Below are 140,290 nucleotides of genomic sequence, written 5' to 3' on the forward strand. Positions count from 1 at the left end.
TGCAGTCCTGTGTATGAGTAGAATCAAGGGGTTGCAACTTTTATGTCATCATGAAACCTTGTGATGCAAAATCACAATAAAGCAACCTCGATACAAACCTCGATATAAACCTTACTCATGAAAAATGAAAATGTACATTTAACATTTTTATTTCAATTAGTTTGTAACCACACAAAGTCCCTCATCTCATTTACAGTAATAACCCCGGGTCTTTAAAGCAAAAGAAACCAGACCAGTGCCCTTTAAAACCAGTTTATTTCAGAGCAAAAACAGATCAATATATCACAGTCTTCCAATCCAATGCCAGAGTATTGTACATCATTACAGAATCAATATTTACAGCTAAAATAAATTACATTAAAAATAATAAAATGACAATGAAGAGTTGTATTATAAAGTTAATTAATCCAGACAAAACGACACCTAAGCTTGTTTCAAAGCTCACTTAAATTATCCCTCCTTGAATGTAACAGAGATGAACTGTGCCTTCGGTGGGAAATACCAGCATTCAAAGCATCAAGCTGAGCGACCAGCAACAAATTAGAACATAAAAACTGAAAAACGACAGAAAGCAGTATTAAAACCAAACAGAACCATGTGCAGAATGACAGACAGCTTAATGTCATGAGCAGGGAAGTCAGATAGCCGTGACCAAACCGGCCCAGAGCTCAGCACAACCCAGGAGGAAGGTGAGACGTTCGGGGTGCAGAGTGGCGAGGAGACATTCATAACCTGGATGTTTTGGTCTGACATGGTCCTGCTGTACAGTGTAAAATGCGACCAAGAGGCAGAGGGAATGGAAAAGCGGTGATTTATGGTGTAGAATGAGCCGGATGTTGTCTGAACGGATGGCCTTCCTTTCTAATCCCTCTTCACCTGCACTGATCAGTGAAACCATTTTCCTTTCAGAGAGCCTTCCTGATGATTAAAAGAAGCGGCCTTTGACGATGCACATGAACCTCAGATGTTCCCTCGCCTTGTGTTGTACAGCCGAGTGAAACGCTCCTTATTAAACGTTCTCATCCTCGGGCGGTGAGAGGAACAGCACACGAGGAATCATGGGTAGACATCTGAGGCTCATTCGCTAAATGTTAGAGCCCCGTTACAGGAGGCTGCTGCAGCAGATACAGACCAGCTAGTCGGCATGGATTCCCTGCCTTTACAGTATCTATATATATGATGGAATATGCACAACCTGGAGTTTCCCTCTTGTCAAGGCAAAGACAGGCCCTACATGTGATATGTATCATGGAATGGAGCACTCCTTCACATTGACTAGAGGGCTGAGAGTCAGCAGTTTTCTCCCAAACTGCGTTAAAATATCTCCCCAAATCTCCTGTGTTCCCTTTCTGTAGCTTAATTTCGAACCAAGGGATCAAACCGAGCCTTAGTACTGATCTCACGGCAGATTTATGTGGAAAAACCAATGATAAGATCTGTACTAAGGGCGAGCTGAGGCCAGATCTTAAAGGGTACACAGGCTGACACTGAAGAGGGTGTGGGAGGCGGGCTGGCGCCCCCTAGCGGAAGTGGAGAACTATGTGTGGAGAAGAGAGAGAGTGAGGAAGAGGAGGAAGAGAGGGGTTCTCTCCCGTCCTCCTCGTCGCAAACTAGCGATATCGCAGGATCACTGGAACTGAAAGAGAGAAAGAATATTTGATGAGAACCTCTGCACGTTAACCAAATGCAAACCAACGTGCCAGCGTGTTTGGTCAAATACTCACTGATGATAATGAGCAGGAGAGCGACGACTACCAAGGCAATAATCATCTTCATCTGTGGAAGAAACAACACACATCAAACACATTCCGCTCTGAACACCAGACGCCTCGGACATCAGCGTCTTTGCAAACAAATAAAGACACACGCTGAGGATGGCAAACGCTTGAACACACACACACACACACACACACACACACACACACACACGTTAAACAGACAGACGGCGCACCTTCATGTCTCTCCACCACATCCTCCTGTGCAGCTGTTTGGCTCGGCTACTGAAGGCAGACGCGTTGTCCGATAGGCTCTCTGGAGCGTCACGTGACCGCAGCACAGATGTGGACACGTGAGGACAAATGCAAAGTGGAGTAGAGGAGGGGGAAAAATAAAAAAGTTAATCACCGAGCAAACAATGAGCTAGCAAATGTTTTGATTATGATGTGGGATAAGGTGACTGAAACTGCTTGGCTCTGTGTTGTGCATGTGCAGTCACAAGGTGTTACAGTTATGTAAGCCTTAGCTCTGGTGGTGAGATCACTGCTATGAACATGTTTGTTTTTTTAAAACATTGGCACGAAACGTCGAACAAGCTGCCGAATTTATACACATTTGCTCAGATTTCCACCCCTCTGTCCTTGTCGTGATGTCCCTCTCCAGAACGCTCGCCCACACTGCTCTCTGTTTCTTGGATACTGTTGTTAACTTGATGTTTATGCATGCTAACAGGAAGGTTACAGCTCCCTAGCGTGCGGCGCTGTGCTTGTCCAAGCCCCCGTCCCTCCTCAGAGTCTTTGTGTCTGTCATGTGTCTGCTGTTTCCACGTCCACATGTCTGTTAACGACCTCTCGCTACTACAAAGAGAGGCGCTAAGACGAGGCTTCTGAGGAGATGCTTGTTAATCTGAGGGAATTTAACGACAGGTTCCCTGCACACGGGTCAGACAGCAAACTGCAAGTGTCAATCACAGGATCTTATATTGCTCACATAAAGACGCCTACTAAGGGCAACGTGAACTGCAGAGACACGCAACCAGCCCCACAAAGGACCACAGACCCACAAATACAGCAAAACTCAGACACACAAAGACTCGTGCAAACACAAACGTCCTCCAGATGTGCATCACCGTCTTGGTTGGCTAGTGGACATGATAGAGAGAAGAAGTTATGTAACATCTGAGTGGACGTCCCTGATGAGGCCTAATAGACAAGGCAAGAGACACGAGCGCTTCAGGCTCATCTCTTCATCCACGGAGGAGGAGGAGGAGGAGGAGGAGGAGGAGGAGGAGGAGGAGGAGGCCTGCGTGTGTCTTGTTGAAAGACTGAGTGAAACGGGGCGAGAGTTTCACACACCTGCGTGATACACGCCGAGCGAAAAGAAGAGCGGCGCTGTGTGAATGTGAGCGTGAGACCTGTCGAAAGGTTTCAGATACACACCTGGTAAAACACTAACACCTGGACATGTCATTAACAGCTTTACAGTGTGCCGAGTGTATTTACATGCAAGCCGCTGTTACCACGGTGCACCGTGCTGTTCGACTACCCCTCGACAAAGCTAACGTTTTGTTGATTTTTCTGCAAGTCAATTAATGGATTAGTCGATTGACAGAAAAATAATGGCCATCTATTTGCGAATTGTTTCATTTTTCATGCAGAAATGGCAAACATTTAGTGGTCCAAGCCTCTCAAACGACAGGATTTGATTATTTCATTTTAAATATATATAAAACAAACAGAATCTTTGGGTTTTAGACTGCTAGGTAAAAAAAAAAAACAAAAGAACAGCACATATGAAGATATCACCTGTCTGAGGGACTGAGGGAAATCCTATCAGCATTTTCCACTATTCACTGTAGCACGCAAACTACCTTTTATTTGATTAATCTAACAGACTGACAACGAAACTGTAAATACAACGCGTCCACTCAGTCAGTACACAGCACAGCTTCTTTGGGAAGGGATAATTTGTCGAGTCTTTCTCATTTGCAGAGCTAAAACAATTCTAAGTTTGCCTCACATGTGGGCAGGTTTGAGATCTCAGAGATTTCTAGTAACTTTGAATTCATACCCAAACCTTCATTACCCTGATTAACAAACACTTTTCTTCTAAAACAGATGCAGAATATGGAAATGTTTCCATTAGCAGGACCAAACGCTGGAATGAAACGAGGAACAATCCTCAGAGCCATGTGCAAACCATCTGTGAGCTACCTGAAACCAACCATTAAAACAAACCAGATTGATAAAACATTCCCTGTAGAGTTTGTGCTAACTTCATATCACCTTGTGTATGTGGATGTGCACAAAAACAGATGCTCTCCCAGCGTGACTCACCCGACTTGTCCTGCAGGTCGTCGAGACGCTCGCCCCTCTCTATCACCTTGGAGATGTTCTCCTGCATCACGTCGATCACCTCATCCACCTGCGACTGCACCCTGAGGGCATCAGAATTAGAAACAACAGACATGAATCAGAAATGATAAAAGGTCGGATTTGGCATGGATTTATCCTTTTTTTTGTTGTTGTTAACACACAACAGCACAAACACCTGTTTTTCCTAACAATATCCTCTTCTATATCGAGCCTTTCCCAGTTGGCAGGCCATAAAAAGCCTGTCAAAAGGTTTTACAGCCTCACTGTGATCTGCCAGCACCTGTTCTGTGTGTGCAGAATTGCATTCAAATCCTTGCTTTATGCACAGTACTCATACCTGAGCATGGCATGACCAGTCCAGATAACCCTTCAGTTACTCTTATTTAAAGGTACTTCAAAGCAATACTTCTTGGAGGGATGCAGGGTCAGCGGGAGGGAGGACATTGGCATAGAACTAAAAAAGGCGGACAGCCTAAGTGAGATACAAGACAAAGGAATCTGTTTCCTTTCACAAAAGATCACATTTTCCATTACCAGTGCGCTGATTGTCTCAGACAAGGGACTGCAGGAAATGATCAGTCATGGACACTGGAGCTCGATTGCACGTTGAACATTATTAAACATGCAAAAGCATCGCTGGAGCAAAAACACACCATCAGGAAGATGCATGGGCTGCCACAAACACACATAAACACACAGTGAGGACCTGACCTGACCGGGGGGGGGGGGGGGGGGGGGGGCTCAGGATCAGACACACACAGGGGTGAAGAGCCTGGGCAATGTACACACAACATTCCTGGATTCGGTAATGATGGCATCTGGTTTCATGTGTTCACAATGACAAACTGTCAGGAATGAAGAGTGTGGAGAAACAAGCCTGGGTGCCAGACGGTCTCAGCAATGCCCTCCTCTGCTCTGCGGCTGGTTCTGACTGGAGGTTCATGTGGAAACAGACTGCAGAGGGACTGGGACTTCTTGGGATGGTTACACAATAACGTGCACAGGCCGGCCTCTCTTACACAATCCGCTAACAACCTGCAGCTTCTGGTAAACATGACCAGCCATGGTTGCATAACACCAACACCAAAATTCAAGAGCGCTGGCAATACTGCTCTGACCTCTGGCTTTTAGATGTCATAAGGAATGTGTTTGTACTCACTGCTTCATTTTGTCATTCTGAGGTCCAAATCTGGGTCCTGTGGGCCCTCTCCTGGAAAACAAACATAAACAAAGCCAACGTTAACAATTTCATCTATGAATTTTCTCCTGGAACAATTCATCTGCTGTTGATTTTGCGCTGTAACAATCCAAATTAGCATTAGGGTTGCAACGGTATGAAAAACTCACAGAAAGAAGTCTTCCTCCTCATCAGAGTCCTCCTCCAGCAGGTTCCTCTGGAGAAGAGGAGAACGGTCAGAGGTCAGATAAACGTATGTCCTGGATATTGAACGACTTCTGTCTCTTAATCAGAGAACAGCCATGAGGGGAGATGAGACCACTGCAGGCAGAAAGATTTTACTGGTTCCTGGATAATTCTGGTTGCCTGATAACGACTTTGGGTGACGTCATCCTGCCACCTTCAGTATGTCATCGGTTTCTTGATTCTGGACTGCCAAGTTTAAAGGGCCAGAATTTAGTGGTTTAGCACTAGAAATTATTCTGAGAGAGTACATTCCTGGAACCCAAAACCAGTGCTATAGATATGAAACGTATATCACCAGATAGCTGCTGTACTGACTACTAGATGCTTTTTCTGTCTGTCTTGAGAAGGCAAATCCTCTGCTATTCCAGCGCACTTGAGGACGTACAGTAAAAGACTGTTGTTGCTCTGCCATTTTTCTTGCCAAACCCCAATAAAAACTCTTCCTCAACATCCAACTCTGACAACTCCAATCAGTTTGCTGAGAGGCCCACAATGAGACTTGAACAGAATCCAATTAAAAATGAGAGAGAAAGGTTTCCAGGATCTCAAGGTGGATTATCTAAAGAAATACACTGCCACGATCGTAATCATGTCTCAACCAACTGATGGCTTTATAGGGGCAGAAAGCAGCCTGTGTAAAATGCTATTCATAGAGATTTAGTGAGGACAGCAGCATTAAATTCTCACAGGAGAAGAACTGGAGCGAGTTGAGACTGGAAGAGTCTGTTACTGATTGGACGGCACACCGGAGGAATATACTCACTGCTGCTGGGAAAGAAAGGTCTGAGGATAGCAGGCATGGCATGCAGGCAGTGTGTTGTTCCTTGAGTTTAGGAGCTGCATTATTTACAGTGTGCAGAAGTATTTGAGCAGTAGTTCAGGTTAAATCTCCAATTTGTTAGTCATGGTTTTCACCTCTGCTCTGCCACTAAAAAGCGCTAAGAGAAGTAAAAGCTCTGGATGCTCTTAAATATTGACAGCTGCCAGCAAATGCTGTGCCAATGTCGACATCTTCTGTTCTTGTAAATAGAGTCATCTGCAAGAAAGCTGGGGGAACGGTGGCCATATGATCATAAAGAAGTTTATAAGTGGAGGCACTAACTCTGTCCTTCTGCACAACCTTTTTCTTTCTTTCCACTGTCTAGTATGGGAGACACATGGGAGAACTGGTAGCTATTATCAGAGGACAGGAGGTAGGGCTGTAAAAGGAAAGCATGGAAGATTGAAGGGAGCATTTAGTTATGCGAGTCTCCCCGTAAGCTTGGCTTTGATCCCGGTTCAACACAATAACAAGCAGGATTACACAGCGGAGACGGAGGCCTGAATAAAGTGAAGAGTCAGGAGAAGGACAGGGAAGGTGCAGGTGAGCGCGTGGGATGATCAGTTTGATGAGAACCAGACTTTTGGCCAGAGGACTGTCTTCCCTCCATCCTCTCTGAAATCCTCAGCTCCTTCAAACGTCCACTCTCTTCTGTATTTTTGACAACATTGGACATTTCAAACAAAATGCTCCAATACTTTCAACAACGCATATTTGCAATCATATGCATAACTGACAGCTTTCAGCCTCATTCAGATGACAGCACGCTGCCTTTTCCCATTCTGTACTCTGCTTCCCAAACACACCATCACTCCCTCCATCTGTGTCTCACCCTCTCGCTGCGAATGGATCCTGTGACCTCGTCGTCATTGAGGTGTCGTTTAAACTTGGGGGGCATGTTGTCTTCGGCCTGCTCCTCCCGATCTGGCTCCCTCTGTGGGACAGGAAGAGAAGCGGATCATCAGTTAGGCTCTGCAGCACTGTGAAAACATGGACAGCCGTCAACACACCTGCACCAAGCCACAAAGGACCTATTGCTCATAAGTGTTGCACATGACAGCCTGCTAAGAGAGAGTGCTCTAATATTGGTAGGTGGTTGTGAGTGATGAGACTTGCAGGCCTCAGCACAGCCAGGTCCTGCCTGGGAGCAGCACACGCAGAACAAAGCATTAAGTGTATGAACAGAGTGAGGCCCGAAATCTAAACTCGCTCAGTAACGACTGCATTAATGAGACTGGTCATGGTCAAGCAATCTGAGGAGGCCTCTGGTCCCGACACTTCCTGTCAAACAGCCTGACTTTGTTATTAGTCACACAGCAGATTTTGTTCATTTCCTCTGCAATCTAATATTTACCTCTGGAACATGTTATGAAAGCGGTTCTTCCATTGTGCCAGCTGTCTGTGAAAGGCTGTTTCATGCCTTTACAAAGTAATAAGAAATATGAAGGTAACCTACTACAATACTACCTTATATTTCTAGTGTGAGCAGGCATTCAGTCTCACTAGCTGTGAAAGGAAATGTCATCATATCTCTGTGTAAAAAAACCCACTGTTTCAGATGTGGAAAACATGCCTTTCTTCCAATTATACCCCCTCGAGTCTGTGTTTGGGTGTTACTTGTTCCAAACGGTGCGACAAAACACAACGGTGCCTCAATAAAGTGCCTCTGTGACACTGAACTAAACAACATGTGATCCTCAGGCCCTACAGTAACCACTGGGGGGGGGGGGGAACACAGCAGGCTCACACATACACACACCACCTCGCTCAATCCAACAATTTATACCATTGAATCCAGTTCAGTCGGACGCTGTGGCTTTCTCAGCAGCGTCCTTTTCTGGCAATGCGTTTGGAAAAAGGCCTTTCAGTGGCCGGGAGAGGAGCTTTCCAGTGAGCAGAGGAGAAGAGAAGAAGAGGACAGGGCTCTATCTGAAGCAGTGACGGCGTGAAGAGACACAGAAAGAGAAATGAGAAGAGAAGTCTAACATGTTAAGGTGGCAGAAGGGCGGCTTGAGGAAACTAGTCTACTTCAAAGAGGAATTTTAAAGCTGCAATCCAGAAAAACAATATTTGAATCCATAGCAAAGCTGTGATTTATAACTGAAAACGACATTGTGATGTCAGGTTTGGACAAAAGAGCTGAGTCAACTGCATCATGATAACCACAAGCCAGGACTGAAGACTGTGGATGATCACGATCAATTTATGGATTGCTACTTTGAGCAAATACAAAGAGGAGTATGCAACACAAAGCCTAATCAATTTCTGAGAAGGGAGGAAAGCAAGATGATGTGTTCACTGACTCTGAAGCTAGCTATAGTAGCTTTTAAAGTGCCATTTATTTAGCTACTATCATTTTGTCTTTGGGGTCTGAAAAGGACTGTTTAAAGGAGCCAGTGCTGAATACACATCTCTGGAGCACAGCTGGTGTCAGGAATAGAAATTATAATCACAGCCGCTGACAACTGATGCTAGTTGATGTTTGTTAGCCAAAATGTACACACGTTACTTAGGCTACGTCAGACTAGCGTTGTCTATCACACTTTATTCATTAGCATACATTACAACGCCACAGTAATTTTACTGACAAGGGACTAACGTAAACGCCGATATAGCTAGCTCATAGCTACGTTAGCTATGTCGACAGGCCGCTTGGTTCTTTGACAAATTTAGCTACCCGGTTAAGCTAAGCTAAGGATGCTAACGCGGCTAGCTACCTGCTGTTTCCCCTCAAGCTCCGGTGCTCGATGATGGCGAACACAAACACACAGAGAGTCTGGTAGTGGTTACTCCGGGGTTTTCAGTGTTCGAGGTGGCTTCACAATTTTGTGATTTTTCTGTCAAATGTTGTCCGGACGATGAGGCAGGATTGTCATTGTGGATGCTAGCGGTCCGCTTGTCTCTTCTCCGTTTGAATCAGCTGACCAGGAAATGAACACAAACAGCTGGAGGAGGAGAGGGACGGCTGCAGATGTGTCACAGCGTGGGCAAATATCTATATTTAATCGTGATTTTCATTCTTAATGCAGCAAATATTCCGATTCTCTAAAGAAATACATTGTTTTGGCACCAGGTCACTCTGAATAAATGCACATATGTAAATTAGAATAAATCATTTTCTTTGTAGAGTTTACATATCAAAATTATTATTAGAAATAAAACTACCCAACATTGTGTCAAGGTAAGTAAAACAATTCTTTACAGAAGCTAACTTTAAGAGTTCTCAAATATTATAATTGATAATATACCACCAGAACCATTTTTCTGTGTAAGTACTTTTGATACTTTAAACACAGGTTGCAGGAAGTCTAATACTTATGTATTTTTATTTAAGTGGTTTTTGAACTGTGGAGCTTTTATTCGAAATGCAGGATTTCAACGCAGTTTGTACGTTGTTTTATTTTTACTTTACTTTGGTCAAATTTGAGTAGTTTTTCAGCGCTGCTTGTTTTAGGGTGTATTTCTGTCTTACCTATAGATGGCAGCAGTGCGCCTGCCATGACTCTAGCGTGCCTAAAATTTGATGGGGAGAAGAAGAGCATAAACTTTTACCGGAAGAGAGCGTTGGGTTAGTTGGTGAGCTAGTTGTCTGTCACGCTGCATTTACAGATATATTATTACGACTTCTTGGATTATTATTATTATTTTAACAGACGGTGTTTCTGTTATAGCGTTTAGTTAAAAACACACTGTGTTTGCTGCTGTTCCTCCAGAGCTGCTCGCTGTGCTCACATGGAGATGCAGGGTGCTGCTCAGGCTCATCCTCTGTTCGGAGGAGCGCTGTCAGCCGTCCTCCCTCACAGCACCACAGACGTCAGTGAGCTGAGGGAGATCCCGGACAACCAGGAGGTGTTTGCCCACGCACACACCGACCAGAGCCTGATCGTGGAGCTGGTGGAGTACCAGGGTCAGGTGGCAGACCAGGACGCCGCCAGATATCACTTTGAAGACATAGCAGGCAGTAACAAAGCTCTAGAGCCAGGTGCTTTTGAAGTGACCAATGTTGTGACCCTGTCCAAATCTGAGCTGTCCCTGTCAGACTGCAGCTGTGCCTGGATGCTGACTGGGACGCAGTGTGTATCTAAATTCAACGAAGAAGCGAGGAATACAGTGACCCTTCACCTGGGCCTGTTCCGTTTGCCACAGTTCTCCACAGATGTCCTGATAACCTTCAACGACCCGCAGAGCATCAGCCCGGACAGCAGCAGTGCTGCGTCAGTGGGGACACACAGGGAGCCATGGACGGTGCAGGACTTCCAGCGTTTGTTGCAGACTCTGACTCTGCACAACCCAGGGCTGTTTGGCTAGAATGGCTACTTTCTCAACATGGGACCTCTCCTGATTACAGATTTAGTCACAGGAACATTTAAACATATTAGGACTGTGTTTATCCTGGACCTAATGCGAATTTGGCCTGCTGCATGCTTTGGCTTCCAAGCTAAAAGTTTTGCAATACGTTCCTGCTTGCATTGGTTCTGTCCCTGTCGTGACAGCAAGGAATAATGTTCTGTTCTGCTTTTGATGTTGACAACTAAAGATGAACTAAAAACCAAACATCTGGTAATGAGAAGAGAGTTTTGTCATAATAAATGTTTTGGATGAAAAATTTCAGACTAGTTCAGTATTTTTTTGATCACCTGATTAAGATTTATTTGTAGGTTGAAGACGTTCTAAAGCCCATAATCTCAGATATCAGATTAACACTGTCTCATTGTTTGATGCAAAGGTATACACCTGAGAGAAATGTGGGATTCAAATGTCATAGACATGCAAATTTGTTTCCCACCATATTCCCCTTTGCCCACCTATTACCTCCTTCCTCACTTATGTCTCTCTTCCTTTGTTTTGCTCCAAAATTCTGCCACCATCCTTCAGCGTCCTCTTATGCTTACACATGTCGATACAAACAGCTAACAGAGAGCAGAACCGCATCTGTAATGCACAACCTTCATCTTGCAGGACCACAAAATATTCACTTGCTAACACCAAACATGTGCACCACTGCTAAAAAACTCCGTATTATTCACTGCATGAAGAAAATGAAAACATATGAGTAATGGCAAATGTCAAAGTGGAGGCCAGAAGGTTAAAGGTGAATTGAGACTTCTCCCTCTGGAGAAGTTAAAATGCAGCTAATATTCATAAAGCCTTCAGTGTCTTCAGTGGGACTTGAGTTTGGTCATAAACTGAAAATTGAGAGGACGAGTCCCAGCAGGAATATGTATTAGGTCAACTGTTTCCATCATTCACTGCAAAGGCCTCATGGTGGAGTCATTCATTAGCCTGAACCTTGAAAAACCCTGGAAAGACTTCATTCAAGGGTGAATTTGGTGAAACACAAAATTTATGGAATGGAAATTGACCCTCATTAATTGCTGCTCTAAAGCTAAAACCAGCCCTTTCGGATTTGAGAGTCTTAAGTCACACAATAATGCAACAGAGGCTGTTTTCTTCGGCTATTTGAAGAAAAAATGTTTTGACCTGAGTGTGCTGTTCAATGAAACTCACCAGACTGAGGGAATTCAGGTAAACCTTGCATAACAAATAAGAGGAAGTACAGTCTGTCTCCCCAAAGCCACATCAAACCCTCCCCATCCTCTGGTGCAATCATGAAGGATTAAGATCTCATAAAGTCAGGCATCCTTTCCTCTCAGTGATCCCAGTGTAGCACATTCCTTCTTTAACCACAACAGCAAAACCTCTTTCTGACTGCCTTGGATAAACATGCTGTTATTGGTTCTCTTTTCCAAAAACATCCTGTCTTTCAGACCTGATGCAGGTTTTTGGAACCTCCTAGGCATCTGTCTCAAAGGTCATGTCAGGAGACAATCCTTGAAGGATTATGGCCTTTTCCAGGTCCTGAACACAGCCGTTTACAGAGTAGCTACTGGGTTACTACAGTGCAGTGGTCTCAAATGTTTTAGCCCGTGATACTGGTCACATGCTTGTGCACAGACAGAGTGTTGAACAAGAGAATGACTGTCTCTTTCTGCTTTCCATTTCACTGATTATTTTATGGCTTTACCACTTTGGATGTCAAAATACCCAGGATGAGCAAAAAAAAAAAAAAAAGCACAAAAACATTGAAAAGTGCAAGAAGTGCCATCACACGCATCAAGATGAACCTGTCGAAATGATTAAAAAAAATGATCAATGATCGTCACTGATACAAATGTACACAGTAAAATAAGCTTCTCTTGGCTTTGGAACCACAATGTTGCAAAAGATTAAATTTTGGGCAAAAATGCCAGAATAATTGTTGTTATTTGTGAGAGAAACATCAAATCCTGTCTTATCTAAACGGTGCATATATATGAAATTTAAAAAAGGATATTTGTCATACAGTAGTAGGTGGGTAGTTTGAACTTGGGCATGTGGTACTAGAGATGTTCCAGGCGTCAGTTCAGGATGACATGTTGACTTCAGTGCTGTACAAAGGAGAAAAGGCCTTCAGGAGAATTACTGCTGTCGTGAATGGAGTTCTAACAATTCCAATCCCTTCCCTGGCCGACGCTGTGCATCCTAAACCTTTTAAGTTCTCAGAAATGCAAACTGTTTGGGCAGGATCTTCTCCCTGCTGAACACTGCAGCACTGACAGTAACTGTGTTGACTTTGAGTCACAGAGGAGAAAGGAGGGAATTCTTCATACCGATGTCTTTGACCTCCAGTGACCTGAAGTCTGGCACACATCTACCATGTTCTGGTAAAGAACTTGTCTGACAGGTGAACTGAAGTGTCCCTGATGAAGACAAATACAGCTTTCCTTTTCCTTCTCACAACAACTTGCTGCTTCCTGGCAAGTCCCAAAACAAAACTAGAGGTCTGAGCAAACAGGGCTGTCCAGTCATCAAGCAACCTAAAGCGCCATTTTTCTGAAGAAATGTCACGTTTACTGGCTGAATATTATTATCATCAATAACCGGATGCACAAGTTTCCCTGTACATCATTAGAAAAGTTGCAGATAATGAACAGTGGTGGAGGAAGTATTCAGGTCTTTTAAAAGTACTTGTTCTGGAAATGTAGAAGAGTAAACTGCTTTTAAATTGCAGTAGACTAGAAGCATGAAGTAGCATTAATGCAAATAGTCACGTAAAGTACAGGCACCTTAAAATTTTACTCATATACAGTACTTGAGTAAATATGGTCACGTTCTTCCCACCACTGACAATGAATACATACATGAGGAAATAAGTGCCATTAAATCTGTGTAGACGAAATATTTGGTAAAACACACAAAATAACTTAATGCCATTTTACTGTTGACATTAGTTGCTTCTACTATTTTCTGGTCTCGCTCAGAGGATGTGTGTATTCGTGCATGTGTGACATTTTCAGTACATCTGGGAGGAATCAGTCACAGGTGTATGCATAGTTCCTGCTCAGAGACTTGCAGCTCCAGGGTCATTTATTACCCAAACTCCCTTGTTATCACGGTTGTGTTCATACTGGAAGACCCCCTCCTCCAGGAGCCAGTCTGCTGCTCTCATCAGGATCCCGGAGCTTCTCTTTTTTCATAATTTATGCTCCTCTCCAAGTCCACCTTTGTCAGTCCTGGGAAGGATAAACTCAAAAGCTTGTCTGTGAGTATCCACTGTGGAACAATGAAACAAAGCCTCGCAACAATTTCCGCTGTCTTTCCATATCACAGGGGATATTTTTAAAGGTCAATTCCTGAGAACTGCAACCACTGACACATGAAAATCTTTACTAAGAATAATAATGGCAGAGGGAATTTGTTTAAAAATGGGCAAAATGTTTATTGAAAATAAGGGAAAACCGATATTAAGCGGCACCATTTCCACTGCAGATTCTACTGGTAAACATTGTGATCACAAATCTGACCCAACATTAAAACATCTCTTAGTCATAAAGAGTCATATAGGAGTGTCCTCTGCATTGTCAAATCCAATCCAGTGACTTGAGTTTGATACATTTCACTACAGATTCAGAAGCTGATGTCAGCCTAAAATGACTCTTTAATCCTCCTCCTTCTTCTTCTTCTTGCTCTGTGGTGAGGTATTGTTGGTTTGAGAGAAGTGCTCAGACATGGCAGCCAGTGCCCGGTAGCGGTGAGATATAGAATTCTTCACTTCTTTTGGCAGTTCGGCGTAGCTGCAGATGAGAGAGAAGTGGTCAATAGTCAGTAAAGACATGTTTGGCATTATAGTGATAAATAATCTCTGATGAGCAGCTTTCAAGTGAAAGGAATCATAACTGTGATGCATTTTGTTGTATGAACTAATCTGCAATGCTCATTTCTTCACTGAAAGCAAAGTGTGTTGACCTCTGGCTCCCCCTTGTGGTACAAACAGGAAATGCTTACGTTTTGTCATATCCCGCAGGCTGGAAACAGGGATCCCATCCAAAGTCTCGAGGTCCCCTGGGTTCCACAATGTGTCCCTTAAAATATAAAGAGAAAGAGTGAATATGATATAAAACACACACACACACACACACACACACACACACACACACACACACACACACACACAAGCAAACACCGAGCCCTTTTGTGAGAGATCCTGACCTCTGTTTTCCCTCTAAAGAGCTGCACTGGTTCATCTTTCCCCGCAGAGAAAGCAAAGGTGCAGAGAGCCCACGCTGATTTATCTTCAAACCCAGCTAGGAGTTTGTACAAGCCTGCAACAAAATATTTAACAAGATTAGTGATGCTGGAAAGCTCACTTCACTTTTTGTACCCATCTCTAAATATCTCTGTTAAAATATCTCAGCTGCGTTTCATCGAGTACCACACGTACCTTCTGGTTTGAGTTTATCCAGGAACCATTTTCTACAAAAACAAAGTTGAATTGTAATTATTACTGTTCATTACTGCTCTTAAAGATAAAATGGCTCAATGTAAAAGTTATTATACTAACATGTAAGGTCCGGGTAGGCCTCCCAAAGCATTGAAACACAGACATGTGTCCTCTACTACGACCGGTCCATCAATCTGAGGGAGAAAACGAATAAAACATCAATTTCAATCATTCATCTGTACATACAGAATATTTACTTGCATGACAGTGTAGTTATTGTACCTGCCGTGCAGCCTCCTTACACTTCTGTATGGAAATCTCATCTGGCTCTCCTTGGTATTCAGGCACTGCACAAAGAAACAGGTGAGCGATTATTACATGAAAACATTTATTCTACTGGTGGTCTCTCTTTTCATACTTACGGTCGATCTTTTTTGACACTAGTTTGTAGGGAAACTTGTCTCCCAGGATCTGAATGACCTGATGGATGTGAGCAAAAGAGAGAGTCAAGTATAAATGTTGCAGGACTGATTTTTAACAAATGAAAGAAGACAGGTCTGGATTCAACTGAAGCTCATGTTCACCGGCTATAGTGAGCGAGTACGAACAGGAACAGGATAAAGGCAATGAGTGAACAAGCATCTTGCCTCAAACGGTCTAAACTGTAAAGCATGTTCATAAGTGTATAATCTCTCTCAGGCATTAAATGTTTGACTCTTACCTCTTCGAGTTTTTTTGCGTTTCCAGTCACGAAGACCACTGACCTGCCTGCTGGCACTGCCATGATTAAAGTCACCCGGACGACTAACAACACTGGACCGAATTCTTCCGGCTCAGCAACAGCCAATAAAATCCGATCTGAGAGTTTGGGCGAATCACAGAGCAGTATGTAGCTCCGACTTCCAAAAAATCGTCCAATCAGCGAGCGGTACTGCCAGCAATGTTGTCCGGCTTGAAAAGAGCGAGTGCCATGTGGCGAAGTGGCTGTAAACAGTGTCTGTCAGTGAAAACGTAAACGTTTTGAGCTTTTGTAGCAGACAATGAGTCTTTTACCTCGCACCTCCGATGAGTTCAGCTCCGCAGAGTACTGGGAGAGATTCTTTAAGAGGCGCGGAGAGAAGGCTTTTGAGTGGTATGGAGACTACAACAAACTGTGCGGCGTGCTGCATAAATACATCAAAGTCCAGCATAAGGTAAAATACCTCGTTGTGCAGGATATGGGGTGCATTTAAATACAGCAGAAGCAACTTGTGTTGACATTTAGCCCAATTTTGGCATCTTCATTCACTTCCGCTATTTTTAAAATATATTCTTATTCTGAATTTGAAGCAGCAACACGTTTCAAACAAGTTGGGACAGCAGCAGCAACAGACTAGGAAAGTTGTGGAATGCTCCAAAAACACCTGTTTGGAACATTCCACAGGTAAACAGGTTGATTGGTAACAGGTGATAGTATCACGATCATGTATGAAAGGGGCATCCTGGAAAGTCTCAGTCGTTCACACGCGAGGATGAAGCGAGGTTCACCACTTTGTGAACACATGACTGTACAAAGAATATTACTGCAAGGACTCAGGAACACTTCATGACTGCATTCTGGTTTATTTGTGTTTTGCATACCGTCCCAACGTTTATGGAATCAGGGTTGTAAATGAAGTGGAGTGAAAACTCCAATATTTTGCAATTAATTGTTGTGGATTAAAAATACAATGTAACATAAAACGGACACACTCAACTACGGCACAAATACCTCAAAACTATACTTGTAGTACTCCGATAAATGTGCTTAATTATTTTCCAACGCTGCCAATGACAATAACGGATTAATTAACGGTGCACTGTCCTTCAGGTGTTGGTGGTCGGTTGTGGTAACTCTGAGCTGAGTGAACAGCTTTATGACGTTGGCTACAAACATCTAACTAATATTGACATCAGCGAGACAGTGGTGACCCATATGAACCAGCGAAATGCCGAGCGCCGGCCGGGCCTCACCTTCCAGCAGGTGGATGCTACACAAACTCCATATGAGGATGCCAGCTACCAGGCTGCTCTGGATAAGGGCACACTGGATGCCATGGCATCAGAAGAAGAGGGAGCGCTGGCCAGGAACATGCTCACTGAGGTGAGAGACGAATGGATCAGGGTGTGAACAGACCATATCTTTCTTTCCCTCAGTTGGTACACAATGGCTTTCTTGTGTCTGCAGGTGGGCCGTGTGCTCAGTGTCGGCGGCCGCTATGTCTGTGTGACGCTGGCTCAGGAGAGTGTCATCAAGTTGGCTGTGGAGCACTTTGTTCAGCTGGGATGGGCGGTGAGGCTCCACTGTCTGCAGGAGGAAAGTGGGAATGAAGAGGACTCCTTTGCTCTGCCTGTCTTTGTTCTGGTCTGCACCAAGTTTCGCCAGCCTATGCCCACGCCTATTCTGGAGATGTGTCTTGGAGAAGATGGAGCCCCTACTCGTCTCACACAGGTGGCAGAGCTGCTGTCGGCTGTGAGGGAGCATCAGGCTTACTCCGTCTTGAAAAAGAGGCTCCGAACAGGCACCGACTCCAGCTCGAGCCCCTCACTCACCCTCTGCCACGCCAAGACTGGCCAACCCAGATACACTCTCACAGTACAAGATTGTCCCCCGGGCGCCAAGGTGCCACGATCAAACCAGTTTGCGATTTTCATTGGTGAGCTCTGCTCTTATCTCATCATGTTTCTGCTTTTCTATTTAAGTGACACTGGTTGAATTTTGTTCTTATTTATTATTTTTCCCCCCTCTCCTTATCCTATCAGTGCCTCAAGGCAGTGAGACAGCTTGGCAGTACAGCTCCAGTGAGGGTCAGAAGCAGCTGGCAGCCAGTGCAAACTTTCGGCGTCTGGTTATTGTGGCAATGCACAGGAATCAGGAGTATGAAGACATGCAGGCTGTCCAGTCAGAACTCTCACCAATGGTGATGGACCTGGCTCCCCCGGGTATACCAGCAAACCAGCAGGTGAATGCACACAAGTATTCCTTTTAGAGATGTATAAAACAGTTTGTGTCACAAATGTGCGTTGGTGTAATCATTTGAGCTTTCTGTCCCCTCTCAGGTGCCGTTTCTGTCAGTTGGAGGTGACCTGGGCTGGCGAGAGGAGGTCAGCAGGGGTGTGAGCGAGCTGAGCGGCGATTACTGCGTGGAGAATGTCAGAGGAGAAGATGGAGAACTGTATCGGAGACTTGTTTTCCTGTCTAATAGTGCCCTCGTCCAGTCAGAGAGTCGCCTTGTCTCTTCAAATGCTGGTCAGTTCTTTTTCCTTGTTCACCCTAATTTTTGTGCTCTTTTATTTACGTTAAACAATATATTAACCAATGAAGCAATACCAATAATGCATATACTTATATGTTTTCTTAAATGAGCATACACCCATGAAACAAACAACAAATATCAACAAAAAAGAAAATAAAACAGTAAAAAACAATGAAAAGGAGATGATGAAACAAACAAAAAAGGTTGTTTTATAGACAGTCTATAATACTCTAATGTTACAATAGTTTGTTATAACGTAGATGTAGATTGGTGAAATCAATGAATGTTAACGTCCCTGCAGTTTCCAGTAACAAGAAGAAAAGCAAAAAGAAGGTCAAGCCAACAGCAGCTCCAACAACATCTTCAGCCTCTCTGTCGGTGGACAGTGGCTTCCTCTGCTGCGCTCACCATGAAGTGATGGTGGCTGGCCTCGCCATGCTCGGGGTGGGCACGCCACAGAACAAAGGTCAGTTCACACCTGTTTTGTGCAGTCTTTCTGATGGGGTAGAGGAATGTGGTGGGAGGAAATACTGACTAAACAGCCACAGTGATTGAGCTTTGCCCTCCATCTTCCATCTCAGATGCCCCCGTGTCAGTGCTCCTGGTGGGGCTCGGTGGAGGAGGCCTGCCTCAGTTTCTACGGGACTTTGTGCCCAATGTTACAGTTGAGGTTGTAGAACTAGACCCTGTTGTGATGGAGGTGGCGAAGGAATGGTTCGGGTTCCGACCAGATGATCGGCTGACTGTCACTATCGGGGACGGCCTTGAACGCATCTGTGCCCTGGAGAAAGAGGGTGAGTGACGGAGTCGAAAGAGAGGGCAGTTAAAAGTAAGGCCAGTGAGTATATGAATACATTCAAGAAGTGACCGTGGCTTTATCTTTTTTCTCTGTAGGTGGCCGTTTGTTTGATGCCATCATGTTCGACGTTGACAATAAAGACAGTACTGTGGGTATGAGCTGTCCTCCTGCTGCCTTTGTAGAACCCTCGATCCTGCAGAAAGTCTGCAGCCTGCTGACCCCCAGAGGTACAGTATTTTTACCAGTTCAGTTACAATTACAATTCGTCATTTGACGCTTTCATCCAAAGCGACAAACATATGAATTCATACACCGATGGCACTGCATTGCCATGCCATTGCCACTGCCGAGGCAAGGGATCGAACCACCAACCCCCTGACCAGTCGACCGCCCTACCTCTGAATCACAGCCACCCAGTTCATTTCCCTCAAGCTGCTGGGATCTGTCATGTTTTCTATAAAATAATAATGACAATAAATGTATGTATTTATTAATAGCTACTTAATGTCGTTGTAGTTGTGTGTTTCATCTACATGTATTCTCTCCTCTTTCTTCCTCTTCGGACCAGGTGTATTCATACTGAACCTCGTGTGCCGCAACATGGCCTTGAGGAAAAGCGTGTTGGAGCGTGTGAGCGCCATGTTTCCCACCGTCCTCTCGAGGAAGATCGAAGGGGAGGTCAACGAAGTCCTTCTGTGCTCCCGTGGTGACAATGAGACACCGGACGCTGCTCGTATCCTTCCATCCCTGAACAAAGCAGCCAAGAGTCTGCAGAGCGCGCTGTGCTCGAACAGGACTGGAACCAACAGCAGCCCACATATAGACGTCGCAGAGTTGTTGAAAGACCTGAAAGTAGAGTAAAGTTCGTGTGCCAACACAGGGGATGAGAGTGAATCATGTGTTGAGACTGAGATAATGTGGTGAAGGTACTGACATATGAGCGTGTTGGCTTTTCCATTCAGTGCAATGTAATGAATATGATGTATGACATACACAATCACAAGTAAAGAGCATTTTATGTTTAAATCCCCATGTGTTGCTGCTACAAAATCAAATCCCCAGTGCTGTTAGACATTTGTGCATTATTTTAATTATTATTATTATTTCACCATTAAATGTAGCCTTGATTGACTTCATGACTTGCTTCAGGTCTCCAGTGTACTACACGGTGCACTCCCTCACTGCCAAAGAATCCAGCCGTGTTATTTACAGTAGATGAATCTTCCACCCTGGTTCTAGTTGCAGTGTTTATATGGCTGCACTGGAGCCCTGCCCTCACTGGATGTGTGGGATTTTAAATAGCTGTCTCTAGAGGAGGGGACGCTCGCATGGTGCCTGATAAGTCGGGCTGCTTTCAGAATTGGCCATGAAGTTTGTCTGTCTTCTGCTTAAAGGGGCTTGCCGAGTTAAACGTTGAGATTTGTGCGCATGCGCAGAAACTTTGATTCCGTTAGCTGTCAGTAGAATGTTTTCCTCTTATCTATGGACCAAACTCAACGCGGCGACCAGCGGCTAGCTTTCTAAATGTGTCCGGAGTTTACGGGAAACACGCTGCCAACTTTTAGACTTTTAAAATATCAATAATGTCTATAGCGAGCTGTTTTCGGAGGCTTGAGGTCCGTGAGTACAAACTTGGAAACTCTCGTCGTTACCAGACACACTCACGGTAACGTAACTAACGACGGCTGGAGCTGAGGACCATTAGAAGCTAGCACCGTCGTTCAAGACGAGTATTGTTTTTAGGTTTTCTTCCTTTCAGCAATGAAAACAGCACAATTGTAAGTAAAAACTAATTATGGTAGCTACTCCATCGACGGGCGGAGCCTAGAACCGGAGTGAAGCGGGATTTTCAGGAGCCGGACAGGTAGCCCGGCCGCTCCGTTGCGATGGGCAACCGCGGGATGGAGGAACTTATCCCGCTGGTCAACCGCCTCCAAGACGCCCTGAGCAGCGTGGGGCAGGACTGCAGCCTCCACCTGCCGCAGATCGCTGTGGTTGGAGGCCAGAGCTCAGGCAAGAGCTCCGTCCTGGAGAACTTTGTGGGCAGGTAAGATGAGCTGAAGTGTAATGGCATCAACTTTCAGTATCACTTTTGACTGCACCTACTTTAGCGACATGTCAATAAAGGTACTCACCAATAAACCCCCTAATTTGCTGATGCTTTAAAGATCACCTGAAAGCCATCAATAGGTAGAGCTTGTGTTTTTCCAGGTGGTGGTTTATCCCTTTGACTGTTACCTGTCCTCAACCAAAGTCCATTATCAACAAACAAGTCAATACCCTCTGATGAAAATCTGATAAATGATCAATCTGATGGCTGCTAGAAAGAAAGAAATCAGTTTTTATGAATGGATTACCTCTGAATTAATAATAAACGCCTGACAACAGCATTTTTAACAACCTGGCAGTCCAAAAATAGTTTTCATCAATGGCTCTATGTATGTAAAGTATATTTATGAACCACATGTCTTTATGTACAGCCTGTAATTAAAGCTTCTGAACCCCTTCTTTGTAACAAGTGAACAAACTCTGGCTAATTCTGATAAAATACTTTAAAACATGTGAATTGTTATCAGTGGCTGTGGTTCTTGATGTCTGTATTTTAATAAGATGGGACTCATCGAGTCTTAATTTGGAATATGCTGCTGTTTATTTGTAATGCTGAAAGTAAAGTCATGACAACTGTGGTTCAGGAGCTGGGACAAGCTCAATACACAAGGATCTGTGTTCCACTGAACTGAAACCAGGACTTCAGGCAACCACTGTAACCAATAACACTGTCCCCACGTGCTTCTCTGCCCAGCGGTGGTGACATGGCATGAGTTTCTAATCTGGAGCGGTGGATGCCGAAGGTGCCACTGTCTGTGTATGAGCAGAAAGTAGAGCACCATGTCTCAGTGTCAGGCTCTGTAGGTGTACGTGGGTAGAACATTAATACTGAGAGGTTATGGAATCAGCATTCTTTTAGTTAACCTGCAAGTAGTTCAGTCAACCCTAAGTGAACTTTGTTGAATCACATCTTGAACATTTCAGCGGCCTTAAAATGCTGCAGCCTGCTCGTGAATAACAGGGTTGCTTGCAGAGATCTTAAATGTAAGTTTCAGTTTGTGATAAGGAGACTAAGTATGTCCATCCTGTCTGAGAAGAATGCTGGTGAGTAAGACAATAGTTTCCGAGTTTCGAGACAGTAGAGCTCTGTTAACTGAACGAGAGCAGCACGCCATCCAGGTCAGAATATGTGGAGTAACTGCAGAAGACTTAATGCTCGCTTTCCGGAGTGTGTATTGATATTTTATCACACACCACCCTTCTTTGTCTCAGCTATGACTATGTTATGACATCCCTTTTGTGGGGAACGGTGCCAGCTTTTTGATCTGGGACAGGATGCAGTTAAACAAACTTCCTGAATCTGGTGTTAAGAGGAAAGAGGTGGATTACTTTTTACCCTGTGCATTGTGTTTCTTTATTGTTAATACTATATTTAGCTTTTAGTCTTTATACATATGTCTCATATGGCTGATCATATGGCAACGGTTTTCTTAGCCTTCTTGATCAGCTTTCAGATATTTTTGATAGTATGGCAACTAAAGGAAAACTGAGGTACAGCTGAGTGTTTGTGCTCACAATGCTTTGCTATGACTTCTGTGTTATAGAAGAAGTTTGCATTGACATAAAACACAGCGACAGTTTGTGTGTGTGGGTGTGTCTTTGTGTGTGTGTGTGTCCTTCTCCAATTCAGTCTTTCTTTTCCAACAGAGACTTCCTTCCACGGGGTTCAGGAATTGTCACTCGCAGACCTTTAATCCTCCAGCTGCTCAGTGGTAAAGCAGGTAGGTGAGACTTAATCATATTCAGTCATCCAGTGTTTGCGTTCTGCCATTCTGAAGCTTGTATGCAAAGCTGCCACCAGATGGCAGTATGATATTTTACAGTGACTGAGCCTGGCTGGTGGGCCAGTCCTGGAAATACCGTCTTCTGGGTGGGACTGTTATATTGCATCCTGTATTTTTGGCCCTCAGGAGGCAGGATGTATATCATTTACATTATCTAAAAACAATCTCAAATGGCTGGAAACTTGGCAAAAGAGTGCAATTACAAATAAACATATAAAATGATGCTAATAATGATAATAAAATGTATTTGTATAGCACCTCTCACACAAGAAATGCAACGTTAAGTGCTTTACAAAGTTGGGATGCACTAGACAGATCTGATATTCCAGTGATCCTTCAGAATTATGGTTGAATTACGTCTCCGTCATTATTCACCTGTTTTTTTGGTTTTCTTTCCAGAGTATGGAGAATTTTTCCACTGTAAAGGAAAGAAGTTCACAGACTTTGATGAGATTCGCAAAGAGATTGAGACAGAGACGTGCAGACTCACAGGATCCAATAAAGGCATCTCTCCTGTCCCCATCAACCTCCGGATTTATTCACCACACGGTAACATGGTGTTTATTTGTGTGCGCTCGACATGAAATATCCATTCAGGCAAAGTTTCTGTCTCTGACACGTATAACCTGTGTGTTTACTTGTGCTCTTCTTGTGCATGTGTGTATTTGCAGTGCTGAACCTGACTCTTGTGGACCTGCCTGGCATCACCAAGGTGCCTGTAGGCGACCAGCCAGCAGACATAGAGTATCAGATACGAGACATGATCATGCAGTACATCTGTAAGGAAAACTGTCTCATCCTGGCTGTCACACCAGCCAACACTGACCTGGCCAACTCTGACGCACTCAAACTGGCCAAAGATGTTGACCCACAGGGTAAGCCACACGTGTGTTTGGCTTGTACAGTCTGTGGACGTGTATGATGTCCTGAGAATATGATTATCACATGTCTACAGGCTGAAAGGGTTGTCCTACAGTATTCATATTTCCACAGGTTTTTAAATCACATTTGGAGGCTAAAATGTTTCCTGTTTCTCATCTTACTTTCAGGCCTGCGGACGATTGGTGTAATCACTAAACTTGACCTGATGGACAAAGGCACAGATGCCCGGGAAATACTGGAGAACAGGTTGCTTCCACTACGCAGAGGTGTGCTGCTTGTGTGTATGTGTTTGTGTGTGTGCCCATGTGTTAACCATGTTGTGGGGACATAAATCTGTTTACACAGTTGACACAATTTTAAGGTGTAGACTTGAGTTAAGGTAAGGTTAGGTTAAGGTTAGGGTTTGGCAAGTAGTGGTTACCGTTATGGTTAGGGTAAGTCTTCAGGAAATTAGTGTTAGTCTATGTAATGTCTCCAGAAATTATGGAAAAAACGACTGTGTGTGTGTGCAGTATACATGTGTTTGTGTGTCTTGAGCCACCTAGCTGTAATGTACTTAAACTGCATCCAGTGGAGGCTCTTTGGAGAGAACTGACATAATGATTGTGTCTGTAATCGGCAGCTAGAGGCTCGGTGTCGGTCAAGCTTTCTTCTCTGTTTGACTCTTTCTTTCTTACTTTGTTCACTCTCTTTCTATTTTTCCCCGTACAGTATCTCTTTAGGTTGCTGCACGTGTCGAAAGATTGTTTGCACTTTGTATGACATCCTAGTAGTGTGCGTATGTATACTGTACAGAGACACAAAGATGATATTAATGGCTAGCAGCAATGTGTGTGTGAGTAAGAGACGGCTAGAAACATAGAGAGAGACACATAGAGAGAGGCAGGAGAAAAGGCATAGCAGAGAGCTCCTGTGACAGTGTACAGACTGTGTAAAGCACCACCAGGTGCTGGCTGCTTCATGCTTCTGCTACAGTGCTAATGCATTCGCCATGGAAGCCCACTGAAATAACCACCCTTGTAGCAGCATAGAGCTGAAGCATTAGATATGGAGCCTGGTGCTATTACATCTATTACTGTGCTAAATAGGGGATTTGGCCCACTATTCAGCACATGCTCTGCTGTTGCACAAACGTATTCGTTTCCTGCTTGTATGCTGCAGTCTTGATGGAACAAATGGCAGGCTGGGAAGAGTTCCCAAGGACACGTCAAAAAATGAAAGTTGAATCTGTCGGACATCAGAGTCCTTGATTGGTCCTTCCTCTGGTTGCTCATTGTTGTCCTTGCAATGATCACATGCTCTTCATTTCCCTTCTTTTCTCTTCCTCCCCAGGTTACATAGGCCTGGTGAACCGCAGTCAGAAGGACATTGATGGGAAAAAGGATATTAAGGCAGCTCTGCTCGCAGAGCAGAAGTTCTTCATGTCCCATCCGGCCTACAAACACATGGCTGAAAGCATGGGCACGCCGTACCTGCAAAGAATGCTTAACCAGGTTAAAAATGCACACACACACACACACACATACATACATAGAGAAGTAAATACATCGCGTATATGTATTGTTACTGATAATATTTGTTTGCAGCAACTGACAAACCACATCCGGGACACTTTGCCAGCCTTCCGTCTTCATCTGCAGAGCCAGCTTCTGGCCATGAACAAAGAGGCTGAGGAGTACAGACAGTACAGTCCTGATGACCCTGCACGCAGGACCAAGACACTGCTTCAGTCAGTCACTTATTCTGGATCTGTGTGCCGACTCATTTATTGCCTTTTCAGTTATTGATATGTCAGTGTATTTCCTGGTCTGTGTGTTTCTGCCTTCCAGGTTAGTTCAGCACTTGGCTGTCGACTTTGAGAAGCTAATCGAGGGCTCAGGCGACAAGGTAGACACTGTTAGTCTGTCAGGGGGGGCTAGGATCAACCGAATCTTCCATGAGAGGTTCCCCAATGAACTGGTTAAGGTGTGTGTGTGTAATTCTGTGATTTTTGTTTGTCTTAGTGCATATGTGGTGCTTGTCATATAGTAACTCCATGAATACTATATGTGCATTAATAACTGTGAGGCTACTATTTAATGCTCCTCAACCAAATAGCCGACTCTGTGTGTGTGTGTTGTGTTTGTCTTCAGATTGAGTCTGATGAGAGGGCGCTGCGGCGAGAGATCAACTATGCCATCAGAAACATCCATGGCGTCAGGTGCAGTGTGGTGTTCTGAGCAAATGCAAAGTGTCAGATGCTTCTTCATCATTCATAATTGTTTGTTTGTTTGTTTGTTTGTTTTTTGCTGCAGCCAATCTTCCTTTTCTCTCTCCCTATAGGACAGGTCTGTTCACTCCTGACATGGCCTTTGAAGCCATAGTGAAGAAACAGATCTCAAGGCTAAAGGGGCCGTGTATTAAATTTATTGACATGGTCAGCCAAGAACTAATCACCACTGTGTACCAGTGTATCAGCAAGGTATAAATGTGTGTGTGGCACGCACTTATATGATGTAGCATATGCTTCAGGGTGTCAAAACTATCTGACTTCTGGTCTGTTTTCTCTTTATAGCTCAGTTCCTTTCCCAAACTGCAAGACGAGACTGAGAGAATTGTAGCCAATGAAATACAACAGCAAGAGACTAAATGCCGGGACCAGGTCATTCACTCGCATTCGGACATTGAACTCACAAATTAATTCTATAAAACTGCTGGATTGTCAAGTTGTGCTGTGGGTCTGTTTCTTTAGTTAATGTATGTCTGCTCTGTCCAGGTCTTGTTGCTCATTGACATACAGCTTGCCTACATAAATACCAAACATGAGGATTTCATCGGCTTCACTAAGTGAGTACCATTGTGGGTTTTAAACCGTAAAAAGAACTATACACTCTAAAAGAGTAAATTACATTGGCTCCTTCTGTCTCTCAGCGCCCAGCAGGCGTACAACCAAAACAATAAAAAGGCTGTTACAGGGATGGCAGGAAACCAGGTAAGACTTTCAGTACAGCTGCATTCATAAGGTACAAGGTACCTGTACAGGTACAACATTCACCAACCTCAGTCACTACAAGGTTTAACTGCCATCTAAGTAACCCAGTGATGTCTGTAAACCACAAAGACCATTGCTTTAGCATACACTTAGTCTTGTTTACCTACCATCTTTGTCACTTTCAGTGGTGGAAGAGGTGCTCAGATCTTTTGCTGAAGTAAAAGTAGCAATACCACAGTGTAGAAGTACTCTAGAAAAATGTTCACAAGAGTCAGGTTCAGAAAACTGCAAAAGTTTTGGCATCAAAATATACTAAATATACATAAGGTATCAAAAGTAGTCAGACTGGCCCATTTCAGGATAATATATATATTATATAATTAGATTATAATTATTGATTCAGCAATGTGTTCATCGTTTTAGTGTTGCAGTATGTTGAAGCTAACTTAATTAACTATGAATTACCCTCAGAGATCAGTAATTATTTGTTGATTATATTTTGTATGTTATTAATCTGAACCTGCATTGAGTAAATGTACTTAGTTACTTTCCATCTCTGGGGTTTTCTGCAGCGCAATGTTTGAGTGTGTGTGGTTATCAGCAAATGTTTTTCTTTCCATCTTACATTTGGATTTATTTTTCCTCTTCGGTGATGTCACTGCCCCATGTGTTATGCATTAATCAGCATTCGTAGCAGCAGATAATGGGAGATTTTTGAGATTTTACTGATCAATCATCCAACCAGAGTTGATCTTGGCTTTTTATAGGAATGCAGTCAAGCAAAAATTATTATTTTTTGTGTCTGCCTGTTATGTTTAATATGTAACACAATATTTATGTGACACATTTAAAAGCACGAGTAAACAAAACGCAATCCCAGTATGATAGTGTTCAGTCAGGAACATTGATGTATGATGACAGTATCAGCTGAATCATTTTAACAACAGCTTGAAGAATTAAAATGTCAGTTGTCAGTTATTTACAGTCTCTCATGTTGCTTTGATAGTAGTTAACTATTAAATAATACCAGTGTCATCCCCAAAATGTCATCTAAACCCCTAATATGTTGAGAAAATTAACTCCATCTTCATTTTGCTCCTTTATTTCCTGTTTCTCCCCAGGGTGTGGCCCCTCTGTCGAGGCTAATAGTAGGAGACCAATTTCTCTAAACCCACTCACTCACTGCTGCCTCTACTGGAAACATTTCTATGCAGGATTCAAGCTTAGGGGTTGTGGGTTGGCATGCTACTGATGGCAGCAAAGATGCACACTGGCAAAGTAGCTTTTTGCAGCTTTATTAACTCATTTTTTTCATAATCTGCATCTGATACACTGCTAATGTTTTACTCTCCTTTCCTCCAAGTTGCAGATTACAGTATTTTTCTCTCTGCCTCAACACAATCCTCTTTACCTTCTGCAGTTCTGCTGCTCCATAAATATGTGCAGATGTTAATATTTTGCTAGTCTGCAGGATGTATATGTCATTTCTTGATATCTGTATGCCATCTCATACTTCCTGTTCCCTTATTCATCACACGTCTGTCTTTCAGCCTCTTCCATTCTGTTTCCAGAATGTGTTTGATGACCTTTGTTTCAATGCTTTCTTTGTTTATTTACCTATGTATCTAGTCTTCTCTTTGACCACTCATGCCCGTTGGTGGTCAGTGAAATGTTTTGATTGTTGCCCCATGGCTGCATGATCTACGTCACAGATCTCACAAATGTCTAACCTGCAAAAATCTTTCCCTCTGGTATCAACTGTTTCTGACCTTTGCTGTTATTTTCATCAGCAAGGTCCTCTCTCTCTCTCTCTCTCTGTGACCTATGTTGCACCCTTCCTAGGAGTTATATCTTGCTATCTCATTTTCCATAAACCTGTCCTCTGATTGCCATTGTGGTGGTGCAGTAAATCCTGAAATCTGAGCTCCTTACCCATGGCTGTTGTTCAGGTCATACGCAAGGGCTGGCTGACCATCAGCAACATCGGCATCATGAAGGGTGGAGCCAAGGAATACTGGTTTATCCTCACTGCGGAGAACCTGTCCTGGTTCAAGGATGATGAGGTGAGGCATTCACACTCACCATCATGCTTGAAAGAAAGGCATCACACCAAGACATGTTGCAGTCTTGAGGGATATTTTAGGTACTTTATGAATAAGAGAAGAGTGAAGTGAAACACAGCAGTGCTCTTTAGTCATCACAAGTTTATTAACACACATCTCAGCTTGAAACAGCAGGTTTCTTGAGAAGTTGAGAGATGATTAAGTGTTAGGAAATCTTTATTGTTATCAGCCTTCCTGTGAAACCCCTGCAGATTTATTGAAGTCAGTGGAAGAGCAAGTGGCCCTCTGCTCTGATGTCAGTGGGGCTGCCATCTGTCTGCCTGTCTGTGCCTGCTGTACAGGAGCAGAAGGTCTGCACAGCAAGTGTAGACAGGCAGACACACCACAACAGTCTCATCCTGTCACAGTTGGTATCATGGGAAGAGGAAAGGGCAGACTACAGGAAATGAGGTCAGGAGAGGGTAACACATGACAGCATTTGTATATGGATAGAAACAAGCACCTGTAAACATTCACATCTGGATGAAAACACTGTAGATGATGTCTTTGCGGATGAAACTGAGTCGTTGTTTGACAGCCATAATTGAGTGGTCGGTGGGAACAATATGCAGTATGCGTTTACAAATAAGTTATTGTTCTTGGTAACCGCACTAAAATGACCTGAAGTTCGAGTTTTGGCTAAAACCAAACAAATGTACCCTTTGTGGACACTTTGTGATATATGACACCATTAGATGCATAACTAAAAGAGCATCTTGAGCCCTGTTTCACTGCACTGAGAACAGTTTTCTTTGCTCTTCTCTCCTGCCACCTGGACCTGCAACTGAGCCCCTCCATTCCCCCCATTCATTCCTCTGACGCCCCCCCTTCCCATTCGTCCAGCTCTCTGCTCACTCTTCCCCTTGCTCCCCCTTTTCTTCCTCTTCTGGGAGTTCAGGCATTTGGAGCGGCTCACTCTGACACAGCTGGAGCTGCCCCAAGCCAAACTAAGACACACACACACACACACACACACACACACACACACACACACACACACACACAGTGGGACAAGCTTGTGTATACAGTATACAGTACACATGCGGCGTCTGATGTAAACAAACTGGCATGCAAATAGTGGAGAAAAATATACACTCACTCAGACAGACACACGGCCACTTTTCAGATAAACACTGGATCACTTGAACACAGTGTTCCCAGACACAGCCCCAGGCATGCATATTGTACACACACAGTGTTATAGGTTTACAAATCAGCTTGTGCGCACACACAGACTTAGCACATCTGTGACAAATAATACTAAGACAGGCAAGCAAATATCTGTTGACCACATCTGAGCAACAAGCTTTGGCTGTCTGCGGATGACAATGAGACACGTATGTTTCACTGCAAGGATTGAAGCTAATGTGAAAGTCTGAACCGTTACAGTTAGTTTTGGTTCTGTTCGGCAAGGCTTTGTTTGATCTCTGCGTTTATCAGCTGTGTTTGGAAGGCCTGAGTGCAGCTGCAGTCACCCATATTATCGCAGAAGATCAGATCTACTGCCTCTCCACATGCATCTGTGTGTGCACATACAGTCACACAAGCCAAGCTTCTGCTTCTTCTCTCTTGCAGTTCCCGCTCTCACTCTCCCCGCCCACACTACCTCCACAGACATTTCTTTTTTTCTACTACTGCTCCCCCTTTTTTTATTTGCTCTTTCTTTACCTCTGTTGCCTTTTCCTCCTCCTTTCTCTCCCTCTTTCTGTCTGTCTCTCTTTCTCTGTCTCCCCCTCTTTCTTTCTCTCCCCCTTTCTGTGGTTGGCAGTCTCCCTGGGACTGTGCACATTCCTGGCTGGAAAATCTGAAGCTTTGTCCAAACACCAGCTTCCAAGATCTGCCCAGAGAAATCCCACATGGCTGTTTCTACACTCCAGACCTCCCCTTTTGACTCCCCCTCTCTCCTCTCAACTCCTCCACAGTCTCTCTCACAAATACCCCCCCTCCCCCCACTCCCCCACCCCTTCCAACCTCTCCTCTCCATCCCTGTGTGGATTGCTTCTACACACTTCAATTTTTTAGCTTCTTCAAGGCCGTACGGTACATTTCTTTTCTGTGTGCCACAACAGTTGTATCCTCGTACTGACCTCATGCTGAGAGTGCAACATAATAGTTCAGAGTTTAATCTCCGCAGCACACTGAGCAGACATACATTCCTTCACCCCTCGATTGCCATGGCTCCACCAGGCAGTCTGAAGAAAAACAGATGGCTCATGCTTATACACTTAATCTACATGCTTCCCTCTGTGTGTAGGTGCATGTGTGAGGCCTGTTCCAAATCTCACATCCATTAGTCTATAGGAAGAGGAGACACAGCTTCAGACACAGCAGCACTGATGTATGATAGTTCACGACCACCCTGACACCACTGGCAATATGACACACACACACACACACACACACACACACACACACATGCATGCATGCATATACACAGCAGTATTGCCACAGAGATTCACATGCGCAAACTCAATATACCCAATGAGAGGAACTCTGGAAAAAATGTTTAGAGTGAATGTGTAAGAGAAGCTCAATTAATCAGCTAGTTTTTAGCTTCTCTGCCTGAAACGTTGTTGAAATAATTGTCAGTCACAAACTTCTCTTGCTTGAATGTGCTGCATGTAAACTTCTCTGTCTTGAACGTACGTCTCACTCATCATTAACAAAGACAATGAATTCAAGGTGACAAATGCTACAAAATGAATGTCGTTAAGCTTAATCTTGAAGAGTTAAAAGCTGGTGATGTTGCACATTTAAAGGCATTCGCACCCGTTCAAGCAAGAAACATCAGACAATGTTGGACCCTAGACTGGCTTCAGCGTAGAGTACATGCAGGTTTTCACGTTGTCCTGGGTCTTGCTGCTGAAGCACTTCCTTGCACAGTCTAACCAATGTGCAGACTACTGTACACCAGTAAGATCCTGAACAGGTAGTCTGAACACTGGGATGACGGAGCAGGACCTTGTCTCACTTTCTCTACGGCCTCGCCTTTTCCCACTCTGGTTGTTTGCTAGCAGTCCAGGCCACAGCGGAGAGGACTCGGCAAAAGGTTTCCTCTGTTATTTCTCTTCTTTCTTATCCTGTCTCAGCGTTGGGTCGAAAGGCGAGGGATCTCTCACGCATATCGGACATCCAGTCCTATGGGTGTCCCTCCTCCGGAGATGTTAGCGTATCTTGGGCGTCCGCGGGGCTGCGTCCCGGCGTAGTATCCAGTCTTGACGTGGCACATTCACTCATTCAGCTAGGGATCTGCCTGTTCACTCAGGAAAGGCATAAGGAAATTCGGGGAGTGAGAGAAGGAGAGAGAGTTAGGGAGGAACTCAGCAGCCATATATGGTTTGATGGGACCCATGGGAAATCAACTTTGGAGTGGTCTGCAGTTTCTCCCCACTTCTCCTGCACACTCTCTCCTGCTCTCCATGTTCCTTGAACCCTTCCTCTTCTACTCTAGCAAAATCCACCTCCCTCGATCCCTCTATCCACCTCTATCCCTCCTCTTCCTCTCTTCCTCATCTCTACTTTCTATTTCTACCCCATCAGAGCGTCCTATACTCTCCCCAGTCTCCTCCCCTTCTGTCTAAAGCGATCCCAGATGTTGCCGTATGAGCGCCAATCGCGTTCTGTCATTTTTTTTCAGCCTCTGTTACAGGAAGTGGGCCCCTTTGGAAAAAAGGAAAGAGGAACGAAGGAAGAGAGTCGTAGGGTTCAGGGGAGCACTGAGAGAGGGAAGACCGAAATGTAGCGCCAGCACACTCACGTCTCATGCCACATGTGTGCACAGGCTCAAACGCAGGCGCGAACACGTGCATCCACGCACGCAGACGACGTGCAGGATTTTTGCAGAAATGCTTAAGGTGTCTCCTCTACGGAGGCGTCTTTACCTCATCCATGGCTGTTCCTATTACCAGCCTTTCTGGAAGCCCCCTTCTCAAAGGTTAGAAAGAGGGAGCAGGCCGGGGAAGAGAGATGAGGGGGAAGGGCTTCACTTGAGGAGAAATGTTGTGTTAGAGCTTGAGTCTGAGTAATGACTTTCACATGTGAGCCCGGCCTCTCTCCCTCTTTTTTTCATACTCCTTCTCTCATTCTCTCCCTCCCTCCTTCAGTTTTCTGTACCCTGCCTCCATACAGTCTGGTTCTCCTCACTCTGGCCGCTCTACTCCTCCTACTGTTCCCTGTCATTCATAAGTCCCCGTGGTGATGACAGACTATAGACTTATGGCATCTCCCTCCCCCACCTTCTCTCTCCCCCCTCTACTGTCCCTCTTTCGCTAGTTAGTGGGTAGTTAATGTGAGGCAGTGTGACAAGCAGACACATCATCTGATATGTTCCACATCCCCTGTCCGCCTCCCCCTCTGACATTTTTCCTTCTACAATTCAAGTCTCTTGGCCCTGCTTTCATCTCAAGGGGCAGCCTGAAAAATATTTACTACCAGACATACAACTATTTTAGCCAGAGCCCCCAACTGAACTGTCTTCAGTCTCTGTCTGTTTTTTTTTTTTTTTTGCTATCAACACCTGTGTTACCTCTCTGTGATGTCATATTTTACTCTGCATACCTCTGTCAAACTTTATCTCTTCATATTCTCTCTTTTCCAGGAGAAGGAGAAGAAGTACATGCTTCCTCTGGACAACTTAAGGCTCAGAGATGTGGAGAAGGGCTTCATGTCCAGCAAATTTGTCTTTGCTATCTTCAACACAGAGTTAAGGTTTGTGTGTGTGTGTGTGTGTGTGTGTGTGTGTGTGTGTGTGGCTGGAGGCCTGTGTTTGTTTATGGGTATGAGTAAGAAAAGGGAGTTGTGTTCTTGTCACCTGCTTGCTGAAGTTTTAGTGATATTTTACAAGGGTGGACATGTCAGAGGAGGAAAGGGAGGAGATGTCAGAGTGGTGTTTTGCCCTTCCTTTGACCTCTTCAGTTCAACTTTGCCACCAGAACTGAAAGGATATCCAGTGGGTGCTGCAGCGGGTGTAGTGTTTTTTTTTTGTTTTTTTTTCCAATTTAGCTTCCAAACATTTGCCAGGCTGTTGAGGGCACTGCTGGGTTTGGGTTTGCAGGGTTTATGTGTGTGAAACAGATTGAGAAAGACAGAGAGACAAAGAGAGAGCATAAGAGAAAGCAGAGCGAGAGAGTGTTTAGGAGCTGGAGCTGACCCAAAGCCTGGCTGATTGTACCAGAGCATGTGGGCTTTGTTTATAATTCTGTGCTATGCTGCATTCGGACACACAAACTGGATTTGCGTGTGTGCGCACATGTGTGTACGTGCCTTTGCCAGTGTGTGTGCGTGCGTGCGTGTGTGTATAGACCACAGCATACCGACGGCAGGCTCATTAAGCAGCTAATCAAAGCCAGAGAGCTTGGATCAGAGATGAGGCTGCTCTTGTTTGGAAAGAATTGCTCGACTCACCACAAAAAGGAGGGAGAAAGAAGAATTGGAAGGGTTGAGAGGAGAAAGAAAGCAGGAGAGAGAGAGTATCAGAGCCATTGGCCAGGAATGTGTCAAAGTCTGTCCTATGGCGCCCCCCCCCCCCCTTTTCCTGCGCCCTCACTCTCTCTGTTTCTCTTTCTGTGTTTTCATGCGTGTGTGTGTGTGTGTGGCAGACATTGCAGTGGTTTTGTCCCAGTCTGACAGTAATCAAAAACCTCAGGAAACTCTTCGAATCTAAAGCAGTCAAGGCTCTGTGCAGAAATTCCTCAAGATGAGTGAAGAAACTCACACCGGCCACAAGCTGAGGAGAGGATAGCAAAAGGGGCAAGGGAAAAAAAAAAATGTTGATGTGAGTGATAAATCAGCACAGAGGACAATTTTAATGTGTGCTTGCTGGTGTGGACGAATGCTAGTGTCCTGATCCGAGTGTAATAGCACTCTAGTATTGTCATTGTTGGCCTGGCTCCCTGTCTGTTAGCCACCACGCCCTGACTTATTAGTCTCACCCGTTCTAGCCCAGCCATAAGCTCACAAACTGACGACCTATTTCTTGATCTTTCCGTATGGCTCTCTGCTTGCTGGAATCTATCCCCCTTTTTCTCTTTCCACGTCTGTTGTCTCTCTCATTCTCACACGCACAAAGGTTTCACATATTTGAGGTTAATTGCTATGTGTTCTGAATGTGAGAAGGGAACAACAAAAGGAGGAAAGAAACAACCGAGTGATTAAGGAAAAATGTTTAACAGATGGGCTACAGCCTGCTCCAGATCCTTCGCTTGTTTCTTGCTCTGCTGCGCCGCCTCCACAGCCAAAGCTCAGAGATGGTACGATGGTGTGAAGAGGGAAGTGAGAGGAACGATGGAGGGGAAAGAGGAGCCGGGGAATGAGTAGCATGGAGAAAATAGATGATGGAGATAAGGAGATAAGACAACAGTCTGGGGAGAAATAGTGTTTTATTTTGTGTGTCTGTGGCTATTTGTTTGTGTATATCTGCCTAGTTGCATGTGTTGTGTGTGTTTCTGTCCTAAATATTTGTTGGTGAATGTCGTCTCTCTTTACATTCTTTTGGTTTAATTTAATATATTTAAATGATCATGCCGAATTTGGGGAGGACTCGCCCAACCTGTTTAATCCTTCTTTCCATCAGGCACCTGTGTTCAATCTGTGGTTCCCAACAGGGGGGTTACTCTTGTGGGGTCCTTTTTACACAAAACCCAGTGATTTGTGTTTCGCCTGTATCAAGTAATTTACACAAGATGCAGGAATGGGACGCAGGTCAGGCAGTGCACCACTAAAACATGTGGCCATTCTCTACATACCTTAAATTAGACTGGGCTGCGACAATTGTACTGTTTCTAATTTTGGCAAAGGCATGTTTTGAATTTTAGTCTTTCTCCCCTCTCAAAGTGAAAGACAGTCTCATAGCCTTTGCTATTAAATCTCACACAAACTCACCAACATAAGAAGCAGGTTTATTTTATATAAAGACATTTTTTGTTCATTTCTCCGTAGTGCAAACCAAATACTGGAGCATAAAAGCTCTGAGAAATAATTAACAAAATTCAGTTTTATTTCAATCATAGCACTTTGTGGCTTTTAAAGTGTAGAATAGTAAATGACAGGGTTCAAACTTTATTAATCTCATACAAACACAAGAAGTGATACTAAAACTTAAATCTTGTCAATGAGCCCATTTGAAGATGAAGGTGAGACATAAAGATTTTTACAGGACGATACTTTCCCTGGTTGGTGCCGTGTGCAAGCGCTCAGGTGACTTTTCTCTGACTTTTCTCTCTCTGGTGAACACGAAATCTGAGACTACAGCTGATCATGTTGTCTGTTCAACGATAAGAAATGTGTTGATCTCACGTTACACACAAAGGCAACCTTGTTTCAATAACATTTGGCTTGTGTACAAAGTGGGTCACAAGCTGAGAGAAGAAGAGCTTTTAAGAAATTAGAAGGCCGAAAGCATCCGTGAGGTCTTGGTACTTTTTTTTTTCCCTTGCAGCGATGTCTGCTTTTAAGAACACTTACTGATAATAGGCGATCTGCATTGTCTCAAAAGCTCTCAAGATGAATGATAATTAAACTGAGTGATACCGCATGTGGCGGAGGGCTTTACAGGGACTACTCTCCTGACTTCCCACAAGGTGTGGAACAAGACTTGTCTTGTTTCCACTGGAAGGGAACATGGTAAGAAAGAGGAGACAGCATATAGCTAAAAATGACTGAATACATCATTGCCCAGCTGAAATTATCCCACGCATTGTGACGAAAACTCTGGCTGCATCACCTACACCGAGAAACCAGTAATAACATGTCATTACTAAAAGGCCAGGGTTCCTGTTTTGGATAATGCTTGTCATATTTGATCATTCAGCTAGTGTTACAACCTGTGGATGGCTTTGATATGTATTTTCTAACAGCATAGGTAACCAGTGGGTCAGTCTCCCCACAACTTGGCGTGTTGGTATAAAGAATGTAAGGTTATGAGTTTATTTCTCTGTATTGTGGAAAGAGTGTTATTACTGGCGAGGCAGCACCGTTTTTAGAGATGTCTGACAATGTTGCACTGTATTTGCAGGAACGTGTATAAGGACTACAGATGCCTGGAGTTGGCCTGTAACTCTCAGGAGGAGTTGGACAGCTGGAAGGCGTCTCTGCTACAGGCTGGAGTCTACCCTGAGAAAGTCACCGTCAGTGCCCTGACCCCGAATTCAACCTAATTAAACCCAACCCTGACCGTCACTACGGCGAGCTGCACCTGTCTGCACCTTAGCTTTGCGTTGAATGCGCTCGTAGCTTTTCCTAACCTCAAACCCCGGCCATAACCCCGTACCCCTCTCTCCATGTTCCCCCTTCTCCTCCCCTGCCAAAACGAAAAAGCTAGTCCCCCACCCCTTCCATCTCGCTCTGTCGTTGGCTCTTCAGCACAGCATTCTTGGCCTATGATGTCACTCCAATATGTGTGTATGTGTGTGTGTGTGTTCTGGTCTGTTTCTAATCAGCAGTTCCCCGTCCCTCACCCGCTCCCCCTTTTCTTTCTTCTGCCCATTTCTCCTTACCTCCCTCTCTTGTGTTCCCTCTTTTCCACTTCTTCCCGCTCTATACTTCTTGTCACAAGCGTAGAATAGATGACAAGATATGGAAGTACACATAAGGCTGATCTTTATTGCTTTACACATCTGTACTAGCATGACATTACCAGATGTGTTTCCTCAGCCGTCGCCGCAGCACGTGATATTCTTTGTTAGAGATACGGGGACACTCTGAACAATTTCTCCCAACTCCATCTTGCTTTTCCCAGGTGGATGGGCAGGGAAATGGAGCGCCTGAAAACTTCACAGACCCCCAGCTGGAGCGTCAGGTGGAAATCATTCGGAAACTGGTTGACTCCTACATGACCATCATCTATAAGACCATCAAGGACTTAATGCCAAAGACCATTATGCACCTCATGATTAACAACGTAAGCTATCCAGACCAGACCATTAACTTTTTAATAATTTTCCCCTTCCTTCTTTAAATTTTCCAGCCAAAACCTCACACACACAGCCCAGCAAAATCCGTATTCCCCTCTTGGCCATACAGGCATTCTCCATTTGAAAGACTATTTGAGCATATTCCAATGTCTTGACAAAGAAAGGAGAGACCATAGAAACGAAAAAAATAAAGATTTTCACCACCCCTTCAATAATTTCGAGTCATAATCCCAAATCAGAGTAAAATATCACTTTACAAAGTCTAACATTTTGACTTGTCACAGCTGTTTGTAATCCCTCTCTGTAGGTGAAGGAGTTCATTAGCTCTGAGCTCCTGGCCCAGCTCTACGCTCTGGGAGAATGCTCAGCGCTGATGGATGAGTCACCGGAGCAACGGCAGCACCGGGAGGAAGTGCTCTGCAAGCACGCCGCCCTGAAGGAGGCGCTCGCCGTCATTGGGAAGATCTCCACCTCCACCTGCACGACCCCTATGCCTCCACCTGTAGACTCCTCCTGGATACAGCCCTCCGGGTACAGACACACAGTCAGTGATGAATGAAGACGAACGTGTGCTACCTATGCCTGTCGCTTAATGTCGTCTTCTTCTCCACCCAGTTTGACACTCTCGAAAAAGTCAGTGAACAGTGGCAAGCCAGCGGTTCGTGGCCATGCCCCGTCTGCTCCTCGGGTGCCCACTCACACTGGACCCGCTGCCTCCATGAGCGCTGATGGCCTTCGGCAGCTCGCTGGCCAACCCAACCGCGCTCCACCTAGCGTGCCAAGGTGACTCTGAAACCACACAATTACAGCCTGAAATCTGACCTGCTATATTATGACGACCTCCAGCATGTCACTCAAACATGCACTGGCACACGTATGCATGCACACAATCAGACCTTGCGCTGTAGAGGCACCGGGGCAGAGGGAGTTGTTATTTGAGCTGGGTGGGGGTCTGCTGGAAAATGTGTTTCTCATATTCTCTTTCCCATCAGCCTCAGTAGACAAGACTTCTCTCAGCTTTCTACTGGAGCCAGAGACAACAGGCTGAGCGCTCTGTCAAGTTTTCATCTTTCTCTCTGTCCTTCATCCCCCCTTTTCCCTCTCTCTCCTAGCATGCATTTGTTTTATTGCCTTCCCCAGTTTCCCTCATGCAATAACCGTTATTTTTCCTTTTCCCCCTACTTCTTTTTCTTGTACATTTCTTCACTTCTCCTCTTTCACTGGTTCCTCCCCTGCTTTTGGCCTGTCTCTCCTTTTTCTCTCTGCCTCATTTCCTCTGTGCTCTCCAATGGTTCTTTAGGTTCTTTCCCGCATACAGTCTCCCTCTTTCCTCCCCTGACTCGTTCCCTCCTCCCCTGACTCGTTCCCTCCAACCTTACCTTCTTTTCCCTGCTCGGTCTCTCTCCCCCCTATAGATGTACATGGGGCATGAGGGTATATCTGCATTATTACAGATTTAAAAACAAATTCCAGGTAAAGATACAAAAAATATATGCATGAAAATTTGTGAGCAGGGAAGCGTGAGCCCTGAATGACAGCGCTCCAACATTTGGATTAGCTCCTTGCTAAATTGTGCATCTCTCCACCTGTGGTGTAGTAATCACTAGTACCCATTATTTCCTCACCATTTCTCTATCTTCCTCTTTCAAACACTGCCAAACCAATATTACACTCTGTGTAACGCTTTTTGCAAGTTTTCACATATTTCGTGATAAGCCTCTGATCCAGGGGTCAGCAATCTGGTTACACAATGGGCCAGTTTGGTTTTTTCTTTTCTATCAAAACTGTTCAGTAAAGGGTCAGCTCAGTTTGATAACTGCAGTGGAGACATGAGCCTGTGTTTCAAATGTCTCCATTTGTTTGAATATTTTACAATACGAAAGCTCAGCTGAAGGACAGCACCCTCTGAGCTGTAATCAAGTCCTTCTGGAAACCATACAAATGAAATGTGGATAATGAAAACTTAATTTCTGTCCATAATACAAGAGCAAAGCACAGTACTGCATTTCATGAGTCACTCCTTGTGAAAGTGATGAGACTGTTGAATATGGTCGTTTTGTGAGGGATTTAAGTGGGTGTTCTGTTCATATTGTTGTATTGAACCTTATAGTAATACCTTTAATCCGATCTTCTCTCCAGGAGGCATCCCCCAGCCATCCCAAATGTAAAATAACAGATTACTGTCTATTCAGAACTCCATTACCCATCAACCCCAGTGATCCTTCCAGCCGCAGCTAACTGCTACCCAGAGACACCCAGTGACCTGTGTGATGTGTAATCCAGCTGAAGCACTATGCTGGGCTTCTCTCCGTCCCCTCTGGGAGCTGCTGTCTGCAAAATTCAGCGAGTCTTGAGCCTGTTTTGTACATAATATCATCGGCCGTAAAGGTTGGAATGTGCTCGACTGTCTCCTGACTTTTCTCAAGTGCCTGAACTTTGTGTAAATAAAACTTTTGAGATATTCTACTTAAAGAGAATACACATGCACTATTTTTACTGTTTTTCAATAAACAGGTGTTTTATTTTTGAACGTGCCTTCTGATTTCTCATTGTTTTAAGGTTTGAAATGAGAGAAATAATGCTTTCTAAGGCACGTCATCAATGTTATCTCTTAGCATTTCCCCTGAAAAACAAACTTTTACTGTTGTAGCCTATAGCAGTGGTTTTCAAGGGTGTATAGGAGACGTTTTTTGGTGTTGCGGGGGTCCCAAACTGATGACAGCATATCATAATGTCATCTCTCAAATTGTACATAGCAAAGATGTTATTTTTATTGAGTGTCCAAAAACACACATCAAGGTTTAAGGGGGGTCTTTTTGTCTCTAGGGCTCCCTGGCAGTTGTACCCATGATGTGTGCCTGATTGCCAGTACTGGTTATGTCTCCAGTGCAACACGTGATCTAAACTAACAGAAAAGAAAAAAAAAAAAAAAAAAAAAAAAAAAAAAATCATCATTTGAAACTGCACAGCCTGTGACGTTACCGTTACTACGACGCGCTCTCATTGGTTATGGAAGTGTAGTTCTCTGAGGAGGGAGACCGCGCGCTCACTAACACCTCGACTGAACTCTGCTTCAAATCGAGCTTCATCTGCTGCTCAATGGCGCCACCACAGCACTCAAAACCAAAGGCGAAGCCCACCGCCACATTTCCTGTCGAGCCAGGAGGGAGAGAGGTGAAGGTATGACACCTAGCGTCCATCACGCGGCCGGTGGATGCGGCCATTCGTGCCGTGCGCACACAAATGCGCTCACAGCACGAATTTCTTGGAAAGCTGGGCACACAGTAGGTCCGGAAACAATAGCAGCAGCTCTGGTAAGGTTTTATTTTGTTGTGGTTTCAGCCAGAAGGAAGACAGGATGATGTAACGTTAGCTGGTCTTTACTTCGTTGAAACAAAAACAAACAAAAAGAAGGAACATAAACATGAGCTGCAACAATGCCGCTGTTCCTCACACTAAATGCTGAACAAAAGGTTGAGTTTAAACACGGTTTTCATGTTGAGTGGATGCATTTGACCGGGCACAAAACTGCAGCTGGAGTGCTCTCTGTTGGCTGAAAGTCTCAAAGCTGCATGAAAATCACAACAGGTGTTTTTCATCAACCGACCCCGCCAGTCTGACGTCACGGGTTGGGTGTGGTCGGGAAAGCAACATGGCGAACAGTCCAGAGAGAGACAGCAGTTTTCTGTCCTGTATGATCAGCAAGGGTGTGTTACACTGGACTTCTGTGCAAAGGAGCTGTCAGGTTCATAAAAATCTAACCAAAGCTCATTATTGTCATCGTTAACGAGCAGACTGCCCCTCCAGACAAAACACAATTTGAAAACTCAGTATTCTGCAAAAATTCAGTTTCTCAGTCACAAATCTAGTTATCTAAAAATGGAGATAAAAACTTTGATATATTGTTTAACAGCCACTGAAGTCCAGTTAAAAAATATTTTATTAAATAACTTGCACTGAAGAAAGTTTTTATTTATTGCAAAACCCTTTAAAATCTGAATTTGTACTTGTAATGTTTCATTTTAACATAATTTCCAAGCTACTGTGTTAAACACTATGCAGCCACCCATTCATACTCAACATCAAAGACATACCGAACACAACCACGAAACATGGAACATCTCCCACAGATTAGTAAAGAACAATCTTTGATTTCAAATTGGTGCATAGCATCAGAATGTGTCCAGTAGTGTAAGGCAGCATTACACATTGCTTGATACCTTCCATACAAAGTCTGAGGTCAACATGTCTCAGACAATAGCAGCTTGAACATTAAAAACATCCCCATATTATCTGTAAGAGAATAAGAAGTTGTCATGGCTGTCCAAACAGATGTGGACCGATGATAAAAGAATAAACATTTGTCAGTTTAGTTGTACAGCACCAATACAATACTACAGACTGACAGTAAATTCATTTGTATAAAATTAACAGTTGGCTTACACTTTAAATGTAACTGAAGTCAGGAGCACCAGTTGCTCCTCTTGGCTCTGTCCATTAGTGAAGGAAGTGGCTGAGGTCCTCGCGAATCTCAGCCTCATCCCAGGGTCCATGGATGTTGTCCTTGTGCCTCTGCAGCCTGACGAGCAGCAGCGGGCAGAGCAAAGTTACACTCCCTAAGGCCAGGGCTAAGAGCACGGCTCCCCCTGGCCACTGGGACCCCAGACCACCCACCCCCCCGATACACACTCCCACACACAACCCAGTAAACTGGCTGGGAGCGTTCTCCCTCAGCCTCTGCAGCAGGCAGGGCCACAGGGCAAACACCAGCAGGGCACAGCTGAGCATGGCGAAGGTGTGCAGAGCGCCAGGTAACCTCGAGGCTAGACACACTGAGGCGAACAGGGCTGCGTTTAGAGAGAGGCTGCCAGGGGGTGAGGGGTGGGCATAAGGGAATGACACCAGGTGGGCAAGCAGCATCATAGCAGACATAGCGTATACTGTGTCAGTACTCACAGACTCTGTCAGTGTCTTTAGAACTGGCGAAAAGCCAAAAGTGAAGGAAAGAAAAATAGTGGCACTCTGTAAGTCAGCCATACGGGTCCGGAGCTCACTGCCTGATTCCACTTGAGACGTCAAAGCTTGATGAAGTCCATAACCCATCAGGGCGCAGACAAGGCTGGTCCACAACAGCCTCTCCGGGGACAGCAGACCCTGCGATGAAAGCAGAGAGGTGGATTAATTATGTTTTTAATGCACTCCCCGTTCAGTACAGCAATGGCACAGTGTGCTCCGCAAGGGCCGCGGATGTTCTACAGATTTACCTGCTCCATGTACAGCCAGAGGGTGATAAAAATGGCCACACAGGACAGCTGCTGTCCCACAAAGCCTGCTTCTTTTACCACAGCCCAGTAGCGGTACTGCCGGATGCCCTCATTCCTCCGTAATTCCTCCAGGAACCGGTGGTCCACATAGTTATCAGGGTACGGCTGGCGCTCCCACAGCACCTTCCGCCAGGGCACAGCTGGACCCGGAGTGCTGTCTGGCCCCATCACCCTGAACACACACACACACACGTTTATGAGCATGACTTTTACACAGCTCCTGCTCAGAGTGGGTGGTGGAGCTCAACATTTGACATTTAGCTAGCTTAGCGTTACAGGCTGCTAGCATAAAAGTACCGGTCTTTCCGACTTTGCCACGACTCTAAAATCAGAAAAACCATGAATACACGTTTGTCTATGAACATTTACATACTGACGACGTATCACTCAATCTCCATAAATATCCTAAGAGGTTTTTCCACCTACCTGGGATGGGATTTTGTTCGGTCGGTAGTAGTGCTACAATCTCATAGCGTCCTCATCCCGGAAGTAAAGCATGTTATCAGAGCTCACAGCGCCCCCTGTTGTTGCAGTCTTACAAAGGCACGTTATCAACTGTATCACGTTCATGCGAGTAACTTCATCCTTTCTTTTTCCTTGTCAAGGTATCTGTGTTGAACATATATGCCCCCTTCTCTGTTGACAATACAAGCGCGGCCAACGCACAGTCCAGCATGCCTGCAAAAAGGTGACCTAACCTTTATTAAATTATACCCATGATGCTAAAGGTTTGTCACATTTAAAGATGTTTGCTATGTTGACTGCAATATTCACCAATAAACTCATCTGTGTTCTGTCCAATACTAGCGTTCCAGTGCACAGACCACAGACCTCTGTCTCCCGTGTGACAGCTCAGGCAGCCAGTAGACCCGTCGGTTCTGCCACGCTGTTAGAGGAACCACAAACACCACCCATCATGGTAAATTCTGATTTGAAATCCTGCATTTACACTGACAAAATTTCAAGTGACTTGATAGCTTCAACAGTCCACATACAGCGGTAGCCTTTTTGTTATCTTCTGCTTCAGTGTCTCTTATGTATAACCTCTTTGACTCTGGATGCAGGTGGGACCATGTCTTAACAAAGACAGTGTTTTGAGAAGGACTGGATCATCCACACAGCATCCTATTGGCCAGTAGGTGTCATGAGTCAAAGTGTAATACTGTGAGGGTGAGGGATGATGATGACCAATGCCACTTCCTGTCTTTTCAGTTTTCCTAGGCTGCATCCGCTGTACTTAACAGGAGTCTCAAGTCCTGCACTAAGCGAGTGTTTAATCATCAGATCAGTACAACATCAGATCCAGAGGAAGGCGTAGCCCAGCAGCTCTGTGATTTAGTCACAGAGGTCAGGTTGAAGAGGCCCTAGCTTTCCCACAGGTATCTGCGTAGCTGTTTTATACTCTGTCTCCATACGGAGTAAAGGGTTGTTTCCAAAAAACAAAACAGGCATTTGCTCAGTAGGAACACAACACAGAGGTCAGAAAAAATTAGGATCGTTTTATTTATACACATTTACAACTACAGGACATTAGTTGAATAAATATCTTATAACGTCACATTCCCTCTTCTCCCACTGCTCCGTCAGAGGCAGTGAGGCTCCTGACAGAAACAAAGTCAGAATGAGTAGGATTTGTCAGTTGCAGTTTGTAAACACATCACAGCCCTGCGCTGTTATTGGCTGGGGGCCATACACCTGCTGTCTAAAGGCGGGCGCCCAGAACTGTCCTGAGGACAGCAAAGAAAGAAAATACAGGCAGGGGGCAGGGTCTGCGTCACACACTTCTAGTGGGTCATAAGTGATGATTGGGAGGATTATTTGTGTTGTTTTCTAGGAAAATCCTACATATTCTGCCTTTAACAATCTCCTACTCAGTAACTTAGAAATACCTTTAAAACATATGCAATCTTTTATTTTCAAAGAACTTTGAAATGTATCAAACTGGTTTTAACTGCAACTTCATATTACTAATCCATGACTGACAAGACAGAATCTCAACATACAGTACTTAAATTAAACATTGTATACAAAGGGACATCAGGTAGACAGAGGAAAAAAGGTGGCAGGAAGCATGTAAACTGAGACAATGGTCGTTTGTTACTGCAGGGACCCACAATACAAACAAACATACTGTATGGCAAACCTGTATCATTTTATCTGAATACTGCATCTTCCAACACAAGGCTGTTCAATTCTGAAGGCATGAACTGACTGAATGATCTTTATCTTACAGCAGAGGGCAAAGTCAAACAACCTGGAGCTTCCTGCTGAGGTCGTGAGTGCCCGAGATTCGTCTGTGGAGCTCGGTAATAACAATAAAAGCAGTTTTCTTGGCAACGATAATCATGAGCCACCGTAGCATCTTAATACTATACTAGCAACCAGTGAGTCTAAAACCTCCTGAGCAGTACTCCTTCACTCACGTATCAGGACATGTTGTGGACCCGTTTCCGGAGGGCCCCAATAATCCTAAAAAGATACTTTGGAGCCCTTAATGTTAAATGATGCTGTCAGAAGATGTAGACAAAACACGTGTTGTTCTGTGGCATCAGAGGCAGTGCAATGATCAGATGTTAGACTGTAATGACGGCTAATAAAGCATGAATATCAAACAAAATACACAGATAGAAGCATCTGAGAAGCCTGCTGACGCCTGAGGCAGCGAATGGCTCGTGCATATTAAACTGACCATTGCGCCCATGTAGTAGTGGTAATGGCCTTCCAGGTGTCGGTATGACAGGAATAGACTTCTGTCACCACAGAGACAGATGGGCTCAACATCTTCACACAGTAGGTGACTGTAAGCAGATACACACTCGCCTGCCAGCAGCCGTGAGGCAGAGCTGGCTGACATTTAGGTTACAAGCCCACAAGTCATGGCAGAGGAGAGTCGGGTAGCAGTCATTAAGTGATCTGGAGATGGCCCGTTTCCAAAACACCAAGCTTTTCAGTTATTGGCATGAGAGGGAAAAGTGTGACTGAATTTCTATAAATAACATAAAAGTCCAAGGCAAGGGGAGAAATATTCAAAGGCCTCACGAGCTGGCAAAAGGCTGGCAGCTAAATACAAACCACTAAGGCATCTCAGTAACACACAAAGGAGGGGAAGATTTTTGAGGGCAAGGACCTCCCACTCCTGTTTGGCGGAAAGAAATTCTTCAGACACCATATCATTTCTTCATCTTGTTTAGCTCAATTAAAAACACGTCCAAAGAAAAGTGGACTTTTTTTTTTTGCAATGGGCAGCTGGACTGGCAACTTTAGGCTCAGTTAGAAAATAGTCACATCATAAACGTGCTTTTTATGCCACTTTCTGTGAAGGTTTACAGCAGCTAGGGAGGACTATAAAACAACATACAAGTTTTAAAGAGAAACAAAGATCTTTTTTTTTTCTGTTGCAAAGAGACCGAGTTTGCAGAGTAGAGAGGCTGTCAGTTGTAAGTCCCTGTTCCAAACCGGGACTCCCACCACGATGTCCCACAAACTCCAGTGAGCAGTAGTGACTTGTTATGAAGAATGTCAAAATGTCTGTCTGTTTGCATATGTGTGCGTGCATATGTACGTGTATAGATGACACCTTGTGTTAAAAGTCACAAGCCAGGAGATCTGGTGGAAAAATCCTGAAGGTATCTGTGGACAAATCCGTTCTCTTTGTCCATCTGGGGTGGTGTTATGTACGAATTTTCCTTTTATCTTCAAACAGCGAGCGGACGAGGTAGACCTGAACCGCCGATACCAACATCATAACAATGAGGTTTACCACCGACCAAAAGTTCACCCTGTCATAGTTACTTTCCTGCAGGTTTCTGTCGCGAGCCTCGAACGCCCGCAGCACTGTCTGGATCTGCACGCTTTTCCCGAGGCGACTCTTCACGTTGTTGATGGTGTCCTGAGGGAGCCGAGACACACAGGTCAGACTGACTGACTCGAACAAAACAACAGTTAAAGGAACTTTCAGCTGCATTGATCCTTTTGACACTGAACTATGTGCACAAAGTTACAAAGCAGAGGGGTCAAAATCAGATTTAGATCTCCAGGGGCAGTTTTGAGTTTGTAAACAAAGCAGCTCAATCAAGTGTGTTCCTTCTTCCATGAGAGGACAACTTCCTACACAGCTGGAAGATGCATTTCCTGTCTTAGTGAGGCCTATGTGACCCCTCGCACAAATTAAGGCGGTTTCTTTTGAAGGGGTGGTGCAGGCCACTGTGGTGCAAGCTGAAACAATTGGCTGCCTTCAGGCAATAGGTGAGAGTTCATGACATTGTCTATTCTTGTGACACTCTCCTTGTGACTGTCTGTATTAGGGTTTTTCCACAGACCCGGATGATTAATCCCTGAGGTGTGTCCTTAAAGGCTAAATTTGGGTGTGTTGGAGAAAAAGCTCTGATTTTTACAGCATTTCTATATTTAGCTCTCAGAACTTTTGTAGCTTCTACATACACACACATATCGCCCCTATTTTACAGTTGACTGATTGCCATATTAAGTCACTGCTGCTTTTTCTCCTTCACATTCAAGGCTTTCCAGGATGTTTTCATAGTGAAAAAGTTGTAAGAAATTAAATGTGTTTGCCACAAAATTAGTGGACCTTCCCTTTTGGTACTATTCTTGAATAAAAATAGGTCTAATCAACCATATTCTGCTCTTGCTGGTGAGCAGATCATTTTGGCTTATTACAGGGAGGAATAGTACAAACAGACGCAGCCACAGTGAAATGAAAAGGGTGGAGGTAACACGCTCTCACTGTAGTTTGTGACTAGCACACCTCCATCATGTCATCAAGGTAAATTATTTGACCCTGCTAAGCTGTGGAAAACACGCCATGCCAGCATGGCTCGACTGCATGGCTTCCTGCCACCACCCACCCCACCATGGAAAAACCCTTCATGTGGTGGATCACATGCTACATTATTGGCAGCCCGCTGGGTCACTTTGTACCCCCCATGTCATCCTGTGAGCATAGGTGGCACAGTGACAATTATCTCAGTGGAGACAAGAGAGGGACAAAGTCTGAAACACACTTTCTAAATTAAACAAGCACTTTTTCAATATATTTTAGCTTCTCACTTGTGCCATTCAGGCTCAAAAGTTCCCACACGAACTAAAACTCTGGAATGTGTTGCATGCAAAGTTCATCTTTTGTCTATCTCAGGTTGGCGGCACACTCACCATAAGGTCTTCCAACTTCATGTCCAGTATGTCTGTTCCGTGGACGTACTCCTTCCAGTCGTCTGGGTCTTCATCTGTGTCCATGTTGTCCAGGATCAACTCAAAGAAGATGATCTTCTCGGAGACGGAGCTGAAGGTGTTGTCAAAGCAGAACATGTAGTCTCCGTCCTCAGTTTCGACACTGGAGGAAAAGCAAAACAGAGCTTAAACGCGTGTCTGTGTCAGCGAGGCATGTCCTCCAGATCATGTATGTAACCTACGTGTGCACTCCATCGGACTTGCGGTAGTCACTGAACAGCACTTGGCCAGAAGGAGAGGAGATGAAGAAGTCCACATCAAGACCTGCACCATCTAATACCTGTGGACAGTTGAGGACAGTCACACATGAGAAATGAAAGGGGGCAGAGAAAATATTACAAAATTGAGAGATATCAAAGCAATACTGCAGGTTTGTTCTTGTAGGTATTTTCTCCAGAGAGTGCAGCAGACCTTTCTCTCTATATTAATTTATTTTATGCAGTAAATATGAGAAGAGCTCGTTTTTCCTCTCAAGGTCTCCCTCATTCTCCACTGCAAGTGATAAGCCTGTACACATTGTCCTCCATGGTAGACACTACAACAGACACAGTACATGCTTGGGATGTCTCCTACAGGTAATAACAAATACCAAACTCCCTGATTTCGCCCAACTTCTAGACAACTAGAGATGCACACTGACCCGGCATAGCACGTCCCCAACAATATGCGTAACATAACCCGCTGCTAACCTTGCACGATAGATAATTTGATTTACACAGCAATTTATCAGTATGCTTCATTTGTGATTTGCATGGACGTCATCTGTAAATGAGAACCACAAAATGCAGAAAACGTGGACATTAACAAAAACCGACAGGTTTGACAAGTTTAACGTTACATTTATGTAAATATTGACTCTCGTTTAACTAATGGATCATTGACTCGGCACACTGCGGATAGATAGTTTGGGTTTGCTTAGCTAACGTTACAATTTCATACAAGATTATCCCAGTAATGAGAGTATTTCTGACCTGATATTCAATCTCCAGAGAGGCATCTCTCTTCATGGTCTGGTAGAAACACTCCTTGCGACCGGGGGGCAGAGTGAATGTGAAGTCGCTGTCCAGAGACTGAGAGAAGGCAGCCAGCACCGCAAACCTCTCCGAGACGAGAGCAGCAAATACAGAGAGGACGCACAGAAGTACCCGGGCTGCCTCCATAGCCAAGCCTGTCCGCTTAAAAGTCCCAAAAGAGCCCAAAGGGTGTTACAGTAGCTAGCTACTGTATCGCTGAGTGAGCAGCGCGCTAGCTAACTATGTTTGCCCAAACTTCACTTCTGTTGAAGTGTTCTTCAGTGGACTGTCGAAAGTTCAGGACCCCGCCGGTTTAAAACAACTCCACGTTTTTGTTTATTGCTTCAAACAATGTCGAATTAATTCTCTATTCTATTTTAGATTACCATAATGTAGATCATTTTTGTATCGTATTCATCACTGGACATATATTAAATATGATAAAAAGTAAAGGCACGGTTTTAGGGCTCTTCTCGGATTGCATTCTGGGATATGTGGTTGTTTCGTTCCTCGGCGTGAAAAGAAGGAACCGTAGAGTGTATTCAAAATTTTAATTCTTCTTTTTAAAAACACAAGACAATTGACGAATACAAGTTACAAATTTAAAGAAGGAAGACATAGTTGACAATATATGCAGTATGAAGATGCGGGTTTTGTTTGAGTGGGAAGATTTTTAGATTCTGCAGACTCCACAGATTAAAAGATATTGTGAGGTTATTACGTTAGAATTAAGCGAAGTTTAATTACACTTTAATTTAATGACCACTGACATCACCGCAAAACGTTTCTGCCCTACTAAATGAAACCACATGAAAATTACAGAATTTATGATACAGATAATACTTATCATTATTATTATTATTGCCTCATCAAACCTTGAGATTTAGTAAGGGATGGCTGTTTATCTTTTCAGGATTTATTCAAGAAATATTTTTATTCTGTAGAAGGCGTTTTACGATGAAGACAAAAGTACACAGTGTTCACATTCCCTCAACGACTCGACCCCCATCTCATTAAGTAATTTGACTTTCCATGTGGTTGTCTTTGCAAAAACACCGTTAACATTAGTCATTCATAATGAAGCGCTTGACATCAGACAATTGTGCAATACCTTTAAAATATTGCGTGCTTTTGTGATTATCTTATCAAGAAATAGGTGACGCGTCCTGCTCCACCATCGCCAAATACCCCTCAAGCCAGGGGGCGTTTTTCTTTTTTTCAATTTGGTGTTGCCACGTGTACTATGATTGGTCAAGAAATCCAGAGCTCGGATTTGATTGGTCATACATGAAGCATGGGGTTGAACTTACCCAGAGTGAGCTACCCGTCAACAGCAGTGGTAAAGCTGAAAAAGAAGTGGACAGACAGTCCGCACAATGAAAATTAGCACGGCTCCAGTGTAGGTTTTGGACACAGAAGACAGTCGTTTGTTCATTTGTAATTTACACAGGCTCTTAGCCAGCAAAAATCTTGCCTTCGGTGTATTGTGTAGCCGTGTGAGATTAGAAAAAACCCCAAAGAGCGAGGATGTTGGTCCCCGCGGGAAGATAATGAAGAGGCTGCGCGTTTTGTTGGTGTGCCTCATTGTAGCTCTCCTGTGCTGGTAAGCTTAGCTCCTTCTTTTCACATTATTAATGACATGTTAAACAAATAACAGTCGTAACAATAGGTTGACCTCGGTTAATGATAACTATACTGTCAGCCACGTTGCTTTGCTTGATGTCTTTTGCCGCATAATATTCATCAGTGTTCAGTCATGAGTCCACCTACACAGCTAACGTTATCAGCTAACTGTTAGTTAACGTAACTTCACGGTGTGTGTGTGATGTTTGAATGACCCAAAAACCAAGAGAAGAGCATGGCCATGGTTTTGTTATTAGTAGACTTAAATGATTGATAAAGTTTGTTGTTTCAATGATTTTAGTGAGATAGTTGGACAGCTAGCCAGCTGTTGAATAGCAGCATAGCTAGCTAACCTAAACTATGGACTATGATGGCAAGCGTCTGGTTTGCTGGTTAGGTTGATCTTGACTAAGAAATACAGAAAGTGACACTGACAAGCTGTCAATATTTTCTCTTCAAGATTTATGTTAGTTGAATTATGATTCTCTCTCCCTGTAAAGTAGGGCTCCTACCAATCATTGTACCACTTATCCATCTCGAAAGTACCAAAAATCAAATGAAATAAAGAAAATCAAACTTTTCTCCGCATTTGTGAAAAAGGTTGGCAGTGCTAACCAAATTAAGAAATCACTAAAACATAATAAGTAGTGGTCAAAATGAACTCTCCATGAACCAATATGTGTGAATGCACGTCACAGTACATAAGATCCACTGCAAAACTCTGAAGTGCCTGTATAACATTGGAAACACAGTGTAAAATTATTACTTAAACATCGTTATACTCATAGAGATGTTTTTGTATTCAACAGTGAGTGCAAGCTGCACTATAAAGCATGGTGTGTTTAGTTCCCCTCTGAAGTAAATGCGTCTGGTATCTGAGATTAACACAACTCACGGAGCAGGTAACATTACGCACGGTTTGTGAAATGGGATTAACAGGCCAGCTAACGTGCCACCTTTATCCAGATTGGTGACTCAGGAGCTGCAAACCATTTGGTGTTTCGCCTGCAAGCTGTCGTTTCTTTCTCCACTGTCCTGGTCATTTATTTTGACAGTATTGAGGGATGGATTATTTTCTTCTTTGGGAGACATTTTATTATAATAATTGCTTAAAAAATACATTCAACACACTTTTGGTGGGTTATTGGTCATCATTGTTTATAATGTTTACATCATATGATACCCTGATGCCTGTGTTGCCAGTACAGAGCCAACAGTGGTTCTGTAGTGGTAACACACAGTATAATGATCATATACATTTCATTCATACTTGAGTTCCGTGATCATTATAGTCTAAAACCAGCAATGTTTTCCCCTTCCCTGTGTTTCCTCCTGGTATCAGAAGCAGATTTGATTGCTCATGCTTTATTGATCATAACAAGGATAAGCCTTATGTAATGCCCTCATCAATAAGTAAAACTGTCTCCAGTACACAATCTGGTGAAGAACCTTCTAGTACTCTTGCATCGCCAAAGAGATAAAGAGACTGATATAGAATAAGTCTGTATATTTGGTCAGACTGAAAAGAAAAAAACCTCACTCATGATAAATCCACATTTCGTCTCTGTTTGTAACCCTTGTACCTTTTCTGTTTTTCTGAAGAATGATCACATTCTCACAGATTAGATTATTTCAGAATGGTTCAGGTGTTGCTCAGATAAGAGTTTCTGTACTTTTTTGTCTTTATATTAGGCAAACAAGGAAGAAAGAAACATGAGAACATGAAAACGCAGCAACTAGGCAAAACAGGGTGCCGCGCTCTGCCTCCTGAAGGCGAGTGAAACAGGGATACAGACTGAGGTGTGCACTTGCTTGCTTAAATCCTGAGTGCACTATTTCACTTTCCCACAAACTAACTAATGACCATGCAACCACTAGCAAAGACTTCATTACTAATGCGAGCTCTCCTTAGTGTGCTGCTGTCGGCCTCTCACTCCTCCATGCCAACTCTCACACGTCCCACTGGGAACAGTGAAATGGGGAATGCAGCTCTTGCAGTAATCCAAAGGTTTCCAAGGCAGCCGTAATTTTAAGCAGAAAGGGGCTCTGTATGAGGAGGCTGGTGGCAAATGTCTGTGGGGGGGGGGCATCATTCTGTCATCATGTTTCACCTGTTTTTTTTTTTTTTTTTAAACCCTGTGTTGCTTGAAATGATCAGGTTTAATGTTGATATTGCCGGTTCAGGTGCCATGTTTTGGCTGTTATGTGAAGTCTTGTCCTCTGTGTGTTACATTTAGACTGCTGTGTCTGCTCAGTGACAGATCTCTGTGCTGCAGTGCTCAGTAAAGCACAGCAGAATGTATTCTGTATGGGTCACGCAGCCCCTTCACTCAGTCAACAACAGCGATCTTACTGTGTGTACAGTGTGCTAGCTCAGGCTGTTGACATCAGCATCACTGAGAGAAAATTTGCATGTTAACTTGAGAGTGTTGGCGTGAGGGTGCCTATTTCCAGCCAGGTTGGTTGTCGGTAATGATAGTTTATCATGCACATAATTTCTCCCCATTTAGATTTTAACTTTAGTGCCGAGTTGTCGGCTGAGTGTGGTGTGTCAGCTCTCTGTTGAAATCCATTGCAGGTTACGAATTGATAGAGCTCGTTGTTGGACGCTGTCTCAAACACCTGGCATCTTATTGCTAAATACATTCCATAAACTACCCGAGAGGCAAAATAAACAATTGGTTGTGATCACAGCGCTCGAACAGGAGCGTTACAAGAGAAATAGTTGCTGGTTTTGTCATCATCTCATTCTGTCCCCGTGTCATAGGCTTATTAGTTTCACAGCCATATGAAGATTATTGTGATTACGTAATGTGATTAGCACTCAAGAGATAATTCTGCAGTCAATTGACCAACCAGGGATTTTATATTCTATTACTGTGCAGACACTCTGCAGTCATCCATAGCATTACAAATCATAATGATTTTCTGAGCATGTGCAGGTAAAATAAAGTTGTCCGTCCAGTGCTGTTGCATCTGCTGGCTCACCTGATTATTGTATAATTGAATGCTTGTGCTGTTGATTCGTCTTCTATGTAATGAAATGCCTTTGCTGCAGTTGAAACGTCTTTAGAGCACTATGGTGTGTTGTGTGCTTCTGCTTATTATACCCAAAGAGGTGTTTTAATGTTTCTACTGTATGTTTTGACACCAGCCCAGTAAGAGGACACCACAGGGTTTTGCTTGTCCAACCTGTTTTCTTTCCTTGATCTTCTATAGGTTGAGATGATCTATATGAACTTTCACTTGCCTTCTGTTGCCAGATGAGTTTCCAAACCGTGTGTTAACCTGTGTTTTGCAGCGCAAATATCTTACATGTCCAGGCTGTAAAAACCCCCCAAAAGGAAGTTTCGTAGCGAGTTAGCACTCTAATGGAGCTGATTATATATAGCATCAGGTAAATTCCCCCTCACCACACACACTATGAAGAGTATAGAAATTGTTGTTAGTAAGCAAAGGCTTAAAAATATTTCTTGACTGTGTGCTCCCCTGTCTGAATGGCGTCCTCTATAACTTGCTGTGAGCCTTTCCATGCAAAGACGTAAGCCTGAGCGTGGCTGGAGGACCCTCTCGTTAAAAGAGCTATGTGTTCTGCCCACATTGTAAAAGTTCCCTTTTTGAGGCACTTTGTTGCATAAGTAGATCCTCCTCGTGTTGCCCATGTGCAATAATGGCCCCTGCTGCCTCTGATAGCGCTGCTTGTATTTTCCGCCGGTCGACACTCACCAGCACCTGTACTGGGCACTGAGAGTCAATGACAGAGCAACAGAGAAGGCTCTGTGTGTGTTTTTGGCGATCCCAGCCATGAGAGGGGAGGGGTGGGGGGGGGTTGAACTGCAAGGTAAAATGGAAGGTAACAGAGCGAGCCTGGGGACACAACGATGTTGCTTACTGTAGTCTCCTCCTGAATCTCATCGCCTCCCAGCTATTCTTTTTGTCCAGCATGCCTTGCTGTACCTTTAATGGTCTTGTAGCACTGTATGGCTCTGTGATTTACATGGTGTGTCTGCACATGCTCATTTTTTCTCACCTCTTAGCTCTGCCGTTATTACATAATTTCGTTGTTGTTCTTGTTGTGCTGGTTTTGTCCTCCTGGATGGACGATCAGGGGTCAGTAAGCGGTCTAACCCATCCCAGAGGTATAGAGAGACATTGGCCAGTCATGTATGCTCCTACACTATCTTTTATGTTGTCTGAAGGACATTGTTGATTTTAATTTATAATGAGTTGCAGATGACTAATTCACCTTTATACTTACTTATGCATAAGAACCCACATACTGAACTCTCATGCTGTGGACGTGGACACGCAGATGCATGAATTAGACACCCTCATTATGACATTGCGTTCAAGTCTGAACCAATGAGAAACTGATTGTTTTGTCTTGCAGTATAAATCGTGGAAAAGGTTGAATTAACCCACACAACCCGCAAATGAATGATATCTAAGGTACTCTTCTTCTTTTTTTTTTTTTTTAAGCATAGGCATTTAAAGCATTGATGGACTTACAATGGACAGACATTAATGTGTTTCTAAAGCAAAACAAAACCCCCCACAAGGTTATCTGTCAGAACAAACATGACGTTTGACCTACGTGTCAGAAAGACTGAAGTCACCCTCCTCAGCGAGCAAACCAGGTTCAGGCCTCTTGTTTGGAGACTTAGTTGTTTGTTGTCTTTTGTCGAAGTTTAATCAAAGACTACCAGATAATGCTGTTGTTTCTGTCAGCAGAACTCAATTTGAAAAACAGATCAGGGCTGAAAAGCTTAGTTAATCAATTACTTAATCAACAGACAATTGATAATTTAATCAATTGTCAAGTGAAGAGGCGGAGAAACATTTGCTTGTCTGTTTTATTACGTGTTATTTGTGATATAAAATTGGGTTTCTTTGTCTTTTTTTGATTGACTGACCAAATAATTTAAGAAGCAATTTGAAGATCGCTTTTTTGTCTTGGGAAATCAAACAGATACTTGTCATTAGGTGTAGCTTTTTTTTTTTTTTTTTTTTTTTTTTTTTACAAGCTAAGTGTCTATTGATTAATCAAAAGAAAAATAATCATAAAACAAATGATTTCAAACCAAAATCAGACTTCCTCTTGCTTCTGTCGGTGTTTGGTCGGGAGAGGCTCGGTAACTGAGAGTCCATCTTTCTGTTGTTGTAACAGGCCAGTTTAGCACTGCAGGCTGGCAGCTCTAGGTTTGTGTGAGGAGACAGAGCTGGACTGGCACTCCAGAGCCCACCATTGTTCCTGCCCACTGGCCATGGAGACGGCTGAACACATTGAGCTCTCCAGCCTGCTGGCCTTCCTGTCTGCCTGCATGGCTGTCTGTGTGTTACAGAGATAGTTTGGCTTTGGCGTGGTTGAACGCGCTACTTGTCAATAATCAGCGTATTGCCTGCAGTAGATGGCAGTCGGCACGCCCCTGGTTTGGGGAAGCAGACAGTGCCAGGACAGAAGCAAAACATATTTTATCCATCTGAAATGACCTGAAATAATCAATATTAGTTTAAGTGTACACTATATTTAGAATGTTTTCACTGCCTTACTTTGCTGTCAGACAGCCCTTTTTTTTGGCGCTCAACCGCTAACAAAACTGATCCGGACCATCGCTAAATTAGCCAGATAAAGGCACTGTTTCTACTTAATAATCAGGTAATAAAGCACTAAATGCCTACATATAGATCAAACGACTTACCAAACAACCTGCAAAGAAATGCTCCAATTTCTGGTTTCCTCCAGTTTCCACAGAAGTAATCTGGTTTATAAGAGTTTCCGCTTGTCTCCACAGTAACCGGCTTCTCGTTGCTGCTGTTGTTGTAATCATTTCAATTTTCAATTTCAATTTCTTTATGTGTTGTCACTTCCACAAACTGCTCAAAGTGTGACCTTGCTGCGTTATACAGTGCAAGACAGAGTCACATGTATGCATAGGAATATGGAAATATAATACCAAAGGGCTGAAAATATTCGAAATACAGCATACACTTAAGCTGATCGTGATTATTTCAGGTGAGCCTTCTTTTCAGGAGATGAAATCCATTTAGCCATGGACCCTGTCAGCAGCAGCACATCGCTGTGCCCCCGTGCTGGTACTGCTCTCTGCTTCATACGACACCACTTCAAAAAGCCCGAACTATCCCTTTAATGGTTTATGCTGGCACTTGTTTTAGTATGACTAATATGAAGTATTCAGGGTGAATCAACACCCGAGGAGGTGTTAGGTGAAATGAGTACATGAAGGTATCTGAGGTGAGCGCGTAACAGGTAGGGCTGGGTGATGTATTGAAAAAAAAAAATATTTGTGATAAACAGATTTGATTGTGAGAGAGAAAGTAGAGGATGAAGTGTTTATTGAATAAAGGCTGAATGAAGACAGAACAGAGAACAGGGGAAAGCAGAGACACTTGGTCTTTCTCCATTAGGTGAGGGTTTTGTTTTTTTTCTGGCCTTTAAATTAAAATGAAAAGCAGATGTAACAAAGGATTGAGTGTTGTCTGTCTCTGTCGCTTTGTGTCCAGTCTGTCTCTCACTTCCTTTACTCAGCTGAAGTGTCCTGTTTGGTCAGCCTTGCACTCTGCACATCAACATATGTTTTACTGTGCCATAAACTTGCATTACCTTCTTAAATGTTTGTCAATAAAAAGAGCATGGCATGAATTGTTGGAAAGCTTGCAGTTTTCTGCGGTGAGCCCCATAACTACCACTTCTCAAAAAGACTCAATTATGACACTCTGTGCTTTATTTTCTGGCAGCAGCAACGTCTTTGCAGATCTTGTTGCTCACGTTATATTTTTCTGGGAAAACTGTGGGTTGGCCTGCAGTGAGAGTTGAATGCAGGCCAGTAGCCTGAAGCTCTTGTCAGTGCTACCCACAATGAAAATACCACTGTTTACCGAGCGAGTTGAGAGTATACTGAGGGTGGAGTCTGTTAGGTCTTGAAGGTGGAGACTTGGGTCAGAACACTAATGTAGTGTAGATTTTTTTTTGTGGTTGAACTGTGCAGCGCAAGTGGTTTACCAGGTTTCTAATTGTATGCTGTCAGTCTAAATCAGCTTAAGGTGTGAAAAATGTCCTGCTCAAGCTGCTCTACTGCATCTCACGATGTTTTTGATAGTTGGATAATGTATATACTGAGTTCTGTTTGTTTCATTCATCATTAAATCAGAGGTTGCTTTGCTTTTTCCTGCCCTCTCGGAGAAAGGCACTATTTTCCCCTTCTGAAAATGCTCTGGTTTCTTCTCCTCCCCTCCCCCTCACCAGCTCTGCTTTTACTGTTTACCTTTTTGCAGCTACCCACTGGCAGTGCTTTTACTGCGTGTGGTGGTCTATTTCTCTCTTTGTCCTTGTTGATGCTTCCGTCTTTAAAGCAGCAAGCGTGTGACTGTTTGCGTAAATGTGTGCCATGTCGCTCTCTGGGGGAGGGCGATGTATGGCGTGATTCCTGTCCATCACTGACGCGTAGGGCTCCAAAAGAACATTGTGTTCTAAAGCTAACACGGGCATGTTTTACTTAAGCTTTCAGATGATGACATGCCAATGCCATCAAATCTACTTACCTCAAGCCACCGCCTGAATGCAAAATCCCATTATCTTATTTCAGAGGCCAAAATAATTAGATTTGTAACAGAAATCAGGATCAAAGAGGCGATGTATCTACAGTAGACTTAGATGTGCTACATATGTAGTTCCCACTGTATTAGTACAACGTGTTGTTGGTGTTCTCCTTAAAAACATGCTGTTTCCTCGCTCGTCAGGAGGCCGCTGTTTGCATTGGAGTAAGTATGGTTGATGTAAATGTTTCGGCACGCTGCAGCAGATTGGTACACTGTGTACTGAGGTGAATGTTTGATGAATTTTTGTTCTCCTGCTGTGCCTGCTGATGCGTACCCACTAAGAATGCATGTGTATTGTTGTATCCACACCCACCCATGCAAACCCACACTGGCCAAGTGGCTTTTCCTATCCAATTACATTATATCACATGGCTGCATCCTTCAGTCCCATTGTCCTGTGCCGATGCTCCTGATGTCACATTCCCAAGCCTCTTTGATCCCCGTCTGACTGGGGCAACATGCAGGGCTTCACAGCTTCACTGTTGCCACCACACTGTGAATATGGGTGTGTTTTCTGGCTCGGTAGTAGAGAATGTGTTAAATTTGGCTCCTGAGAAATATAATGTTATGCAGGCAGTAACTTAAATGAATGTAAGATAGAAACTGGTTTTATTATCCCTGAGAATAAAGCTCTTGTTCTAACAGAGCTTTGAGGTCTTTCATATCTCTGCTATGATAACATTCATCAGTGCGCTGAAAACTCCAAACTCCCGCTGCAGTAATTTATTTTAAAATGCTTGAAATCAAAATGCACTGCTCATTTTCCCAAATTGTAGTATATGTTGCTCAGATCAGTTGACTTTAGTCTTTTAGCGAAGTCTCGTAGGCATAATTTTGAACTGTGAGTCCTTAATCCAGTAAATTTAAACACAATACTCCCATTTCATCATGAAACAAAAACACTGCATCCCGGCATGCCAGCAGCTCTAAAAGGAACACAAATCTATTTCTTTGTTCCAAGAATTGATCAAACGCAACACTCCTTTGTCTTAGGCTTGCTTGCATTTACAGGAGAGTTGATTCAGGGTGTCTGCGCCCAGAGCCTGTCTGCAGGACGAGTCTCATCACTTTCACGTGCCCTTGAATAGTACAGATAATATGTATGTACCTGACTTGGTGCTATTGTTGTGTTTCTTGAGGTTTGATTATATTATCTGAACCGTTGTGTCAATTATTTAGTGGACAACATGCAGTTTTCTAGCTAAGTTTTGTCTCTAGTTTTTGAGAAAGTCTTTAATGTTCGTGGGCTGCAGGCATGTTCAGTGAACATAACCCTGCAGGAGGAGTAGTCCTTCTTCCACCATGTGACTTGGCCTACTTGGTGCTACAGGTTTGCTTGCAAATAGAGGTGTGTCTGTTCATTCACTCGACGTCCTAGAGAAAGGCTCCTGTGTAAAATTCTGAAGGATTTATGTGCGTCACAGAGTCAGTGTAGTCAAAGAAGGATCCTTGTAGATCAGGAAGACAAACAAGCTTTACAAATAGCCTGAAATAGAGTGGATTATAGGAGTATGAGGCCTTTCATTGTATGAGATGGAGTTAAGTGTTTTATCAAATTGTTATCATCTGGCTTAAAGAAGAAACAGGGTGAGGTGGTGTCATTCTGCCAGGATCTCCTGGGCCTGTGCCAGCGTGTTTATTAGCATGGCATTTTAACAATAAGCAAGCCGCCAATCAGGTTCACTTCAAACACAATCATGACATCAGTTTGTAGGCACTCCGCATTTTCCGTTGGTCGAACAGAGTTTTATTAATCCAAGCTTATATAGCATCACCCAGTTGAATATATTTATTCTGGTGGTGGATTCACGTTTTAAGCTTGTGTACTGTCACCTGAAACACAGGCTCTGTGTTTAAAATAAAGACAGTAAGTCAGATCATTTAAGTAGTGCTTGTCATCTTTTAAAAACTTGCCTCATCACGACAGATCTGGATTGACTGGTTTCTCAGATACTTTTACCTGGAAATAAGTTTAAAGGGTAAACATGTTGGTAGAACAATTTTATGCTGGACATGGACGCAATGAGCAAAAAGAATTTTGAATCTGGTTTCTTGTTTTATTTCAAAGATTGTTCATATGCCTTTATATTTGTCGAATCACTTACGCTTCCTGGGGACTCCAACAGTTCAGGACAGCGCTGTAGTTCTCTAGATTCAAGAGGAGAAAAAGATAAAGAAAGTAGGATGCTTTCAAGGTTGGGTCAGCTTCTGGTTTTGCCTGTCCAATCTGATGTACGAGCTTAAACCGGTTTGATTTTATACAAACCTACTGAACCATAGCCTGAAAAGTAGACTGCATCAGATACCTGTGCTGACGGAGCAAAATCCAACTTGTGTTACATTAGTGATCATTGATATGACAACATGATTTATTTTTTCGTTTTTGTCTTCAAGTGGCTAATGGAGACAACAGTTTTTTAATTTTTTTTCCAGTATTTATTGAAACTGCTGCAACCAGCAGCCTTAAGACGGCCTGCAGTGAGTTCCCGGCTGCTTGCGCACCGTCAATGTACGTTTGCTTAAAGCACTCTAAGTGTCTGACAGTGCTATTGAAAGGATCCTTACAGAGTGAGACCTTTTTGTTAAAGAGTAAGATCCATTTGTTTACCCAGAAACAGCCATTATATCACTCTCGGAAAGCCACCAGACTCCATTTACAGAAACAGTAATGTTATCATCGTAGAACACACTTCATTCAAACAGGGCAGAAACCGTCTTGGTTCGTCTTTCCACTGTTCCAGCAATCGTCACTTACTCTAGATTTGTTGAAATGAACTCTTAATCCACTGAATCGGATCCAGTATTTGGCTCAAAATTAACCCGGTTTGAAAATGTTTACATTGGCCACGTCTAGATGGTTTTACTCCAAAGCCTGAAAGTCATATCAAACAAAAGCATCAGTCTTAAAGTTTTGGGCAAGTTAGGACTGATCTCTTACTCTCTGGTACTCTGGTAAGTATAGACCCAGATCCTGGTCCCAGGAACAGGCCTGGGGTCATAATTCTTTAGGTGGGATAAACTATATGGAGTATGGCTGTCTTCCTCCTATATAGCACACAACATACAGCACTTAAGGAAATGAACCCGCCTCTCCACCACTAACAGTGCCTTTGATCACTTCCTCCAGAAGAAGATTAGCAAATAGGGCAGCAATGCTAAGCTCTGGGGCTAATGCATCTGCAGCAGCAAGGTAGAAAATGTGAACATGCATTTCCTCAAGTGTTTCCCTTGACCCCACTGAGTCTCAAAACCAGCTGTGCGCCTCTGAGTCATTGATTTGTTGGAAGTCTGAGTGAACCACGATGGAGCATTAAACTGTGTCCATGTACGGTAAAGATGCATTGACCGTTTGATTGCTGGTAAATAATTAGCTGGTTAAAGAATATAAATGGGTTATTGCTGGTAAGTCAATAGTCGCTATCAATCTCTTCTGCCCAGGCCCTAGACCAAAATAGTTCCAGTAAATGAGATGAGAAAGTGGTCAGATGGACAGAAAGCATGTGCCAAATGTGCCGCAGTCAGCAGAACATCAGATTGCAGTGCAGAGTCATTTCTGAATCTGTGTTTTGTATTTTGGACGTCAAAGCCTTCGCTGGAAGAGGGATGTAGAGAAACCACAGAGCAGTTTCTCCATGTGTGCAAGAATTCAAGATAGGGAGTGTTTTGAAAGGGGGAAAAGTTGTGAAAAAATCTTTGAGAAACTGCTCTTTATGTGCTTCATTACCAAACAACAAACATAACTCACTGTAACTGGTCACTGGAAGGCCTTTGGGTGCCTGAGCTGAATTCCAGCCTCCATGTGTGAGAGTCACAGTGCTGCTCACCAGTTCAGCCACTGTGTCCTGGCTGCCCCAAGGATGCACCAGTGGAGAGGATTATGGAGGATCAGCAGGCTTTAGAACAAACTGCTGCTCTACATTATTCCATGCTTCGATGTGGAGGGAAATTAGAACGCACACACAAACCTGCACACACAAACACGCTCAGCCTTCTAAGGCTGGGCTTTTAGGCTCTGCCCCCCTTCCTCAAACAGCGAGGCCATGTTTTTGTCTGCCTGGCAGATGCGCTGGCCTACTTTTACTGGCAGGCCCTGGCACGTCTCCCTGCCCCACAATCCACCTCTGCCCACGTGGATCCTGGATTCTCTGTCAGCTCTTTTTCCCCCATCTCCCCCCTCCGACTATGTATGCGTAGGACTGTGAGTGGTGTATTTATTCTCTGCCTGCTTGAAGGATTTTTTCTCCTAGATGTTGCTCTGTGAGAAAACAGCTGGATTTATTTGGCCTTTTATTATGTGCGCATGTGTGTTGTCTCCAAGCACATGCGTCAGATCAGTTTATAGGGAAACTAGCTCACTGCATCATCACACCGTCCTCCATTGGCCTTTCTCCTGCTATTAGCTCATTATACAGCACCACGCATCGTACATCAGGAATAATCTGGACTCCAGTGGAAAACATCACAAGACTGTCCTCTGCCTCAGGACAGGCAGCGGACAGACAGACAAACTGTGGACACTCCTGTTAAATCATAATCAAGGACATAATAACATGTACCCAGTGACTCCTTCGTCTAATTCGCTGCACTGATGTTTGTGACTCCTTCCTCTTCTGATCTTTTGTTTTTCCATCTCTGTTTCCTCACAACAGCTGACATAGTGACACAGTTTAAGTAATTTAAGACAGTTAAGAAGGGTGAAGGCTTAGTGTACGTCACATGCTGTCAGTTCGTTAAAGGCTATGTGTGTGCGTGCACGTGTGTGTGTGTGAGAGAGAGACAGTTTATATAATAAGCAGCAACAAGCTGATTTGAGATGTAGGCCAGGAGAGGGAAAGGTAGCAAATAGTCTGGCCTGGTTCAGGTTATATCGTTTGTATGTTGCAGTGTCATGCTGTGACAGAGATGAGTGTGCATGAGAGGGAGGAGTGACAAAGCTCTCTGGATCTCCACCAGTCAAGCTGTTAAAGAGCCACAGGGAAGGATGTCAGAAGCAGTAAGGCTATAGGACACAAATTCACGTGTTGTCATGCTAGATGCCTCTGAAATCTTTTAGTCACCAGGCAGACATCCTGCCTGAGAAGAGATCAGAGCTCCGTTTGCATGCCACGCAGCTGCTGATAATATTTGACTCGCTGCTGGCAGATGAATCTATCCTCAGCCTGTTGTCTCTGCAGTTTCGTCTGCTCTGTGTCAACCCAGTCAGTTGGTACAGCTCAGTGCAGTTAGTTTATACCACGTCTCGTGGATCTGAATGGTCCTAAAGCCAACAGGAAATATCAGGGGATTTGGCCGTTCGGAACCGGCAGAGACAGTGTATCAGCACATGCAGCCAGTGTGTCTGTGTGCGTCTGCAAAGCTGTGTTATTGTGCATAGGCAGTATAATGGCAGAAAAAGGAGAGAGATTTCAAAAGGTTATGCTCAGGTCGTCGTCGTGTCCTCAAGCAACACAGAGACTCCATCAGAGCTTGAGAGGAGCCGTTTTGTGGCTCCCATGGTTCTGTAACGGATCGCAAACGAGCTGATAATGTTCTCTTCAGCTCTTATTTGAATATAACAAAATGACTGAGCCATTTGGAGCCAGAGAAGACGGAGCATAAAAGACGGGAAAAACTTTCTTTAAAATCCCCAGGTGCTTTTGAAGTGGGACAGGAAACGGGGGTAGAGAGAGAATGAGGAAGAGTGTATTTGCAGGCAGCTGACTCATTAGTCTCGCCTCAGGCTCTTCCTTCGTTAGCTTGCGTCGACACACTACTGGAATTTAATGTAGATTGCACACTTCCACATTTGGTCAGTGGTCTCTGTGTTTCTGTCCATTTGTGGGTTTCCCTTCCCGCTATTGCATAATCATTTAAATTAAAAAGTGGGTCAAATCACACCCCCAAAGCAAATCCTCTCAGATCGGCCTCCTTTTCGCTTCTTTTTCACTCTTCTTCTCTTCTTTTTTTCATTGTATAGGAGGAATGTCAACACTGAGGGTGGCAGGCTGTCGCTTGTTTTACAGTACAGGGCATTTATGGTCTTGAATCGCACCACATGTTTTAATCCCTGTATTTGAATTTGCATTGTTTGAAGAGCACCCTGTTACTCCGCAGGTTCTAGTTAAGCATTGCCTCAATGAGTCACGTAACGGAAGTTGGTCAGATTTGCATCCATCATCACGGACATTTGTTCAGGGCTGTTTACTCTGTGACGTGTTCACTTAAACTTGCAATGTGGCATGTGATCTCTTTGACATGTGTGTTTACACACACTCTCTTATCCGGGAGATTGAAGGCCTTTTAAAAAATGCGTAAAGTTTGGTAACATAGCTGGTCATTCAAGGCAGAAAGAGGAGGATTTTCACAGGGGACGAGGCACCAACTTTCGCTGTTACGTTTACCAAACTAAATCGAGAAGTCCTACTAATACCGCCTACTCAAAATTTCCATCAGTCAGTTTGACTAGTGAATATTAATAACAACTGTAAATACACATTTAAGATGACATACCGTTTGAGAATTTAGTGAAATATATGTGCAGTTAAATGCACAGTATGTTACTTTTGCAGCCAATCAAAACAATGAAAAGAAAAGATGTGGTTTGATGACAAGTAGTGAGAGATGTTGTCTCCACTGCTGATTAAAGTTTTTTTGAGGTGACTGTTCATGGAAGAGGAAATGTAGTAAAGTTTTATTCACGTTACATGAAGTCATGTTGGCTGTCCTCCTTCCTCACACTCACCTCCCCTGTCGCCTTTTGAGGCATCCAAATTAAAAGCAACTTCAATAAAATTACAAGTCTTGGGGTTTGAACGTTGTTTGAAACATTTGGGGTAATTTACCCAACTCAACAAAATATGTAACATAGGTCTGGTCTTCATGGACGTTTTAATGTGAAAGTGTTTTCTGTTTTGTGTTTAAGTGACTCGGTGCAACACTTTCAGGTGCTTTTTCTGAAACGACACTGTGAAACTGCACAGTGAAACCAGCTTCGGTTTGTTTCAGAGAACATGCAGGAACGATGAAACCTTGAATTCAGATCATGTGAGACTTATGGGGAATTTTTAAAGCCGCCCGAAGGCTTTATGTCATCCTGTGCAAAGAGGCCTGTACTGACATCCTGAAGTATGTAAACAGCGAGTGAGTAAACAGATCATGCAGAAATTCAACAGAGATCCACACTAAGAGCACTTTTCCCGTATGCACATCACAGCTGCACAGTTGTGACCAAAGAAGGATTGAATCCAGCACGTAGGATCTACATTCAAACTAAATAATGATCTCTCTGCTATTCCGATAGCATGTGTTTAATACAAGACGACCTCGAAGGGATACGTGTGCCGAGGACGTTGTCCCCCTTTTTGCCATGGTATCAAATAAAGTATTGATTATCATTTTTTATACTTGTATCGAAGTTTAACATTCCAGTATCATGACAACATTAAGGTGAAATATTAATTGACTGCATATACGGTAATACTTCCTGCTACTCCCCCTTTGTCAGCATTGACTTAGTGTTTTCTTGGTTTGTCTTTCTGCTGCTGTGTTCAAGGTTTTCATAGTCTTGAATAGTCATATTCTAGAAAATATTTTCTCTATGATGTGTTTTTAAAAAACAATTTAAATTTGAGGTACAAGGGGGAAAAAAAATGAAAATATAGGCTTGATATTAGTCATCATTTCTGTTGGACAAGGATTGCATGTCGTCCCCATAATTTGCTGACATTTCATTTTCATAGCGGTGTGTTACATAATGTTGCGTGAGTCCTCTTCAGTAACATGTGGAGGATGTCTTCCCTGCACATCCGTGGGTGTTGTACTGCTTGAAGGTGGGGGACCAAGGAGGCATCTGAAACGCAACACAGTCGCATAGTTTAAAACTATGGAAAGCTAAGTTTAGCCACGAGCCTATATTAGCCCGTGGTTCATTTTTACTCCTCAGGATTTGTGCACAGCTTGGCTCTTAGGTTTCCCTCACTTGCTTTGTGGCCCCTCTTAGCCCTTTACGAGAAAGCGTGTATGATGTTAGCATTCATTTCATCATGCATCAGGATACAAAACATCAGTAAATGTCACGTCATGGTGTCGGAGTTAGCTGTCTCTCTGAATTGAGGAGCAAGGGTTTCTTCTTCAATGCGACATTTTGCACTCATGATCAACATGACGGAGATAAATCGGAGATAAATCAACCATAGAAATGGCAGCGGTGTTAAATTCCCTGCCGTGCCTCAGTTGTTTTTATTGTAACACACCCAGTAGTTTGCGTGTCGACTTGAGTAGAAGTAGCTTCAACATTTGTATTAACAACTTGTCTTGCTGAGTTGCCATTTGCTCATAAATCTGATGGGGTATACAGCTCAGCTTTCAGAAGATCCTCTTACAAATTCAGTCTCAGCTGGATGTTCTTGTCATCTTTTATCTTGTCATTCAATCACCTCAAATGTTAATGAACAGAATCCAGATGGAGAGGCTCTCTGAGTGACAGGACACTGACTTGCACAGATGGCCGTCTCTGTGTAATAGTGAGTGTTCGTGCTCCCTGCTCATCTCCGTCCTCCTGACGGCCGGGCTGACAGGGTGCTAACATGACTGCCCATGTGTCCTGCTCTCTCCTAATATTTGACCGCTCAAGGGTAACCGCTCCAGTTTCACAATCACATGGTTGTTTCTATCTGAGTGTAGCGTCTTTGTGCCTTTTTTTTTTTTTTGCGCTGATGCAATGTGTCGTCATGCTCCGAGTTGCATTTTTGTATTTGGGCTTTTCCGTAATGTACACATGCCTTTGGGCTAAACAAAGACACAGTGTACGTGTTGCATCTTTATGCACATTGCATAAAGATGTTACAGAGGTCTTTCATCTTTTTTGACAGTGATTAAGTAATCTAATAATTTTTGAGAGTCCAGTTTCGGCCTTGTTTGCCCATGTGAGTGTGAGAAGGTCTTTGTTTGATGTTGATGCCTTTCAGTTTAACTCAATCTGCTGACTGAAGTTCAAAGAAGTTGAGCACAGATATAGTTTGTGGGTGAGTTACGGAAAAACCCTATTAGCATCATAGCAGAGAGGGAACATGTTAAGACAAATCTCAGTTTCACGTTCCCCTTCCTCCACTCTTCATTTCAACTCCTCTGATAAGGTAACCAGCTGAGAAGCAGCTGTCTCTCTGTCTTCTGTGTCCCTGTCTTCATCTGTTTTGTTTCCTTATCATCCTCGAGGCCTGTCTGTCTTTTATTACTCCAGCTTGTTTCTTTTGGCTTCTTTCTTTCTTCCTTTCCAATGTATTTTGCCCTCTGTCATCAGGACTACATGCTGTCCTGTATTGAGAAGTTGCTCCTGTTTTTACAGTAGCCTGGCAGAGATAATGTAGGTTAGTCTGTGCTCCAGCTTTCTCCCCTTCACGTCGGCCCTGGTGGCCTTGAGCACACTTCAGATACAGAGCAGCTATGTTTTGCTTCCATTCTGTACTGCACGTTATGGGTAGCCTTGAAAGTAGTTCAGCATAATTGAGTGGAGGTATGCAAGACATACGCAGGCCGAAATGAAACTTGCCAAAGCTGTTAAAGTTGCTCACATGCACACACATGTGAGTTGTGTTGAAACAAGATTGACTTGCAGACACCTGAATGAGCTGCAGCAGTAGCCTGGACCCTGCTAAGCCTCACGGGCCGAAATGATCGAGCAGGAGGAGGCAGAGAAGAATGATTCAACACAGTTTGCCTTGAGCAACACACAAATAACAAGAGTGGGATTTTGTTTACACTGCTTATTTACACGTGGTTGTTCACTTTCTGCATTTTTCTTGCTCTCTGCCATAATTTTACTCTCCCTCCATGGGTTCATCTCTCTTCCTTTGTATCTCTGCTTATCCTCATCGCACATTCGGCCTCCTTTGCTCTCCTCCCTCACAGTATTTTCATTGCCCGTGCCCAAAGAGCTTGTGTCAGTTGCTCTTCTTTCACTGTGGAGGATGTGATGTCATACAGCTTCATCATTCTTAGTTCAAAGGCGCCCATTGCTTACAGCATGTTGTGCTGTTTTTAACCTCTTATCTTTGTTTTAAACCCTTATCGTGATGTGGAAATAGCGACGTTGATGCAGAGTTTTAATGATGATATATTTTAATAATCTTTCTGCAATTGCTTGTACAGTAACTGGCATTGATTACCCCACACGTTCCTCTTGTGTGATCATCAATAAGCTTGCATTGTGCTGATATTTTGCTTTCCATGTTTGTGTTTCAGGTACCCCAGTCAACATGTGTATTGTTCAGAGCAGAGCTTGTCTGGTCCAGGTCGGTCTCCCGGGGACAGAAACCCTGAAGGCCAGGAGCAGGAGCAGGAGCAGGACTCCACGCGACACAAGGTGCAATGAAGTTTGGCACCTTTACTTTAAAGAGCACATGTGTTTGATAAATGATGTCAAATAACAATCCTTCTAATGCCAACTTCTTAATTTCTAAAAAACCTAGCCATACCGCCTCCAAAATATTTCAGAATTAGTGTGTTTATTATTCTATTTTTTGAAAATGGATGAATGGATTTCCGGTGCTGGTTCATTTTGTAGGATGGCTGTGGGATGGTGAGCAGTATTATTAGACTCACTGCTCGTGGTGAAATGTATTCATGCTGAGTTCGCATAGCACTAAGATGGTCATGGTGGGAGCTGGTTCATGCACTTTTGTGACCCACTAACCCCTGGTGAGAAACCCCTGGTCAGTGGTGGAAGGGTGAGGGGATTTATTGCTGCCACCAAGATAGAAGAATTGATAGAGATAGAAGCTGATTATCTCATTGTATGATTGAAAATGTGCCAAGAACACTCATAAAGAGTGAAAACAGTGTTCAGTACATGAAGATTAGAGTCACTTCTAAGTAAAAAAGGTACTTAGACAACAGTCCAGTTGCAAGTTGTCAAGAACACACTGTAGGGTGTAAGTCATCTAAGTGGTTGTTATACAGGTTGGGACCAGCCCTGTGGGGTTAGAGTTCAGAGTACACAAAGCTTACCCAATTCTCAGCCTCGGGAGCTGAATACTGTTTGAGACTAATCCATCTTAAGTCAGTCAACAAGAGTTTGCCCGAGGTGGGCTGATGCCGGCTCCGAGCTGGGTCTGGATTACATATTTGATTCCCTCAGCAATTATGAATGGGCCCTCAAAGTTGTGTGTGTGCATGTGCGCGTGAGTATTAGCATGAATGATAATTTGGGGAAGCGAGTGTGTTTTGGTATGCATGTGTAAGCACAGAAGAAGGGGAATCATTGTTCGTGGTCCAGCGACGAACAGGCGAGCCAGGGCAGTTCAACAGGCCTGGCAGTCTGTCATTGGCCTTTATAACACGGTCTTTGTCCACCAACAAAAGGCTTGTTTCACAGCCTGAAATGCAAAGACCTTTTACATCTGACATTTTCACACAAAAATGCATTTTTTAACTAAACAAAATCCACCAATAATGTCTTTCAAAGAGTTTGATTTATCGTCCTGCGATGCTGCTTCCTTTTTGTGCAGCGATATTTCTTGTGTTCTAACTGCTTGATCGACATTTTAAGTTACCAGAACGTGGAGCGTGTGATGACATGGAGTTTTTTTTTTATTTGTTTTTCACTAGGTGTTGGAAGAATGGACAGCACACTCATACGATATGGGGCTAGAGACAGAGAGAGCAGCACTAGAGAAGCTGGCAACACACAATGTACACCAAGAACAGGTAACATCTTTCTTTTTTTTTATTTTTATTTATTTAACCTTTCTTAAACCAGGAAGTCCTAAATAGGACAACACACACAAAAATGGCAAAGAGGGAAAAGGTAAATGATGAAAGAAGTGAGCCTAAAACTCTTTAAGTTCAAATATCAGAGTATGTTGGACTAAATATGTAGATATCAGTAATAGGGATACAATTTAAGGGTGCTTGTTGGTGGATTTACCAAAAAAAGGTTGATGAAACTAGTGTTAGAGGTGGTGCTCACCTTTTATTTTAGCTGTTGATGGATAATATTTTCTCTGAACGTTTTTTTTTTTTTGTTTTATCTCAACAGACTGTGAATCCTCTGGAAGCTGAGGTGAAGGAGACCAAGCCGGACCTGGAGTCAGATACTGTACCTGTTTCTCCTGAGCCAGAACCCCACCCAGACCCCCAGGCTGATTTAGACCTGCAGACTGACACCCAGGACCATGACCAGGAAGTCTCTGTGTCCATGCCAGAACCAGTTCCAGCACAGGGCCAAGTGTCCACAGATGCCCCAGCGCCGGCAGAGATCTTCAGTGACGCTCCTGCTGCACACCCCAGTCTGGACTCGCATCCAGCCACATCCCCAGATGAAGCTGAAAACACACCTACCTCACAGAGTGCCGGCCAGACCCACACAGGGTAAGTTCAGATTCACTTCCTCATTCCAGAGACCTGCTCTCTGGAATTAGAAGTTGGCTTTAACCACGGAGAAGTCACATTGGTGAGCTAAAAAAAAAAAAAAAAAAAAAAAAAAAAATGCATGTTCCTCTTATGATGGTTAAAGCCAACTTCAACCTGGTCCAGGTATGATGTAGGTGAAACTGTCCCAATGCTGCCATTGTCATGCCAGAGGCTGCACATTTCCTTTGATATTTTTGTTGGTTAACTTTTGTTCCCTTCAGTTGTTTGTTTTATTTCAATGATTTAGTTTTTTTTTTTTTTAACCACGGTTACTGACTGATCACAAAGTGAAAGAGAAGCTGAAAGGAATGTTGGCCTCACATCCTGGATAGTTTAAAGTCACTTTTCACGGAACTAGCGGACAGCGTCATGAAGTCACCCTGAACGGCTCACGTACAGTGAAACTTTGTCAAAAGGACTTTGTAGCAGAAGTTCGTGGCCTTTGTGGAAATTCACCTGTGTGGACGAGGAACTTTGACCAAGCTTAGTCTGGATACCCCCTGGGCTGAACTTTGAAGAAGAATACATCCGTCCAGTGGCAACTTTTGTATTGAACTCGTTTCTCAAAGCGGCCATCAACATCAGAACTTAAGACGTGCGCTTCAACCGTCCCACCAGCGAGCGAGCTCTCCGTTCCCTTCGTCCACCCATTTCTTTCCCTACTCTCTCTTTCTCCTGCTTTTACTCTGCCTTTTTCTACGTCTGCTCTGTGTCCTGTATCCCCTCTTTCTCGCCCCCCTTCCCCACCTCTCTTCCACCCCATCCTCTTGTCTCTACCCTGCCCAGTGTATGGAGGTGTGGTAAACGCCATGTCCTTTCTTTCCCTCAGTGCAGTGTGGGTTGCCAGTGCAGGAGATGAACTCCCAGTAGACAGCTTTGTCTTTGCCGAGCACTCTGATTCACAGTGCGGGGTCATTCCCCCCGAACTGGCAACCTGTGAAAACTCTCCTTTTGGCAGCCCTCTCCTCAGGTGAGTTTCTAACCCCCGGAAGCCAATCAAAGCACAGAGACAGGTAATGAAGTAACAAGCTACACCTCTCTGCTGTGCGCAACCGTCGTCCGCTGGCCTTGCTCTCCACTTACTGCTGCTTTTTTATTTTTTATTTTCTTTTTCCATCGTTTTGCCTGCTCACGACCGAGGACTGTCAATGCTTTGAAATAAATTAAACATTTTTTTATGCTTTGCATCGTATGTCCAGCCTTGCTGAGGACTTATTTGTGTTCTCCGTCCTTCTTTGTCCTTTTTTCCTCCCATCTCTGTTACCTTCTCTTCCCTCAACTCCTCCTCCCTCTCCACCTCCTTGGCCCTGTATCTGTGCTATAGCGTGGATGAGGCTGGCATAGAGGACCAGCGGTCAGACCAGAGCCAAAGCTCTGGTCCTGAAGCAGAGGTCCAGTCTCCTTCAGGCCATGTGGACCAGGAACAACAGCAGCAACCGGAGCTGGAGGATGGGCTCTCTGATTTGGACCTGAAGGGCAACACTTCCCAACACCACCACGAAGAGAAGGTCAGTAACTTGTGGTTCCCCAATATTTCTCACAAGTGTCAGTATAAGATAAATTCAATGGAGAAACAAGGTTTTTAATTTAATCACAGCATCACGTCACTTCAAGGATTATCAGCAGAGGAGGCATGGGGGACATTTTGACTGTTCAACCCTAATCAGACGTAAACATGGACAGGTGGCAAAAAATCTCTGCTGTGAGATGAAAGTATGGCGAGTGTGCACAGCTGTTTGCAAAGAGCAGCTTTTGAATGTTTCAAGTGGCAAGTGCTGAGTCAACGCACTTTCAGATGCTGTTTTAATGGTTGAACAGTAATGAAAGACGAGTGTTTCCGTGGGAATTTACGCATTTTCACACGGACTGTGCGCCTTGTGTATTTGTACGTTATTCTGCTGTTTTGAAGCCGAGATCTGGTGACTAATCTGCAAGTGGCTGGTAATGACTCCTGCCGGAACTGTTGGGGTGTTTACATAAGAGGCCGTCTGAGTTGGTGGATTTTTAGGATCAGACTCTCGTGAGGTCCAAAAGGGTGCTTATATAATCCATCAAAATATTACTTACAGCTCAGTGCATCTCAATGCTTTCGTGGCCGGAGGCTAACTGACTGCCATGAACTGTGGACGGGAGTCATTTGATTGTTCTAACACACACTGTGCCTTTGTGTTAGTGACTGGTCAGAGCATGCAGTTCATGTAGTGCACCACGAACGCCAGGATACAAATAATCTCATCATATTTAGCAATAGACATTCATTTACAATGCACTGTGTTCTTGCATGAGATCGGCATATAAAGGGGGTTTGGTGAGGTGTAGCTGTCACTCAGGGCCTGTGTGTGTGTGTGTGTGTGTGATATATCTGTCTGTGTGTCTCAGACAGGGGATGCCAGTACTGCCAGGGAGACTGATCCCTCAGTGCCCAGCAAAGAAGACATCCCCACCTTCGACGAGTGGAAGAAACAAGTCATGGAGGTGGAGAAAGAGAAAAGTGAGTGCATACATTATTAAAGCACACATTTAGAGACATGTGCACAAATGGAAAGAGAGACATTACGGCTATGTGCACTGTCCCATAAGGACGTTTGGATCCAGAGTCTCTCTTTGAGGCTTTTTGTCTCACAAAGCTGCACAACTCCAAGATAGCCTGATGATGTTAATCTGTTTCTGACACCGGCTCAGGCACAATTTGCAGCATTGCCTCCGTAGACAAAAGAGGCCTTCAGATGTCAGTTTCAATCTGCATCTAATTTTGCTTCTTCTTTGTCCTTCTTGGCACTAGGTTTTTGTGCATTGTCTACCTCCTCTACCTCTACCCCCTTTTCTCCTTTGCTTCCTTCCTTGTGTTCTATTCCTGTCTGTCTCTCTCAACATCTCCCTCTCTGTTCTCTCTTTCTCCCTGTGCACGTCATGTGCAGTGGTCAGCAGAGCGTGTGTTTATGCGTGTTGCGTAACCCCTCGACTCGTCCCTCCCAGGCAACGCTCTTTTTTTTTTTTTTTTCCACTGTCTGTAATTGGCCTAATGTAACACTCCATCTCTGTCCAGGTCAGTCTCTCTATACCTCAACCAGCGGCAGCCCCCATCCAGTGAAGAAGGTCCAGAAAAACTTCAAGAATAACTATGCCTCTGTGGAGTGTGGTGCCAAGATACTCTCTGCCAACAATGAGGCCAAGGTTAGACACACATCGCTGCTGTCCCCTGTCGCCTACACACAAACACATGCACTCGCACAGCTGACGATACAGATGTCTTACTGTTCTGTTGTATCAGCAGATGAATGAAACCTGCTCCAGAGTCTCTTGTGCATTAAAGATAAGCATTTAAGCGTAACCTGGGGTAGATGTTTGGTCTTATATTAAACAGTGTTCACAGGCTGTTAAAGCTCGCCGTCATTCTTCTGTCTCTTCCTCAGAGCACCTCAGCGATTCTCATGGAGAATATGGACCTTTACATGCTCAATCCTTGCAGCAACAAAATCTGGTGGGTGCACTGACAAACACTACTTCTACACATTTTTGTCTGTAACACAGCCTGATTTTAGACGTTTCATATGAGTTTATGTGTTCGTGAACGTTCTCTATTTACCTCTGCAGGTTTGTGATAGAGCTCTGTGAGCCCATTCAAGTCAAACAGCTGGACATCGCTAACTTTGAGCTCTTTTCATCAACACCTAAAGACTTCTTAGTTTCCATCAGTGACAGGTATACTCACTTTGTTTCTTCTGTGTTCAAGCTGGCTGTGTATTTCAGCCAGCATCAGAAGTGATTGACATGTTCTCACAGGTGTGAGGTGGATTTGAGACAAACACAAAGCCCTGCACTGTGCCACGCTGCAGTACGATCAGGCTTCCAGTCCAGCTCTTTTGCTGTCGTTCACAGTGGTGTGTCGCCTGCAATTAACAAGTAACAATTGATGGAACAGGCAGGAAGGATTATTGCATGTATTGGCCTGATTTAGACCAGACCAGTAGAAGAAAACAGTTGTCGTTACCTGTGATTGAACCCTTTTTCAGCACAGGAAGAAGTTGTGGTGATCAAATTCAGCGCATACAGAAAGATGCAAATATCACATGTCTTTGCTTTAAGCATGGCTGCACATGGACTGACACTCATAACACAGTCAGAATATCCCAAAGTCATTTCACAATGCAGAATGTGTAGCCTTTGAAATTTCAGTTCTCATGTAGTTAATTATGTCATGGTTACTAATTGCGTTTGTAATATGATGGATTGGAGAAGGTTTTCAGTGAAAGGACGGACTCATTTTTGGAGGTCGTCAAATCGGTTCACACTCGTTCGCCTCCTTCTCAAGCAGCACCATATAGAAAAACATATCCAGAGCTGGACCGGGTAAAATCATCTCCTTCCTCCTGTATTATCAGCTCTAACTTTAGTGCTGCCTGAGCTTGTGTTGTCTTGTTGGGATTTATTTCCAGCATCATCTCACACCACAACTCATAAATTCCCCATCTGGCATGCGATGACAGACCTCCAGTCACATGGAGTACATCGGCATTTGCACCCAGCCTTTGAGAACATGCCAAATTTTGTTTGAAGCACAATGTAGCCCTCACACATGGGCATCTTACCTTTCCCTTGTTCTGCCTGCAGATATCCCACCAACAAGTGGGTAAAGCTGGGTACTTTCCATGCCCGCGACGAGCGCATTGTCCAGAGCTTCCCGCTGGATGAACAGCTTTATGCTAAATATGTGAAGGTACAGCTTTTTTCTTCCTCCTGCACTAATTGTTCACTTACGTCTCAAGGAGAGGAACAATAAACAATTAATTTATTCATTGTCGGAAGAATATTACAGTTCCTTGTCAATGAATATGCACAGACGCATTCATACACATGAGTTGAGGCTGTGCTTCAAGCTCAGGGGACCCACTTATGACTTCATGGTAAGTTAGTCATGCCGTCAGCGCTGCCTGTGACCCCTCCCTTTAGCTGGAGGCAGAAATATGACTTGGTGTGAATGAATGTGAGATTTCATGACAGAACTTCCTTTGTAGAAACTAAAGGGCAGATATTCATTACCATGGGGCGGATTATATTTGAGTGTTGGGTGTCACAACTCATCGGGCCAAGTTGGTCCGACCCTGTTGGGGCCAAGCACTGAGGACAGTCAGGAAATTAAATCATCATCATTGTTTGCCTTCTGTTTAAGTCGTTCCCACGAAGATGGATTTAAACTTTAGACTTTTAAACATTTGATTTGTACAGCTGACAGCAGGACCTCTTACGTCCCTTACGTGTAAGCAGCGTAGCTGTAATTTTATTTGAGAGTTCATTCAGGTTGAAAGCGTCAGCTGATGATCATCTGTCTCATAAACATCTGCCTGCTGCTCTGACTGCTGAGTTTACAGTCATCGCTTTGTGCATCTCTACATCTCTACAAACTGAAGCATAAATAAACAAGGTTCTGTTCTTTCTGTCGCAGACATGGCCTGTTTGTCATTGAGTGTATTGTTCACTGTATTTATCCAGTCATTCAACATGTGCTCCATTCTGACTGACTGGAGACCAAACAGTGAAAATGAATTACATGTTGAGCGTCAGTTAGTGCTGAATCCATCCAGTGTTCACACAGAAAGTCAGTGGTCACAGGACAACAGCAGGCCACGCTGATCTGAACAAGCATTGAATGGAAAGTATGCTTCTCTGAACTGTCTGTCTCCTCACACCTCCACCCTCTGTGTTGCTCACTAATCATTCATTGTGCAGACTTGTTGCTGAGATGATTATCCTTTTCATGTGGCAGGTGTGGGTGTTGTGAGTGGGTGCTGCTGACTGTGACTCGTGTGCTCTGTTATGAAATGATTCTGTTTTTATTACGTAAACTGATTTTTTTTTTTTTTTTTTTTTTTGCCCAGAGAGTTTGAGGATTGTCTGCTTCTGTTAGCACTCTGATCTAAGCAGCTGAAAACGTTCATGTCTGTCTGTCTGTCCCTCTGTCTCACTTGTGCTGCTTTCTATCTGTTTGTTAGAAACCTCTTTCTACAACCCTGATTCCAAAAAAAAGGGGATATTGTGTAAAAACAAATAAAACAGAATGTGGTAATTTGCTAATCCTTGTTGACATATACTCAACTGAAAACAGTACAAAGACAATATGTTTAATGTTCAGCAGCTTCATTGATTTTTGTAAATATATGCTTATTCTGAATTCACCCTGGAAGGATCAGTCGTTCACGAGCGAGGATGGAGCGACGTTCACCGCTTTGTGAACATGTGATTGTATCAGGAACACTTTGTAAAACCTTTGTTTCTGAACACAGCTCATTTGCAAACGATTGCATTCTGTTTTCATTACGTTTTTAACAGCGTCCCGACTCTTTTGGAATCAGAGTCGTAGTATTTTGCTTGCGGCCTGTTCCAGAATAATGATTGAACGTATACCAGCAGCGTGTTTGTCTTAAGAGAGAGCCAGATTGTGAGCAAATGCCTGACTTGCTTGTAGCTTGAATCAGTCCTTACTCATTTCTTTCTCTTGTTTTCTTTCTCTCTCCTCCTGTCCTTCTCCTGTCTTCCTCTCGCATCAGATGTTCATCAAGTACATAAAGGTTAGCCCTCTTCTCTCTCTGTGGGAGGTCACGATTAGCTGTTAATGCACTCCTGTAATGTTGTCATACACTTAAATGGGTGAGCTGTGGCAGAACGTCATCTTTAATGCATGTGAAAGATATTAAACAAGTAGAATATGCACACAGGCCTTGTTGTCAACGCTTGGCAATTCTAGTATTTCTTTTGACGTGTTTGGTGGTACTGTGGGTTTATGGAGTGGGAGCACGTGTATTATTGGCTTTGGCAGTGTCGTGAAGGTGTGGATGATGTTTCAGTGAAGCCGTTTGTCCGTTTTCTCTGCAGGTCGAACTCCTCTCCCACTTTGGATCAGAACACTTCTGTCCACTCAGTCTCATCAGGTGAGAGGGTAAACACTGCTCTGTCTGCAAGGAAATTAGTTTTTTCTTAAAATCTGATCTGAGCAGTATCTTCCCCAGAAACATTTCGCCTCCTCTTCTGTGTTGTAATAACAACACATGTTCTTTTCTGGAGGCACTGTAGGTTTGTTTGTGTAACACAATGTGTGTGTGTGTGTGTGTGTGTGTGTGTGTGTGTGTGTGTGTGTGTGTGTGTGTGTGTGTGTGTGTGTGTGTGTGTGTGTGTTTTGTTTAGGGTGTTTGGTACCAGTATGGTGGAGGAGTATGAGGAGATAGCAGATTCCCAGTACCCTTCAGAAAGACTGGAGTACTTGGATGAAGACTATGGTAAGCTCATGATCTGCTACGTTTTCAACAGGGAATTGTTATCCGGTTACATTTGCAGCATCGGTTGTAAATTTATCATTTTTTAGTCCGCTAACAGAAGAAGATGAACGCAGGTATTAACATGAACATGATTTCAAACTGCCTCACCTGACAGCACAATGCATGCACTGCAATTTAAGACAGCAAAGGACCCTGAGAAGAGAGTCGAATGACATTCTTGCTGTTCAACTTAGTCACCAAATACCTCGTGCTGGAGTTAACTATTAATACCAGCTGACCTTTTGCACCTCAGTTTCCCTGACTGATTCCCTTCTGGCAGAGTTTTCTTTATGTTCTTGTAAAATTCTATAAAAGAATCTAATTTCTTGTGATAAAACTGTATTTTGTGTATTTTTAAGTTGAGGCGTGTGGTTGTTGAACCTGCAGTGTGTCCTTTTCTGCAGACTATCCACCTGGCTACCAACCGTCAGAGGCCAAGGCCTCTAAAAACCTGCTTGGCTCAGCAACCAGTATGTACACACAGACGCACGCATGCACGTACACGGCATTAACACGACTAACTGACAGGAAATCTACAACAATACGGTCGACATCAGCAGACGTTCATTCTGTTTTGGGTTTGCATCATTGTCCTTAGATAACTGATTAAAGGATAATTAAAACATTAGCACAGCAACACATAAACCAGTATTTTGAAGGGTTAAAAGCAGAGCAGCAAGCAGCGTGGTAACACACATACACATAGATGTATGCTGAGGTTTGGATTGCAGAAATGTTGCAGCTTGCACTCAAACTTTTTAAACCACACACACATGCAAACACACTGGTGCCCCTCTGGGAGGACCGGTGCGCCCGCACACACACAAATACTGTACATACAAATCTTTTTTTTTTTTTTGAGAATAAGAGCTGAAGGAAAACGCTGCGAAAGAAAGTTTAAGACACAAAAGTAAAACAGTGGAAATAACATCAGTGTCAGAAAGGAACATCATGCCAGAGCCTGCGGTTCTATTAATACGTGTTTGGCCTCAAGCTGCTGCCTGTAAACTTATTTACCAGAAATCTCATGCCTTTCAGGATAACTCTGTGTGTGTGTGTGTGTGTGTGTGTGTGTGTGTGTGTGTGTGTGTGTGTGTGTGTGTGTGTTCTTTTCCTGTAGATGCCATCCTCAACATGGTAAACAACATTGCTGCTAACGTGCTGGGCGGAAAGCCAGAGCTGCAGGGTGGAGCAGAGACAGGAGGTACTCATCCCTCCACCTAATGCTTCCATTTTTCCATCATGCTTCACCTTTCATATCCACAACTCCGTCTTGTAAATGGCCACTTTTCTGATTTTCCACATAAACCCTGTCATTGTAATGTGGGAAGACAAAAATCTGACACAAATAACACCACTGCGGTCTGTGTCTCCGGAGCTGTTTGTGGGATGCTGCATTTAACCGCATGTCTTGCACCATTTTGACTTACTCGCATAGCACTGATTCAAAGATATGAACTCTATTTAGTCCGTAGTGTCATGGACGCAGACATTTTTTCACTCGAGACTGTTTGCTTTAGTTTTTAGAGCTAACTAAACGGAGTATTTTAAAGGTGTCCTGTGCCTGAAGTGACACTGTGAAAGTCCTGTGTGACACTGCTGCTCCGCGAGCCTGATTGATGCACAGTAACAGGCGTACTCCAGGTTTACGAGGTGAAACGGCGTTCCCTTTTGTTTGAAACGTAAGGCTTTGACGAGCATTTGCTTTTATTCTCTTGAAGCAGCCACACCTCGTCACAAGACAACGTGATGTATAACTGGTTTATCCATACAAAAAACACATCATCGTTTCCAGATTAGCGCTCGTAAAAAAAAAAAAAAAACCTCGTAAAGATTGTTTCGCATGAGTTACCCACCCAACGCTATGTGTTTGTCCTACATGAATACTTTTCTTAAGATTATTGCAGAGCAGAGTTAATGGAAATAGTTATTCACATCTTCTTCCACAGACTTAATAGCATTATCTTAAAATAGCAATTGCGTGGAAAACCAGGATACTGTCCTGATCTGTGCTCACTCTCTCGCCTCTCTCGCTGCTCGGCTGCCCTTTTTCTCCCTCTCTCCGTCTCTGACTGCCAGCCTGCCTGTCTTCCCACATATTGTTTGGATTAACTGCTCCTAAAACTAGGTCACTTTATTTCCTGCGAAAGTGCGAGCGTGTGCATGGCTTCGAAAGCTTATGTGTGTATATGCTGAGAGAGCCAGATGTTTATATGGCTTTTGGCAGGAGGTCTCCAGCAGCGTCGAAGAAGAACTTTGGCTATCTGTGTTTTACTTCTTGGCAGAGGAGCACAGATGAATTAAGACCGAGGGGGGCCGATGACGCCGAGGCTGTTCCTCCCCCTGTTTACCCCACAGAGAGTTGATTCAATATGACTCTATTTCTCTGCTTTCCCCACGAAGCATCTAGCTAAAGGGAAAACTGCCTGACACACAGGTTTCACTTAGTGTTTATGTTTTTGTTTCTTTCCTTTAACTAAAACAAGATTTATTCTTGTTGGAGAAAAACTAAAAAGTGTCTCTTTTACTGCTCTTCTGCAAAGTTAGAGGTCTGATTTCCATTTAGACCAGCAGTGAGCAGGAAGGAGAGAGTGTGGGAGAGAGTTCGAACTGGACTAGACTGGTTCACAGTATTTCTGACTTTCCCAAACATGGGCTTGCAGCCACACTGTGCTGCAGAAAGGCTCTCTGTTCTGCACTCCTACAGCCACATAAGCCCTGCTTCCATCAACATGTTTTTATGCACATTTTGAAGTATCACATCAGAAAAAAGTTGATGGAAATCGTTAAATTCAAACATAAACCTACCAAAAAAAAAGTTTTTACACTAACTTTTCTAAAAAGAGTTAATGTGCTTAATGGGAGATCTAAACACCTTTTTAGAACAAGCTCTGGCGTAGTGAACAACTCACATGACTGATCAGCTGTCTGCAGATCAAAACGTCTCATCGTCGCTCCACACAGCTGTGATGTAACCCTGCTCCCATTAGTTAGCTTTTGACATTTTCACAGTTTGAGGTTCAACTGGCGCTCTTTTAAATGCTTCTTTTTGTTGCATCCTCGTCTTCTGTACAATGGTTTTCCTGACATTAAAATTTGCGACACCTTTGAAACCCAGCCATAGCATTGGTGAGAAACCTGCCACTGCCAAGTTCTGTGGCTCTGTGCAGTCTGAAACAATAAGCGAGTGGTATCAAATATGTTAATTGTGTGTTTGTCCAATTAACAGGTAACACAACAGAGAGGGATGAAAACGAGAGCGCAGAAGTCATACCAAAACCAGCTGAAACACCTCACGACTCTGCAGTGTAAGACCAATAAATCGTTATGAATGTTAACCGATTTCTATGTTAATGTTGAGTTACGTTGTTCCACATCATTCGTCTTCTATGACTCTCCAAAAAATACTAAATTTGTGTCCGTGTCTTTCCTCCAGACTGGAGCCTGCAGAGCCAGAACACTCTGCAACCCCGGAGGACTCCAGTGTCACCAGTGATCCTTCCACACCTCCCTCCTCATCCCCCGACTCCCATGAGGACAGACAGATTGTCACTCTGGTAGAGGAGGAGGAGGATGAAGAGCCCAGACAGTCGACTGTCACCCTGATGGAGGAGGAGGGAGAGGAAGAGGAAGAGAAGAGAGAGGAGGAGACGAGGAGGGAGGCAGACAGGAACCAGTGGGAGAGCCAGACTTACTGCCCATTCTCCTCCTTCTCCTCCCTGTCTCTGTCCTGCATGGCCACCCTGCCGGAGCTGCTCCACCGCTGGTGCTCTGCCAGGCTGGCCAAGGAGAGGCTCCGCAGCCTCAGGCGGAGGCAGCTGAGCCTTCAAACGCAGACGAACGCTGATGCGAACACTCCTTCCCTCACACACACACCTCCCCTGATCCTCGCCCCTGTTCCCACGCCGCTCAAAGAAACCCTCCCCCTCACAGAAAAAGAGCCCGAGATGCCCGTTAAGGGCCAAAATGAGGGCAACATTGAGGGTGAGGTGCCCACCACACATCCTGACACTGACACCCCTGACTCACACACTCCAGAGCTCAACATCCTCCTAGAGCCCAGCAGAACGGCCACCATCCCCCCTCACAGTTACTCAGGCGTCCATAGCTCCCTGGCCTGGCCTACCCCCGCCCACGAGGAGAGGATCCTTCCTCCCATTAAAGACGCAGCCCTGGACCCCGTCCCCACTCCACCTCTCCAAGCCGTCTCAATCCCTGAGACGCAACAGGCCAGCAGCGCCACCCCCACCCTCATCTCTCCCCCACAGCTTGTAGCCTCTGAGACGGCTCCTCCTGGCGTTGTGGTGTCCCCTGTCAAGGAGCAGTCTGTTCAGCCTCTTCCCACTGCGTTGAGGCCTGAAGACCTCATCCCCCCTCCCACTGAACTGCCAGCAGCTCTCCCACCGACTGACACTCATACAGACACAATAAAGTCAGGTGCAGACGGTGGGGAGTCACAGAGACACAGTGTCCCTCCTTCTCAGACTCATGGGGAGCAGGGGGACTCTCCCACTCAGACAGGAGAGCCCCATCGGTTGGAGGACACGGTGGACGAGGACCTGTTGAGCTCCAACGGGAACGGCAATGTCCACCGGACAGCTACAGACTTCTATGCAGAGCTGCAGAATGGTGGAGATTATAACGGTGGAGCGGTGAACGGGAACGGCGTGTTATTGAACGGGGGAGCGGTGCACGGCTCCAGCCAGAAGGAGAGCGTGTTCATGAGGCTGAACAACAGGATCAAAGCCCTGGAGATGAACATGAGTCTGTCCAGCAGATACCTGGAGGAGCTCAGCCAGAGGTAAACCTCAGAATCACATCGTAATGACTAGATAGCACTCCAAGTGCCATCATACCACGAATTCACAACATTTGAAGGAAGGGTTCCTGTTCCAGGTTGTAAGTTTTGCATTCTTGTTGCTCAGATACCGTAAACAGATGGAAGAGATGCAGCGAGCGTTCAACAAGACCATCATCAAACTGCAGAACACCTCCCGCATTGCTGAAGAGCAGGTCAGTGTAAATGAGGGCACGACGAGTTGAAGCAAAACAGTCATGTGCGATTGTCGGATAGCACTGACTGACAGATGACAAACTGTGCTGCGTTTCAGGACCAGAAGCAAACCGATTCCATCCAGGTCCTGCAGAGCCAGCTGGAGAACGTCACTAAACTGATGCTCAATCTCACCGCGACGGTTGGCCAGCTGCAGAAAGAGGTAACGAATCCATGTTCACACTGTCATTTTTCAACCAGTTCAGAAGCAATGTCTGTTTATCGTATTAGCTTTCAGAGCTGACGAACACTGTAATATGAGACCAAGCTAATCGTTTGCGTTCAGTTTAGAGATTTTATTTCTCTGAGGATAATGATAATCTGCATACAGCGTGTTCCCGCTGGACTGTGTGGCTTCATTAACACTGTTCATCGAACGGACTTTTCCTTTTCTCTACCGAGCACAAACCAGAGTTAGAAATGTGTGAAGTTTCCAGCTTGTTATTCACTCTGATCTCAGCAACAAGGTGTTTGAAGTCATGCTGAAATTGCGAAGCACATTTTTGAAGCTGAACAGGGGAACACTGAAGAGATGATGGCTGAAAGAACATGGACAAATTACACCAATTATAGCAAATGCTGTATGTGAGTCATATTTGAATATTTGAAGCCTCTCCAGAAAACTGAGACATGAGATGAAAAGCAGTTGGTGTCACGACACACATACAGCAACATGTGGAGACCATGTGAAACACACAGTTCAACAGTCCCAAAATATTTCTGAAGCCGCTGAACTCTCTGGCTTTCCGTCCGACGTTCATTGAGAGCATTCGGCTCCATTACAGCTGCTTGACAAGAGGATGTTTTGTTTCCATAAGGATTGAATAACATTAGAAATACACAGGTTTCCATGTTTTCCCCATTAACAAATTGGATATTTAATTCATACTTTGTCACCTTATAGCGAGGAAAGTCGTTAATATGCCCGTGTACAGAACTGGGTTGTGACTGTCGGGCTTGTTGCTCTGCAGGTGTCGGACCGTCAGAGCTACCTGGTGGTCTCTCTGGTTCTGTGTCTGGCTCTGGGCCTCCTGCTGTGTCTGCAGTGCTGCCGCAGCTCCGCTCCCAGCCCCAATACCATGGCTGCTGCCCTTCCCAAGAGCAACCACTACCCCAGCCCCAAGAGGTTTGTCTCACACACACACACATTCCTGCCATGTATGAATAGAACGTTTCTGTCGGCTTTGCTTTTAATTTATTGAGTTAAATATAAGATCATTGTTCTAGCATTCTCAGATCCGTCATCATGATCCCCGACATCCACTTTTACAACGTTGCTGCTTTTGAACAGAGCATATCGGATCACTCCCTTCCCTCACTTGTCATCTGTTTGCTTTAATGCTGTCAGTCTTGTCCTGCAACTAACCGCAAGAAGCTTGAGAAGCGACGGTATAAACAACACTTAAGAAACCTCAGTGTCATTTTTCTTGTCAGATGCTTCTCCTCCTATGACGATATGAGCCTAAAGCGCAGGGTGACCTGTCCGCTTGTTCGCTCCAAGTCATTCCACTTGTCCTCTACAGAAGGTAAGAGCCCACGCTCCTGAACACACACATGTACACACACTACACACACGTCTCTGTTTTTCTGTCTCGTGCGTTTCTCCTCCCCTGCCTTTGTCATTGAAACATAAGCAACATCATCGCCACTGTAGACCCTCTCGGGTTAGTTGCGTCACACTGCTGCGGCTCTTTCCACATAACTGTCCACATCCAAGCACTATCCTTTCTTCATTCTCTCTATCTTTCCAACTCTCGTTCTGTCTATCTCCGCTGCTTCCTCTCACACCATGCTTAGTGGCTGATATGCCTGGTGTTGCCAGTGCTTGAGCAACACAAGCCCACAGGAAGAGGCTGGTGCAAGCAATAAAAGAAGTCTTTCACTCATGAAACCTAAAACTCCCCCTGCTGTTCATTATCCCTCAACTATCTGTGTGTGTGTGTGTGTGTGTGTGTGTGTGTGTGTGTGTGTGTGTGTGTGTGTGTGTGTCTGTGTGTGTGTGTGTCTGTGTGTGTCTGTGTGTGTCTGTGTGTCTGTGTGTCTGTGTGTGTGTGTGTGTGTGTGTGTGTGTGTGTGAGAGAGAGAGTTTTGCCCTTGAGGCTGAGAGGCTGTCATTGCCAGCTTGCGTCCACATGCAGGCTTAAGGAGTATAATAATAGAGCATGATGCTTTGCTGGCTCATGGTAGACATTTGCAAGTAGTAATCAATAATAAAATAACATGCTTTTGGTGTGATTTAGCTCGGTTTTAGTCAAATTTCTTGCGTTGTCTTCTCTACAGGCAGTAAGCCGTGGTTAGAATAGAGATTTTTGCTGTTGTATCTTTCAATAAAACTACTTGCAAGGTCACTTCATGCTTGTTACATGTATGTATTCCTGTTTGCCATTCCATCATTAACCTGGCCCCTCTCTCCCCTCCCCAGTAGGTCCAGATGACTTGTACATTGTAGAACCTCTAAGGTTTTCTCCAGAGAAAAAGGTACAGTGTCTGTTCTAACTGCTGCTGTTGGCTGTGACGGCCGCCGTACTTTCAGTGCTGTGTGTTTTCTAGTGTCAGTCTGTTCAATAAGTGTGTCAGAGCAGGGCATGGTTTCTTCATCAGTCACTGATTTCTGCTCTCAGTGGAAGTAGCCAAGATAAAGGCGGCAGCTGAGGAGCGTTAAGATTCAGCTCCAATCCAAATACCTGTTAACCACTTCTTTGCTGAGCCTGTGGGCGTATTTGAAAATGAGCTTTAGTGCAAGTCCATCAAATTAAAAAGCTGTCACGCACGTCTCCTCCAGCACAGTCCAGTGTGCACACAGCACAGCACAGATCATGAAGCTTTGTTCAGAAGTAGTTTTGATAATATTTTCTTCCAAATCCAAGATTCCATCATTCCCTGTTAAACTTTCCAACCCTTCTTTGATCCATCTGTGTGACCTCACTGACCAGCACAAAAGTGGTTAATACGGCTTTACATTGTTACATGTGTCGTGGTTTTCTCCAGATGTGTTTTTTAATCATTCGCTCCTCCTGTTTTATGTTCTTCCTGCAGAAAAAGCGCTGCAAGACAAAGTCTTTGGACAAGGTTGAGATTCTGAAGGCATGCGATCCCTCCGCTCCGCTCGCAAACGGGGGTCCAAAGTGCAACGGGTTCCAGCCATGCCTCCCTGCGCCGCCGCCACCTCCACCCCCTCCTCTCCCTCCACCCCCTCCTCCTCTTCCTCCTTCTCTCCCACCGCCTCCCCCTCCCTCTGCAGAGGAGGTGGCATCGCTGCCCACTTGCACCTCCAAGGAGTTCCCCTCAGAGACCAGCAGCTGCGGCTCGTCCACCCACTCTGAGGAGTCCTACACGAGCCGCCTCCCCCCTCCCTCTCCCATCTTTCCCTCCGCTGGCCTGTGCAACGGCCACGGCCTGCCTTTCCCCCTCCAGCAGCCCCCCGCCAAGTCCCGCCAGGAGAAGCGCTCGATGAAGCGGCGGAAGTCGCGGCAGACGGAGCTGCAGTTCCCCGCCATGCCGAGCGGGGGCGTCGGCTCTCTGCCCAGCCTGCAGCAGCTTATGAAGGGAAACAAGGAGATCAGCGTTGGGACCATCGGGGTGACAGCGGTCACCGGACACGTCTGAACACTCACACCTTTACACAACTTTTTATTCACACAGACACACACACAGAGACACACACTTACACTATATGGTAGCAGACTTGCGTAGTAAGGAGATGAGGTCTTACTGCATCCCAAAGAACCACATTTCCCATGAGCACCCAGGCGCACCGTGGAACTGAAGTGGCTATGGCATGAGTAGCTCCACATCATCCAGTCCTGATCCACTCCTGTCAAAGACGTGTTTACGGTTATGTGCCTTTATATCTGTGTTCGACCTTTTAATGCTAAAAACGTGACGTTTAAAGAGTCGTTGATGTGACAGACAGACACTGTGGTGGGAAGTGAAGCATCGATACCAGTCAGATCCATTGAAGTGTGTTCAAGATGTTTCTTTTTTTTTTCTACTGGATAAGCACATTGTCCCGTGACAGTTGAGCACCAGTGATCTCTTACGCCCTCTGAGCACAGTGAGGAGAGGTGCTGGCCTCAACTCTACGTTCCTTCACCCACGGGAACATCGAGAAGTATTCGGCTGCTCTTTTGGATTGAAAGAACTGCGGAGCATCACAAGCTACTTCTCTTTTCCTTATTTCCTGCTGTCTTCCATCGCCATCTTTTCATCCATTCTGTCGTTGTATTGCATCCTAACATGACTGCAGGTGTTTGTATGGGACCAGAGTGTTAATCTTTCTTGTACAGCAGACTCTCCGCTTTTCCTCCTCCTCTGTCTCTGTCAGTCTGTTCCGAACCAGCAATCAGAGCTGAATGAAGAACATCACTTTGCATGGGGCGAAACAGTCCGAGTGTGTTAGTCCTTTCAGTTTAGTGTCGCATTTAACCTCACATTACACACACAATCGCAGCAGTTTGTAGATCCTGCTAGCTCACAATGAAATGCGTCCACTCTGGACGGGGGGCCTGAAAAGCTTGCTGACACACAAAATGAAGAGAAATTGCTCAGTTACAGTAGATATTGCAACTGCGAGTACGGTAAAGTGGGCGCAAAGAGGCTGGAGCCATGCCAGGGTGTTTTTTTAATCGTCTTTTTTCTGCTAGATTTTATTATTTCTTTCATCCGTAACTGAGCCATGCTCCTCTCTTATCGTTGCTGCTGTGATCTGTTTGACTTATTCTCACAGCCAGTATGGAGGCGAACGTTTCCTGTTCAGGGTACAGTGTACTGCTGGTGCACTTTAGGTGGCAAAGCTGAATGTTTACACTTCTGTCGCACACACATATCCTACTGGGACTCTGCAGCTGAGCCTGGCTGGCCAGTTTTATTTATCTATTTATTTATTTAAATGAGACAGATTTTTCTAACGTAGGCGCTGGCTCGCCAGACTTCACTCCTGCAGCGTCGCAGTAGTTTGTCCATGTGAGTATGTTACATAGAAATATAAGAGTGCAATACGCTCAGCCGTGCTTACGAGTGACCTCGGTGGAAGGCTCAGTCATCGTTCTTTCTGTTTTTGTGCATTTGAGCTTGGGCGCTGGTATTATCTAACAGTCCCTAATTCTGTTTGTCTCCTGAACTATCGGACACGCGTGATAGCGGTCCCATGTCCTGCAGAAGCTTTATATATCCAATAATTGAGCATTGATTCAGAATAACTACAGGCTTTGTCGGATCGTCATACTGCTGCATTTGTGTATGTTCAGAGCTGCTGGGTGGTTAAAAGCAGCTGAAAGGGCTAAACTGAGTTCTTAACTGTCCCGTCGTGTGCGCACGCTTGTCTCAGCCCCTTTGTTGACTCGCTAACTAACCAGTTTTAACTCACCCTGTTGATGATTTCATGACTGCGTTAGCATTCAGTTTAATGTTTACACTCTTGGCAAGTGCAGATGTGAAAAGGGGGAGTTCATGTTTTTGTCCGTTTTTAACTAATAAAATTGAAATGCATGTTTTTCCTTATGTATGCCGTTTCTGACTGGCTCTGTGTGGTTGTACATTTTGACAGAGACAGAGATTTCTCTCCCAAAAGAGCACCATTACCTCTTCTTACCAGCTTCTACTGCTCCTCTTTCTCTCTACATATTTTTATTCAGCAAGGTCACCTCTAACCCTCCCACTGCACAACTTTCCTGTGACTGTGAAGAAAAGTTTAGATATGCCTGCTTTTATTAACCACTCTGCCGTGTTCCCGCTGGGAGCTCGTCACTCTTTATCAGTCCACATGCCTGCTTTCCTGACCAGCCGACCTGTCTGTGCATCCTCACTCTCATTGTGCACTCAGTCTTTTATTCACTCGTCATTGCTGTTTGACTTTTATGTGTTCGCCCCACCTCCAGTGATAATTGTGGTTTGTGAGGAAAAGAATATGAATTGTTGTTGAATAAAGGGAACGCAGCAAAGATGGGTATGATTTGGAACACTATTAACGTGATCGTGTTTGTTCCACAAGCCGAGCAGATCATGTTTTGTTTTGTTTTTTTATCCTTTTTGAATGTGTATGATCTTATGTTCGTGTGTGTGTGTGTGTAAACCCGTATGCATGTGATAATTCCTGTTGTTGATCTCGTGTGTGTGCGTGTCTGTGTTATGAGAAAGACTACTTTGAATCTACTTATCCCGTAACACAGCGAATAGAGAGAACGCCCTCAGAGAGAAATTCTAGGAGCTCAGTGTGCACTTTGTATGACTCCTCATGCCTTTTTGTTTTTCTACCTTATATGTCAAGTGCTCTCTTTTCTTTCTCTCTCTCTCTCCCTCTGTCTCTCTGTGATTACTCTGAGGAGCTGCACAGTACTTTTGAGCAGGAGTGAGTGACTACAAAACTGTAGTGCCATTAGAAACTGTGAATTTCTAAATAAACCCTTTTTTTTTGTTGTCTTTCAACTTGTCTTTGTCTTTTATTGTGACTGCCTTCATATTCAGCCACAGTGTGGATCGTGTTTATCAATCATTAATCGATCTTAAATCCTGCGTAGTCCATAAAAGAAAAAATCAGAGCTTTTTTTCCACTTGGTCTCTGCTGCAAAATTCTCTGAAAGTGATCAAGAAACTGAAGTTGAAACTGATTATGGGATTAGCCACAAGCAGTTACATGCACTGATTTACAATATTATATATGCCTGTGCAGATCCTGCTAACTTCACCTGATTGGCTAATTAAAAACACTTAAATTGACTTGTTTCCCAAGTGCTTAAAAGCTGTCAATGAGAAGGGATTCGGCTTAAACTACGGTCGTCCCTGGAGCATGAGATGACTAAACTTTCTGCTATTGCTATAAAATAGATAAGAAAATAAATGTACGTGTGTGTGATCATTTACATTTGTTCATGCTGGAGATGCAGACGTGGATATGAAGAGAGGCTGTCATGTTATATAAACACACTATAGGACAAATTAACATAATATTATAGGTTTAGGGTGTTTTACTGTATTTATACAAGATAAACAAAAATATGATACTAAATAAATATTACATACGTTAATGTTAGTCAGATCAGACAGAGCCCTGTGGGCCACCATGATTGATTTTATATTTCAATATTCACAATTCACCCCGGTGAAGGCGGTGGAACACGAGCGCGCTCATGCAGGTTTATTACCAGCGATTCGTACATCCGGCCACACGGTGTCGCTGCGAGTAGAGCTGGGCGCTGTTTTCCTCCAGCGGTCAGGATCTGTTTACGTTTGTCCGCCATCATGGAGGACGAGGTGGATGTTGATATCGAGGGAGACGCGTTTGAACACAGTATTAGGTGGGAATGTCTACTGTTTCTGATGAATTGACGTGTACGCTGTCTGTGGGTGTTGTTCGCTGTAGTCCACAGTACCTTACGGAGACCTGGGCGTAGTTTTTAGCCTCTCGGTGCAGGCTAAAGTCGTGGCTAGCTGTCCTGTGTGTGTGATGAGGGTCTCCTCGGGCCCCTTCACGTGCTGTGTTGATGACAGTTTCTGCTCATTTTGTTGCAGCGAGCTGGATGGAGGAGGTTTAGTCCAGGAGCAGTTCACACAGTCCGCGTGGAGGAGCAGCGCGGGGATACTGGTATGACTTTCTGAAGCTAGTAGTCCTTCAGCTGGCTCCTGTGTGACTGTTAATGCTTGTGCTGACCCCCTCTGTCTCTGTGTTGTGCAGCCATGGGAGCTGGACAGCTCCATCAGCCCAGAGAACAGAGAGGTGATCGAGAGGATGCTGCTGGAGGAACAGTATCCTCCCACTGACCCCAAAGGCATCACACGACTTTGGAAATTATATTGCTACAATGGCAACACAGACTGACACATCACATATAAGACACACATATAAAACACAGTAGGTAAAGACTGATTGGTACTGATGCATTTAGGGGTGCTGCAGGTTGATTGATCACACTGGTTAAAGCATACCTGCCCTTTGCAGACACTGTAGATGCTGTGGCATCACCATCGCTGCGCGACTTTCCCCTCTCAGTCCAAACCCAGGGATGAGCTGAAGAACACATTTATAACTAATTAGTTTGGCTTGACCAGACCAATTCTGTATTATCTAAAGCTGTCCAGTGTCAGAGCTGTCCAGCTGAGAAAGAGCCCAAAGGTCTTGACAAAATATTGCTGATTTGATAGAACATGTCACTGAATCTACTAATTGCACTAATTAAAAACACTAAAAAAGAAAGAGAAATAGTGTAAAAATGAATGGGTAATGATTGAACAGATTGATTTATCTAGTAAAATTAGCAGACAGTTACTCATCATAGCTTCTTAAATTTTAGGATTTTGATTTGTTTTCTGTTTCATTTCATTGTCAGCTGAACTATACTGCACCTTATATTTCTTGAGAAACATAGTTTGGATAACACTCATTATTAAGTCCGTTGGTCCTGAACCATACTTGTAGATACTACCTGACAGGTGAGGAGGTTCATAATCACATCTGGGGAAGTGATGCTGACAGCAAGCCCAAAGTGAAGAAGTAAGTCCAGCTTTCACGTGAGCAGAGAAGAATCGCTCCTCGTGTTGTTAGCATTCATGTCACACCGTGTCTGTCGGACGTTTAGGTCTCCGACGAAGACCTCGGCCTCGGGCTCCTCTTCTCGTTGGTCCAAACAGGAGAAGGAGCTGTTTGAGGAAGGACTGGTAAGCTTGTCAACATGCAGCCGTTTGCCTGTAACAGAGTTACCAGCTTTTGATTATGAGGTTCTTTGTGAGTGTATGTCTAAAATACCAGGTGGCTAAAGAGTGTTTTTCTGCAGGCTCAGTTTGGTCGAAGGTGGACTAAGATTGCCAAGCTGGTGGGCAGCCGCTCCGTTCTTCAGGTCAAGAGCTATGCCAGACAGTATCTCAAACACAAGGTGAGAGTTTCCTTTACTCTTTATCTGTGTTATGCCGCCTAAACACACACACACACACACACAGGGTGTACTCACAAATCTTCTGAAGTTCAGTTAGTGATTTCTTCATTGTTCAAACTCTTTCACAACCAGAATGCATTCCTCAGGAAGGCTTGGGAAATAAGAATGAAGAAGAAATAAACTCTTTCACCATCTGTACATGTTTTTTCAGGCCAAGTCAGAACCCAGAGCTGCAGCTCCCTCTGCAGGTCCTGTGATGCACTCGCAATCCCCTCAGCCCACCTCCAGTCGAGTGTCCACTTTGGCAAACGCTGTCCGTATAGAGAAGCTTTCTGATGAAGAGGATGAGGAGGTAGACATCACTGATGACCTGAGCGATGATGGAGACCAAGACGATAAACCGCAGGCTGTGCTCAAAAGTGAGTTCCGCGAGCCAAAGCAGCTAACGGACACAGGAGAGCAGAAAGAAGCAGGTCTGACTGGGACAAAGGACCAACCTGGCCGCACCTCGCCATCTCTACACAGTCCTCAACCCTCGTCTTCCCTCCCTTGCTCAGAGAAGACTGGTCTAGGCGAGAGCGGCATTGAGAGAGTATCACCACCTCCAAAACAACTTCAGGAAGGAGCTCAGACAGCCTCAGAGGCTGAGGAAGATGAAGGCCAGAGCTCCCAGTCTGAAAGCTCAGCACAGACGGGTCAACTGGAAGAGGCCTGTCGTGACGGCACAGGTAAGACTTTATGTGAATCCCCCTCATGACGTGTCCCCACTCGTTTCTCTCTTTAAGTTACATTGTGGTCATATTTGCCTCATAGATTCTGTTGCTAAGACTGAGCAGAGTCTAGCTGATAGACCAGAAGAAGACCAAGAGGAGGAAGATGAGGAGGAGGAGGAGGAGGAGGAGGAGCTGCTTAAGGCCCCTGACCAGGAAATTGAGATGGACATGGAGACAATCACTGAGGATGAGAAACAAGCTATCCCAGAGTTCTTCGAGGGACGACCATCCAAGACCCCTGAAAGATACCTTAAGATCCGCAACTACATCCTGGATCAATGGTAGAACTTAATGCATGTTTGGTAACTTCTGTCACTACAGCTCTGCAGATGAAGAAGTTATTGCTTCTTTTTTTGTTCCCCAGGTTGAAGAGCAAGCCCAAGTACCTGAACAAGACGTCAGTCCGCCCTGGACTGAAGAACTGCGGAGACGTCAACTGCATTGGGAGGATACACACCTACCTGGAGCTCATTGGAGCCATCAACTTCAACTGCGGTAACTATACTGAGGCTGTGACAGCATCCCTCTGTTCATGAAAATAAAAGCTTCCCGTTCCAAACGGAACTCCCATCTCCTCTCCCGCAGAGCAAGCAGTCTATAATCGACCAAAGGTGGTGGACCGCTCCAAGCAGAAGGAGGGCAAAGATGTGCTTGAGGCCTACCAGCTGGCCCAGAGACTGCAGAGCATGGTAGGTACCCATCAAGTCCTCAAGCATCTAAACTATGAGTTTGCTGGACCTCGAACTAACTGCTGATTGGCTGCACGTTGTAGCGGACCAGGAAGCGACGTGTGCGGGACATATGGGGAAACTGGTGTGACGCTAAAGACTTGGAGGGGCAGACGTATGAGGTTTGGACACATTGCAGTTGTTCAGCAAAGCACTGATCACTGGGTGTATTCACATTAGTGTGTTCACTGATCCTGTGTTGGTGGTGTCTTCATCAGCATCTCAGCGCTGAGGAACTGGCCCTGCGGAGAGAAGAGATGAAGAAGCAGCCGAAGCCCTGCAAGATGTCCAGATTCAGAGGGTGAGCGTGATGGATTCAAGCAACGTGTGCTGAATTCATGAGTGTGCAGATGCTGATCATCTCACTTCTTCTTCTAGGTCTTTCGATCCATTCCAGTTGATTCCCTGCAGGTCTTTTGGGGAGGATGTACAGGTCAGGAGCCATTTACTCCATAGTTCAGTCTTCAGTAGTGCAGATGGGAACTTCACCATCTATTTTATCTCGATAAGACAAAGCCAGTTTGACCAGAAGAGCGCTCTCTTCATCTCTCTACCCAACTATTTTAATTGCATTTTATTTCAATTATTTGGCATCAGGTTTTTAAAGTTTAATAACTGTTAAAACTCTTCTTTGCTCTTCCCCGCAGGAGCCATTCCAGGTTATTGTGTGTGCAGAGACTCTTCTCATAATGGACATGGTATGCTATACACCCAACCGCACATACTGAATGTATTCTCAAAGAAAGTTTCCTCAATGTGCTGCAAGTATGAACTGACTGTCATTTATTGCATTTTAATGGTCTATAAGTGATCAAATGTGTTGTGATTGTCAGCACGCCCACGTGTCGCGGGGGGAGGTCATCGGCCTGCTCGGTGGAACCTTCAATGAGGACAAGAAAGTTTTAAAGGTAGGAAAAGGAGTGAAAGCATCAATGTGGAGGAGGAGGATATTTAGTGACAAACGATCCTGTGTGTCCGTACAGATCTGTGCAGCAGAGCCATGCAACAGTGTGAGCACAGGTTTGCAGTGCGAGATGGACCCGGTGTCTCAGACACAGGCCTGCGACGTGCTGTCATCGCTGGGCTTCAGTGTGGTGGGCTGGTACCACTCACACCCCTCCTTCCACCCCAACCCTTCAGTCCGGGACATAAACACACAGGACCAGTTCCAGGTGAAATGAACGGAGGAGAGAAGTCGCACCTCAGTCAGTCTTCATGAACGTATGATCTGATTCCCTTTGTCCTGACTGTTCCAGAGTTATTTCTCACGTGGAGGAGCCCCCTTCATCGGGATGATAGTGAGCCCCTACGACCCAGTCAACCGCTCCCCTCACTCCCAAACCACCTGCTTGTTGGTGAAGGAGAGCCAGGAGCCTTCGGGCCCACAGAGTATGTCAAACACACACAAGCACCCGATTCAAAACTTCAAAACAGTTCAGATCAAGAGGCTTTGAAATCAAGCTGACAATGTAGGTCAGTGATTTCAGCTCAGTAGCACAGTTTATCCTCTGGCTGAGTCTCTCTCGCTGTTCCTCCCCAGAGCTGCCCTACAGATTCGACTTCCTGTCATCACAAGACATTCCAGACTGGGAACAGACGTTGAGGAGAGCTCAGTGGATCATCCACAAATACTGCCAAACACCCGGGTGAGTGAGAAACGGGACTGGAGAGGTTTTCCTGACACGTGCTTTAGTGCTGATTCTGATTTTTTGTGAAGCTTAATGGTGGATTGTCTAACCTGTTCTTTTTCTGCTCTGGATAGGAGCGTGCAGATGGACAAATTTTTCCGGAAAGACTCCCATCTCACTTGTCTGGAGAAGGTCTGTCATGTCGTTTGCACATTCCAGTGGCTAATCATTTCCTGATTTACTTCTGCCTCTGCTGTTCTACTCTTTCACATGACCTCTTCCATTAATCGCCGCCCTTTAGATGCTGTCGTCTCTGGCCAGGTACCTGGAGCCCCTGCCAGACGAGGAGGGAGACCCTTTCCTCAGGCAGATCCACGCCCTTTTCCAGTCAGACTTTATTGCCAAGCAGCAACCGCCTGACCAGGAGGAGGGAGAATCTTCAAATATCTCATCCAGACCAGTGGACTCTGAGGACCTCGCTTACGATCAGCTGATCAGCGAGGAGAGGCCCCAGGAGGGAGGCGGAGACTCTGATCCAGATTCTGTCAGAGCTTCAGACAGAGGCGTGCAGCCCACCACAAAGACCACAGACACAACCTCAGAGACAAACAGCAGCACAGTTTTACATCTGGGCTCTGTGCTCTCGACCGAACACGACTATTTACTGTGATGGACTGTCTGACTGAACATCATGCATAACTGAAGAAACTTTTATGTAAATGTGATCAGTATCAATTTACTCATTTAGTTTTTAAATATGTTATTATCTTATTCCTTTTACCAAATGTGTGTGTGTGTGTGTGTGTGTGTGTGATATTGGGAAGACGCCTTTCACTCAGTTCAGGTTTTGTTTAAACATGAGAATAAAAATCTATTTTCATATTTGTGGTCGTGTTTTTATTATTTTTGTGTTTATAATAGTCCTTAAAGGTGCTGTCGTGTAAAAGACAAAGTCCGTAATTTATTGGGGTAAGTTACAACTTTGTCTCTTCCATATGGCGAGTAGCTTCTGTGGCGATGACTTGAATTTACCTGTGTCTGGGGGGGTTCCTAGCTATTAGCTTAGTGTAGCTAACGGTCCATTTAAACCTGTGGAGAGATGCTAAGTGTTAGCCCGGAACGTTCGTCTCCGTGTTGTTTCCGGGGGGGACATTTTGGAAGCGGGTTCGCTTAACTGCTGTAAAGTTGTGCTCTCGTAGTTCGAACTATGAATATTTGGTGTTGTAAACTGACTAAGTGATTTTAACTCGGCGTGTTATCGTGTTATAGAGCAAACTACTGGGACCGGCATTTCAGTCTACGGCTGTCGGCTAATGGTAACCGACGTTAACCTACTTGTAGCCAGGGTCCACTCGAGTCAATGACATTGACAGATGTGAACTGTTAATTGAGTGTTCGATATGAAATTAACTCGGCTGAGTGAACGACACGTCACGTTAACGGCTGATAGCTGCAATTTCCACATTAACATGAGACATTCCAGCTCTCTCGGGTAACAGGCGACCGTGTTGACGTCGTCTTTAGTTGCGGAGGACTTCGCCGCTGTTCGGTCAGTCTGAGGAGGTCACCGGGGTCGCGTTACCAGCAAGCACAATGGTTTTACTTTGTGTTAATCTGTGTTTACGGAGCAGTCGCTTCTGTTCCCTTCCTGCGCATCTGACACGATACTTCCGGGTGTGGAGACCGGCTGAACGTCCTCTGAAGAAGCCTCACTGTGTGTCCTCTCAGATCAGCTGTCACTCAGCGTCCAACTCTGCGCACCTCAGAGCCGCTCCGACAGGACCACCTCTCCTGGGTGGAAGGGCGCCCCGTAGACCCCTCAGCACTTCACCCCTGCACCCTGGTCCTGTCCTGACACAATGCGGACACCACTTCCACACCTCGGCCCCCGTGAGGGCCCTGCCCGCTCCTCTCTTATGGCTGGTGCTCAAACCTCTGCAGAAGCTCTTTGCCATAATACTGGGCAGGTAGGAGCTGTACAACGAGCTTGATTCATCTTTTAGTTCTTTTCTCGATTTATCGAGTAGTTGTGTGGTCTCTAAAATGACCATCAAATTTCTTGTTTTGTCCAAAACCTGAAGATATTTTTCCTTAAAAATGTACTCAAATTGATTAATTGATTGTCAAAATAGTTGGTCAGTAATCATTGTAGCTCTAAGCTGTACAGCGATGACTTACGACTCTAGAGTAACTTTATTCATCATAACATATACACACACTTTAATTTGTTACATTTGTTCAACACATATATGCAAAAGAAATTACATTTAATTATTCTGAACACTTTTATGCGTGCATCATTTTCAAGGGCACATAGTAAGGCAGGAAAATGAGCCATAATTTAATATTCAATATACATATAAATTGAGCTGTGTGTTCATTGCTTTAAGGCTTGTTATTAATTAATTACGCTAAATGCATTCATTAAATAACTAACACATTTTTAATTGATTTGTAAACAATTGTATTCATTGTATAATATAAATAAGAACAAATCAATTACCTTAGAAATTGTCGCCACATTTCTGGTAATTAACTTTTTTTTTTCATTAACTGGTAAAAACATCCCCTTTCATTACTATAATAAGAGTACATGTACATATAATACCCCCCTGCTGCTCCTCTACACTTGTATACACAGCTGCACACACACCTTCTTTAATACACACACCCCACATCAACGTAAGAACTGCAGCACCTTGGTCACATCAGTTTCATTCCCACGTAATCCTAACTTTCCTTTTGATCTTTCGGGTCAACCCTGTCAAACCACCCTCGCTCTGTTTTGTTACCAGTTACATCTTGTTTCACTCGTTTAAATAAAAAAAAAAAGACTGGCAAAAATGAATCCCTGAACTGGACTGACTATGATAGTATGATGTAGCACACATGATGCCCCGCTTCACCCACTGCGGGTGAGGCATCATTAAGTTTTTTTGTTTTGAGAACTGAATTCGGAAACATTTTCCGCCCCCCCACCCCCATGACGGAACACCCTGCAGCACATCGAGCTGTTTTGTTTAGTCACTGTTTCAAAAAGCATTGGCATATTTGTCTACTTAAATATTAGACTGTTTCCTCTGGGCAAACACACCAAACTGTGTTGTGTGCATAGAACATTGTTGCGAACATATTTTATGCATGCTGCTCTCTTGGCCAGACCCACTTGGAAAAGGAGATTATTGATCTCAGCGAGTCTGCCTGGATTCCTACATTTCTAATTGGAACATTTGCGCCTTACACTTCTACTTTCATTTTCTCGCCTGTATTCCAAACATGCAAATTATCCAGACATGAAAGTAGCTTCAAATGATTCTTTTCTTTTCATTTTTTTGCCACTGTAGGGCAGGAGATGATTTTATAGTTACAGCATGAGGCTGTTTGAGCTACACAAACAGATAGCACAGACCTTGTGGCCTTCCTCTGTGCACAGGAGTATAAGGAATTGGTGGGTGGCTCTACCAGACAACCGCCGGCAGCTCATGCGCGAATGGGCCTGGCAGCGCCGTTGGCATCTGACAGCGGGGGCAGGCGTTGCCATGGTGATTGTAGCCCTCCTTCTCCTGACCCACCTGGATGAGTCTCCAGTGACGGGACGGACCCGCCTCCTGGTGTTCAGCAGAGAGAACTACCTGGAGCTGGCAGCTATGACTTCAGAGGTGGTGAGAGGAGGAGGGGGGTCAGGACATGGTGTGTGTGTGTGTGTGTGTGTGTGTGTGTGTGTGTGTGTGTGTGTGTGTGTGTGTTACAGAGCAACAATGCATGGTTTTTGGTAAGACGACATTTAGTGGATGGACGAAGAGGAAAAACATTAACATGAGAGGAAATTACGCCATTTAAATAATTCTTAAAATGCTCAAGTGTGTGTGTGTGTGTTTGTGTGTGTGCACTTCAGTACATGGAGGAGTATGCAGAGCTACTGGTTCCAGTCACAGACCCTCGGCACCAGGTGGTGGAGCGTGTGGTGCAGCACCTGGCACAAAGAAACAAGGACATCCCTGAAGTGTCGGATATCACCTGGAACGTCCACGTGGTGCAAAGTCCCAATGTCAACGCCTTTGTCCTCCCGGTCAGTGAAGGAAAAACAGATTTCTATGTCTTTCATGTCATATTATAACATCATAGCATCCTTACAGTCTTAGAAGATCTGTTAGAATAAGCGAGTGCTTTTTACGCCTGTTTCTCCTACAAAGTATCCTTGTGATAGTGCAAGGTTGATCAAGCTATATTTTGCTTACATTTGCTTCCTGTCCACATGAAAATAGCTTAGACAGTGTAATATGAGTACATTATCAATAAATAATTCATAGTGATTACTTACTGTAAGTCGCTCAGATGTGTTACGTGGCTTTACAACATCAGAACAGTTCACATGTATAAGGTTCAGTCAGGTCAGACAGGTTTACAGATGCTCTGACTCGGATTGTCTTTTCCTTTATGTAGAACGGGCAAGTGTTCATGTTTACAGGGATGCTGGAAACCGTGGCAGACATTCATCAGCTCACCATTATCCTGGGACACGAGATGGCTCATGCTATTTTGGGACACTCTGTAAGTGCACGACTCTCTGCTGGCTGCGTTGATAGCATCATATACCATCATGTTCTTTACTGCAGTACAACCTCAATTCCAAAAAATGCCCATCCTCGCTTGTGAACGACTGAGCCTTTGGAGGATGCCCCTTTCATACCCAATCATGATACTATCACCTGTTACCAATCGACCTGTTTACCTGTGGAATGTTCCCAGCAGGTGTTTTTGGAGCGTTCCATCACTTTCCCAGTCTTTAGCTGCTCCTGTCACAACTTGTTTGTAACGTGCATCAAATTCAGAATAAGCAGATGTTTACAAAAGTCAACTTTCAGTTGAGTGTATTTCGAAAAGGATTCTTTCTTTCTTTCTTTCTTTCTTTTGAAAGGAACTATCACATTCTGTTTCATGAATGTTTTACACTGGGTTCCATCTTTTTTGGAACCCGGGTTGTACATGACCTGACACAGGGAGTCAGTCGCTTCATTTTTCAAAGATACTAACCATTCAGGAGTCCGCCTGGATGACCTTGAAACACGTTGATACAGACACACAAAGACACAGCGCTGCTGAGTTTGATGCAGGGAACATGCAAACCTGTTTAGCTCTGTGGAGAATGAATGCAATTCCTCAGCCCGAGGCGCTGCAGAGACGTGTGTACAGTCTGCTGACATTTGAAAGGCTTGGATGATAGTGGCAGACCTCGCTGCGCATGAGGATGAGTCACTGAAAACACTTAAAGTGCAAATAATGTTCAAGAACAAAGTTTAGTCATTTAGAAGCCCTGGGCAGACAGAGTGAAAGTTGCAGCTGGAAGTCTGCCAGGTCTCTGCCTCACAAGGTTGTAAAATATGTATGTGGAGCTATAGGTATGTGCATGATACACTGACATCTCCTGACTATTCATCATCAGCCCCCCACTCCGTCTCAGTATAGTAACAGCTCAAGTGGCATCGGTTGCAGTGCTGTTGCATCAGCCGGTGATAAAGACTCACTGACAATCACCTCCAAGCACTCACTAATCCTGCCTGCGCTATGATGACCAGAGTCCTGCCGACCTACGGCACTGTCGTCCTTTATTAATTCTCCACAGATGGCTGTTTTTTTCCCTCTCTGCCTAAAAAAGTCCATTCTTCTTCTTCTAAAAAAGCATCTAATGAAACTGTGGGTATTTCAACACTTTAAACATCCTCGGAGGAAATGCTTGAAGGAGATTTTAATTAGATGAAGGGAATGAGCATCGATGGGCTTGGTATTACCCAGTAGGTGTGCTCTGTCGGATTGGCTGTTAAAACCTCTAAATCTGTTCCAGCTAAAAGTTCCACTAAAATAGATGGGAACAATCAATATGTTCCAGCTGCCTTGTTCGCCTCCCCCAAACTTTTTACCTCGATTTTTCTCTCTCTATCCCATTATCTTCTTTTTTTGACCCCGATCCTTCACTCTCCCCCTCTGTCGCCCCCCCCTTCATCTCACGTCCCTCTGCTGTCCTCCCCCAGGCAGAGCAGGCCAGTCTGTCTCACGTCGTGGACCTCCTGTCCCTTATTCTGCTGACAGCCATCTGGGCCGTGTGTCCTCGAGACAGCCTGGCCCTCCTGGGACAGTGGGTACAGGACAAGCTTTCACAGGTGAGTACCACTCCAGAATGTAACTCATACACACAGTACACCACATTTTCCTTATTTCACTCAATTGAAGAAACATCCATATTTTCACACTTCATACAGTGTTCACTGGGAAGACAGCAACACTGTTATCATTTGTTATTGTATTATCTTTGTTATTGAGTAGATCTGTCTGAGCTTTGACAATTAGATCGCTGGAACCGATCTGCACTTTTGATAAGGGAAATGTTTGTCAGTCTCAGTTTGTGCAACCTCACACATACACCATTCGTCTCTCCTTCAGCTGATGTTCAGCCGTCCCTACAGCAGGAAACTGGAGGCTGAGGCTGATCAAGTCGGACTGCAGTTGGCTGCTAAGGTATCGTCATCCCCGAGGAGCACCACACTGCTGGGAGAGCAGTTGTATAATGTGTTCTGTGGCTCTGGAAGAGATATTCAAAGTTTGGAAAAAAAAAAAAAAAAAAACCTCAGTCTGCTCTCTGCCTGTTTTTGGCCACTTTTCAGTCTGTTTGTGCCTCGCTGAGATAACCCCGATCATGTCATCATTTTCTCAGCTTGGGCTTTAGATTTGAAATGTTTAACAGAAAGCCTGAATGACAAACTGTAAGAGTGAGGTTTGAGAGAAGTTGCTCATGAGAGATGCTATTAAAGTGAACTGTGTGAAGCGTAGCAGCCAGTGTGTTTTCATTAGGCCCACAGAGACTAAAGAGATTGAAGTCGGGATGCCAATACACCTTTAACATAGTATGACAATATGACGAGACCTCATTGGACATTTTAAGATTAAGAAATTGTTTTTGCTCTGTTTTTATAGTAATCAATATTTTAACATTGCAAAATTATACTGGTCTAATGTAGCTGCTGCTGTTAAACCTTGTAATCTGCCTGTTGAGCACTAGGGGGCACTGTTGTCCAACTAAACTGAACTCAGTTGATTGGTCTGTAAGGATTTTCATGGCACAAGACAGAGGGATGCCACATTGTGTGTGTGTGTGTGTGTGTATGTGTGTGTGTGTGTGTGTGTGTGTGTGTGTGTGTGTGTGTGTGTGCGTTTTTCTGATTCCATGGGGGTGTGTGTCCTTCCCAGGCCTGTGCAGATGTGCGAGCAGGTCCTGTGTTCTGGAAGCAAATGGAAATCAGAGACCAGCTGAAAGGAGAGCCCGCCTTCCCGGAGTGGCTGTCCACACACCCGTCGCACAGGAACAGATACTCTCAGCTGGACCGCCTCATACCACAGGTACAGACACACACAGCAAAGCTCAGTCCAAATAACAGCAGGGGAAGCGCTTAAGTCTCTTTTTGACCTCAATTATATAAGTAAACACATCCCTGCTGCTCTGATTCATGTGTTTGTCTTAAGTAAAAGACTCTTTGATCCCTGTGTGAGGAGAGAGCCTCCACATGGCTGTTGTTTAGGAGAAACAGTGTAGCTTTAGGAGCTGGTGGAAGGAGCCTTAATGGAACTAATGAAGCATCTGGAGAGATGTGCATCCACCTGCAGGCGTGTGGCGAAGAGGGCAGAGAGGAAGAAGGGACTTGGGGAGGAGAGGAAAAGATGCAAGGTTTTAGGAAGGCAGGAAACACATTTTGCCACACAGGGGCCTTGATGCCCGCTTAACTAAATGTCTAGGAGGCTTTGAGCCGAGGACCTGAAAGAAAACAGCCCCATGGCAGCAGCTCGATCTCACAGGCTCGCACGCTGCGCCGCCGCCGCCATGGCAAGACGATCAATGGTATCTTAAGGCTAGAAGGGAATCAACAAGCAGTCAAGACAGCAACTTCTATGGAAACTGTCAGCATCCACGATCATTACGTCTTATATGTGTGTGTGTGTGTGTGTGTGTGTGTGTGTGTGTCTGAGGCAGAGAGAGAGAGAGAGAGAGAGAGAGAGATGCACATTGTATTAGGCAGCAGCCAATTTAACCTTGAGTGTGAGTTGGACTGTTGGTACGCAGTCAGATGCTCCAAGCAGGAAAGACGAACAGATGGGTAAACCGCTAATTGTCCATCAGGTGCCTGTGTCATTCAGTGTGTACACGTCCTATGCTTGAGCGTGTGTGTGTTACATGCATGTGCCCATGCATCATCATATATCCCTATGTGGTAGATTGACCTCTAGCAGCAGTCATTGTCGAGGCCAGGCTGCAGCGCGGGCAGTGAAGTGGTGAAGACTGTTGTTTGGGGGATTCATGGCATTGTGTGTGTGTGTGTGTGTGTGTGTGTGTGTGTGTGTGTGCTGAGAAAACTCTCTGGCATGTCTGTTACCCTCGTCACACCGAACTGTTCGATCCCGCGTAGAAGCACATATGAGCCAGTTAACAGCTGAGCTCAGTGAGGTGAAAGTGATGCATAATGCGATGTTTTTAACCTTGCGAGGGGTGACAGCATCAAGCTATTTAACCCGACTCCTCTGAGGGCACTCCGCCTCCACTAGTGCGCTCATCATCCTTAAGCAGAGCGCATTAAGTCCACCGCTAGCACGAGAGGGAGAGCCTGTTGAGTGGGAAGCCAAGTGCATGTATGCGCTCAGTCTTGTAGGTGATTCTAAGTGAGAGATTAATGAGTTTGGTGTGGGCGTGGGTGTGTGAGACAGACAGAGAGAATGTCTCTAACTGCCAGGAAGCGCCTGTAGTCAGTCCCTACCAGCTCTGCTTACCCAAGCTGCATGATTTCAAGAAGGGTTTACATCTTATGATATATTTGAAGCCAGTCTTTCAACCACTTTGATTCAGACTGACATGTCTCAACAACTACCAGACGGATTGAGATGAAATTTTGTGCAGACTTTCACGTTCTCCAGCAGCAGAAGCCTGCTGACTTTGGTGATGCCTTGATTTTTTCCTCTAGTGCCATCATCAGGTCAATTTTTTGATCTGTCAGCTACTTTGTGATCATCCTCAGCTGCAGTTAAGTCGCTGCTCACATGCTAATCTAAGACGTGTTAGCATTTAGCCTAAAGCACCGCTGTGCTTTAGTGCAGCCTCACAGAGCTGCTGCAGTAGCATGGCTGCAGACTCTTGATTGTCCCTCTGGTGTCCTATTTTGTTTGTCTCAGTCAGTGCATCTTGTTATCTCAGTATCTTTAATCTTTGTTGTCTTTGTTTGTCCTTCGCATTCTCCTCTCTGTCTTTCTGGCCTTCTTTGTGTTGCGCTCATTTCGGTTAACAGCTGCGTTGTGGTGAAATATGTATCTACTGATCACAAAGTAAAAAGAACAAGTAACAGACTTTTTGTTGCAATACGCTGCAAACAAAAACAACGAATGGCTCACCACTACACAAAGACATTTATCACAGGGCTTTTCATATTTATCTTTGTACTTATTGTTATTTAAATTTGTGTCTGAGGTTATTATCAGTCAGTACACGTTTACCTCTGAGAGTGGCTTAATGTCTGTTCTTCACTCCGTCTCTCTCCAGGCTCTGGAGTTGAGGGAGAGCTGCATCTGCCCTGCTCTACCCGCTTCCGACCCTCGTGTCGTGTTCTCCAGAAGTGTCCATGTGTTGCTGGAAAACGCTAAGGACCGGGGGAGAAGAGGGCAAGAAGGAGCACACAAGCCCCACCTGCCTCACAGCGCCGCCTCACTCCCAGCCGGACTGCCTGCTGCTCTGCTTGCCCAAACTTCCCTTCGTCCTTCCCCAAATGTGGCTCAAGAAAGTAAAGGCCCAGTCCCACTTGAGGCTTCAGAGTCAGCTCTAGCGGCCCCTGTTCCTGCTCCTGCTGAAGGGGAGGGATCCCAGAGCTCCAGCTGACAGGAGTGTTCAATCCGCACAAACTTCAACGACGCCATAGTTTTGCAGAGACTGTTAAGATGAGTGAGTGAGTGAGTGATGGGCGCACTGGTCAGCCAGCATATTCAGCAAACAATTTACTGCTGCTTTAAGACTCTTTTTATCGTTCGTTCATTTTCGGAGCCTGTAGGTGCCAAGTAAAGGGGTAAAGTCCCCACCCATCATCCCAGGGTTAGTCCTTTTCACTGCACTGGAGACTCCCTTTGGTTGCCAGCACAGTGGCGGGTGAAGCTGAGGGTGCTAGTGTGAAAGTAAATGCCTGGGGTCATTCTAAATTTGGAGAAAATTGGTGGAAAAAGTCAAGCAAAAAGAAAAAGAAGGAAAAAAAATTCAAGGCCCCTCCTAACCTTTCCCTGCACCCAGCACCCCGCTGACTGAACTTCAGAGAATGTTAACCATGGCTGGCGACTACAAAGATGCCACATTAATTAGATAACCTCGACGGCGGAATGCCGAATGAATGTTGGTAATGCTAACCATACATTGCAAGATTAATATGTGCATTATTCATCGGCACACAGCAGCATACGAGAGTAAGCACTTTGTGTGTGAATGTTAGAGGCTGCGACCGTGGCAGACAGAGGACATCTACATTCTCATTATGACTAGTGCATTCTCATGCCACACACACAGCACTTCATGCATTCTCTAGCCTGGGGGACTTAATGGTGTAAATTTATGCTGGGTTGTTTGCAGGTTTTAAAACACAGCCTTCTGCTCAGGAATGCCAATATCCGCCGTCAAGCTTTGAGAAATCTTTCATGGGATTTAGTAAAATCTTATTTAACAAGCCAAGTTGACTGAGAAAACATTCAGATTTACAGGAACAGCCCACGGGAGCAGTCGCACAATGAAGAGGGGAGGGCAGTTATGGTTCATATGCTGGTAATCTTTGGCGCGTGTGTGTGCGTGTGTATGTGTGCTGAAACAAAGTGGCACACCTGGTTAAACTGTGCAATAAAAAATGTACTACTGTGCTTTCATTTGGGATAAATAGTTTTATTTGTGTCATGCATTTCAGGTGGAGGGCCTGTATCAGGTCACAAAACATCAGTCAACAGTCTTTACACGAGCTGTGGAAGCTTTGTTTCACTGCAAACGGGGTACGTCTGTGTTAGAGTCTGTGTCTGTATTAGAATAAGTGGCCAGTGATAGGGTTTGTGTGAAGCCGTGCAATGAAAAAGCCGAGGGAACATTGGTGTTTGCATATCAATAACTCAGCAGGAACGTGCTGTGTTTGCAAGTGGCAAGAAAAAAAATAAAACTTGAGAAGAAAAATTTGGTATTTGGACTTTTTTTGCCCCCCCCCCCCCGCCAAAATCACCAAACAGATCAAAGATGACCAAAAAAATGAGGATTATGGGAACACTATGCCACATGTAGTGTGTGTGTGTGTGTGTGTGTGTGTGTGCGCGCAAGAGAGTAAGAGGACATTATCAGCCTGTGACATTGCATAAGAACATCAAAACCCTTCCTTTGTCACACCAACCAATTAGACAGCGGGTGAAAGATGAGAGGAGACGTAGACTGAGTTGTTGGCAGTTTCCTCTGAAGTCTTCATATGTATGTGCGTGTGTGTGTGTGTGTGTGTGTGCGCGTGCGTGCGTGCGTGTGTGTGTGTGTGTGGTAGCAACAGTAGTCGCAGTTACTTATTGATGCCAGGCTCCTGGGGAAATTCCTCGCCGGCCTCTCACAGCTGATCAGACAGATGTAACGTTTGGAAATCGTAGACGAGATTACACCAAGGCCGTCGTAATCAAACGAAAGCTACCAGAATTCCCATCAGTCAGCTTTACCGCAGCGCTTTTGTAATTCCTGCCAATTGTTACAAGTTCTTGCTTCTTGGGTACAAGATCAATCTTTTGATGTCTCTCTATTAAAGACCGCTGGAGCAACATCCAAGTTTGTTTTTGAGCAGGAGCCTCCTCGCTTTCTGCTGCAGATGACACGAGCCGAGACCGTGATTCTCTCCCTGGTCGCACAGATTTGACCCTTTTCAGGATTTTAGGATCCGCAGCTCTCAGTTCGTTCTCATGCAGACTTCCTGTTCCTTCGTCACATTGTTGTGTACATGCTGAAGCATCTGGCTGCAGCTCCCTCACCACTCACAGAAATTGGAACATGAACAGGCAACAGATGACACACTCACACCCAGAGGTAATTGTAATGAGCGTGATACAATACACACACACACACACACACACACACTGCGCTGAGTAATTGTAGCCTACTGCTGGAGTCTAAACAATAACTGCGACAGAGAGCTTAATCAAGGAAAACAAAGAGACAGCAGTCAGATGCATTGAAAAGACAGAAATAGAAAACAGGCAGAGCAGAATCACGGGGATTCACGGAGAAAAGAAAAGATTTAGTTCAGGCGTGTGAGGTGTTATTTACATTTGAATCAAACATTTGATTTTTAACATTTCTGCTCAAATGCTGGGTGGGAAAGTCCTACTGTAGTCTTTGTGGTTTTCTCTGTGTTCACATGCGTCGCCTTGGGCAGATAAGATCTGTTCCACGGTGTCAGTGAGAAATCAGATGTCTACTTTATGTCTGTAAATTCACCTCAAGTCTCAGATTGTTTTGTGGCTGTATATTCATCCGCCCACCAGAGACATCAGACGGCTTCTGAGACCTCTGACAAACTGCTCGCAGGTATTTAAAGCTATAGACAAGCAGCGCTGAAAAGTGGAAGAAAGAACAGAAAAGGTGGCACACCCACAACAGAGGAAGCTGAATGCATCCTAGACGGCAAACTCAAGATGCTGTTTCCCCAACAAAAACACTCCCAGAGAGAGCCGGGGCAGCGAGAGAGCAACCCAACACATCTGCTGTGTAGGTGGCTGAATGATGTCCCAGAATGCAGTCTGGCAACCCTCTGACCTCCCTGTGGAGTGTTGCTCGAAGTGGCTCATCCACAGTTCCATTTCTTGGATACGCCCCAACACACACATACACATGCATCAGCTGGCTGCGGCGTGTAGGGAGAATATGGTGATGGAAATGTGTGTGCGTATGTGGTAAAAGTTGCTGTGTCCTTCCGCTGCGCATTAATTATACATGTGGCATGTGGGTGTCTGATTGAAATGAATATTTTACTGCTTTTAATCACTGCCATTGCCAGAGTGATGGAGCATCTGGCTGTGTTACCTGGGTAATTAAAGATGCTGTCTCACATACGCACACATGCAAGTCTCAGAGGTTGTGTCTGCAGTATGAGACAGAAGCACTCCAGAGGCTTACTAATGAGTCGAAATTAGATTTGGAATGTTTTAAAGCAATGGGGAAAAAAATAAAAATAAAGGCTGCTCATTCTTTTTTTGCTTTTGTATAACTTCGATTAGCAAAAAGCTTTTCAAACAGGTCAGGGACAAAGGAAAACCTCTTATAGCTGATGTGTTTGGCACAGGTAGCCTTAGCCATAGCTACATCTGACAGTATTTTGTTGTGTCAGTGTCTCTACTTTTGCAGAACCATCACTGTAAACTGTAAACTCTCTGTGTTTTGTACAAATGCAAACGATAGCAAGAATGAATTGTCCTAAACCGGACATCCACTGACCCCATGGTGCACACCTCACACCTGAATGTGGATGGAGACGAGGTACAAATGATGACTTCCTGCTGTCTAGGAGTAAATTTTGCTCCTTAGTTTAGATTTGTCACTTCCTGCGCTGAGGAGATTTCCCCCCAACTGAACAAACCTGACACCAAAATGTTATTTTTAGCAAATAGGGCAAAAACTGCGGCGCTTTGAAAGGCTGGGGTTGTTCCTCTCTGGAGGAGTCTACAGTGTAATCTAAGTAGGCTGATAACACAGAGCATTTTCCCCCTCACATAAAAGCCTTGTCTAGTGCAGCTTTAATGTGGGAGTTAATGTCTGCATTAGTCATACAGTACATACGCTGCTTCCCTGAGAGAGACATGCTTCACTCAGTACAGCTTGAAATATCTGTTGCACAGAGTTCAGACATGAACCATGAGTAAAAACTGACCTCCGCTTTATAATCTGCTATTTCTTACATGGATTTTGGTTTTCCGGGGATCTGTGCCTTCTGTTGTCTTACCCACAGTGAAGGAACAGTCTGGCACGGGGTCATCGAGGCTATCTGGGTATTCTCTTTCAACATACAATGCGGGTCTTCCTCTAATGGCTCCTGGTGTCCTCTCCGTCTGTCTTATCGTCCTGATCTGCGCTCGTGTGTGTGTGTGTTCATGGTTGAACTGGTAGAGGTTTTTATAGTCTGGTGTTCTGATGCTATTAGAGATTAGGATGTTAACACAGTCCCTCATCTGACTGCATCGATCCCAACCCTCGCAGTGGAATCACATTAATACTAACAACATCAGGTACAAGCTTTGTAGCTCTCTTTACCCCTCTCTCTCTTTTTACATCTGCTTCCCTGTCAGTGTTGATTTAAATTTGAATAACCAGCTTTCTTCCCAGTCTTTTAACAAGGAGAGGGTGCAATCTAATGAAGGGAATGAGGGAAGGAAGATTTCAGAAGCAGAGGGGGACCAGAGGATGTGGAAATGAGATGAGATGAAATGGTTTAAATCAGTCTTCCTCAGCTGCTCTGACACCGGTAGCTTTCAGTGTTTGAGCGCATACATCAAGCCACAACTCAGAGTAAGCATATTCATATAGTGAACAAGTTCTTTTTTTATGGGCTTGTGAGAAAAATGAAGAGCATGGAACAGCACAGTTTACCGAAGGACAGGTGTTGACAAAGTGAGATTAAAGATCGTTGATGACAAAGACGTGTAGAGCAAAACTGACACTGAAAATGTAAGTTTAAATACCTGTGAGCTCAGAGTTCTACGTTCACCTGGTTTCACTCACTGATAAAGACATGCCATTTTACATTTGGTTCAAACCCCTGTTGGGTGGCCACCCATGACTTGAGAAACTAGTGTTCTAACCCTCCGATCTCTGTCCATCAGTGCAGTGGTGCTTTACATTTTGCCTCTCGCCTCTTCTGTAATCCCTGTGAATTCATCAAGTCAACATGGAAGAGAGGAATTCAGACCAAAACACCGTCAGTGTCAGCAAGATTTAACAAACCACGATGGACCTGGTTGGTTTCAACTGGTAAGCACAGCTGGTGTTCTTTGATGTCTTCCACTTTGGAAGAACACCTTCAACACTAATGTTATTCACATTTCTTCATTAACTTCCAAGAGGTTTGATTTCATTCATGTGTATACTGTGTGGTGGTAGAAAGGAGTGTACACAGAGCAGCCAACTCTGATAGATCAGATGTCTCAGCAGCTCATCAGCACATGAAAGCACCATTTCCCACAGAGCTTGCACCATGGTCTGCTCTGACTTCTACCTAAGTGATGTAAACAGGAGGGTCCTGACAAGGTTCAGCGGTCCTGTAGTCAGTGGAGGACTCGGCATTGGTGCTCAACTGGGGGGCCTAACCAAGGCATACCCAAATTACATGCACGGAGTACATGCATGGTTTTAGTCTCTTCTTCTTCTTTTTAATGCCTGAATATTTATTTATTTTTACAAGTAGATGCTTGCAGATTACTGTATCTGGAACTTAATAGCAGGAAAACACAATGGGACCACAGCATGAAGCCTCACCCTAGTCCAAGTTCAATAAAATCTGACAACAATACCACAAAAATTGAATATTTTCCTGTTTTCTCCAATGGTATATCTAGGCATCCTCCAAAAAAGGCACTTTACTATATATTTATCTACAAAAATGTCTATATTTCTATCAATAAAATCCGAACTTTGACCATCTATGTTTATATTTTAGGTACTTATTGCCTATATTTTGGCTATATATCTTCATACTGAAGCCATTTACTATATTTATCAAATTCAAATTGTGTGTAATATCTCTACTTGCAATGAAATTCTTGATGTGAAATGTGCCATATTGAAGCATTCGGAATTTCATTGGCTATTTGAAGCGTCAGTCACTGCAAAATGGGCTGCGATTGGCTTGATCTTCACATGAAGAAGAGAAGGAGGCCCTTCTGTTCAACTCAGATTGTTATTGGCTTCTCAGGTTACTGGGCTTCATATGGCAGATTGTGATTGGTCAAATGTAATTTCAAACCTGAGACTTCAGGTAGTAACTGGAGTGCCAGTTTGTATAGTTTGGGAAGTTGCCACGGTGGAAAACACACAAGACAAGTCAATCAGGAGCACATTACCTGCGAATTTGAAAGGAAAAAAGGTCTTTCTGTGGATTATTATCACGTTGTGGACTAATATTTTCACCTTGGTGGATCGTGTGGATCTTTGACGATGTCACCGTTTCTGTCCGTGTTATCAACTTGTGGATCATGGAGAGACCTAAGGCTAATAGGTGAGTTACCTCAGTCTTATAAACTGTTGACTGTCTGCTGTTGGCGTTTATTTATTTTTTTAATCTCAGCTGTCTATCGGTGTATAATACGAGTATCAACGTAAACGTAGCGTTTGTGTCAATAGACTGAAAGATACACAACAATAAACTGTCCTTAACACGCGCGCACGCGGGGCCGTTGGAACAGTAAAGCGGTTCTTGGTTTAAGGCCTGCAGGCTAGCTTAAGTTGATTTATTGGTGTGTGTGTTTCATTAAATATACGTGTAATTGCGTTTTCTCCACGGGAAGAGCACCCTAGAGGGCACCTGATCACATTTTCTTGCACATTGGGCCACCATAGTCAGTGTCTCTAACGTGTCTTTTAGGTCTGTATATGTAGACTTACATGTGTTCAGGTTCACTGGCCAAGCAGTGAGTCGACTTCACAACCAGCTTAAACATGTTACAAATGAACATTAACTGGGCTAAAACATTCAACAAGATATAATTTTTTATGCTATAATGTGCAACAGTTTATATATTATTAGGCTACTATGCTACACATTGTTATTGGGCTAAAACATGCTGCAAGCTCATGCTTATTAGGCTGAAATGTGCTACATATCATTTGTTATGTTAAAACATGCTACACATCATTTATTAGGCTAAAACCGGCTAAGTTCAAAATTTATTTGGCTAAAATTTTCTATAAATTGTTGTTTATTAGGCTAGAACATGCTAGAAGACATTGCGTGTTAAGCTAATATATGCTGCAGGTTATTGTTTATGAGGCTATACATGTTAAAGCATCCAAGTTGAAATTTATTAGGCTAAAAGATCTGACAAGCTGTAGATTATTGAGATAAAATATGCTACGTGTTTAAATTTATTAGGCTAAAACATGCTATGCTTTGTAGTTTATTAGGCTAAAACATGCTATGGTTTGTAGTTTATTAGGCTAAAACATGCTATGGTTTGTACTTTATTAGGCTAAAACATGCTATGGTTTGTAGTTTATTAGGCTAAAACATGCTATGGTGTGTAGTTTATTAGGCTAAAACATGCTATGGTTTGTAGTTTATTAGGCTAAAACATGCTATGGTGTGTAGTTTATTAGGCTAAAACATGCTATGGTTTGTAGTTTATTAGGCTAAAACATGCTATGGTGTGTAGTTTAATAGGCTAAAACATGCCACAGATTGTTTATAAGGCTAAAATAAACAACAAGTTCAAATGTATTTGGTGAAAATATGCTGTAAGATTTAGTTTATTATTAGGCTGATTTATGCTACAAGTTATTGTTTATTAGGCTAAAACATGTCTGGAGAAGGAAGGAATGGTCTGACTATTCCTTGTGGTGGTTATTCAGGGAAAAGGGACTTGCTCTAGGCATCTCTCTGTGTGTATGTGTATGGGAGACTGATTGTGAGTGCGTGTCTGCCTGCTTACAGCTACTTACCAGGGATATTATAAGGGATTAAGCCAGGAATAAATTAGAATAATTTCACGTTAATCCTTGTACGTTTGTTTCTGTGACGTTTGTTTTAAATTTGACATTATAATTCTCAGCTTACCGCCGGGGGAAACCAGCGTAACATCTGAGGAAACTTTAATGCCAGCCACTACATGCTGTTAGCTAAGGTTCACAAAATCAGACTTAGTGCCAAAACCTCAGTGATTGGGAATAAGTGCATGTTTTCCGCTGGTTTGAGTCCAGCTGAATTCTGTGGGCTGTACATGTTTAATGAGAAACTTTGATAGCTGAGACTCGGAAATTGTAAAGAAAAACCCACAGAGCCCTCACTAAACCAAAGCACAGACTCACATCGTGCCTCAAAGACTCACAGATCTGCCAAGAAAATGAAGTTCCTCAGCGTGCTGGATTGTGTGTGCGTCTGCCTTATTACATGCGTGTACCGTGAGGGGGGAGGGTGTTGAAAACGAGTGTTGAGAATCTTATTTTTGTTCTCCCACACATCTTCTCAGCTCACCTCCCCTTCAGCCGTCCTCTCAGAAAACCCCATCTATCCATACATCCATCCATCCGTTCTCGCTCAGCTTAAGCGGTGCTGTCTGTTCGCTGTCTCGTTGCCATGGTTTCCATTATGCTTCCTGCCTGCTCTGGTTTGAAGGACAAAGCGCTGATGATGGGTAGTATTTAGAGAGAGCAAGAGGGAGAGAGAGAGAGGCAAAACAACGGAGGAAAATGTATGTGCATAGGCTCTGCTTTTGTTTAATGTCATGTCTCTCACAAACACACACACACACACATACACGCACACACACTAATCTTCGATCTGCGTCCCCAGGGTTTGAAGGAAGGTAGAAAGGCAGCTCTACACCATCACTCCCTTTGGCCTCAGATGTTTAGCTCTAGCAAGCCTTATCTTTTAACTGATCAATAAGCAGGTGGTACAGCACTCCCTCGTCTCTCTATGGGATAGGCTGCAGTTACACAGGACTGCATCAAGCCAAATCAGCCCGCACTGGGCCTGTGTTATGCCCAGTGACCGTGCTATGCGCCGTGTAGCAATACAGGAAAAAAAAAAAAAAGGATTTGCTCTGAAATCTATAACCAGCACTCGACGGCCGAGTGCGTGCAGTCGGGTGTGTGTGTGCGTGTCCGTGCTACTACGCTACGTGCGAAGTCTTCAGACTGTCAGAAATTAGGTTAAAACTGTGGACTTTATTTAGCTGACCTGGTTGGAGCGTGAGGGGGAGACAGCGGAGATGAGCGGGGAGGGAGATGGTCATGGAGCGTGTGCGCCGCTGAAAACAGAAAAGAAGGAGTAGAGGGAGGGAAGGGAAGAAGAGCTTAAACTCAATCTTTTCTCCACCACACGCATAACCCCCTCCACTGTGTGATTTCCCCCCAACCCCCCCTCTGTTATTGTAAGGGTCTTAGGGCCTTCCTTAACTTTTAATAAGAGTCTTTAATAAGTCCCCAGATCATGGCTTGGTCGGTCAGGGCTCCTATTTCAACACAGCTCTGCTTAATCTCACTCTAAAATAGATCTGCTCCCTCCACTCTCTTACTTTCAGCCCCTCTGCCTCCTCTCCTCTGTATTTCTCCACAAGATTGTGAAAGTATTTAATAAACTACTGGGGGATCAAGCAAGGTTGTATTGTCCTCTGGGTTTGTGTGTATGTAGGCAATCTAGCAAAGGTGCAGAAAATATAACTGGAGATGAGCCATTTTTATTTCTGTTAAGGAGGATCAACAGGGATGTTTTTGAGAGGAAACGCCTCAATTTTCACTGCGATGAAGGGCAGCATTGGCAGTGGTTAGACACATTTTTGTGTGAGTCTTTGAATTAATGACAGCCACAATGAAGCTGTAATTCTCTGTCGAATGTCCCCCCGAGCCTCCTGTGACTGCCCGTTCACCAAAAGTCACTCAAGCATCATGCACACACACTTTGAATTGCTAAAGAGGCTCCTGAAATGTGTTATCTGTGCCCGGAGTTCCCAGATTCTGCACGGCGATGCTGTGATGCGTCTGTGTGTCATACTTTAGTTTCAGTCTCTTTGGCCTACTTAGGCGTGTTGTAAGTAGCACACTGAGCTGCTTCTCCTATCCCCGTGGACTCGGGCTGAATAATTGAGCGGTGCTGAGGCAGGGTAATAAGCTACACTGCCGCTGTAATAACCTGCTGGACAATGTGTGTGTGAGTGTGTCACTGACTGTGTGTGTGTGTGCTCCTGTTGCTCGTGCGTGGTAATGACTGCTATTACTCCAGGGCTTGGGAAGCAGACACATGCTGTCCAAGGAACCAGACATGTTGTGTGAGCATGTGTGTTTTTGTGTCGTGTGTGTGCAGGCTACAGGAGGACTGACGCACGCTCCGGTTTGTAATCTCAGACTCTTACAGATCAGGACTGGCAGGAACCTCCTGAATGTTCTTGTGTCTACGTTTTAAGAGCAGGTGTCCTCATTAAGAGCTTCTTATGCTGCTGTTTCATCCTTCAAATGCCTTATTTTAAATGCAAGGCCTTTTTAGAGTATTTTTTTTTATGTCCATTTATGTGCTGGCTGCATTGTTTGATATTATTCTGGCAACTTTTCAGTGTCATCTGGTCATGTTGTATGTCCTTATAAAGGAACCTCCTTTTGTTAGGGAAGGTGTAACATACAAACACACAATGTGTGCATGTGTGTGCACGCACAAACCAAGCAAGTAGAACTGCAGCAATTAGTCGATTAATCAATTAGTTGTTGACTATTACATCAATATCCAGCTAATTTGATAATTGAGTAATCATTTTCTAAGAAAAAAATGTAAATTTTCTGATTTCAGCTTCTCAAATGTGAGTATTTTAGGGGTTCTTTACTCCTCTGTGTTGTGGACAAAACACATTTGAATGCTGGGCATCGGAAAAAAGTCATCCATATTTTCACTTTTCTGACATTTTAAGGAGCAAACATCAAATTGATGAATCAAAAAAAAAAAAAAAAGATTGAATCAAAGTTGATCTCTCAGCTCTGTTTTTCCTTTATTCCCTTTGAGATTTGTAACTTGGAGAATGCAAAATGATGTAAGCAACTGATAGAAAATAAACTCAAAAGTAGCTTATTTGCAGTTACAAACATGGCTGCAACGTGGGACATGTTAGGTTGACTGGCAATAAGCTGACATCGTCACCGGTGCCCAAGTTTCAGGTGCACTGACTGGAAAAAAAAGCCCTGCTAAATGATTCAGCGTGAACTCTGACAGAAAGCATGGCGCACCTTCGTACCAATGTTCACCAACTTAATTTTGTTACTCAAAGGGCAGAAGTTGTTTTCTATCAACAACATTTTGTCTCCCACCCACCACTCAGCTTCCGCCTCCCTCCATGTGTGTATGTTTGAGAAATACCCCCCACTGTCAAATGGTTCACATAACTCAGCAGTTTCCCCTCTGCCAAGCACCAGTATCACTCTGCAGCTGAGTAAACTTCTCCCCTGCTGTAATCTCAAACCAGCATCACTTAGATCCCATAAATTCTTAATGCACAGTCCTAAACCTGAAATACTTCAACCCTCTCTCCAGCCTCACTCTGCCTGCTCCCTTGTCACCTCTCTGTTTGGGGTGACCGACTGATTGACTGATCTGTTGATTCCGTTTTAATAATTCAAAAGTAAAACGATAAGCAAAATTCAGGCGCTCGCCCGACGCCGCATATCACGCCTCCTGATGCCGCCATCTTTCCTCTTTCTGCTTCGTACCTTGCACAGATGAAAGCGATGCCTCCTGGTTACTGAAACATGACAAATCAGAGGGAGAGTGGAAGAAAAGCCATTTATCAAAAAGTTGGAGTTGACAGGTGTGTTTTTTTTTTTTTTTTTCTTCTGCCATGTCGCAAGTAGGTGAGCATGTTCTCTCTGCTGGCTTTGTGTACACTTTGAAGCGCACATCACTTGTACTTGCTGTGTGTATGGGAACCAGGGGACTGGAGTTACTGTCCTCGCTGTGCTACATGCAACAGTCTGCTGCAGACAGACGCGCAGACATTTCCTCCTGGCAACCTGTGTCGCTCTCCCTCTCTCCTCTTGTCAGTCATGTTTCCATTTTGCCGCTGACGTTTATCCACCGCCTCACGTTGACAGCCAGTGTAATGCTCTGTCATTCAGTCACCTTGTTGCTTGGCTTTGGTAGCTCCGTTAGCAAAATCACTCCGTTACCCAGCTAACTAACTTCTGAAATGGCACATTCTCTCTCGCACACACACACTGAGTTAAAGCTGTCTGTGTGATGGATGTGCCCTCTCAGACAGAACTGCTGTGTGTTGCATCTCAACCTCCAGCCTCACCTTCAGGCTATACCCACTACTGTGTGTGTGTGTGTGTGTGTGTGTGTGTGTGTGTGTGTGTGTGTGTGTGTGTGTGTGGACAGAGTGTTTGATCATGAATACTTTTCTCTGAAAATACAGTGGAATGTCAAAAAACCAAACATATGAAGAAGTCTCACTCTCTCTCTCTCTCACACACACACACACACACACACACACACACACACACACACACACACACACAGACACACAGAGGGTCCTAGTGGCTGATAAAGACCTTTTGGCAGAGGCTCTCCTCTGTGCTGTGGGCTCATTAATGCTCTGAGTGTGTCCCTGTGACTGAGGACTAAGCCCTCAGCTCTTATCAACAACACCAGGCCTGGTCGGCTACACACGCACGCACATCAACACACACTCTCTCGCACACATGCGCGCACATTGGATTATGAAGAGTGTGGATAAGTCGCCAACATCAGCTTCGATATCCCCTTACAGGACAATGACAGACACCCCCTCTCCCGTCCCACTGTCACAGTCATGGATTGTGTGGGTGGTTGGGTGTGTGTGTGTTTTTTTTTTTTTTTTTGCGTGTGTGTGTGTGCGTGCCAGAGTTGGTGAGAAGGTGGATGCACTGCTTTCCAATTGATCCATTTGTATTTGTTGATCCATCTGTACACAGTTACTGTCATGGATAGGTCAGTGTGCGTGTGTGTGTGTGTGTTTGTGTGTTCGTGTGTGTGTGTGTGTGTGTGTGATTGGTGAGAACTTGCGCATTGTTGGATGTGTCATCTCGACACAGGATGACATAAATGCTTACACCTATCCTCCTTGTGGGTACTATTTGTTTCCTCCAGTACACACACACACACACACACACACACACACACACAGGCACAAACTGTGGGGTTATTTACATATTTATTGCTGCACTGTGCTTGTGATTAACTGGGTGTTGGTGCAGAGTAATGTTACAGGCCTGGTTCAGTGAGGACAGTGTGGGCGGCTGGTGGTTTATGGCTCTTTCAAGTTGGTGCGTGTGAATTGTTTGTTGTTTCCATGTATTGTCTGAGCCCTCCGGCTACATCTATTCAGCTTGGTGGAGAATTATTATTACTTTATCCTCAGGGAAAGCAGAGGTGACATACTGCAACATCGGCCACCCCCCACCACTCCCTGCCACGTTCCCCACACTCACCAACACACACGCTTATGCAGACTTGGGGCGTCTTCCTCTACACATGTATTAACACCAAGGTCATGTCGTAGCCCCACAGGGATTTTAAACATCAGATCTTATGTCTTGTGTGTTTCTTGGGCACGATGATCGGCATGTTTACGTGCAGCCATAGGACTTGTCTCATTTTCACTGTGTGTTTTTTTTTTTTTTTTTCTTTCCAGTGTTCCGTTACAAAGAGGTCTTGCATTATTAAAAAGTCAGATTTTCAGGAATTTTACGCAGCGGTCTCATTTTCAATTTATACATTTTAACAAATGCTGTTGTGAGCTTTGAGTGGATTTTATTGGCCCAGAGATCATGACTATTGTTCTGCTTAGTAAAGACCTTCAAGTAAAAACATGCAAATCACCAAAATTGATGCTGTAGTTTTAACAGCAGCAGCAGTATTCTTTTACATCTCCGCGCTCTCAGTTCTCTCTTTCAGCCCGCGGCTGTTTTGGAAGATGCAGGGGACTCTCCTCAGATCAAATCCCTCTTTCCCCTTTGTCCAGCTCACCCTCTTTTTCTCATGCTAAGAGCAGCAGATGTTGAATTCACAGCATACAAAAAATATGTATTTTTTTTTTTTTTCATTTTATTCTGAGCTTTTTAATCTCAGCTCTCTGTACAAGAGAACAAGTGGACCGGATGTCCTCTGGTGGGTTTAGATCTAATCATGTTGAAAGGCAGCCAGTGTAGCCTGCAGCGCTCGATAATTGGTTGACCTCAGAAACACTCCAACTCTTTCTGAGGATTTGATATTTTACCGCCGATGCTAAAATGCAGACGGCTGGTGCTAACGATGGTCCTCCCAGCTTTACTGTCTGATTCATCAGATTGTCCTCCCAGATCTGGACCAGTCAGGCAGCTGGCTGCTTATTCACAGCTATGTTACCATTACCATGGCTAATTAAAGGCAGCATCTGGGGCCTGGAGAGGTGGAGAGGCAGACAGGGCAGCTTTCAGTGAGCAACAGTTGGAAAGCTCTGTCAGTGATGGAACACTTGGGGAAGGGGCTGAGCTCCAGGACACGATCTGAAGTCACAGTTTGTCCACGATTTGTGTTGATTTCTTTCGCACGCTGCAGAGTTCGCATGTCTGTGTGATGCTGTGTGTGTGTGTGTGCTGTAACCCTTCGGCGCGTCTGGTGCACGCGTGTGTTCCTTTTGTCTGTTGAGGGAATTGAGAAGCATCTCTTTAATTTGGTCTATAATTGAATTTGGCCCATGGGCATGCCATACTCTTCTGAGAGATGGCAGCAGATGAGGAGGGGATGAAAAGAAGTGGCAGAGAGAAGGAGAGGTGGCCGAGCGAGGGAGGGAGGGAGCGGAGAAAGAGGGGGTGGCATATGGATGGAAGGTGAGAAAACGTACAGTGGGAAGGAAAGGGAGACGGTGGAGGAGGCTGGGGGAGGACACAGCATTGCATCCTCAGTCATCTGTGAGACTTCATAAGTGCTGGGTGCATGGGCGAGTGGCTGGCAGTCAAGTCAATATGACATATGAATATTGCAGGAGCCATTCTCTCCCCTCCTGCCCTCCTCAATTATTAATGTCTGGCTCAGAGTTGGCTCCACTTTTACTTCAGGCCTTCCTCTCCACTACTCCTGAAAACAAGTGAGAAACAGACAGATGGACAAACAGACATAAAAACAATGAGATAAAAAAGCGAGCCTAGACAGACAGAGAGAGACGTATGGCTCAGCGGGCAGGGAGCAGAATGAGATGAGGTTGATCTCATCGTACTCTGATCATTTATTTCTGCGAGAGAAATGGAGTTTACGATTTATTTCCAGCAGGGCATTGTCAGTCCAACCAAACAATCCAAAAGAATGGAAAGGCCTATACCAACGGACAAATAGCTGTAGGCACGACTCCAGTGCTCATTCCAAGCAGCTGCAGAAATGCAGAAATGAGCCATTTTAATCACCTTTTATTGCGTGTATTTATTTAGATATGTAGGCTGCCTAGTTCAAGTGAGTGCAAGTCTCTCTCCGAAGAAAAAAATGTGATGGTAAGCTAAGTGTGCTCTTACAAACAGGGAAGCGCCAGGTCATTGTAGTTCTAGGCTACATGCTTGATACCAAGATGTCTGTTATATCACATACTCACAGATGTGTTGATATTGAATCCTTTTGAAGGGTGTGGAAGAAATTACAGCTCATGGCCTTTTTTGAAAATAAACACTGTGGAGTCGTGTGAGGTTGCTCGGGGTTCGCTCCTTCAGAAAGAGTTGGTGAGTTGATAGCTGTTGGTTAAAATAAGTAGGGCCCATGCACTTTATTCCTGAGCCTCTGTCGATAGTGATTGGACGGTTGTTGTTTGTTCAGGCCTTATGTCTGAAGTTCCTGTGGCCTTGAAATTGTAGATCAAAGCCTTACAGTGTCCTCATTCCACATGGATTATCATTTTCCCTCGGCAGATTTAAAGTTAGCAGTGCAACAGGTGCAAGTGCATCGACCTGTGAGGTAGTGGTTATTCACTGTCGCAGCAGGCTTTAATTGGCCTCAGTCGGCCCCCGTGTGGGGGATGGTGGAACGACCCGGTTGACCTACGTGTTACTGGCTACGCTGTTGATATGCCACACATAATTTACACAGGTTGTTTGGAGGATAACCATTAAAATGACTAATAACTCTTGTCCTTTCCAATTCACGTTAAGTATTATTTAAAGGCATGAAAGCGTGACATTAAACCTGCAAGTGTGAGTGTCACATCAGATACGTGAGAGCCGATAACCTTAAATGTAATACATGCATGAAGTAAAGTTTGGAATAGGTCACGGCGACTACACTGATATAATGTGACTGTTTGTCCTTGAGTTACACCATCGCTGGGCAAACTGTTACCATGACGCCAGCCAGGTTGCTGACATCATGGCTCCTGTTGACCTTACTGGCAGGTGAGGGAGGAGGGTGCGTGGGAGGGAGAAGGTGGGCAAAGAGGTGCTGTAATGTGTGTGTGTGTGTGTCTGTGTGTGTGTGTGTGTGTGTGTGTGAAGGCCGGAGGGTGGGCCGGGTCAGCGTGATTGACGGGGTGTTGGCAGGACATCGGCGCAGCAACAGGGTGATTGGGGGCACAGGAGATCCGCCCCAGCTGGGTATGAGAGCCCAGAAAGTGGGTGTCAAGGTCTCCCATGCTGTTTACACACTCTGCACAGACAGTCCCACACACTTTTGCATTCACACATTCACAAGCACAAGCACAAGCACACACACACACACACACACACACACATACTGCCTGTGTTTTGAATGTTGACCTTGTTGGGCTGACAGAGTTAGCAGGAGCAACACCTCTCTTTGGCAGCATCATCTGTTTGCTTAGAGCACTGCATTGTGTTACTGTGTGTGTGTGTGTGTGTGTGTGTGTGTGTGTGTGTGTGTGTGTGTGTGTGTGTGTGTGTGTGTGCGCACGCTTCTGCACTGCCTGTGTAGTTTTGGTTAGACTCCCACTGGACCCGGTGATGATTCATCCTTTGCATATCCACAAGTTGAGGAGTGGATGTAAGAAAAACAGGAGAAGAGGAAGAAAGAGGGTAAAAAGCAACAGTGGGTTTAGTCTGCCGTCGGCGTACAGTGGATGTTAGAGGAAGCTCGGAACCGGCGTCGGCTCGAGAAGTGCAGAGATAAATTCAGACTTTGAACTGAGCTGATGAAAGCAAAATTGAGTTGAATCGAACTGAGTTTTGAGACTTGCATCTTCATTCATCACTTACAGTTTATGCTGTTCTGATGAGGTCCCCGGTGTGAGCGGCACCCAGAGTCAGACCTGCTCCTGTGTTTGTTCCTGAGTCAACATTAAAAAGACAGTGAGCTGGAAGACTTTGTCAGCCCAAGAGGCAACGTACAGACACAACGGCTGGTGTGTTGTTGCTCTGTTTCAGAGTTCAGCCCTTTAGTCTGACTCTCAGAGCGTGGACAGGTCTGGTTATTGAAGCTCAATTGATGTTCAGTGCCGACTCAAATGCGTCCTGATTATCTAATCAAGTATTGACAGTTGGCAGCGAACGGTTGGTCAGATTTAGTCAAATACTTTTTGATCTGAATGACTTCACTGAGTGCAGACTGTGTTTTCTTTGCGGAAATATGATTTTTTGGATGCTTGTGTAAGACAATATGAAAAAGCTGACTCATTGACAAATTGGGCATGTGTTTTTATGAAAAAGGCCATTTGTAGAAAACATTTTTATATTCTTCAAAGAAAGGTGATGAAAAGTGGGTTGTTGTCACATCTGGTAAATTTTAGATGACATGATTTATGTCTGTCTTCAACATCTTGGGACTATGTTGAAAATAAGAGTTCTTACTTTATCATGTTATAGATTTGCAGATCAATACGTGAATCAAATCCAAGCAGAAACTCTAATCACCTGTGAGTTTGTTGGCTGAATGTTAGCTGCAGTACATCAGAGCTGAAGTTACAGCAGCAGTTAAACTCAAACTTGACCGTGCAGCGTGTTGCCTGCACTGTGTACATATGTTAAGCTGTGCGTTTGCTGCTGTATGTACGTATGTATACTACATGAACATGCATGTTTGTGTGTGCCTCCACACAAATTGGCTAAGATGCCTGCATGTGTGTGTGAGACGGTGTCCCCGCCCGTGTGTTGCAGCTGTTGTAGCAGTGATTGACGAGGAACTGTGAGTGTGCAGCAGGAGCAGAGCTCAACCCCATCTGACTGATCTGTAAATATTCCCTCTTTCTGCTGCCTCAGCAAGTCTCCGCTGGAGCACAACACATGGATCACATTGGCAGGGTACAGGCAGGGAGGGAGCGAGGGGTGTGGAGACAGCTAACAAGTATAGGCGAATGAGAGGGGAGGCCGGGGGAAACTGTGGGGACGGGAGAACTGGTTGGAGGAGTGGAGTGTTCGAAAGAGGGGAAGCAGAGAGGGAGGAGCGGGGCTGCAGAGCTCTCTTCATCAGAGCTGCAACATTGGGTCCTCAGGCCCTGCTGGACCACAGCCAGAACCACACAGCAGCAAACACAGAAGATTGACTCCCTCTTTCCCCCCTCTGCTGTTATCCGGGCTTCTCTGTCCTCCTTCCCTGTGTCCTCTTAATCTATTAGCTTCACTATGTATAATAGGGGTAGAGGAGATGGATGAGAGCAAGAGAGAGAGAAGCTGATATATGGAAGCAGAGAAACAAGAGTTTGTTAATCGAAAGAAATGAAGTCAAGACTGCCAAGAGTGCATCCGTGCCTTCAGCCCTCGAGTCCATGTCAAACAGCAGATGAACAGAAGATTCGAACAAAAACAGAAACAAACAGGTGGAAAAGAAAGAGGCAGGTGAAGTAGTTATTTGTTGCCTTGCTCGCTTGTCCCCAGTGCTGAAGTGCTCTCTCTCAGCACTGATGGTGGGAAGGAAACGCTTGGCTTCAGATGAAATGGACATATTGATATTAAAGGCCGGTCCTGCAGTGGAGCGTTACTGGGTAATTTTCTAAAGTAAAAGGACATTTCAGTCATGACCTTTATGAATCTATTTCTTTGAGACATTTCTCTCTGATGCACACATACACTCACACACACACATCCTCACATTCACATTTCACAGCAGCGACATGCCGAGTGTTTCGGGGTGGAACTAAAATCTTTTAAAGCCACTTTGTAAGGTTGGTCCACTGGCTAATTCCATTCAGTGTGAAATGAAATTGTGAGCTTCTGTGAGGCTTGTCCAAGTCTTGATTCGGAGGCCTGCAGCTCCTTTAAAGGAGGATTTTAAAAAGAGCAAAGGTTTGACATAAAATGGCTTTGTTGATTGCGTGAAATTAGGTCCTGTATAGGGTTTTTTACACTCCTCTGCTCTTATGCAAGACCCCGTTCTCCCTCTTATATAAAGCCTCCTAGCATTTCCATTACTCTTTTGACAGAAGCATATGACAATAGCTTTCCTGTGTGGTAATGTGATTACATTAGCATGGGGGAATGGAGCCAGTGCTCCCAGAGAGCTCAAATGAAACAGGCTGCTCTCTGAATGGCTGTCAAACTAGCTGCAGACACCACCAAGTTTGACAATGCTAAGCACTCGGTGGGTTGCAGGTGATTAGAGCGCCTGCTATGTTTATAGAGAGTGCAGACTTGAAGTCCACTTACTTAGTAACTATGTGCAGACTATAAGATTGATAGCCCAGTTAATAGCATTGAGACTGTTTCCCTCCCCTGCCGCTTTAGTCATAAATTATCTTCCCCTAAACATGTGAATCACAATAATCTAATTATCATTCCCCTCACTGGTAGTGATGACACGTCCCAAAAAGCACCTGGCAAATTCTTACAAAACACAGTGACTACTGGATCCCTCCAGCGTCACATGCGCTGGCCTCTTAAACCTTTTACAATAACAAAAGGTATCGTGTTCCATCCATTACATGTCTATGAGAAGCTACACGGGTTTGTCTAGTATTGAAATCTGCAGCCCTAACAAGATCAGAACATCATCTACCAAGGCCTTAATAAATACTTAGATTCTTGAGCACAATCTAGACGTGATTGGTTAATGTGAAACCTGGCTAAAAACTCGAATGTCTTCTTACCGTTAAATGAAGCTTTGCCGCCTAACTACACCTGCTCCCGTGCTGCTCGGGCCACTAAGCAAGGTGGAGGTGCTGCTTTAATCTTTCAGTATGTTTTCAACTTAACCTCCAAACTGGAAAATCAATTTAATTCACTTGAGGCTCTGGTATTAAAACCATTGCCATCAACTATAAATTGCTTTGTCCAAGTACATGGATTAGATTGTGGTGCTCGATAGACTGGGCCCAATTTTTAGAAGAATTTGGTGATTTTATCTAAGATGTTATTACTCACTTTGATCTTAGTTGTTGGTAACTTCAGTAGTCCCTTAAATAAAGCCTTTCTGGCACTTGCTGATACTTTTGGTTTCACTCAGTTTGTACATGAACCTACTCGTAGCAGTGGTAACACCCTGGACTTCCTCTCCCGTGGGATAGAGTGTCTTCCCTGGATGTTTCTTCTGTTTCATTCCTTCCTCAAATTACATTTGAAGTCACACTAGCCTGCCCTCTAATGTTTGCACCTGTGTTTTTACTACCCACCACATTGGCCCCTCAACTGTTATGGCACAGTGAACAATTGCCTGCAGTCTTGGCTCCTTTCTCGACAGCAACAGAGTTACTTAAATACAGCCCTTTCTACCCTTCTAGATTCTGCTGCACCTCTTTCTACCAAAATAGAAAGTCAAAGAGGCCTAGACCTTGGTTTACAGATGAAACATGTGCTCTGAATCAGACCTGCAGGAGACTGGAACATAATTGGTGAAAGTTTTCAACATCACATGGCATGAGAATGTATTGAAGTATAGGTGTGCTGTTACTGCTGCAAAAACAGCCTTTTTCTCTTGCTTCGTCTGTACCAATAAGAACAATCCCAGATTTCCTTTTGATAATGTAGGAATTTTCAAGTGGTGTGGCCCAAGGGTGTGCATGCACTGTTTGCAGAAATTTTTTTATATGCCTTGATATTCTACAAATGATAGTCTAAAACGTAAATTAATAGTCTACATGCATACACACACATGCTGTTGATGATCTCCTATTTTGCAGAACCTTTTATAGCCCAATTTCTGTGAAGAAAACAATCAACACCACTTTGGAAAGGAGAGAAAAGATGGAAGCATGATCACTGAAGAGGGAAAGTGAAATTGTAATTTTATATGGAGTGATAACACACAGTAGTTTGAGTATTGCTTCACACAAAATAAATACAGTACAGCAGGGGTTGGTGTTGGGGTGGAGGGGGGAGCAGAAGCAAACATGAGGAGAAAAAGTATCAGCTTATTCGTTCATTTACTCTAATGGAGACATGAAAGTAGATGGAAATTCTGCAGTATGTGTTGAGAAAAGTGAGCTTGGTTGGTGGGTTATTTTATGCTTTTACGAAACGAAAGACACCGCAACAGAGACTATTTTCTGTCCGTTGATTTTGATATAAACAAGTGTATCGATCCATTCAGCCTGGCTTGTAGGGAACCAGTCTAAATGCTGATGGTGTAATTCTATACCATTACGTTGTACTTCATAATCTTAAAGAGAAAAAACACCTGCCTATTGCCAGTTTAGCAGTGACAAATAAACAGGACTCTGAGCTCGTTTCCAGCAGTTAGGCTTTTAAATAGGCAAATGTTCGAAGCAAACCACCAAAACAGAAATGCATTATGCAAACTCTGGGTTCTATCTTCCTCTAAATTAACACAAATTGTCTAATCCTGAATTATAAAGTATACTTTGCGGTACGGCAGGAAGCCTGTCCATCAAGTTACATCAAGCTGACTGCCTTCAGTTTCCTGGGCTGGCCTTTGTGCACCTCTGACTGAACTTCTACCCACTTCTGGTGCACATACAGTATGAGCTGGACATTAATGAATAGCAAAAAAAAGCTATTAGCCTCTGGTACAGATGCCATTGTGTCTACAAGCACACAATTTAAACAGTGTGCACTGAAATGCACATAAAAGGCATACTTCACCTCCTTGATTCTGGCTGAGACACCTGAGTGCTTGCCGCTCATTACAGGTGCTCTATCGTAGTCATACGTTTCAAGGCTAGAGATGATCATGTTGGTCAGGCCTGCTGCATCCAATTTATCAGCTTGTTGAAAGTCTAAAAAACTCTGATGAGCAACTCCATCATAGTAATATCTTAGAAGAAAAGATAGCTGTTCCTCTTTGCAATGGTCCTTCATTTCATCAGCAAGTACATTGAAGACCTGAATTTCTTTCACTGCCTTGATTATGGTGCTGCATAGCATCCTGGCCAAACAATCAAGATTTTCATTTTGAATGACCTTGCTCCTGAATTTTGCATTGCCACTTGCATTCATGCATTTCTGTATTTGAGGGTCATGTTTTGCTATTTCCTGCAAAATTGCTCAGAAATAACTTTGTTAGTGACCTCTCAGATTCTCTGTGGCCTCTCTGCGAACTGTTCTGAGTGGCATCTAGCAAGAGTACGGTAAGGTTCTTTTCTATTTTCTTTTGTCTGTCCTTAATCATGGCATGGAGCGTGGAGGAATTGGGGTTTTCATAACCCTTGTATGTTCCTTCCATGCATACATGGAAATGGTATGTTCCTTGGACTTAGCATGAAGCTTAAAGCCTTTTTTCCAGTGTCAGAAACTAGACATGGGGATAAATGCGGAATCAGATGCATTTGGGAGGAAATAGTGACAGCACGCATGGCAAAAACTTGAATCTTGCCTTACTGAGTATTCCAGCCATTTACAGGACTGGTACCATATGTCAGTAAACAGCCTCATTTCCTTGGAGTGTCTGTGGGAACATCTTCAGTCGCAGCTGGGCAGGACTCTGCTTTGGACTGTGAAAGGTCTGGCACAGTAAACAAAACGTCAAAAAACCCCACTGATCTATAAATATCAAGGATCAGTTTCACTGTGTACTGCTAATGACTACATTATTTGCATATGCTTTTTTTTTCAAGCCATTAAATCACGAAGCTGACAACATATTTTACAGTGCAATTATTAGATCCTTGATGAAATTCAGCCAGAGGTGGCAGAAATTAACACAAATGGTCTCAGCAATTTTAGTGCTGAGAAAAAAAATGTACAATTTAATCTTAATAGAGAGGTTTTGGCACAATTTAAAACATAAAAAAAAAACAGGCAGAAAGAGGGGCGAGAGGGCCACAGTGGCTGATGGGCATGTGATCGTCAGAAGGGCAGACAGAGGTGTCATGGCTGCCGGTGAAATTCCTGCTCTGCTTGCAAGACAAATGTGCTTTACATTATTGTTCAGATTAAATAACAACAACAAAATAATTACAGTGATAATGATAAACCAATGCATGTTATGATTTGGGGATAATATCAAGGTCTGTGACTGATGTAGTAAGAAAAAGATGCCTCACTGATGTGCAGTCAGAGTTGGCGGAAACAGATGAGAGATCAGCGCAATGTCAGCAATAGCACAAGCAGCACCTCTGTGTGGAAGTAATAGGCATCTTATTAACAAGTGCAGATATTGCACGGCATTTGTAATTATCTCTTATCTGGATTAAACAAGTGGCGTGCTCATATCACCAGCACCTGTAATAATCATAATCCCGAATTTACAGACTGTGAGAGGAGGGGTGTGGACCTGGGCAACAAACATCCAAATAAGTGAGGAGGGGGAGGAAGAGAGGGAGATAGAGAGGGAGATAACGCTCTGGTGATATGAAATAGACTGTGCAATCAGCAACCCCGATCTTTTCATGGCTTTTTGGTGGAATTGAACTTTTAATTTACAAAAATACTATCTGATGCATTGTGTGGCTGTATCAGGACAGAATTAGTGGACTGGAGAAAGTGAAAAATCGCTGTTAGCGTAGCTGTCTCATTAACGTCACCACTTCAGGGAGGGAGAGGGAATTTCCTGAATGGGCTGTGCAGCCAGCGTTATCTGTGGAGAGGATACTTTGTTTTTCATGAGACTCTTCATCTTACTTGGCAGCACTGTTTGCATCGATTGGCATCAGTGAAGTTAGCTGACGTACCTTTCCACGGCAGATCACGCTCGTAGGTTGAGGGCTGTTGACATCTCCAGACCCTCCAAATCATTTTCACACTGTCTGTTTCCAGTTTCTACTCTTTTCTTGCCTTCTTTGTTTCACAAAGTAGATTGAGCCATTCATAACACTGTGCAGCAGCTTGTTATGCCCATCCTGACATTTAATATGCAGCTCAATAATTATTCTCTATCCTGCTGCCAAAATGGACCTGAGAAAGTGGATGGAGGACGCATTAGGTGTAGAAAAAATGAATTTGTTGTGCCACACTTGATCTTGCTTAACGGCACACTGGTTGAGAACCACTGGTCTAATAGCTAGCTGACCACTTCTTCTAAACTGAGGTTACAGTGCTCCAGGAACAACACGGTGCCAGACCCCCCTGGCCTGTTCACACAGAGCATGTGTGAAGGAATTTTCTATCACAGGCCTTCTGTACAGTTAGGAGCCCAAATGTCTCAAGGTTGGACAACACCGAGACCTCAGACAGAGACACATTAACATAATATTTAGAGACCATTCTAGCAGACAGCAGATAGGAAGTGTCTCCCTGTTCCAGTTACTGAGGTAGCCAAGGTCTTATAGATAAACTGTACAGACACAGACAGGACCAATTCAAGGAGGATTGCTCGAGTTCACATTTTAATACGGAATTACATCGAAGTGTCCTCAGGTCAGGGCGTACGTAGGTAAGGTAGGAGCTATTGTTTGGTTTAGACTATCCAATAGAGTACCACAAATGTAGAAGGTAGGTATAGAATATCCGTAATAGGGAATAGTTCAAGGAGTACAAGGGAAAAACATGTGACATTGAGGGTATTAATACACCCCGTTAGAAGGGACATCTTCAGCATTTGCTGTGGCACTACCTTGGTTCACTTGTGGACATTGTGTTGCTCATCAAGCAAATTTCATCTGAGCAGCAGAGATAAGCAGAGCAGAAGAGTTCAGTAGCTCACAAACTGGGCTTACCGTAAATTTGCCTCCTGCTGGGGTCTCAATGCTTGCACATGTTCGCGTTGATGCAGAGAGTTTTGGTTGATTTTTGTCCCACCACTTAGCAAAACGGTTCTGTCCTTAAAGGCAAGGACAGAGAGTGCTGTGGACGCACGTGGGTGATTGTAAAGGCCGCCTGTGTGTGTAGCTTCTTACAGCAACATCCACAGTTTAAGAACTCTTTCCTGTCATGGCTACGACTGTCTGTTCTATCAGAATCAGCTTTACTGGCCAAGCGCATGAATACATACACAGAATTTGATCCAGTTCGTTGTTTCTCTAACGGACATACAGCAGTCGTCCACCACAAGCTCACTGGTTTTGCTGACATTGAGCTTCAGGTGATTGTCAGTCCTCTTTGAAAACAGTCTCTTAAGTGAACACAGTGTGTTTCTCACTGGAAATTATTGGCTGGAATCACACATATTGATATAGTGATAACTTCCATTTTGCCAAAAACTACACGTAGTACCTTTTTGTTAAATTCCTTCAAAGTCTTCACTACATATATGAGAGTGTGGACGGACATGGATGTAAACTGCAGCTTGACTGCTTGGTGGAAACATACAGGCGCAAGGCGGTAATTGTAGTTCTTCATGCTTGGCTTGAAAAGAGGCTGTCAAAATCCCATCTAAAGCTTACTGCCACAACAGATCCTCACTGGCACTACTCTCTGTGGATATTACACAGAACACTCGAGGACACTATGTGGAGTATTATAGGAAACCCATCAAATGAAAGCAGCGATGCCGGCTGCTCGATGCAGAGCCATTCAGCTGTCATATTTATATTTAAGACATATTTAAATTGCTTCAGTAAATCTAAAGTAGACGTACTTTAAATGAAGTGCAAAAAGATATCAAATATAATTAGACATCAAATGTGAGAAATCAAACATGGTTTTGAAAAAGTATAAATTACTTAATCAGATTTCGTGAACAGTCATACCAAAATCGGTTATTTTTGTACTTTTTAGGGTTGCAGCTAGTGATTATTTCCATTATAGATTAATCTGTCCGTCATTTTCTCTGTTAATTGATCAGTTTGGTCCATAAAATGTCAGAAAATGATGAAAAATGTTTTTACCAAAGCCCAAAGCTGTGTCCTTAAATGTCTTGTTTGGCCACAACAAAAAAATATTCAGTTTACTGTCATAGAGGACCTAAGAAACCAGAAAACATTCACATTTGAGAATTTTAACATTTTTTTTTTTTCTTAAAAAAAAAAAAAGGCTGAGTGGATTATCAAAACAGTTAGCGATTCATTTAATGTTTATCAAGTAATCAAGTAAGCGAGTAATTGTTGCAGTTCTGCTATAAGTACTAACTACTCATGTGGTTTTTAACTTCATATACGTTTGGCCATATTGTAACTGTTTAACCCCAAGCTGCTCTATTGTCATTTCCCCCATTTTCTTCCTTTGCTGTTTCCTAATAATTGCTGATGCAATGACCCAGTTTACCCGGAGGGATGATTAAAGATTCATATCGGAGAAATTACCTTCTTAGTTTGCAGTTATTGTTTCACTTCTGTAACACATGAAGTCAGCACTCTCCAGAAATGCCACCAAAAACACAGATGCCAACCAAGTTCACAACAAATAGTGGAGGTAATCTGAAATGCCTCGTGAAAAGCTAAATCCATACTGAATCTTCCAGGTTTGTTTTGCGATTGTTTCCGTCTTAGCGGTGCTCTCATAGGGGAACATAGAAATGCCTCCCATAATAGAAAGGCTGGTGAAGCTCCGTGCCAGCACATCTCCGAGACCTCCATCCTCTGCTCCATCTGTCTGTGTTGTGGCTAATGGCCCTCTATTCTCTGTCTGAGAGCTGGGCTGTTACTTCAGCTGATCTTCACTGAGCAGATAGCAGAACACTATTCACAAGTTTACAATACAGCTTAATACTGTGCGACCATCTTTGATTTGGCTTTATGTCCTTATCAGGTCTCTGTATTAGGCTTTTATGGATATGGATATGTGCATGCACAGTAAATGTGTTTGTGAGCATTGCCGTTAGCGGGCACAATAAAACGACTGTGGTTCCTTTTAGCCCCTCTTAGCTTTGAGTGGCTTTCCATACAGTAAAGGGTCAGGCTGAGCAAACCAGTCCTCTGTGTGTGTGTGTGTGTGTGTGTGTGTGTGTGTGTGTGTCTGTGTGTGTGTCTGTGTGTGTGTGTGTGTGTGTGTGTGTGTGTGTGTGTGTGTGTGTGTGTGAAAACAGGGAGAGAGAGCGGGCATTGTCAACGGGATATTATGACCCCAAGTTGTCCTCGTAATTAGCAGATAACCTTTAATGAGGCATTGGCCTCACAAGCCCCAACCACGGAAATGTCACAATTAACCAGGCAGTGACACATCCTGGGCCTACACACACACACACACACACACACACGCACAGATGAATGCACACACACGCACTTATGCACATACGCATACAGTGGGGAACGTGTTAAAAGTGTCCTGTCATGCCATAAATGTCATCTGACTGTAATGTTCAGGGTGTGCGTCTGTGCTCTTTCCAGGCGGATGGTGTGGGTGGGATGGAAACAGGCTGGGAAAGATCAGCCTGTCACAACGTGTTGTCATCGCGTATCCACAGGAACAGTGAGCTGAACACATGAACAAATTAGACTCATCCGTGGACCGTGTTGATTTGATCAAGGATGTCGTCGCAGAATCCATTCCACACAATTAATATCTGATTATTAGGACGGTTTTATCCCGGATGAAACGATGTCAGAATCATTTCAGAAATGTGAACAGTGGGGAACGCTTATTCTATAGATGGAGTTCAACCCCCGCAGGCGCAATATCTGGCCACAGTCAGACCCACTCCTCTCTCCTGTGCACTCACCGCATCCCTTCGATCTCTGCTCCTCTGTCGCTCCGTCTCCTCCCCACACTCTCCTTCTGTCCGCTTCCTTCCTGCTTCCTATCTGGCCTCTCTTTGAACACAACTTTTTCTGACAGTCCATTTGTGGGGAGGTAGATTGATGTGCGTGAGGCTTAGGCGCGTTTCCTAAGACACACACTACAAAGGGGAAACACAAACACACACACACACGCTCACAGAGACGACCAGCTCACATCCAGCCAGATATCCATCAGGGAGCTGTTGTTTGTAATAAGGTTAAACTCTGCCCTGGATGTGCTCGCTGGGGTAAACTCCTGAGCTGTCATTTTGTTATTGGGGCTAAAAAGATTTCTAGTTTTTGCCTGAAAAGCCCCCAACCAGTTTGACAAAAGCAATAAACTCACGCCTGATGTCATCTGATAGGTCTGTTGGGCTTTCTCCTGGAGACCGAAATGCTGGTTTATTTAAATAACCATGAATATTATAATGGGAATGTATGGGTGTCTCTTTGATTCAGCGAACGACATGCTGGGATGATTCAGAGGAGGGACATAGCCTTTCAAGAGTGACATACAATAAATGCGTCTCGGTGAACAGATTGTGAGAAAGATACTTATCCTATACACAAATACACACACATCCAATGAACTTTATGGCATGTTGATGTTAAAGGGGGAAAAAAATGACGCGTTTGGCTATTCATTGGTTCTGTGGCAGCGAGTGAGGCTGTGCGCGAGTGCCCTTTCACTGTAAATCGGTTCAGAAGTGAAACTGTCAACTTGCATCAAGCAGATACATGACGGCCTCTGGATCTCGGCGAGATGCGTGTGACGCTTTGTCGGCCGCTCTGCACCGCAGCCTAATGCAGAGATGTACTCATGTACTGTATTGGTGGCATCCCCCCACCCTTCGGCGCGTGCACACACGTGCGTCTGCACACTCCGAGTGTCAAGATGTACGAACAGACGCAATCACATAGATATTCCCCCTGCATCTTGAGCTCTCGTCACGCCTCCCTGACTTTCTCTCATTGTCTGAATCCGAGATGAGCACACACTCAAACACACACTCAGGCACACGCACACATGCACAGTTGCACAAATTACACCACTCGCACAAACACGTTCTTCTTTAGGTTAGAGGACAATTTGTTCAGCATCTGTGAAATTAGACATGGGTTTACAATGTAGCCTTTTCAATACTGATCACTGTCATACAAGTCTAGCACAGTGTGTGTGTGTGTGTGTTTGTGTATATGTGCACGTGTGCGTGTGCATGTGCATGTGTTTTGTGTTCTATTCAGAAGACAGTTAAAAAAAACTCTGTTGTGGTTCGTGTTGAGTTGTTTTGTGAGCAGTCACCGAGCTTCAGCGGTTTAATTTAATTCAGGCTTTGTGCACGAGGAGACCGTCTTAATGTACTGTATTTATAGACCTAAGACATGTGTTTTTGTTTTGTTTTATTTCTTTGTGCATATAGCCAAAATGCTCTGTCATGCAGGACTGCCTCAGGCCTACATGGGTCTGTAAGCCAAGACTGAATTGCTCTAAGCTCCTTTTATTTTCTGTCAGTGAGCCATCCATTCACAAGCCGAATTCACTATTTAAGTTTACTGTAAAATTTACTGTAAAACATAGCCTGCATAATATGCTCTGTTTTGTAATGTCTATTTGGGCAAAAGCAGCGCTTCACATCTTCGTATCTGCAGATGCTTGAAGGCCGAGTGACTGTATGACAGAATGAGTGCCACTGAGAGATACGACAGTGCACATTAAAAGAAATATGTAGTAACATGAGAGAGTTGAACAATTGATATTTAATATTGCTGTCGAGAGTCATAGATTTAAGAAGGAGCTCAACACAGCTCACTGTGTTGTGGTGACCTTGTGTTTTAGTTTTCCCTCAGGCTGTGCCTTGCTCTGACATATTGTGGTACAGTTTTTGTCTCCCAGTCAAAATTGAATTTTGTTTGGGTCAGAGACTGTCCTGGGTGCACGTTTTAAAGTAGCTTTAATGTGCCATGTGATATTCACAATGGCCACATGTTTCTGCTGGAGCTCGTTTCCTGGTTGTTACATGCATTTGTTGTTTGTGTGCAGCCAATTTTCCAGTCTCCATTATGGTACCAAATTACAATAATACGAAAAACAAAACATAGAATTATCACTCACCTCTTCCAAAATCAGTCTTGATTATCTTTACTCTGAATTTTGATGACAAAGATCATCAGTTTTACCCCCGAATCAATCTCCGCTCTAACATCCTTTGTCTTGATCAGCTTTTTCTACCAGGCTGTCTCATGTGACTTCTGAAGGCTGGGTTGTTTCTGTGGCCATTATTCACAGGGCTGGGGACACGGAGTCATTTTTAATGCTGCATTAAATGAATGAAAGAAAACTCTAAACCTCTTTGTTTCTGGGACTCCTTTTTGAGAGCAGCATGTGTTCTGCTGCTGCACCCCAGTTCAGGCGCTGTATCCCTGCATCATGCGCAAAATGCACCAGACAAAGGTGTGGCCAAGCTGAACACGCTCCTTCTCCACATATCCCTGCAGTTTTGTCGTGCTTGCATTATTTTACACCTTCCAGTGCATTTTTCATTGGTCCACGTAATGAGATGGATTTATGAGCGATAACCACTGGAATGGAATCCTGACTTTACGAGTTGATGAGGACAGTGGTGTCAGATTCAGCTCAGCGGAGCATAAAGAATGTACTGGAATTAAAAAAAAAACAAAAAACATGAACATGACATGTAAACCATGAGCAGTAATCACAAACTGTAAAATGAAAAACATCACGGTCATTTGGCATCATGCGTGGAAAACCTGCATGCACTATTAAGCAAGTGTCTGGTCCGAAATGTGCTGAGGGGCACTCAGGAATGCAGGCTGTGGGCTATGATGGCTCTGTTGTCCAAAGACAAGCAAAAGAAGGCTGCATTTGGAGGAACTTCTGAACTGGAGCGGCCATTGTCACCCTGTCCTGACGTTTATGGCCTAGAAATACAGACTTCATCTCACTGTTTGGCATTTCTCCTCACTGGGGCTACATAGGCTGCTGTTGCAGGAAGTATGTGTGGGAGCATATCAGAGAACTGTACCACAAGCCTCTGCGCATGTGTGTGTGTGTGTTAGAGAGACTGGACTCCAGTTAAATCAAAGCCGCCTCTGTGCTTGCTCCCTGAATCCCCTGTCGGTGAAAACTCAGTTTGTCTGGGAGCTAAAAGAGACTGGTGAATTATTAAAGCTTGGTGAAGCTTCACTCATAGAGAACCAGCAGACCACTGAGACGCCACAACACACACACGCACACACACACACACACACACACACACACACACACACACACACACACACACACACACACACAGAGTCCAATCCAATGTAATGTCCAGTGTAATACCCACAGGGTACCATACTCACAATCACTACACATGAAGAATGTTGACTGCTCATGCTGAGCAAAGCTGGTGGATTTCTCAGTTTGGAGCTGCAGATGGACTGCTGTAGCCTTTCAGACATCCAGCTATGTGCTGCTATTACCACAGCTCGCTACCGCAGGAGAACGAACCATCCCTTCTGGGTTCAGACATTTGCATCCTGCAGTCTGAACCCGAATCAAGAGTCAGACAAGATTTATGAAGAGCTGCTGCTGCCTCGCACTGTCTAACCTTTTAAAGATTCACTCTGATGCCACTTCTGTTTTATTCGATAAACAGCAAACCGGAAACAGAAGACCAAAAAGTACTGAGTTGAGTCTTTAATAGTTGGTCCAGTGACACTCCGGTGTTGGCGGTTATTAATCCGAATGCAGAATGGTGCAGTGCACGGGGGTTCATAGAAAGGTAATGCTTTAATAAACATTAACAGAACACAACGCATTTCAATAAATCGAATGTGGCAAAGCCAGAAGGAATCAAATCTCTTTCTGAAAATCTCTGCCTATCCCACTGACTCTGTCCACCTGAGTCTCCATAGCTGTGTGCACAGTGTCCGTCTTCAGTGTCAATGAGAGGTGTTTTGTTTGTCGTCTGTAATGTTTTGAGTGATTCCTCTCTGCAGTCAGTTACTTCGGCTTGTGGTTCACTGGATAACTTTGCTGCACTCTCAGAACAACACAGCCTGGCCCTCCAGAGTGTGAAGGCATATTTCATGACTCAGTTTCGAGTTTTAGAAAACCATGAAATCCCCAAAAACAATAGTATCTGTGCACAGTTGTTTGCTCGCAGGCTCAGCGGCCCTAACAAGATGTATGTTGTCATGGATGATGATGTCTTCCTGTATCATCAGTTTGTGATGTTCAGCTGTTTGACTGGAGTATGATCCAGCAGTACTCCAGGAACTGATTTCTTGGATTTCTTGGAATAACATTTGACCATCCCGAGGAAATAGGTTTCTCTGTGCTGTAAACATGTAGGAGAGAAAGCATTTTTCAGTTGAGAAAGAGCAAGCGCAGAGAGAATAAAGCCAGGCTTACCAATGCGATGACCAATGAAGCGATAACATTGTATATCCAAAAGGTCAAAGGTCAACTTGACTGTGAGATCACGGTGTTCTCCACTATGTCCACCTGTGAAACTGTGCTGATTGTATAGATCATCTGTGCTGTCGGGTTGAAGGTGTGTGTGCAGCATCCATGTTTCAGAATGTGTAGCTTCCTTGCAGCAACATCCATATTTGAAGCTTTGCAGTCCACCACGAGCTCAGGGGTTCTGCTGATGTTGAGCTTCAGGTGATTGTCGTTGCAGCATGATGAAGATCTCTATCAGTCCTCTGTAAAAACAGTCTCTAAGTGAAGACAGCAACCTTTTTATAATTCCTTCAAAGTCTTCACTGCATATGTTACATGAGCGAGGACAGACAGGGATGTAAACTGCATCTTGACTGGCTGGCAGAGACCCACAACTGCAAGGCGTTTATTCTAGTTTGAAAGTAAGCTGATTGATAGGCGATACATCTTTACTTACATCTGTGACAAACATGTGCCTTCAAACCTGTATTTTAACCGAGTGTGTTGTCATTATATAGATACTGTAGCACTGAACAACAGTGTGACACTGAGGCTCTGTTTGCTCTATTCCTGCTCTGAGAGGAGCGTGAATACCAATGAAGCACACAAGTATTGATGCATATCTAAGATAGTATTGGTAACAATGCTTTCTGTTAGTGCTGAGCCAGGGCTTTCCATAGTGGGATTAATTAATCACCAAAATGTTTACCAAATTACCTCTAAAATAGTTCAAACCTCAAGGCACTCACTGACAAATGCCACCAATCTGCTGTTCCAGAAAGGTTAAAACAAATGCATTCAATTATTTGCTAATGCTATTTGATCAAGGTCTAGTATATAGTAATTGTCAAAGTCCTTCAAGCCACCAGGTCTGCCACACTTTCTTTCTGCGTTTGCCATAATTTTCTAGTCCAGGGAGATTGCAGCTAATCTATTCTTGCAAGCCAGTGGCAAGTTGGAGCATTATCTGCTGTGTGTGGCAGCCTCCATTGACTGCTGCTAGTCAAGCTGGCATTCATTATCAAGCAGGTAATAACACAGAGCACTGGGTCTAACTCAACCGGCAGTGGACTCATTAATATAAACAGGACCCTAAACCCAAACTCAATTTACTTGAAAGCCTCTTCGGAGACGGGGGGTTCAGTGAAGAGTCTTCGCCTGAGTGTGTGTCAGTGTGTGTGTGCATCCGCGTGTGTGCCTGAGAAAGGTATTAATCATTCCTCTCCCACAGCCCTACACACCAATACACAAACAGTTCTGAGTGTGTGTGCATGTGCATTACAAAGCTCCAATTAGATAGCTGATCAGTGGTGTATATTTAAGTAGTCACTCATCTCTTTTCCCTCCCCACCCCCACTCATATCTCTGCCATTAATGAGTCCAATTAGCACATGCAAATATTTACTTCTAACTAGCATTTGTGATTTATCACACTGTTCACTCTTTAAAACAAACAGTCTGAGCCGTTCGTGTGTACGTGCGTGCGCGCACATATGTGAACGTCGGCATTCGCTGTTTATTCATGAAGGCACGTCAGCTCATTAGGCCCTCCTGTAGAGTAAGATCATCAGCAATGCGGGGAGAGGAATCAAAAGACGGTGTAAAGAGGAGGAGAAGGAACATCACATTATTCCTCACTGCAGTATTCGGCTATGCAGACACACACACACCCCCGTGTATCAGTCATTGATTTAGGGTGTGCGACTGTAATGGGTACCACTCCACCACCATCAGATTAATGACACCCAGACATCGCAGAAGGCACTGGGAGGGGGAGGAAGTGGGGAGGAGGGGGAGGAAGGAGGAGATTAAATAGAGGGAAACAGAGAGATGCTCTTTTGGGGAGTTACTGCTGAGAGGTACTTAAATGTGCTGCACATAGCATTTTAAGACATCAATATATCATCGGCAAATGTGTTATGATGCCTTTGTAGAATTGACGTAAATAAACGGCTGCTATTCAGATGCTAGTGTTTCTCAAAATGGGACCAAATTTCCCTTAAATTTTTTTGCTTGCTTCTCTGCTGCATCCTTTGTGTTGCAAAGCTGTCCATTGCCTGTAAAATCAAGTTGATGCCATGCGATATAAAAGGCAGAGTAGAGGCCATTAGAGGCTGCAGGTCTTCTGCTGATGGTTGCCTTTGTTAACAGACATTCCCACTCAGAACGAACGCCGTGATGATGTATTTTAAAATGCTGCATGTAGCAGACATGAGGACAAAGTGTACCTCTATATCCAAACTACAACATACTTTGTGGTAATGTTTGGTGAAAGTAAAAAGCACATGATGTACTTTTTTTTTTTTGTACTGTTTTTACCAACACATATGCACAGACAAGAGGCTGTGATGCAAGTGGCATTGCTATCAGCATTATTTTGTCTGCATAATTTGTGTGCACCTGGAGGATTAAAAAGTCCATTAGACAGCACATTTAGGGCTGAGTCACGCCCAGAATTGTCCTCCTTGAGGAGATTAGATGTTGCACAATGGAGACATATATGTAACTAAACATGCTGGAACTTTAGGGTGTAACTGTATATGTAATGTTAGTATCATGGCTGAAAAAGGGGCATCAATGACGAGCTGCATTAGTCAAGGAAAAATCTTTCAGATATTAGTCGATATATAATTGTCTGCATATCAGAATCATTTG

The 140,290-nt window shown here is 44.2% G+C and overlaps 10 protein-coding genes across 17 annotated transcripts; 6 read left to right on the forward strand and 4 right to left on the reverse strand.

Annotated features, from left to right (window-relative positions):
* Positions 1–236: 236 nt before the first annotated feature.
* Positions 237–9,190, reverse strand: vamp4 (vesicle-associated membrane protein 4). Of its 2 annotated transcripts, none has more exons than XM_076726304.1 (8): positions 9,052–9,190; positions 7,167–7,268; positions 5,439–5,485; positions 5,251–5,301; positions 4,053–4,153; positions 1,952–2,031; positions 1,725–1,776; positions 237–1,636 (listed from the first exon to the last, which is right to left on the reverse strand). In XM_076726304.1, the coding sequence occupies exons 2-8, from the start codon at positions 7,230–7,232 to the stop codon at positions 1,611–1,613; spliced, it is 423 nt and encodes a 140-aa protein (XP_076582419.1). In that variant the 5' UTR covers positions 7,233–7,268; positions 9,052–9,190; the 3' UTR covers positions 237–1,610. The 2 variants fall into 2 exon arrangements, with proteins under 2 accessions (XP_076582419.1, XP_076582417.1); XM_076726302.1 differs by lacking the exon at positions 9,052–9,190 and adding an exon at positions 8,121–8,258.
* Positions 8,131–10,943, forward strand: rangrf (RAN guanine nucleotide release factor). Of its 3 annotated transcripts, none has more exons than XM_076726300.1 (2): positions 8,131–9,910; positions 10,048–10,943. In XM_076726300.1, exon 2 carries the CDS (start codon positions 10,067–10,069, stop codon positions 10,640–10,642), a length of 576 nt encoding a protein of 191 aa, XP_076582415.1. In that variant the 5' UTR covers positions 8,131–9,910; positions 10,048–10,066; the 3' UTR covers positions 10,643–10,943. The 3 variants fall into 3 exon arrangements, with proteins under 3 accessions (XP_076582415.1, XP_076582414.1, XP_076582416.1); XM_076726299.1 differs by having other exon boundaries at positions 8,260–8,572; XM_076726301.1 differs by having other exon boundaries at positions 9,249–9,902; positions 10,048–10,929.
* A 3,132-nt stretch (positions 10,944–14,075) lies between these two features.
* On the reverse strand, positions 14,076–15,897 carry itpa (inosine triphosphatase (nucleoside triphosphate pyrophosphatase)). Its single transcript, XM_076726591.1, has 8 exons — positions 15,817–15,897; positions 15,518–15,575; positions 15,378–15,442; positions 15,216–15,289; positions 15,096–15,127; positions 14,864–14,976; positions 14,660–14,736; positions 14,076–14,448 (listed from the first exon to the last, which is right to left on the reverse strand). Exons 1-8 carry the CDS (start codon positions 15,877–15,879, stop codon positions 14,313–14,315), a joined length of 618 nt encoding a protein of 205 aa, XP_076582706.1. The 5' UTR covers positions 15,880–15,897; the 3' UTR covers positions 14,076–14,312.
* A 143-nt stretch (positions 15,898–16,040) lies between these two features.
* mettl13 (methyltransferase 13, eEF1A lysine and N-terminal methyltransferase) lies at positions 16,041–20,305 on the forward strand. Its single transcript, XM_076726281.1, has 9 exons — positions 16,041–16,288; positions 16,945–17,217; positions 17,302–17,770; positions 17,877–18,076; positions 18,174–18,363; positions 18,672–18,836; positions 18,952–19,164; positions 19,265–19,396; positions 19,738–20,305. Exons 1-9 carry the CDS (start codon positions 16,136–16,138, stop codon positions 20,028–20,030), a joined length of 2,088 nt encoding a protein of 695 aa, XP_076582396.1. The 5' UTR covers positions 16,041–16,135; the 3' UTR covers positions 20,031–20,305.
* Positions 20,306–20,680: 375 nt separating this feature from the next.
* Positions 20,681–40,402, forward strand: dnm3a (dynamin 3a). The gene is made up of 21 exons (XM_076727025.1): positions 20,681–21,216; positions 22,926–22,999; positions 23,462–23,611; positions 23,734–23,937; positions 24,112–24,210; positions 25,277–25,437; positions 25,531–25,673; positions 25,774–25,909; positions 26,077–26,144; positions 26,267–26,405; positions 26,499–26,585; positions 26,700–26,770; positions 26,855–26,915; positions 28,037–28,063; positions 28,865–28,978; positions 33,615–33,724; positions 37,029–37,140; positions 37,752–37,913; positions 38,234–38,457; positions 38,542–38,709; positions 40,066–40,402. The coding sequence occupies exons 1-21, from the start codon at positions 21,056–21,058 to the stop codon at positions 40,097–40,099; spliced, it is 2,505 nt and encodes an 834-aa protein (XP_076583140.1). The 5' UTR covers positions 20,681–21,055; the 3' UTR covers positions 40,100–40,402.
* An 888-nt stretch (positions 40,403–41,290) lies between these two features.
* On the reverse strand, positions 41,291–43,754 carry pigc (phosphatidylinositol glycan anchor biosynthesis, class C). The gene is made up of 3 exons (XM_076722267.1): positions 43,677–43,754; positions 43,191–43,422; positions 41,291–43,080 (listed from the first exon to the last, which is right to left on the reverse strand). The coding sequence occupies exons 2-3, from the start codon at positions 43,416–43,418 to the stop codon at positions 42,424–42,426; spliced, it is 885 nt and encodes a 294-aa protein (XP_076578382.1). The 5' UTR covers positions 43,419–43,422; positions 43,677–43,754; the 3' UTR covers positions 41,291–42,423.
* A 975-nt stretch (positions 43,755–44,729) lies between these two features.
* tmed5 (transmembrane p24 trafficking protein 5) lies at positions 44,730–49,812 on the reverse strand. The gene is made up of 4 exons (XM_076761778.1): positions 49,469–49,812; positions 48,680–48,777; positions 48,420–48,600; positions 44,730–47,139 (listed from the first exon to the last, which is right to left on the reverse strand). Exons 1-4 carry the CDS (start codon positions 49,655–49,657, stop codon positions 46,921–46,923), a joined length of 687 nt encoding a protein of 228 aa, XP_076617893.1. The 5' UTR covers positions 49,658–49,812; the 3' UTR covers positions 44,730–46,920.
* Positions 49,813–50,842: 1,030 nt separating this feature from the next.
* On the forward strand, positions 50,843–89,921 carry suco (SUN domain containing ossification factor). Of its 5 annotated transcripts, XM_076726310.1 has the most exons (24): positions 50,843–51,113; positions 68,969–69,089; positions 70,334–70,432; positions 70,764–71,095; positions 71,967–72,107; positions 72,462–72,645; positions 73,517–73,628; positions 74,184–74,311; positions 74,551–74,618; positions 74,732–74,839; positions 75,749–75,854; positions 77,683–77,703; positions 78,008–78,063; positions 78,317–78,408; positions 78,852–78,917; positions 79,568–79,651; positions 81,677–81,755; positions 81,884–83,248; positions 83,373–83,460; positions 83,559–83,663; positions 84,472–84,626; positions 84,935–85,026; positions 85,923–85,978; positions 86,537–89,916. In XM_076726310.1, exons 1-24 carry the CDS (start codon positions 51,061–51,063, stop codon positions 87,104–87,106), a joined length of 4,281 nt encoding a protein of 1,426 aa, XP_076582425.1. In that variant the 5' UTR covers positions 50,843–51,060; the 3' UTR covers positions 87,107–89,916. The 5 variants fall into 5 exon arrangements, with proteins under 5 accessions (XP_076582425.1, XP_076582428.1, XP_076582426.1 ...); XM_076726313.1 differs by lacking the exon at positions 85,923–85,978 and having other exon boundaries at positions 86,537–89,920; XM_076726311.1 differs by lacking the exon at positions 77,683–77,703.
* Positions 89,922–90,726: 805 nt separating this feature from the next.
* Positions 90,727–96,375, forward strand: mysm1 (Myb-like, SWIRM and MPN domains 1). Its single transcript, XM_076726922.1, has 20 exons — positions 90,727–90,792; positions 91,007–91,079; positions 91,170–91,240; positions 91,911–91,985; positions 92,071–92,149; positions 92,266–92,364; positions 92,576–93,092; positions 93,178–93,418; positions 93,502–93,632; positions 93,723–93,826; positions 93,910–93,987; positions 94,084–94,166; positions 94,244–94,298; positions 94,513–94,563; positions 94,699–94,773; positions 94,849–95,037; positions 95,122–95,254; positions 95,406–95,511; positions 95,628–95,685; positions 95,795–96,375. Exons 1-20 carry the CDS (start codon positions 90,737–90,739, stop codon positions 96,161–96,163), a joined length of 2,643 nt encoding a protein of 880 aa, XP_076583037.1. The 5' UTR covers positions 90,727–90,736; the 3' UTR covers positions 96,164–96,375.
* Positions 96,376–96,624: 249 nt separating this feature from the next.
* oma1 (OMA1 zinc metallopeptidase) lies at positions 96,625–105,744 on the forward strand. The gene is made up of 8 exons (XM_076726923.1): positions 96,625–97,460; positions 98,927–99,155; positions 99,389–99,562; positions 99,937–100,044; positions 101,523–101,651; positions 101,932–102,006; positions 102,736–102,885; positions 105,068–105,744. The coding sequence occupies exons 1-8, from the start codon at positions 97,087–97,089 to the stop codon at positions 105,398–105,400; spliced, it is 1,572 nt and encodes a 523-aa protein (XP_076583038.1). The 5' UTR covers positions 96,625–97,086; the 3' UTR covers positions 105,401–105,744.
* Positions 105,745–140,290: the final 34,546 nt, after the last annotated feature.

This window comes from Chaetodon auriga, chromosome 3, assembly GCF_051107435.1.
Source record: "Chaetodon auriga isolate fChaAug3 chromosome 3, fChaAug3.hap1, whole genome shotgun sequence".
NCBI classification, from domain to species: domain Eukaryota; kingdom Metazoa; phylum Chordata; class Actinopteri; order Chaetodontiformes; family Chaetodontidae; genus Chaetodon; species Chaetodon auriga.

Bases quoted from the DNA above. Each gene is read 5' to 3' on its own strand.
- suco (XM_076726310.1), top strand. From the start codon at position 51,061: ATGAAGAGGCTGCGCGTTTTGTTGGTGTGCCTCATTGTAGCTCTCCTG. The intron at 79,652-81,676 runs GTACTCATCCCT...TCCAATTAACAG, and splicing joins GGGTGGAGCAGAGACAGGAG to GTAACACAACAGAGAGGGAT. The intron at 84,627-84,934 runs GTTTGTCTCACA...TTTTCTTGTCAG, and splicing joins CACTACCCCAGCCCCAAGAG to ATGCTTCTCCTCCTATGACG.
- vamp4 (XM_076726302.1), bottom strand. The intron at 2,032-4,052 runs GTGAGTCACGCT...GTGACGCTCCAG, and splicing joins CGACCTGCAGGACAAGTCGG to AGAGCCTATCGGACAACGCG. The intron at 1,637-1,724 runs GTGAGTATTTGA...TCTCTCTTTCAG, and splicing joins TCTCCTGCTCATTATCATCA to TTCCAGTGATCCTGCGATAT.
- mysm1 (XM_076726922.1), top strand. From the start codon at position 90,737: ATGGAGGACGAGGTGGATGTTGATATCGAGGGAGACGCGTTTGAACAC. The intron at 93,988-94,083 runs GTTTGGACACAT...TGTCTTCATCAG, and splicing joins TGGAGGGGCAGACGTATGAG to CATCTCAGCGCTGAGGAACT. The intron at 94,564-94,698 runs GTATGCTATACA...TGTGATTGTCAG, and splicing joins CTCTTCTCATAATGGACATG to CACGCCCACGTGTCGCGGGG.
- mettl13 (XM_076726281.1), top strand. From the start codon at position 16,136: ATGAGTCTTTTACCTCGCACCTCCGATGAGTTCAGCTCCGCAGAGTAC. The intron at 18,364-18,671 runs GTCAGTTCTTTT...ACGTCCCTGCAG, and splicing joins CCTTGTCTCTTCAAATGCTG to TTTCCAGTAACAAGAAGAAA. The intron at 19,165-19,264 runs GTGAGTGACGGA...TTTTCTCTGTAG, and splicing joins CTGTGCCCTGGAGAAAGAGG to GTGGCCGTTTGTTTGATGCC.
- pigc (XM_076722267.1), bottom strand. From the start codon at position 43,418: ATGGGGCCAGACAGCACTCCGGGTCCAGCTGTGCCCTGGCGGAAGGTG. The intron at 43,081-43,190 runs GTAAATCTGTAG...CTTTCATCGCAG, and splicing joins TCTGGCTGTACATGGAGCAG to GGTCTGCTGTCCCCGGAGAG.
- dnm3a (XM_076727025.1), top strand. From the start codon at position 21,056: ATGGGCAACCGCGGGATGGAGGAACTTATCCCGCTGGTCAACCGCCTC. The intron at 21,217-22,925 runs GTAAGATGAGCT...CTTTTCCAACAG, and splicing joins CTGGAGAACTTTGTGGGCAG to AGACTTCCTTCCACGGGGTT. The intron at 38,710-40,065 runs GTGACTCTGAAA...TCTTCTCTCCAG, and splicing joins GCTCCACCTAGCGTGCCAAG to GAGGCATCCCCCAGCCATCC.
- itpa (XM_076726591.1), bottom strand. From the start codon at position 15,879: ATGGCAGTGCCAGCAGGCAGGTCAGTGGTCTTCGTGACTGGAAACGCA. The intron at 14,977-15,095 runs GTACGTGTGGTA...ATTTTGTTGCAG, and splicing joins GGATAAACTCAAACCAGAAG to GCTTGTACAAACTCCTAGCT. The intron at 14,449-14,659 runs GTAAGCATTTCC...TCTCATCTGCAG, and splicing joins CCTGCGGGATATGACAAAAC to CTACGCCGAACTGCCAAAAG.
- tmed5 (XM_076761778.1), bottom strand. From the start codon at position 49,657: ATGGAGGCAGCCCGGGTACTTCTGTGCGTCCTCTCTGTATTTGCTGCT. The intron at 48,778-49,468 runs GTCAGAAATACT...AACTGTCCACAG, and splicing joins CTCTGGAGATTGAATATCAG to GTATTAGATGGTGCAGGTCT. The intron at 47,140-48,419 runs GTGAGTGTGCCG...CGGCTCCCTCAG, and splicing joins TGAAGTTGGAAGACCTTATG to GACACCATCAACAACGTGAA.
- oma1 (XM_076726923.1), top strand. From the start codon at position 97,087: ATGGTTTTACTTTGTGTTAATCTGTGTTTACGGAGCAGTCGCTTCTGT. The intron at 97,461-98,926 runs GTAGGAGCTGTA...CTCTGTGCACAG, and splicing joins TTTGCCATAATACTGGGCAG to GAGTATAAGGAATTGGTGGG. The intron at 100,045-101,522 runs GTAAGTGCACGA...GTCCTCCCCCAG, and splicing joins ATGCTATTTTGGGACACTCT to GCAGAGCAGGCCAGTCTGTC.
- rangrf (XM_076726299.1), top strand. From the start codon at position 8,523: ATGATCACGATCAATTTATGGATTGCTACTTTGAGCAAATACAAAGAG. The intron at 8,573-10,047 runs GTATGCAACACA...CTGTTCCTCCAG, and splicing joins TTGAGCAAATACAAAGAGGA to AGCTGCTCGCTGTGCTCACA.